Source organism: Uloborus diversus, chromosome 3 (assembly GCF_026930045.1).
Source record: "Uloborus diversus isolate 005 chromosome 3, Udiv.v.3.1, whole genome shotgun sequence".
In the NCBI taxonomy this organism is placed as follows: domain Eukaryota; kingdom Metazoa; phylum Arthropoda; class Arachnida; order Araneae; family Uloboridae; genus Uloborus; species Uloborus diversus.
Window position 1 is genome coordinate 216,057,084 of NC_072733.1, and position 144,179 is coordinate 216,201,262.

The window sequence follows — 144,179 nt, forward strand, 5'->3', positions numbered from 1 at the left end:
ATAGAAATGAAGTTAAGATTTTCGGTTAAATTGTTGTATAATTGTAAATAGAAGATAAAACTAGGAACTTAATCTTAAGAACTTAGTTGGAGCAGTTAACCAGGACGGTGAAGGTGTTCTTGTGTGAGGGTGCATATCAGCACCAAGACTTAATAGTTTGGAATTTTTCGATGAAATAATGAATCATGCTGTTCATTTAAATATTTTAAAAACGAATTTTAAACTCTTAGACGAAAATTTGGTTATCAGAAACAATTTTGTCTTTTTATCAAGATAACGATAAGAAGCACACGGTTTTCAACGTTTGCGTCTAGTGCTTCAAAAATTGTCCTAAAGTTTAGAAAATACCCCTTCAATCTCCAGATTTGAACTTAATGTAACATATTTAGAGATATCTGGATGCTAGATTAGGAAAATACGGCTTCAAAACGAAAATAGAGCTAGAAACAGTAAGACTCGAAGTGTGGTTGAACACTTACTTAGAAATTACGCAAAAAAAAGAAAGAAAGAAGAATGAAATCTATTCCCAGACGTTTAAAAGGTGTTGTTGATGCTGCATGATGTTCTACTAAATAATAACTTAATAAAAAGTTAGATTATTCAATAATATATAGACATTTTTTAAGTGTACGAAAACTTTTGTGAGATAAAATTTCCGGCACTTTTTGGTTTTTGATTTTTAAGAAATTAAGTTTTAATATATTTTTTTAAAAACTTCATGTAGTTTTGTTGAAATCGATCATAGATCTTATAATTAAATACCTATTCCGAAATGACAATTATCAAATTTTGCTGAGATGAATAGCATTTCAAAGGTGTTTAAGTTAAAACACATTGAAATTGTAAAATCAGTTACATCGAGAAAAAACGAGTCTTAATAAAAATAAATATTAATTAAAAAAAAAAACAGAACTTAAAAAAAAAAAAAAAATACTAAGCACTTTTCATAATGCACTCAAAAGAACAAAATAACTTTTCTACGTTAGAAAGGACAATATTTAAGTATTCCTGTAGTTTTTAATTATTCCAAGAAAATGACTCCACAAACGAGGAAAAGTGCGGCTCTAGTCAGATAGAGAATTTCATATTATTATCGCACTTTCTGTCATAAATTTGAGTGTTGAAACATGATGCATATTTTTCTGGGAAAGTTTGGTTTGAAATGACTTGAGCCGCACTTTTCCTCGTTCGTGGAATCATTTTCTTGGAATAATTAAAAACTACAGGAATACTTAAATACTGTCCTTTCTGACCCAGAAAAGTTATTTTGTCCTTTTAAGTGCATTATGAAAAGTGCTTGGTATTTTTTGAAAAAAAAAATCTGATATTTTATTCTTTTTAGTGTAAATGTATTTCAGAAAGAGAATATTGTTACCATCACGAAATTTCACATCTTTTATTATTACAAATGCTTCATACTAAAAGGGGGGGGGGAGACTACATATATACGTGTCTGAAACTTCAAGCACTTGGCACTAAAATTTAATCCTTGTTCCCCTCTAGAATTTGTTTGTGTGCTAATTTAATTAGAACCATTTAAATATTAAAGGTTTGCGAAACTAATTCATATTTCACAACATACAAGTTACTTGCATTAAAAATCCTAATATGTGTCTTTGCTTAGCACCGTTTTCGATTATTGGCTTAGATGAGGACAAAAATCCTAAGAAAGCAATGATAGTGGATAAATTTCATGCTTGCTCCAGAGAAGCCTTGATTCAAAATTTTTATTATGACTACAATAAATATTGCTGTCGTAAAGTAACAAAATTTGAAACAATGGGTTTTATATTTAAACATTTAATGGGGAAATCACATGAAATTTGCTGTTTTAAAGATAGTGTTTTCATTTCAATGGAAGAGATCAAAGCCAAAAAATTTTTATACGTGCTATTAAAATTATATTACAACGTGCAGTGATATTATACCAAGTACACAGTGACAAAATGGTGATACATCAAGAATTCAAAGAAGAAAAGAAATAAAAAAGTATTGGCGTTTCCTAGCAGTTTCCCACAATTATTTTTTCTTTCTCGTAGTTATGTTTGGAGGGAGGGGAGTTCTTCCAGGGCCGTATTACTAAATAGGCAATGTACGCAGTTGCCTAGGGGCCCCAAAGTTTTCAGGTCCTAAGTAGAGAGAAGAGGGCCCACAGTCCAACTTCCATGTGCAAAATCAAACCTTGGTTTGGCGATTTCCTAGGCCACCTGCCATGGAGAGAAGTGAAAATCCCTGAAAGAAAAAGTCCTGGGCGTATCGGAGATCGGAAAATGGAAGCCAAGAGAAGTTTCTCTTTGAAAAAGAAAGGAAAGAAAATAAAAAAACAAGGGAATCAGAAAATCCTTTATTTCCACCACATTAAACTGCAGGTTGTTCAACACAATGGAAAGAAACCATAGTTAACATTTCAGCTCCTGGGGACCCGAGCTCTGATTCCAAGAAATGCGGCTGTTAACAAGACTGCAGTATTATCAAGGTCCTGGCTGTTATTCGTGGGCATTTCTTGGAATAGGTAATAATGAGTGAACAAGTCACTTTGCCGAAATTTTTGATCCTCCTCAGAGTAAATAAACCGCCCTCCAATCAGTGGCGGATGGGGCCGGCGGGCAGCCGGGCAAATGCCCGGTGGGCCGCCTCGGTTTGGGCCGCATGAAATCTTTAATTGAATAGTACAAAAAAAAAACTTTTTTTTTCATTTTTTTTTCCTTAAAAAACTGAAAAAAATCTGTCGCCTAGAAGATGCGAAATCAAACCACTTTGCGACAGTGGAAAATCTAAAATTGGTTCACTCATTTTTGTAAACGGATTTCAAATCTTTGTAAAAATCTTAGGAAGACCCTTGCATTTTTTAAAAAAGAAAAAACCGTCGACTCGTACATGACGAAAGCCTTCTTTTTCTTCCCTTGTGGACCGGCCCACCACGCACTCGACGCCAGATAAACAATCGATTAGCACCCCACCTCATTAGCCCTTTCATTGATGATAGCCGATAACCATTTCACGGCCATCTGTGTACAGGGGACAGGGACCAGTACAGGAACACTACTTCGGACGGGACGGCAAAAGCAGTTTGCGGAACGGAAAATTACCGAATGAAAGTCCCCGTACAGCTTTACCCACTAACCATTACCGAAAATCGACAAAAAACTGCGTTTTAAAAGCAAACTTAGAAAGTTTTTTGTTCCCAACACGCTCGCCAGCATCACTAAAGGTCCTCTCAAATTTCGTTTCATGTTATTCAAATCCAAAATATGTCCCGAAAATTCCTCCCCCTCACGTCATTGAAAGTCGATGAAATAACGTTTTTTAAGCTTCAGTTTCCTAGAATTGTCGGTGCCCTTTACGCTATCAAAGACCTCAATCCCTTTCTTTAGATTTCAATTACGAAAAAATTCCTGGAGAGCACCTTCGAACCTCTTCTCTCCCAAACATTAACTAAGATCACATAGAATGAACTTTTAATACAACTAATTGAAAAGAGGGGGGGGGACGCCGGATCTTTGCTCTCATTAACATTGTCAAAGATAGTTTAAAAACGTTCATCAAAATTATACGTTTCTCTTTTCACGCGATATCGCGTGAAAAGTTCCTCATCAATCGTTATTGCACATAAGACCTTCAGATACTGACTTTAGGAGGGGGAGGGGGCAATTTATAGGTAACAAACTTTTGAACTCTAGTGTTTCAAAACAATGCTTATTCATATGTTTTAGAGCTCTGATTTTGAAAGAGTTTTGGGGGAATTCTCCAAATACCCCCTCCCGCAAACATCGCCCAAGATCATTTAAAAAGTCTAACAATGCGTTTTTGAAGCTATAATTTTGAAAATTTTCCGGGGGAGTGCCCCCGAACCCCCCACCCCCTCGTCAGCTAGAATATTAATTTTCACTATGCAGGTGTTCGTATTATTGATTCTTTTTCTCCACATTCGTAAACGCAGTTCTCCTAATTTGAATACTCAAATTCTAATGGTGACTCCCTACTAAATCTAGAGGATGTATCCGCTCTACCTTTTATATCTGAAAAAAAAAAAAAAAACTTAAGGACGGTGGGAGCGTCTCCTCTTCAAGGAGCAAGTCTTAAGGGGGCCGGCGGCCTGTAAATGCCAGGGCCGGTTCATGTTGCCCCATCCGCCACTGCCTCCAATCCTGACGCCTTTACAACTATGGTCCTGCCTTTACAATAGAGGTTGAATAGGCAACTCTGGTGGTTGTCGGTGGTTATAGTCTAAAAAAGCATGGGCGGTTCATCAAAGAGCTTGAACACATGTATTTGCGGAAGGGCACGTTGTGTCCCTTTAAGAAGTGTAGGTCCCACATAATGAATTTTTCCATTTCGCCTCGATGGTGAAAAATCCCCAGCATCGAGAGGTGTTCTGTGGCCGCGGGAGGATCAAATACACTAAATTATAATATTTGCAACAATAGTTAATCTTCAGAGTAAAATATTTCTCGAGTAATTAGCTTAGTTTGGTTCAAAGCTAGTGTAGGTCCCGTATAATCAATTTTTCCATCTTGCCTCGATTGAAAAAACCCCGAAGATCGAGAGATATTCTATGGTTACAGGCGGATTAAATACACTTTGCAGCAAGAAGTAATCTTCAGAGTAAAATAATTTTTGAGATTGTCTTCGCCTCGATAGAAAAAAATACATTGTCTAAATATGCTAAAAATAAAAGGATATTTTTTTCTTTGGACTTTGTTCGTCATGTGCTTTTTCAGGGGTCATAGCGCATTTTGATGGTCAAAAAGTAGGAAAAGTAGGATATTTTTGCAAAAAAGTAGGACACTTTTATGAAAAAGTAGGAAAATGTAGGACCGGTATTTTAATGCAAAAATAGGAAATTTTCAAAACAATTAAAAAGTATTTGAACAATATTTTTCATGAAAAACTTCCTTTCATATTTTTAACTTGCCAGTACATATCTTACATGCAAAATATATAAATAAATGAACAAACAAAATACAAACATAATTATACTTAACTGGAGTACGATATACACTTTTTTTAGGTCAACTCAACTTCTTAATTGAGTTATTAAAAATTACATTTTATTGAAGGTTTTTTTTTTTTTTTTTTTTTTTTCAAAATATCATTTGTAAGCATGAAATCAAAAAATGTATACAATACTGATGAAGAAGCAATATTAGATTGTTAACTGCAAAAACTTCAAATTATAAGTAAAACTTACAACTTTTTAGAGCTGTTGGTGCATAAAGCTTTGTTATTTTAATTTTGCCATTTTTTAAAATTCTAATAAAACATCATTCATAAGCATGGAATCAAAAGACATGTACAATACGTATGTCGAAGCAATATTAGATTGTTGACCCCAGAAAACTTGTAACGTTTTAGAACTGTTAGTACATAAGGCTTTGCTATTTTAATTTATTATTTTTAAAGCCTACATCCTTAGTTAAATGCCTTATCCTAGAGCTCAGTTACATTTCCTCTAAAATTATTCTTTTAAATGAAAATTTTATTAATTTTAAATTGTAAATTTCTTTCTTTAAATACTAATATGTAAATTTAACTAAATACTTCTAAAATGCTAGTTAAAAGCATGCAAGTAATTTATTTAAAAAGAAGAAGAAATATAATGTTTGTCCACTGTAATAGGAAATTTGAGTTTATTGTTTCAAAGCAGTTTACATATTAACGGTAGAATTTGATATGAAAAACATTATTATCCAGTATCGCAGGTTGACAGGCAGTATCTTGAACATAATACGAACAAATATGTAAAGTTATATCACTGAGCAAGAACAAATAAGACATGGGTGCTCCCCTGCAAAATTAAGGGCACACCACCCTAAATATCACAAAAAACCTACATAGGAAGACCCCCCCAAAAAACACCCCCCTCCCCCCCAAAAAAATTCAACAATACAATCTGCACCATGACCCCTCTAGAAGGGGGACACCCCTTATTAAGAATAAATACTTGAACCAAATGCTATTTTATTTCTCAGAACCCACTTCCTCCCCCCCCCTTTTTTTTTGGGACTTTGTTCAATACACTAGTAGCAACATTAAATCAAATACAGTTTTTGCTGCATCACTTCTAGAAAAGTCTTTTAATTCAACAAGAATTTTTTCACTCAAGAATTTGTGAGTCATTCGATGTAAAATGGTTACAGTTTTCTACTAAAATTTATGTTACCATTTAGTTTTCACTGAAATTGGTGCAGGGGTGACACATTCAAAGAAAGCTATTTTTTTCACATTTAAATATGAACCCCATTATGATCCATGCCATTTTAATACATATTTTTTTTTTAAATTTCTGAAGAGTTGCATTTTGGAAAAAAAAAAACTTTATTTCAAATTTTAATTTCAAGAAAAGTTTGTAGATTAAGCTTTCAAAGTTTATTGAACTTTTTGGATTTTTACATTGTTGTACTTTCAAAATGGATGAATACTTTGAGATATTTTTAAAGACTTTTTATGTGTTATTGATATCATCCTCTATAATTACTTTAATCAAAAAATGAATTGTGCAGCTAGCCAAGAGTGTCCCAGTGGGAGGTCACTGTGGTTTTTTAAAAATTTCTTTATCCCACAAATTTGGCACATAACTGCAATTTTTTAATACCCAAATGTCTCTTTTTATGAACACACTTTACGTGTATGTATGTATCTTGTAAAGGAATCTTGCAACTCAAATTTTGCCCACTTCCTGCAATCAGAGTCTTTTGAAATTTGGCATGCGACCTCAGACCCGATTACAATGCAATATTCTATAATCAAATCAATTAACTATTAATTGTTAGTTTATTCCAATTTTAATCAATATTTCGGCATAAATCCAACAATGTGAAGAAGAAAAATTTAAAAAATATATATTTGGAAATATCTATAAAAACCTTGGTTTTTTCTGCATCAGACAATGTTTGTTCCAATGTTCTAAGGTAATTAGAACATGAGTTATAATTGTTTTTAAGTAATTTCACGCCAAAATTTAGATGAGCCTTCAATTGGCATTTTATTTTTGATAAGGCTATTGTCGAACAATACTTTTATTAAAATAAGTCTCAAATTTTCAAAGTAATATAAATATGATTTCTGCACACATACATTGATGACTGAGATGGATTTGCATTTCGAATGCTGCCCGAGACCTATAGGCACGTTTTTGGGCAAATTTCATGAATATAGAAAGTTTTGAATAATATTGAAATGAATATTTTTTCGTTAAAAAAGTTAAACTTAAAGACAAAAAAAGAAGAAACAGAAAGAAAAAGAAAATAATAGCTTAAAAACTTAAAGAAAAAAAAAACACGCTAACACGCTTTTGTAGCAAAATAAACTGAAAAGTAAAAAATAAACTTTCGATGATAAGGTTCATTTTGCTACAAAAGCGTGTTTTTTTTTTTTTTGAAGTTTTTCAAACTACTGTTATACTATAAGTTATATTTATATATTGATACCAGTAATTTATCATTCGCCAAATTCAGAATTTTTGTCATTCAAAAATTAAAACTTGAGGCGCCCCTGAGTCAAGCTATTGTCAGCGGCAAGAGAGTTTAAAGAAATTATGAAAATTTCAGAACATTTTTAGGACAATCAAAATAAATTTCAAACAATATTGAATAATAAACATTGCAGAATTATTATCTTATTACAAAGCGCCAGCTTCGAAATCAATGTTGATTGAGGAAAGAGGAATTTTTTCGGTTTCTGGCAAGAGAGGTACTGGGTACATGATAACCATTTAGCAGCATTTTATTGTGCTTTAAATGTTACTATATCTGAAGACCTATCTATTTAAAGAAAGCAACAAGTTTGAGCTAATTGCGCTCAGTACTTTGTATGCAACAAAATATTTTAGGTCAGAAATAACATGAAACTTCTAATTAAAAAATTTTTGACATAAAAAAAATTTTATTTCCTGATTTAACTGAACTTCATTCTTCCATACTGAAAATTATATCTATTTTACAAAACTCTTGAATTTTACAAAAATGTGACGGAAACAAACAAAAAAAAGGTAAGGGAGGATTCAGTTTTTTTTGACTATAGTTCAAACTGAAATTCAAATATAATAACTAACATTACATGCCAGCAAAAAAAAAAGAATAACATACATAATCAAGTATAATCATCAAAAGTTTGTACTTATATAGATAGATTTTTTTTTACTACATACTTAACATAGGCAGTAGTTTTTTCTTAACATAAGCAGTAGAATTCAGAAGAAATTGCAAGCATGTATAACTTTGTGAAATAAATTCAATATTGTTACAAATCCTGTAAATAGTAATTATTGTAGTAACGTAACCTGTAAATAGTTTCCCGTAATGAATATACAACCCCCTTTCATATGGCTAAAGTATACGACCCCTATTTCCTTTTTTTTTTCATTGATAAAATTTGATAACGGTCTACTACTTTACAGAAGCGTGTGGAATATTTGAGAAATTTCTTTTCGGTGTCTATATAAGCCATTAGCGATGGATAAACAGTGGAGTTTCGATTGATATTTCGAACTGAGAGCATTTTTGCTCTGTTTATTGCGAGGCATTTCGCTGTGTTGTTTTCGTATTTGGAAGTAAATACGTGTGTAAACGTTGAGTTTACGGTGTTGTGTGATAATTACTTAATTGCTGATGAATAATTTAGCAGTTGTTGAAGATCTCTCCTGTACATAGTGTAAACAAAGCTCCTGTGTTTTTATCAAGAACTGTGTCTTCATTTCAAGAAAGTGGAAGTCGCGCCAGATCCGTTACAATATTATACATAAACAATTTACAATTAACAAATTTTCATTTTCTGAATGCAAATTTTTTGAAATCACATTAATTTCAAAGTCTTTTGAAGGAATTTCAAGTTAAATTCTAAAGGAAAATCATGCTAAAAAATAGGAGAAGTAAGAATTTTTTGCTGAAAAGTAGGAATTTTTGCTGAAAAGTAGGACAATTCCTACTTAAGTAGGAAAAAGTAGGAGGAAAATGAGCCCTGCTTTTTTCATCTACTATTCTGCTGAACATTTCCGAGGTCTGAAATGCTTCTTTCAGGCCTACATAATGTCCGAAAATCTTACAATGTACGGCTAAATTGTACAAGTTGGCAGCTATGTAATAGCCATTGTTCAGAATAACATTTCTTTTCACTGCATAAATACCTTAAAAATCTCCTCTCAACAAGACAGGCTAAAAGCTTTACATTTGTTCTGTATGCTTCTTCAAATGCTTTTCAGGTAGGAATTGTTTTACCTACTTTCAATAGAAAAGAAAAACAAAATACTTCCTAAGCAACTGAAATGAAATTTAAATTACAATTTTCAACGTCAGGAGTTAGGTTCACAGGAAAAAAAAAAACCTTTACAGCTTGAGAATTCATGCTTTTAAGTGAAATTAATAAGAATGAAAAGAGTTGCAATAGAGTAGAAGCGGTTGTGTTGTGCACGGTTATTGATAAGGAGTTAACCAGAGACTGCAAGAAAAAAAATGTAGAAAATTTACTTAAGTCAAAATAAAATGAAGCTTGCAGAATGAATATTTTTGTTCAAACAAAATATAGGTTTTTACTTATAAGTAATTTAACCGTTTAACTGCCAAACTATTGACGGGAGGATGTCTATTTATGTCTAGTAAATACAGAAATAAAATAAAATTTCCAGAAAAAAAATTTTTACTATGCTTTTCAGTGTGTTCCATTTTTGGAACATTGGCGCTTTGCATGAAGTTTTTTCCTTCAGAGAATTTTTTTAAACTAAGAGGTTTTGAATGCGGTTTTTATCTTAGCATACTTTATTGCGGAAAAAATAATATTTTAATTTGCATTTATGTACATATCAGAATTCAGAAAATCCAATATCTAATGCCCATGATATGAAAGGAAGCATTTTGCTGGTGAAGTCGTTTGTCGCAATGGAAACATTTCTTAGTGGTATTTTTTTTGCACACCGAACAACGTCCTTGGGATGCAGATACAATATAATGTCAGTCAGACATTCTTGATTGTTTATGTAAATGACGAGGCCCTGGATGACTTTCCCTCATACTTTTCTTCTTAGGAAGTGAGTTGTTATTTCTCTTCGGAACTCTAAATGCCTCATCTTGACTTCGTGTAACTCACAATGAAGTAACCAACTAGTTACAACTGAAATATTCAGAGCATTACTAAAAAGATTCCACCACCATTTTTTACTCCTCAAATGAGGTCTGTAGCTCCCTAAAAGTTTATCCAAGACGTTCACACCCCCCATTCCTTCATTGTATCTCTTGATAAGATAAGGTTGTGGCACATCTATCTTGCATTTCTGCGCATTTGAGTAACGTTTTACAGATACAAGTGGCTCATGTGTATAACAATTAGATGCTACTGTAACCACTGCGTTATCATTCCAGCTGCACATGTACACTGATCCATCAGATCGATATTCAAAATTTCCTCAATCTTCTTTAGAAAGGGCTTTTTTTGGATTTCAGTGGACAATGGGCAGTTCGGTTAACGAATTGTTCCTGTTGAATAAAATATGACAACGTATATAAAGTACAAATTCAAAATGAAAAAAGGTTAAAAAACCAGCAAACAGCTGTTTCGGCACTCTAAAGTACAAGTGCCATCATCAGTGCAATTAAAAACGAAGACAGGTTCAACCCGACTAAAACACAGTCGAGGCGAACATTGGAATGAGAGACGAGTTGTAAAAGATATGAGAGCAGTACCGGAAACGATGACGTCAAGGTTGCGTCAGAACTACAGAGGACAGTTGCACTCAGGTGAAAACGTCACGGACAAAAAAGTAAATCAAATAAGACTTCCAAACATTAGGAAAAGGGGGAGTGCTAGACAAATCATTGACGATTAAATTAGAATTTTTCCATATGTAATATGACTCCCAAAAATCTAAATCACGAATAGACGAACACTCGTGAATAACTTTGGCGGAAGAAAAAATAAAATTATGGCCACAAGACCAACAATGTTGAGCAATAGAGGAGCGTTTGAGATCCTGTTTTTTGACGTAATTTTCGTGTTCTTTTATCCGGAATTTGAGGGATCGTCGAGTCTGCCCAATGTAGGCCAATTTGCACTGGCAGGAAACACTATAAATGCCCCATTTGTCAAGGTTCTGAACAGGGTGTTTAAGCTGTGAAAATTTTAATTTATTAACAGGAGAAAAAGTGACGGAAAAATGAAACTTTAAGATTTTGGCAATTTGTAGACTGATTTTAGGAAAAAAGGGTAAGACAACGGAACTCGAATAGTTCACAGGAGCAAGTGTTTGATTTTTGTTAGCTGAGCTACATAGCTTCTTATAAATGGTATCAATAATATCAGATGTGAATCCCCGATCAATCGCAATACTTCGTAGGTAATTCAGTTCTGATGAAAGTAGATTGGAATTTGAACAAATGGCTAAAGCACGGTAAATAAAAGATCTGAAAGCAGCCAATTTTTGTTTAGGAGGGTGAACGGATAACTTGTGGGGGGGAAGAGAAACAGCAAAGGGTTTACGGAAAACAGTAGTTGTAAATATATTGTTATGACGAGTGATGGACACATCAAGAAAAGAAATATGATTTCCAGATTCCAATTCAACAGTAAATTGAATATGTGGGTCAATAGTATTTAGGATGGATAAAAGGTTATCAAGGTCACTGACCGACGAGTCCAAAAGCACAAAAATGTCGTCAACGTACCTGACGTAAAAATCAAATTGTATAATTTTAAATAATTTAAGTTCGAAATAGTGCATGTACAAATCACTTAGAATTGGACTCAAAGGGTTGCCCATAGCAAGACCTTCAGTCATACGGAAAAAATTACCGTTGAAAACAAACGTGTTTAGTTTTAAGCAAGAACGTGTTAAATTGCATAATTCATTGATCTCAAAATCGGAAAAGTGATGCTCAGTTAATCTCATTTTACGGCAGTCTAACGCACCTTCAACAGGCATGTTAGTGAAGAGTGATTTCACATCAAAAGAGGCCATTCTATGGTTATTTAGCTGAAAAATTCGAAGTTTGCGAACAAAGTCGAGAGTTCCGAACAGTAAAACAATTGCTGGAAAGAAGAGGTGAAAAAACGGAAGCTAAAAATTTGGCCAATTTGTAAGAAGCACTACCAATGTTAGAAACAATGGGACGGAGAGGAATGAGTGGTTTATGCACTTTAGGCAAAGCGTAGAATCTGGAACATTGTGCAACAGAAGGAATCAAGCGTTTTTTGTGAAAATCTGGAATCAACGGAGATGACTTAATGGCGTTACTGATAGTTTTTAATTCTTTACCACAAGGATCTTGTTTGATTTTTTCATATGGCCCGTCTAAAATTAAGTTATTGCATTTGTTGATATAATCTTTTTTGTTTAGAACAACAATTGGGCCCCCCTTATCAGCGTTTGTAATGACTAAATCAGAGTTAGCACATAAATCTCTTACGGTACGAGTTACATTATATAGCTTGTTGTTATGGAACTGTGAATGAAGTTGATGTTGTTAGAAATGAGATGACGGATTGAATCCTTCTGTGTGGAAGTTAAAGCACTAAATTTCAAGGCCTTTTCGACCGGAGCAATTAAAAGAGGAAACGACGGTTTAGATGGGGCCGCAAAATTACTATTGAATTTTAAAGCATTAACTTGAACAGAATTTAAGGAAACATCTGAAAGATTGACGACAGCATTAACATTAACTTTTGGTAAGTTATAAGTTGTAAGATTAGAAGAAACTTTACATAAACTGGTTAACTTTTTATTAAGTACTGATTTGTGTTTGTTTGAATAAAAAGCAGCTCTCTGCCAAGACCTCCTGTCAAAAAATTCAAAATGACGACTGGAATTAGCCACACGTAAGTGTAAATCAAAAAGCTCCTGCTCAATCATTGCAACTTTGTGTCGCGTATCTTGGATGACAGCTCTTAACAGAGCCAATTTAAAGTTGAACAAAGATTTATCAATTCTCGTTGACCGAGATAAATTGCACTCAAGTGAAATAAAATTAGGAATAACTCGTCTCCTTTTACATTCACACAAAAAGGATAAATGATCTAAAAATTTAAATTTCTTAACCCGTAGGTTACAAAACCTATTAATGTCAGACATGATTAAAATCAAAGACAGATGATACACTCACATTTTGATTTACACTTACGTGTTGCTAATTCCAGTCGTCATTTTGAATTTTTTGACAGGAGGTCTTGGCAGAGAGCTGCTTTTTATTCAAACAAACACAAATCAGTACTTAATAAAAAGTTAACCAGTTTATGTAAAGTTTCTTCTAATCTTACAATTTATAACTTACCAAAAGTTTATGTTAATGCTGTCGTCAATCTTTCAGATGTTTCCTTAAATTCTGCTCAAGTTAATGCTTTAAAATTCAATAGTAATTTTGCGGCCCCATCTAAACCGTCGTTTCCTCTTTTAATTGCTCCGGTCGAAAAGGCCTTGAAATTTAGTGCTTTAACTTCCACACAGAAGGATTCAATCCGTCATCTCATTTCTAACAACATCAACTTCAATTCACAGTTCCATAACAACAAGCTATATAATGTAACTCGTACCGTAAGAGATTTATGTGCTAACTCTGATTTAGTCATTACAAACGCTGATAAGGGGGGCCAAATTGTTGTTCTAAACAAAAAAGATTATATCAACAAATGCAATAACTTAATTTTAGACGGGCCATTTGAAAAAATCAAACAAGATCCTTGTGGTAAAGAATTAAAAACTATCAGTAACGCCATTAAGTCATCTCCGTTGATTCCAGATTTTCACAAAAAACGCTTGATTCCTTCTGTTGCACAATGTTCCAGATTCTACGCTTTGCCTAAAGTGCATAAACCACTCATTCCTCTCCGTCCCATTGTTTCTAACATTGGTAGTGCTTCTTACAAATTGGCCAAATTTTTAGTTTCCGTTTTTTCACCTCTTCTTTCCAGCAATTGTTTTACTGTTCGAAACTCTCTTGACTTTGTTTGCAAACTTCAAATTTTTCAGCTAAATAACCATAGAATGGCCTCTTTTGATGTGAAATCACTCTTCACTAACGTGCCTGTTGAAGGTGCGTTAGACTGCCTTAAAATGAGATTAACTGAACATCACTTTTCCGATTTTGAGATCAATGAATTATGCAATTTAACACGTTCTTGCTTAAAACTAAACACGTTTGTTTTCAACGGTAATTTTTTCCGTATGACTGAAGGTCTTGCTATGGGCAACCCTTTGAGTCCAATTCTAAGTGATTTGTACATGCACTATTTCGAACTTAAATTATTTAAAATTATACAATTTGATTTTTACGTCAGGTACGTTGACGACATTTTTGTGCTTTTGGACTCGTCGGTCAGTGACCTTGATAACCTTTTATCCATCCTAAATACTATTGACCCACATATTCAATTTACTGTTGAATTGGAATCTGGAAATCATATTTCTTTTCTTGATGTGTCCATCACTCGTCATAACAATATATTTACAACTACTGTTTTCCGTAAACCCTTTGCTGTTTCTCTTCCCCCCCACAAGTTATCCGTTCACCCTCCTAAACAAAAATTGGCTGCTTTCAGATCTTTTATTTACCGTGCTTTAGCCATTTGTTCAAATTCCAATCTACTTTCATCAGAACTGAATTACCTACGAAGTATTGCGATTGATCGGGGATTCACATCTGATATTATTGATACCATTTATAAGAAGCTATGTAGCTCAGCTAACAAAAAACAAACACTTGCTCCTGTGAACTATTCGAGTTCCGTTGTCTTACCCTTTTTTCCTAAAATCAGTCTACAAATTGCCAAAATCTTAAAAAAGTTTCATTTTTCCGTCACTTTTTCTCCTGTTAATAAATTTAAATTTTCACAGCTTAAACACCCTGTTCAGAACCTTGACAAATGGGGCATTTATAGTGTTTCCTGCCAGTGCAAATTGGCCTACATTGGGCAGACTCGACGATCCCTCAAATTCCGGATAAAAGAACACGAAAATTACGTCAAAAAACAGGATCTCAAACGCTCCTCTATTGCTCAACATTGTTGGTCTTGTGGCCATAATTTTATTTTTTCTTCCGCCAAAGTTATTCACGAGTGTTCGTCTATTCGTGATTTAGATTTTTGGGAGTCATATTACATATGGAAAAATTCTAATTTAATCGTCAATGATTTGTCTAGCACTCCCCCTTTTCCTAATGTTTGGAAGTCTGTTATTTGATTTACTTTTTTGTCCGTGACGTTTTCACCTGAGTGCAACTGTCCTCTGTAGTTCTGACGCAACCTTGACGTCATCGTTTCCGGTACTGCTCTCATATCTTTTACAACTCGTCTCTCATTCCAATGTTCGCCTCGACTGTGTTTTAGTCGGGTTGAACCTGTCTTCGTTTTTAATTGCACTGATGATGGCACTTGTATTTTAGAGTGCCGAAACAGCGGTTTGCTGGTTTTTTAACCTTTTTTCATTTTGAATTTGTACTTTATATACGTTGTCATATTTTATTCACTATGCAGTACTAAGTTTTCGACTACTTTTTATGAATTGTTCCTGTTGCTCGTACACCTTTTTTTGATAGCTGAGAAATTAAGTCATATGATTGTAAAAAAAGTTATCAAAGTATACTTCATGCTTAGACATGTCAGTCAAAACTGATAATCGATCATTTACAACTTTGGATCCTAATTGCACATCAGGGGATCCTTCTTTTTTGCCTGAATAAATCTCCATGGAATATGCGTATCCACTTGAAGAGCACAGAATCCAAATTTTGAAGCCAAATCTTATTGGTTTTCCTCTAATAAACATTTTACATGAATGCCGACCGTAGTAGGGCTCCCTAGATTCTATGCTCAATTTTTCATGAAATACACCAAATTGTTGAAGGTTTTTACACAATTGTTTGTAAGTAGGGCATACTTTTTCAAGTTTGTCATTTTGTTTTAATTCATAGTTGTCCATCCAATGAAAGTTGTTTTTTATTTTTTGAAAATGATTTCAAGGCATAACTGTTGGTACAATTGGCACAGATGTATCTTCTGCATTGCTCCAATACATATCTTCAGAAGGAACGGAATGGTACCCACTCAATAGCAGCAAACTAAAAAATTGTAGGAGAATCAACATCTATTGATTCTCCTTTTTGCAATGCATACAAGTTTGTCGTACTTGCTAAGTGTTCAACATACTGCAAAGGTAAAGTTTAAAAAAAAAAATCAATTGGAGATAAATCCACTATATTCGGAAATGCGTGTCGAATCGGTTCAATACTTTCTGACGAAATCAGTTTCTGAAAATTAGCTTTCTTCTCCCAAGTTAAATCCATTTTCATTCTTTTTCTACTTTTATTTCCTGATAATTCCAATTTTTTCTTTTTTTTTCCGTTTTCATTTGCTTTTTACTTTTATTATCTAATGATTTCAGACTTCGTTCTTCCTCCGATTCTTTTGTTAAATTTTCACGAGAGTTGGCGGAAAAAATGTTCACCTGTTCACATACATCAATTGATGTAATAGGTTGTGACTCTTCTTCTAGGAATGTCTTCTTCCTCAGTGATATTGCCTGGTTCATAAGGGGGTAATTGGCATATATCTACATCTGACAAATCCGAATCTGACAATGTCTCTAAATAAGTCACAGCTTGTGCTACAGTAAGAAATCTTTAGACATTTTTTAACATTTATGAACAGTTGGTATACGTCAAACAGAATTTCGTTTCGCTCGAAAACAAAGCTAGCGAATTATTGAACTGCATTTAAAATATGAAGAATAAAACGCTCACTATTATTTTTTATTATCACGTGACAATGCAACTGTCCGAGCAGGTGTGGATTCGGAGCCATATAGTCCGTCAAACAATAGACTGTTATTATTTTCTTTGCTAACGAAACGTCATATCCTTTCAAAATATAAACTTACTTAGTTTTGCCGACATCTACATCAGAGTACATTCAAAATAAGAAGAAAAAATAAACATATTACGAAAAATGAAATTTCCCCTTTGAAGTCGAACGATTTACTTCTTGGAAATTTGACTCCGTAAAGAGCCAATGTTCCCAAATTGGAACATGCTATTTTGAAGGAGTACACCTTTTAGAAATATCATTGTACATTTCTACAAGCATTTTAAGATCATACGTTGAAGTATTTTTCACAACTATAACAAATATCAGCACATTTTCTGAAAAAGCCAATTTTTGGTAAATTTTATAAGAAAAAGTTGCAAAAAGCTAAAAAAACACTCATCTTTGAAAAATCGCAATAAATAATTGAAAATATATAAACAATCAAGCAGGAAATCAAAAAATACTTTGAAATAAGACTAAACTGTGTTAAAAAACTTGTTTTTTGTTAACGTTATTTCTTGGGAAAATGTTCAGTTAAATATGATGTTCCAGTTTTGGAATATTGGCGGGTAAACGGTTTTAAATCAAGTACATTTATGTAATTAAGTTAACATTATGAACAGTCTAATAGTTAATAAAAAAATCAGATATTTTTTAACCATAGGTTATATTATCACTGTGGGACTAAGAAGTTTCATCTAGATGTTCACATAAAATCATCAGAGTCTTCACCATCATCCTAAAACACAAAAAAAAAGTAAAATTAGTTGTTTTCAAAATAACTTTAGCTATGATGACTAAAAAGGAATAATTACGTTTTTTTTTGTTTAAAATTTAGTAAAACTTCCACACTATTCCTTATTTTTTCACTAACTTGGAAACTTTCAGATTTCCTCATTTAATTTGTGAAATGACCTCTATATGCAATATCTCAAACTATGGAGTTGTTTTGCACTGTGCACTAGTTCTTTACTAACAAAAGGTAATAAATATGATGATATGCTGCTCTGCGTTTAGATAAAAGAAAAGTATGAAACAATGATATTTGTTTTATATCAAGTAAATTCTGAAGCCAACATTTAAATCATTTTTCTTTTCAAATTCAGTCAATTGAATACCTAATAAATAAATCTACAAAAGATGCAATATGATATACTGCAAGTGCATAGCAAAATGTATGAAAGATATTTCGTGTCAAACCGAGCCTAACTTGTTGCCAACCATATGTTTTTATTAAAGATTAGGATTTTGAAGGATTTCTAGATCAAGATATATTTTTTGATAATCCTTCATCTTACTAAAAACAAAGTACAGTAAAACCTGTGAAGTTGACCGCTTTTTCAGGCACGGAATCAGTCCCTTATCATATGAATCATCCTCTGTAAGTTGACCATTAAGGTAGTGCACCACAGATGGTCAATTTACACAGGTTTCACTGTACCAGGAATTGCACCAACTGCTGTTCAATGATGAATCATCAGTTATTAACAAACTGACTGATAAAAAATGACCTTAGAACAATTAGTGTAAAGTACATTTAACACAAAAACGCTTAACCTGCAAAATTGGTTTAGAGGAAATGGTATAGCGTCCCATACTATGTGATATTTAATACGAATATTTTTCATGGGTCCTCCATTTCGGTCCTCTAAGATTCGTATGAGAAGTAAAAATTAAAAAGTTTAGTCAAATGTCTTAAATAAAAGAAAAAATGAGTGTAAAATTTTACTTCACTGGGTATAAAAGGGGAATTTTATAACTCAAAATTTAAATTTAGACTTGCTCTTTAATACATCTAAAAAACTTCATAAAATTCTAAAATCTGGATTTTCAAAGGTCTAGCAAGTTTCAGAATATGAAAGTTCAACTGCATTAAAATTATTTTTTTGTAATGTCGAACATAAAAAACAAATGCTTGGACTAAATTGGCACTTCTTTCTAGAATCAGATCTTTTTAGCTCTGTGACATTATTATGTATGCCTTAAATAAAACACTTTCTAGAACTGTAAAATCTCAAAAGTAATTCAGTCCCCCTATTTTCAAAACAGAAATTTGGGGAGGGGGGGGGGGTATAATAGACTTTTTTGAAAAATTAGCCAAAAAAATTGTTTATAGTGGTATATATTTAAGAAAACAGAAAAAAAGTAAGTAAACAATAGATATTAAACAAGAGCTATAAATGATTTAATTAAAAACCTGTCATAATTTTCTAGCAGTAATGCATGAGTGCAATATTTTTTACCAGAAGGATTTTGCACTTTAATTTGGCAAATCCCTATAATACATCGCTAGAAGATAATAATGTGCTGAATGTAATAAGGTTACAATTTAAAAAAGCAACAATATTAGTGTTCTTGTTCCAGAATAGAAGAAAAAAATCACATTTATGACAGCAAATTTGTTATAAAAGTTGAAGTTCGAAAACTCTGTTTTACAAAACTCGTAACTGTAAGAACCGACAAATCACATACACAATTTAGTAAATTATACATTTCTAATCTTAAACTCTTTCATCATTATCACTGGCTCAACAACCCATTGGATCTAACCATATTACCCCACATTAACTGACATAACTGGAAAAAGCGAGGTTGACCAGCATGCCAAGAAATTCAAATTTTCCAGCATGATCGATTTGTTATAAAAGTTGAAGTTCGAAAACTCTGTTTTACAAAACTCGTAACTGTAAGAACCGACAAATCACATACACAATTTAGTAAATTATACATTTCTAATCTTAAACTCTTTCATCATTATCACTGGCTCAACAACCCATTGGATCTAACCATATTACCCCACATTAACTGACATAACTGGAAAAAGCGAGGTTGACCAGCATGCCAAGAAATTCAAATTTTCCAGCATGATCGATAATTTGAGGTTTATTTTGAAATAAAACTAAATTGAATTTCCTTATTCAGTTGAAATCAGAAAGCAAACCATTGCTACCGAGATTCGTTTATATATTTTTTTTAAATAAAAAATTTTTGGTTCCTTTTAGAGTGGTAAGTTTAATTTTTATTTATTGAATAGCTATGGAATAGCTGACTTCTCCAATTTAAGAATTTGATAGTTTCAAAATTTCCTTCCAAACAATCCAGCCATCTCATTTTTAGTCTTATTCTCGGACGTCTGCTAGTTTGTCCTGAATTTAGGATCTTAAAGAGGGATGGACTTAAAATTGCAAAAAATGAGATGGGCAGGACATGTTATGTATTTTACTACGTCCATATTTTGAAAGCATCTATACAGTTCAAAGTTCTACTTTTTTCTCCATACTCTATTTCTCTCCACTCCCCCCAAAATACCATGTAGAATTTTCTTTCGAAAATTGACAAAAGAGACCTGTGCTGTCAGTAAATTGCCCATGCCTCTGAGCTATAAGTCAGAGTTGGCCTAGTGTTGGTTTTATAAAAAAATCTTGTTTACACCTTGATATTAAAATAATATTTTATACCATAACAGGCTCCGTTTTCAGTAATTAATCTTTTGTTTCTGATCCTAAATCATTCTGGGTATTTACTTCGGTCCCAAGGTATTTAAAGATGCTTACAGAATCTGATATTTTTTGACAGCATAAAGCATTGAGAAAAATTTACCTTACAGGTATTTACAGCATGATGTGCCGGGAATACAACGTGCAGTAGGTGATTGCTATTTCTCTGAATACCTTCAGAACGTGACTATATTAATTATATTATTTTTGGTTAGTGCATGCACTATCTGAATTTTATAGAGATGTAGGTAGGTCTTTGTGAACACGACAATTTTCACTAGTAGTGGAGATTTGTATCAATATGATCTTGGACTGAGCTGAGAGGCTTTTCTCACTGCAGCAATGTTTTCCAGCATATGTACTGTTATCCCCCCTCATCTCCATTGCTAATGAAGTAACTGTTTCTCTAAAGTTCTTTATCTATGTCTTAATTGAGGAACTAAATTGTTGCAATGAATTCTAAAATGGTGTCTAAATTATTGTGCTACAACAGTACTACTATCATTCTTGTAATAACATTTAATTACAAAGGCACACTGTTCTTGTGTCTACTTTGCCAAGTTTAATAAATGTTACTGGATTGAGGGCACAATTCTTAATAGTTGGACTACCTTCAATAGAATGCCCATTTTTAATCGAACCATAAAATCGCCTATTTTTCTGGCAGATCCCAAATGTAATTTTTAGAAAAAGTGTTTTGCAAAAAAGTCGAAATAAACATGAATTTCATAAAGTAGTTGACTGTGGGGAAAAGAGAAATAGTAGTTAAATTACTTTTTTCAAAATGAACAAATTGGAAATTTGTTTTGAAAATTACAGTACATAATGAAATAACAATGTATTTTATAACAAAACATGCCATTGAAAGACTTTATATTCATGGCAGTAAATTTGTTCCTTAAAAAAAGGTGGATTTTTTTTTTTTTTTCACTTTAAAAGTTAATGGGGCAAAGTGAAAAATAAAATATTTTTCTAATGAAATATTTTCTATGATTATTACAAATATTTTTCATTAAATGAAATAGTGAATATAAGAATGAAAAAATAAACATAATGAAACAATACCCAAATAAATAAGTAAATTAATGAATTAATGTATAGGACTTAATAAATGAGCGAGTAAAATAGTGAAAAAATGAGACAGTAACTGAAGGAATGAATACAAAAGTGAATCATTGAATGAAGGAACATAAATGAATGAATTAATATATGAATATTTAAGTGATTTAACTAATGATTATATAAGTAAACGAAATGAACTATTTCACTTTGCCTCATCTATTTTGTCCCGCATTCACTTGACTAATTGTACAAAACATTTAAGCTAACTACCAAACAACACGACCTTGAGGGTCACAGATCTGGATGAAATTCTGGAGTTAGGTCAGTTCGCGTTTGATATGCACTTCAATAAAGCAATTTGACTGCATAGGCCCTAGTTTGGCTGCTACAGGAGTTCAAAGTTGTTGAGTCCAGAAAAGGAATGGTTTTTCTATAAAATTAAACTTTTTTTTACCCTTTTCTTGCATTTGCATTGCAGTATGAGCTGATTAAATGCATTCTCAACAAAGAACAAATCTCCCCTCCCCCGTTGTACTGATAAGAGACGCTGAATGTCCTTGGGATTGTAGATATTGCCCCAAAGTTTCAAATTGTAATGGAAAACGCAGTTGCAATTCTGGCATCTTACAAATCTGTGTGACAAAACTTGAGAGTCACGAGTATGGATAAACTTCTAAATTTAGGTCCATTCCTTCTAGATATGAGCACAGGTAAGATAGTTTTAGTGCATAAACACTAGTTTGGCACCAAAGAGGGTCTAAATTAGCTTGTTTGGTTTCTAGACAGCAATAGGGTTTTCATTGGAACTTAAAACTTTGACACAATATTTGCTCTCCTAACATCTGTCGCATCTCTCATTAATACAACCTAGGGGTGGTGAAATTTATTCTATACTGTGAATGCATTCAATTAGACGATACTGCAATGCAATATCAAGAAAAGAGTAAAGAAAGGTTAATTTCAAAGGAAAAAACCCTAGTTTTTTCAGAGCCAAACTAGAAACTTTGGACCCCTATTACAGCCCAACTAGAGTCTATGCAGTCAAACCGCTTTACCTGGGCTAATATCTAGTAGGAATTGACCTAAATCCGGAATTTCATCCAGATGGGTGACCCTCAAGGTTGTGCTATTTGGTAATAAAAACAAGCTTAATATTGAATAAATAAACACTGCACCGAATATTAGTGGGTTCCAATTAATATTTAAAATGTTACTCTAACAGGAATTTTATCATTTTATAATAACCAAAACAATTTCAGACTTAAAACAAAATATTACAATAAGAGTATCAATTTTTAAAACTGTTTGCATCATCATATGCTTTGATCTTCAGATACAGTAAAACCCCTCCTAAGGGACACCCCTCAAATGCGGACACCCCTCTGATGCGGATAATTTTTTATTTCCCTATTCCAAAGCAAATAACATTACTAAACCCCTGTCCTGCGGACACCCCTCTATTGCGGACAAAAAAAATTGTCCCCTTAGTGTCCGCATTAAAGGAGTTTTACTGTGTAACTTTCTCCAACTGGAATCGACTATGTGTGTTACTACATACAGTGAAGTGTGTGTTACTACATACAGTGAAGTGTGTGTTACTACATACAGTGTCTATGCATTTCTCTTTTATACATTTTTATCAAATATACGTTTTTAAAATTAATCCCTGCACAGTCGAATACACAGTAATATATACCTACTTTATATATTTTTTTCATTTATACACTTGTGTTTCATACTGCTCCTTCAAAAACATATACACAATGCTTCACTGTAGTATTACCAGACAGGTCACACTAAAAACGAAGTCAATATTTCACCATTTCACTTGGCCCCGCTATTTCACATTCATAAATTTGTTACAATTGTTAACTGATTCACAGTCAAAGTATTTTATAACTGTTATTTGTCTCATGAGGAATCTGGTTACCCAGTCAGCAGTTATACTTTGTAAAAATGCATTCTTTTTAGAAGAATGCTTTTGAGTTGATTAAAAAATTCAAATCTTTTGATGTAATAAATAGTGATATCGTTTTGAAAACACTTTGGACAAGTATTGCGTTATTGTTGAAATAAAAAAAAAATCCAAGTTTTTACGCATTTATGTATGGTTTATTTTGTGAACATTTTTTATTTAATTCAGAAAATACTTAATTTAAATCAGAGTTTTGACATTTATGAAATATTCATACTTCATTCATTATTTTGGGTTTATGTCAACCAAAAATTTACTGTGTTTGTCCCTGCTTCTTTAGCAAGTCAGAAAAAAGGTAAAAACAGTGATTTACTGAAGAAGTAAGCCTTGACATTAGTCTCAAATTGTATTTGGAATACAGTGGCATATTTTGCTTTTGTTTATTCAATGAGAAACTCTGACTATTCCAGCGCTCCACGAGCACCATTGATTAAGTTCAGAGAACGTGCTATTTCATTCACAAAAAGCATGTGAATCACAAGAAACCACTTCAGATGAATGGCTTATTTCAAGTTCTTTAGTAATATTTTTGTTCATGGTGCAGTTTTAATGCACATTGGAAAATATTTGAAAAATATAGAAAATGTTTTTTTTCTTTGTAATTCTTTTGGCAAATATTTCAAATAACATTAATGTTCTATTATTATTCCTTTCACACGTGCCTCAAATACTAATTGTTTGAGTACCTTTTAATTTTTTTATTGTGTTTTAATTCGTTGTAGAAGGACAAGGAGTCATGTTACACAATAAATTTTCACCTCCGTTACCTAAACACAGCATGACATTCATCATTAACACATGACAGTTATTTTCAGCCATAGTTGAAGTTGTGAGATTTTTTGTAGAAAAACAAGTCGATAGATTTTGCTTTAAAAGCTAAGTGTGGTTATTCCGACTTCTCACCTCAGTGAACTTGAATTTCAGGGCTGTAAACTAATGTAAAAAAAAGAAGTGAACATGTTTTCATATGCTTAACATGTGCAGAGTTAAGAAACAAAAAGAACAAAATTAAATGAAAAACGTATCTATTAGGCCTATATTGATGGAAAGATCCTCACATTTGTGAATCTCACCTACGTGACAGACCTTATCAATGTCATTATTTTTGAGGTGAAAATAACTGATGGAGGGGAAATACATCAATAGGCATTCTACCAAAATTACAAATTGCCAGTATATCCTCAAATTTACTAAATACTTTTTTTTAACATACATTTGAAACTACTGACTAAGCCATACTTTAATTAAGAGAGCTTAATATTATATTCCCACTAATCATTAAAATAGCTGATTGTTTGCACCAACTAACAAAATTACTACTTTGATATTAAATTGGCCTCGATTTTTAAACATTAAAATTTTTTTCCCTTTTTTTATTTCCCTGAACAAGGCTTTTTTTTTTATTTACTTATGAGTAAAATAATTATAACTTAGCTGGGCCATTGTTTATGGTTACTTTTAGTAAGTAACACTTTCATGTAAGAATGAAAAAAAGAAAACAAAAGGTTTCGAAATTGAAAAATATTTGCGTTCAAAAGTTACTTTTTCTGGATAATGACCCTTATATGCTAAGCCATTTACAAAATCTGTTAATTTAAGGTAGGAATGGAACAAAGCTAGGAAGAGGTGTTCCATATCTGCCTTCTTTGTTTTAGACAGAGCAAAACACTTTTCTTCACAGTTGAAAGAAGGGCAAAAATCATAACTAATATTGCATGAATAACTAACGAGTTAACTGAGCTACACATACAACAAACTTTAGTAAACATATACAGAGTCACTAACCTGATTTGATTGCATTGTTCCTGTCATAAGTGATGAATAACTTCTAAAAATAAAAAGTTCAAAAAAGCAATTTAGTTTTAATGCAAAATTTTTTTTTATCAGTTACAAACAAAATAATCAAATAATTAAAATACACCGAAAGCTCAGTTATTCCATCCAAGGACTGCAGTTTCGTGCTTTTTAGCACTCATCAGCCCGGAATAGGAATCACATGAGATAGAGGCCAAAATCTCTTAAGGGAGCCCAGTTTGTTTGGCTCTCTTGACTCCCTTAAGATATTTTTGGCCTCCAGCTCATGTGATTCCTATTCTGGGCTGATGAGTGCTAAAGCCAAGAGAGCCAAACAAACAACAGTTTGTTTGGCTCTCCTATTAAGAGATTTTTGGCCTCCAGCTCATGTGATTCCTATTCTGGGCTGATGAGTGCTAAAAAGCACGAAACTGCAGTCCTCGGATGGAATAATTGAGCTGGCGGTGTATTTTAAGTATTTCTGCCTTAGCCCTGGCTTTAGGGCGGTAACTTACTACAAAATAAAATAATCCATTACCTATTGGTGCTACAAATTTATAAGTATTGAAAGTAAAACAGAAATAAATGGAGAAATAACACTCCACAAATGAAATCTCGCTACTTTCACAAAAACATCTACATTTTTAATTTGCAATCTTTTGCCGAAAAGATTTGAAGAAGGGTGAGGACCATGCTCATGTTTTGGACTTTGTTTTATGGATAGATTTTTTTTAATGATGCCTATGATATTTTAATATGATAGGAATTGAAACTTTATATGTTGGATATGGATATTATTGATAGCCTGGTGGCTTCTAAAAACAGAGACAAAACTCCAGTTTATTACTTCCTTTTACAAAAAAAGGAAGTATTGTATTCGCAAAAAAATTTTCGCCCAAAAATCGGCTTCTTGCTCACCCCCAAATGAATGTTGAGTTTTTTTTCAACCTGACTACACGTGGATATGTGCCTAGGAACGTACAGACACCCAAAATATCCATTTTGACGATCCCCGAGTTAATTACAACAAGTTTTCTCGTGACGTCTGTATGTAGGTATGTATGTGCGTATGTATGTCGCATAACTCAAGAACGGAATGTCCTAGAAAGTTGAAATTTGGCACGTAGACGCCTAGTGAGGTCTAGTTGTGCACCTTCCTTTTTGGTTGCATTCGTATGCCCCAAAGGTGGTTTTTTGCCCCTTTTTGGGGGAAATCACTGTTAATTTCGATGTAAACTCAAGTTGTGTTATAATTTAGCAGACACTTGGCGATATATTGCCAGTCTTTTGATCTCCAAGTTTTGTCGCCAACTTGGCGACAAATTTGGTGATTTTTTTTTTTTAAATCTTGTTTCAATTTGGCCACTGTTGGTGAGAGAGTAAACTATTGAATCATATTAAAACTGCCAGTAATGAGAAAATGACATTAAATTGGAGTAAAAGGACAGTCGAGGACTTTTCGAGTATGAAACCTAGTTTCTAATTTATATGAGCATCGGATTAAATGAAAGTTAATAATTGAAAAAATAACAGAAATTTCATTTCTGCGCCTTCATACATCTTTATTCTTCAGCAATTCAACTTGATCCGCAACATTAGGGGATTTTCGTTTTGAGAATGTAATCGAGAGAAAAGTAAAAAATTAATCACCTTAACTTGAATGATTTTTACTGCAGCTAAAACGACTAGGAACAATAATCAACAGACAAAAGGGATGACTTGAAACTGATTTTACAATGTTACTGGTTACAACTAAGATATTTGAAATAAACTTAAGGGAATTTAAGAATTCTAGAATGAAACAACGACCTATTTACACACCCCTAAACCCCAAATTCCTTATGAGTTATGTAGCAACCTTTAGTGAACACAATTTTCTCCATAACCTTTATTTTTTCATGAGACAAACAGTCTAAAGAGGAAAAAAAATCTACGAATGTCTCGAAAAAAATTGATATATAGAGGTTTTTTTCGATATAGAGAAACAATTTTTCTATTTAACGAACATAGAAATTTGCTGGGATTTCGATATATAGAAAATTTCGATATGCGGAAGTTCGATATATGGAGGTTCGACTGTACTTCTTTTTCTTACAGCCAGCTTATTTCTTAGCTGTCAAGAAACATTTATAGTGAAGTTTCATACCAATGGTAATTGTGTTGTTTTCAAATGCATGTTTTCGAAGTGATACTTGGTAATTTACGCAATAAAAAGTTCAAGTGTTGCACATTTTTGATATAATGCATTGATAATCTTATCCTGCTTTTGTAGTTTAGGTTTATAACTGTAATGGTAAATATTTGGATTTGTTGAAAAATGGCCGGATTTTCCCACGAACCTTACATTTGATCCCCAGATAAGAGTGCTGAAAGTAACAATCATACTGATGATGAGAGAAACTTAAACCATTAATTCCGCGTTTATGCAAGCAAATAATGTAAGAAAATATGTAGCAAAAACCTGCAATAAATGAGTTTGTACTTGAAATAAATTTGTTTTATTGAAATATTGAAAACTAATGTGAACTGTATGCACAATTCATAAGTTTCTTTAATTTTGATGAATCTTAACCCCTTGAGGACCAGTGCTCGGAAAACGAAGCGCAGCTACGGGACCGAACGTTCTGAAATGGAACGCCGCCATCGGCCCGAGCATTTACAGCAGTTAAGCCTAACTGAACAAAAATATTCATATAAAATTAGCATCTCAAAATAATGGCTTGAAATTTTAATTTTGTTTAAACAATGTACTACTGATTACTAATTACTAATATAAAGACTATTACATTATTAGAAGGAACGAAATAAGTAGAATACTAAAACTTTAACCATGTGCACAAAATTAAATGATATGTGCACAAAAACAAAGTTAGAGTTTGACATCGTGAGTGTGGAATCAAAGAAAAGGAAATGTAGCAAAAAAATATGTTCCTTATGTAATTTTGATTAAAACAACTTAGGTCAACGAATTTAAACTAGTTATATTTCCCACGCGACAAGTTTCAAAACTGCTTCATAATTCACTCGAAAACATTCCCTTTCACTCACTTCGCTAATCATTTTTATTGCAGTTTCCCATCCCCAAATGAAAAAGAATAAATACAGAAGAACAATATCAGAAAGGATTCAAAAATAATCATAAACTTCAGGCCTCTTGAACTCATTCCTGTACTCTCATTGAACGGGGAATCCCAAAAGTCTAGAACACATACGCAAAAATATTTTAACCTTCCTTCCCTCCCCCATAATTTATTCAGCTAGATGTATATCTCTTTCAATTACTCGTAAAAAAAAGAGAAGCAAAGATATAAGCAAGAGCAATTGAGACCTCATAAATCATATGCGCAGAGCAGTGATTCACTGTTGTTTACATAAAAAAAAATCTATCCCATTGAGAGGCCCAAATAAGAAACTAAAGCGTGTACATGAAGGTCAAATACCATGCGACTCGAATATGATCAAAGTTATAGCCATTTAGCGCCATCTAGTATCATTTAAATATTCAATTCAATCGTTCCATTTCGAGAAAGCATATACGTGACGCTGGGACTACAGCGTCGATCAGAGTGCGTAGCGGATAAGTGACGCTGGGCTGATAGGAGAGGAATCGTTGCGTAGCGTCCGCGTGACGCTGGGTGCGAACGGGTTAAATTAATGGCAGTTATTATTTAATGAGAGGGAAAGGGGGGCACATGTGAACAAGGTATGTTTTACTAGGATAACGTCAAGTAAAAAATCTTGAAATATTCTTAAGTAATGGCAGTATCAATCTTATAGTCTAAGATCCCACTAGACGTGACCTACCCTCATCGAGTATCCAAAAATCGTTATCATAAATGAAAATAGTAAAAGATGGAAATAAAACCTTTAAGCAAGGTTACAACCTTTTTTGGGTCCTTAATCAGGGTTGTCACTGGCTAAAAGGTGCCCAATGAGGGAGATAATTTACCCCTTATCGAGTTTTCAGAAATTGTTGTCGTAAATGAAGAGTAAAAGCTGTAAATAAAAGGCTAAAGTATGGTTGTCTACCTTTTTCCAGTCTCTAGGCTGGGTTGCCAGAGGCTAAAAAGTGCCCAAAAAAGGAATAATTTACCCTCATTGAGTTTACCAAATTTTTGTCATAAATGAAGATAAAAGCTGTAACAAAAAACACTAAAGTTAGGTTGCCTACCTTTTACCGGTCCCTAATCAGGGTTGTCAGGAGCTACAAGTTTCAATAATTGAAACTTTGAATAGATACAACCCTATGATTGGACCACTTTTACTTGGGCAACCCTATACCATTGGATTTGTAATATATTTTTGAATACACTTTTTTATACAACTTATATCGAAACTGGATAAGGGTGAATTACTCATTTTTGAGCACCTTTTATATCCTGGCAACCCTGGTTAGTTCACACACAATAGGTAAGCAACCTTATTTAAGAGTTTTGTTTACAATTTTTACTCTTTATTTATGATAACAATTTGTGAAAACTCAATGAGGGTAATATACTCACTTTTGGCACTTTTTAGCACCTGGCAACCTTGCTTAGGGACCAGCAAAAGGTAGACAACCTTAATTTTGCGTTTTATTCACAGCTTTTACTCTTATGACAACAATTTCCGGAAACTCTATAAGGGGTAAATTATCTCCCTCATTGGGTACCTTTTAACACCTGACAACCCAGATTAGGGACCCGAAAAAGGTGGCAACCTTACTTAAACATTTTATTTCCACCTTTTACTCTTCATTTATAACAATTTTTTGGTAACTCGATGAGGGTAAATTACTTATTTTTAGGCATCTTTCAACCCCTGGTAACCCTGATTAGTTCACGTGAAAGAGGTAAAAATTCTTACTTTAGCGTTTTATTAACGATTTTTACTCTTCATCTATGGAAACAATTTTTAGAAACTGGATGAGGGCAGGTCAAGCCTAGTGGGATCTCGCTCCCCTACTTCTTGGCCAAACTTTTAGACCAATGAGCCAGTTTATGTTTATGTAGTGACAGCTTTTTTGTTTTAGCAGGTGTTGTATGTAATTTTATTGCATCTTCTTCACGCGAGAATATGTTTAAAACTAACTTAATAAACTAAGCTTAGTTACTGCATACCATTATATATATTCAAGTAAATTTATGACAATGTTTATTTTTTTAAATTAAATTAAGAGTTCTTTATTTTTGAGGGTTAGTTTTAAGGTAGATGATGGGGCACATGTGAACAGTTCCCATATCCTCTCGGTAATATAAAATTTAGCGTAGAGTTATTGCAAGAGTTCAAAAAGGTGTAATGATTTATAATTAGTTTGTAACTTTATTGCTAATTATTATTACATTATTATTAACTACTAAATTATTTAATTTTTATTTTTTAAATTTTTTTGTTACTAAATAGTTGGACAACAGTTAAGGGAAATTTTACAAGAAAGTTTGTTTAGTGTTATTTACAAGAAAAAAAAGACAAAATATGTTCTGTTAATTAAAAACTGAAGTTTAAAATAATTTTCAAATGAATCATCACACTCTGTATGAAGCTTAACAGACTATATAACAAGAATCAACTTTTCATAATAAAATATTATTTGCATTGTTTAGTCTCATAACTTTTTTTCTTGTCAACCAAATGATAAGAACATGCTACAGAACTTTAAAATAGACAGTGAGCAGTTATATCGTTCAGAAAAAATATTTTCTTAATGACTGCTACTGTACACTGACTGTACACTGGCAGTTTAGGTTACAAAACCTTCGATGTAATTGGTATATACGTATATGTTTGATATTAAAGAGTTTTCTATTGAAATATGATGCTTGTCCTGCATTTTTCAATCGTGTTCATATGTGCCCTGGGCTTGTTCACATTTGTCCCCCTTTTCGGGCAGATGGTAACAATTAAAGACATTTTTTAAAAATTCCAAAAAATAAAGAAATATTTTTGTTAAAATCCAGGGCACAACTAAAGACTAGTCTATTATGGGGACACTTCTGCTGTGAGAAATTAATAAAATTTTTTGAGAAATTAATACATGAAAAAAAAAGTTCAGATATGCACCCCTTTCCCCTACATCTAATTACAGGAACTTTTTTAAAATTATTTTTGTGAAGATTGATTTAAAAAAAATATGATTTGCACTCATTTCACACATGTTGCATTTAAAGTTTGCAGATTAAAGTTCAAAAGGAAAAGTATATTTGCAATCAACAATGTATATTGATAAAAAGCAGGAAGTTTTTCCAAATGTAAAAGTTTTTTTCTATTGTTTCACAATACTTGGATCTATTGATTTTCTCTTTCTCTCAACTGAAGTGCTACTGACAAATTGTATTTTTTGTCATTTTCAAACCAAACTCTCTCTCTTTGCGATAAGTACTTCATGATGCATAAAATTAAGTGATAATTTTTGTTAAAAAAATGAGTAATATAAATCTAGCAACATTAAATATTTGAAAGAGTACTGAACAGTTAGTAGTAATTTGTTTGCAAAAAATATTACATTCAATAATAAAATGAATTGTTTAATTATTTAAAAGGTTACTTTTTTATACAGAAAATGTATCTCTTTTAGATATGTAATTAAATAATTCGATAATTTGCAATTAATTTATAATTATTCATTAAAGTTCAATATTTCCATAAAACTTGCTTTCAATACATTTAATGCATTGCTGAACAATCTAAATGAGACAGAAGTTTTTCTTTGAAAGTTTTATGAACAGGGTATCTGCTCCATTTAGTTTTCAAGTCCATGATTTTTTATAAACTTTTTTCACAAAAATTGTGTTTTGTGAAAATAAAATTGCAACCATCCGAGCTGTGCTTTACCCCCCAAATATATTTCCAAAAATTTAACTTAAAGCAAAATGTATTGAGCTAAGCTATTATCGTAACTAAAAGCAATAAAAGCAACAATGACTTGTGGTACACGTTACATAGAAAATAAAAAGTTTATTTAATATCATGCTTCCAAAGACATTTAAACATCTAAAAAATTTGAAACAAATTTCGATTTACAATGAATCCTAAAAATTTCCAGTTAAAATTATATTTTTACTTCCTTTTACAAAAAAGGAAGTATTATATTTGCGAAAAACTTTTCACCCAAAAATCGGCCTTAATTTCTATTTTGCTCACCCCCAAATGAATGTTGATTTTTTTTTTCAACCCGACCACATGCGGATATGTGCCTAGGAACGTACAGACTCTAAATATCCATTTTGACGATCCCCGATTAAATTACAACGAGTTTTCTTCGTGACGTCTGTATGTACGTATGTGCACATGTATGTCGCATAACTCAAGAACGGAATGTCCTAGAAAGTTGAAACTTGGTACATAAACTCCTAGTGGGGTCTAGTTGTGCACCTTCCTTTTTGGTTGCATTCGTATGCTTCAAAAGGGGTCTTTTGCCCCTTTTTTGGGGGAAATCATTGTTAATTTCGATGTAAACTTAAGTGGTGTTATAATTTGGCAGATACTTGGAGATATATCGCCAGGCTTTTGGTCGCCAAGTTTTGTCACCAACTTGGTGACAAATTTGGCGATTTTTTAAAAATCTGGTTTCAATTTCGCCATTGTTGGTGATATTTCGAGAGTAAACTATTGAATCATATTAAAACTGCCAATAATGAGAAAATGATATTAAATTGGAGTAAAAGGAAGTCATGTGATGCACACATCAGCTCGTTTTCCTTCAAGAGATTTTTAATTTTTTTTCCACTATCAAAACAAAAAGAACCAAACAGTTAAGTCTTTTACAAATATAGAAAGCTTTCTAGAAAAAAAGTGTTGTATCTGTTTTCAGATTCATAGTTAACAACAAAAGTTAATCTAGAAAAATAAACAGATGAAACGAGCATATGACAAATGTAAATAGAGACAACAGCTGAGGTTACAAGCATAATTTTTTTTTTATTATTGTAGGGCATTCTACAACCAACGGACTAGTCATATTCATAACTTAAGTGATAATGCAAAAGGGTATTATAAGCATATACTATTGGAGATTAAAAGTAAGGACCTCTGTCCAATATTTGGAACACAAAAATATTTCACTTAGCTATTATTAAACACTGCCATAATACCACAAGAAAAGAAATACTAAGACCTAAACTCTTAGTATAACTGATGCATGCAAATAATTATTGTCGTGACACTAACGGGAAACAAAGCAGAAATAAAAATGCTACAGAATACCTTTTGTTTAAATAACTGAAAAAATGATCTTTTAAAAAATTGTTTAAAATATGAAAAACATTCACAAGTCAAAATACCTTAACTTTGCTTCTTCCGCTCTCTTGGCTGCAAGCTCTTTTTCCAATTCTTTTTCCTTGCGCAGAATCTGCTTTTGTTGTTGTCTCTCTTTCTGGTCTCTTTGTTCTCTCTCAAGTTGAAGGTCTGGAAACTTTGATGTTTTTGTTTTGTTTAATCTATTTATGATATCATTTTGCCTTTTCTCCACTTTGATAATTTTAATCTATAAAAGAAAAAAGTATGCAGCTTAAAATTAGAGCAAGATATATTTAGGGGAAATCCCCTAGAAACCTTGGTTTCAACACATGCTGCCGCAACTTACAAAGCATTTCATATACAAAAGATTTTCAAAACCAATGGCAATTTGATATCCTGATTTGTTTTTGTTCAATTTCATATAATAAAATAATTTTTTTTGGCAATGTATCAGTGGTACTTCATTTTACATTTAATTCCTTGCACTCAGAGCATTTTTACATGGTTGTAAAATAATCACCTTTTTCTATTACTTTAGTTAGCAAGTAATGGAAATTTTCTTTCCTGAATAGAAAGTTCACATAATCCAAGTCTTTCTTTCTTGTATGCTTTCAAGCAACATTTTTATTTTATGTGCATTAAAGAATGACATAATACGTGTTAGTTAAACATAACTGCAGTACATTTTGCTGAAATCTTCATCAAAAATTTTAAATACAGCATAGGACCTTATATGCACAGCTCATAAGTGTTATTCCAAGGAAGTTAATTTCTTTGGACAAGAAATTTGTTAAATGGCATTGGCAACAGCAGTAAAGAAGCCAAATTGCTTCTTCTCAGAGCTTGCGAGTCAAAAGCTGGATAATTTTATTCTTTAGTTGATGTACATTGAAATGCAGTTTAGTGGGAGAAATATTTTTATTATTGTTTAGGAGTGTTACCCATTTATTTTGTATCATTATATATTTCTAAGTATAAAAGCATATAATCACGCAGTCGTGGTGATGTATGGTAAACTCTAAGGCTCAACACCAAGAGGTGGGGTGACGTAGAGAAAAGTAGTGGTGATGTGAATTGTAATATATTTGTAACATAGGTGTAACTGTAACCGTGGTATTGTAGTGTAACTCTAACTTTTAACTGTATGAAAGAATGTAAAGGAAACAGCTATGTAATGCGCATCGTTAACATACATGGATAACAATCTCTCCCTTCCTTTGTAAATAAAGTTGTTATAGTTATCCTACCATAGTGTATCATTCTAAATGAATAATTAAGCTACTACAGACATCACATATGGCGACGAGTGATTATTGAAAGCAAAGAACTCACTATATCAAAAGCGAAACTATGGACATTGTTCTCTACTGAACGCAACAGGTAAGAAAGAACTTTCTTTTTACTAACTGTTTATGTTGCTGAAATTGATTCTACATTAATAATCAGAAAATGGTAGAAGGAAACAGGGATGAAATTGAGAAATTGATAGAGCAAAACAATGCTTTAATGGAAATGTTGAAAATTCATAATAAAAACGAAACTGTTCCGATTCTTCAAAAGAAAAATTTGAAAAATACGACGAATCTGTTGAGTCATAGGATTCAAATATTGACAGATTTACAGCTTTTTTAGATTTTCAGAACATTTCGGATGAAAAGCGAGGGAAGGTATTCATTTCACGTTTATTGCCGTAATTGTTTACGTTATTGATAAGTCTTATCGCTCCGGTCAAGCCTGCCGATAAAAGTTTCGATGATCTACGAACAATTTTAAGTAAACATTTGAATCCAAAGCCATTAATAATTCCTGCTCGACATGCATTTCTAAACCGAAAGCAGCAGGAGAGCGAATTCATTTCGTGTTATTTGGCAGAACTACTCTCACTTGCGGTTCCTTGTTTATATCCAGATGATGTGCTGAATATTATGCTACGGGATGTGTTTGTAAGTGGATTAAGGAACAGTCAAATACTGAACAGAATTTTCGAGGAGAAAGATGATATTGATTTGGAAACTACCCTAAATATCGCTCTGGCATTCCGAAGGCATTCCAAGGTGCTAAAGATTTAATTGGAAATGACAAGTTTATTTCAGTTAATGCACTAAAGCCAAAATCATCTAAAGATTTTCCAAAGAAAAATAAAGTCTCGATAGCTCAAGACTGTTATCGTTGTGGGAAAAATAACCACAGTAGTGCAAGTTGTAAATTCAAGGAAAGTACCTGTAATTACTGCAAAAAAAAACAGGGTCATTTGCAGAAAGTGTGTTTCAAATTTAAGCAGGACATTAAAAAAGTTCCTCAAAAGAATAAACAAATTGTTGTCACAAACGAAGAATGTCACCCTGAAGCAGAGCTACTCCCATTCTATGCCCTGCAACGTAAGGGTAATAGGTCACCAATTCTGTTGGACATCCAAATTGATGGGTATTCCACAAAAATGGAGTTGGATACTGGTGCAGCCATCTCCACGATGAGCATACAAAATTTCCGAAAGATATCAAAGAAACCACTTTTGCCATGCAAGGTTATTCTTAAATCTTATACTGGAAACACCATCATTCCTCTAGGGCAAGTAGAAGTTGAGGCTCAATATCAAGGCCAAAAGAAGGTAGTCAAACTTTTCATACTTAAAGAAAATTTAGACACAATTTTTGGCAGAAAATGGCTATATTCCTTTCAAATTGATTGGAATTTTGTAAAATCAATTAAATCGGAATCCGTGGGTAAAAAACGCGACAATCGATTGGTTTCGTTGTTGGATAAATACAAAGAAATTTTTGATGAAGAACTTGGTGCAATAAAAAATTTCGAGTGCAAATTAGAATTCAAACCGGAAGTTCAGCCTGTTTTTATCAAAGCCAGAAGTGTTCCTTTTTCTTTGAAAAGTAGGGTTGAAGATGAAATAGATAGATTAGAAAAGCAAGATATTATAGAAAAAATCGACACATCGAAATGGGCTACTCCTGTGGTTCCAGTAGTCAAAAAGGATGGTTCCATACGATTATGCGCAGATTATTCGGTTACATTAAATCCAAATTTGATAGTTCAGCAACACCCTTTGCCTAGATCGGAAGAAGTTTTCGCTTCCCTGAACGGAGATGCTCAATTTTCCAAAATCGATTTTAGCCAAGCCTATCTCCAAATGAAGGTACACAAAGAAAGTCAAAAACTACTGACGATCAATACCCACAAAGGTTTATACGCATGCAAACGTCTAATGTTCGGATTGAACTGTGCCCCAGCAATTTGGCAGAAGTACGTGGACAGTTTATTTTATGCATTAGAAGGCATCAAGGCATTTATGGATGATGTTAGAGTGACTGGACCTGACGACGAATCTCATTTTTCCCGGTTAGAAATATTTTTTCAAACTTGTAAGGACAATGGTCTCAAAATCAATTTGAAAAATAGTGAATTCTTCAAAGATGAAATCAACTTTCTAGGTCACAAAATAAATTCCTCTGGCATCCAGAAAACAGATGAAAAAGTGGAAGCTATAGTGAAAGTTAATGTTCCCGAAAATGTGCAGGAAGTTAAAAGTTTTTTAGGTCTAGTAAATTTTTATGGAAAATTTTGCCAAAAACTTTCTACTTTAGCCTACCCACTGTACAATTTAACCAAGAAAGATATTAAATGGAATTGATCAAAAAAGTGTCAATCGGCTTTTGATGCAATCAAGAATGAAATTTGTTCAGAAAGAATACTGATGCACTATGATCCAAATTTACCTTTAGTGTTAGCAACAGATGCCTCATCTGTTGGGTTAGGTACTGTATTATCACACAGATTACCGGATGGTACTGAAAGGCCTATTTCTTTTGCTTCAAAGACTCTGACGAAGACTGAGATAAGGTATTCACAGATTGATAAGGATGGGTATATCCTGGGGTGTAAACAAATTTTATCTATATCTCAAGGGTAGAAGATTCATTTTAGTGACTGACCACAAGCCACTAACTCAGATTTTCGGATCGAAGAAAGGGCTGCCAGTGATGTGAGCTACTTGACTCCTACACTACGCACTCCATTTGCAATCTTTTCAGTTCGACATAGAATATCGCAACAGCAAGGATAACAGCAATGCAGATTGCTTATCAAGATTACCTCTTAAATCGGAAGAATTAGATGTCATAGACGATATCTCAATGTTTCAAATCTCCCAGATTGAGACGCTCCCGGTAACTTCCAAGGACCTGGAAAAAGCGACTCGAGATGATGAAAAGCTTGAAGAGGATTTTCGCCCCTTCTTCTTTGTCACATTTTCCATAAATCAAATTTTGGAGATGGAGAGAATTTAAGAGACCAGATTCACAACACACACAAACTAATTTATTTTTCTATTCCCAATACACATGATGGGCAGCCAATTTGGCCTTTTTCCCGAATAGCGGTCAAGAGATATGCCATAAATTTATCCCGCTATTCGGTCAGGAGGTTTTTTTTGCAGTCATGCCTTCATGACTGTCTATAGCCATATGACCCAGGCGCTCTCATGCATCTGCGCAGAAGGCAATCGCGGAAAGTCCCTTACGCAATTATGGAGATCTGATAGCCAAAAATGTCTATTTGAGAAATATTCTCAACAATTCATTTTGAAAACTAAGTGTAAATGTTTTTACTCACTTGTATTTCTTAAATAATGAAAAGGCAGTTAATCTTGTCCCTTAAAGGTCGCTTGTTTCAATTCGCGTACGGGAGAATCTACGTATAAACATCAGAACGACTGTGAACGACGTGTTTCGTCAGGAAGAAGGATGTGACGTCAGAGCACGAGCGGAGATGATGTAATCTCCTGATAGCTCCTAGGCAAATCGAATGTTCTGGAAACATCCAGATTAAGCTCTTACGTAGGCATATCCGGCGTGACGTGCATTGAATGCGCTGTATTATATAAGCAGGGGGAAATGAGAAGGAAATCACTTCTGCTCGCGTTTCTCATTTTCGTCTGACGATAGTCATATTTTTGAGAGGATCGTTCGCTGTTGAATGCGATGTCCTGCACTTAGGGGATGGCTTTTAGAATTTCGCCATGAGAGTTAGGGACTTAAAATTTTTGAAATATTTTTAGGATAATTCATGTTAGGGTGTCAAATTTTTTTTTTGGAAAGATCATCTTTTGGAACATGAAGGATGTTTTGAGTAATGTTGAAATTCCTCATACTTGTTTATACCATTTACCGATGTTAAAGTTTGTTTTACAGTTGCTAATTATTGGATTATAATAAATAAAATGATTTAGCCTTACAACTTGAATTCTGACATATCATTCACTTGATAGCTACAGAAATGTGAAACAGAAAGGCATCTGCTAAACTTGGTGTTTACCTTCCTTGCGGGAGTTAGACACAATTTGTTAGGTCAACAAGAGGGTTATGGGCCCAGACTGCCCTTCCCTATTCACATTCCGTCGGCTTGAGTAAAGTGAATTTGAAGAAATGTTGTTGTATGAAATATCAAATAGAAATTTGGAAGTTAATTTTTCAGAGCAATCTCATTGAAGCAATGAGGTGAAAGAATTTTTGAATTGAAGAATATACGAAATTTTTTTCCAGTAAAGAACTATGTCCACCCAAAACGTTAAAATTTAAGAATTGAATGATTCGAATTATGTCGAATGGGCAACAAACCTCAAGTTCCTGCTAATGGACCGGAACTGCTGGAACATAGTAAATGGAGAGGAGGAAGAACCGATTGAGAACAAAGAGGCAGGAATCACAAAAGCGGATATTAAAGATCACCATGTTCGGAGGAGAGCAGCAGTTTCGATGATTTTTTTAAACATTGAGCAACGACTTAGGAAGATTATCGAAAATTGCGAAGATCCCCGAGAATCATGGAAAAAGTTGAAATTGTTCTTCGACCCGGATAACAAATGCGCCCGGATGCAACTGCTTATGGAACTGCAAAATTCAAAACCTGAACGAAATGAAAATATTTCCCTTTTTGCGGCCCGTCTACAACGATTGTTTGATCGAATTAAGGTTACATATCCCGAATATCCTGAGGACTGTATCTGCTTCCAGCTTTTACAGAACTTGCCTAAAGAGTATGATCATCTAGTCCAAGCAATGCTTACAAGGAGTGACCAGGATTTCAAGTTCGATAAACTGGTGGTGGATCTTGTGATTGAAGAGAACCGCATGGTTTTGAAGACGAAAACTAAGGAGCGGCTTGAGGTGATGACAGTTCAAAATCGGCAGCGATGTTACAAATGTGACCGCATTGGACATCTCAGAAAGGATTGTCCAGAGCTGAAGCAACAAAATCCCACGACGAACCGGTCCCCAAGTCCAGTCAACGAGAGAGGAAGCACCACAGGACAGGGAAATTCTAGAGGAAGGAATCATCGACGGAGAGGAGCCAGATATAGAAATACACCGGACTGGCGGAGATCTCCATCGACTGACAGATGTGAGTATAGATCCTTTTTCTTATCAGAGGCAAATTTAAATGAAGTAAGGGTAAAGGAATCCACATGGATTTTTGACACGGCGGCCAGTCATCATTATACCCATAACCGGAAGTGGTTTAGGACATTTTCTCCCTTAACGGATGTACAAATGGCAGTAGCAGTCAAGAAACAGACTTTTCCCATTGAAGGCAGCAGGGAAATTAAATTTTGTTTCAGAAATAGATCTGTTGTTTTAGAAAATGTCATGTATTCACCAAGGTTAAGGAGAAATATATTGTCCGGACCCAAATTTGATTTGGGAGGTGCTAAATTTGAAGGGGGTGGTGGCTCTGTGAAAGTACTAGATAAAACTTGTAAATTGATTTTTAAAGCAAATTTAGAAAATGGTGTATATATTGTTGATTCTGTAAAATCAAACCAATTGCCTGTTTGTAATCCTGATAATGAAAATATTTTTTTAGAGTTCAATCATATAAATATTAAAACCTGGAATAAACGTTTCGGACACATAAATACAGAATGTATCCAAAAGACAGGGAGTTCACAAGCTGTTAATGGTTTACCAGAATTTAAAAATGTTAAAATTAATTGTGACACTTGTAAATTAGGAAAATTCAGAAGAGTGAGTTTTAAACCTATTGGGGATACAAAGTCAGACAGTCCGTTGAACTTGCTTTTTTGTGATGTTTGGGGGCCTTGCAATGTTGAGGGTAGAAATGGAGAACGTTATTATTTATCTGTTATAGATGATTTTTCAAAAAGAAGTTCTCTATACCCTATAAAGTTTAAAAGCCAAGTACCCGAAATTTTGATGAATCATATCATAAAAGCGGAAAATTTTTTTGGGAAAGAAAGTCAAGGCTGTAAGGACAGACAACGGAACTGAGTTCGTAAACCATGAGTTAGATGATTTTTTTTAAGAAGAAAGGTATACATCATGAATTAACCAATTTCTATTCTCCTGAACATAATGGGACGGCAGAAAACTTTAACAGAACAATTGCAGATAGTACGCGGGTGATTTTAAAGGAGAGCGGTTTACCTCAGAATTTTTGGCCAGAGGCAATGAAATATTTTACGTACACCTGGAATAGGGTTTGCCATGCCAATCAGACTAAAACCCCATTTGAACTTTATGGGGGGAGAAAACCCTCTATAGGGCATCTCCGCGCTTTCGGAACAGTATTGTTTGTTTGTGTGCCTAAACAATTAAGAAAGAAATTGGATTTAAAAGCACAAAAGGGTGCTCTCATAGGTTACGCGTTTAATAGAAAAGGATATAGGATTTATCTGCCCGACAGCAACAAAATTATAGAATCAATAAATGTATCGTTCAAAGAAAACTATTTTTTCCAAACTGACTTTCGAAATGAGTCAAATGAGGAGGAGAAACGAGTTCTATCATGGCCCATGGCACTTCCACCTGCAACCTTGAGCGAGAATGAAATGGCTAATGAACAGCAGAGTTCAGATTCGACCGATTCTGAAAGTTCGATTGCTAGCGGGGAAAGTGAAACAAGTTCTCAATCTGAAGATTCTGACAGCGAAAGTGGTTTACACCTACGCGATGCAGTTTGGGTGAGAAAAGTAGTGAAAAGACAGGATAACTCACGGAATGATATATATTATTATGAGAAAGGGGAAAAGAAAAGGTTAAGATCGAAACATGACATTGAAAAGTATTGTAAATTAAAAGATATAAAATATGATCCAGATAAGTTTAGTTTTAAAGGGAAAGATCTAACAGAGGGGCAAGTAAATAATGTGTCTGTAAGCTCAAAGAAAAACAATAAGAATTTATGACTAGAAAATGAAATTCAAATCCCTAGGACTTACAAACAATCTTTAAAGGTAAAAGAAAGTGATGAATGGCAAAAGGCAATGGAGACTGAGCTAGAAATTATGCACAGCCGAAAAGTTTGGAATTTGGCAAAATTGCTGGAAAATGTTGTTCCAGTAGGGTCTCGCTGGGTTTACACTTTAAAGAAAGATGAGAAAGGGGTAGCTAAATCTTATAAGGCCAGATTGGTAGCAAACGGCAAGCATCAGATCAAAAACCAAAATTTTGATGAGACATACAGCCCAGTATGTAATTTTGGAATAAATAGATTTTTCTTTTCTCTGTTAATTACATGTGCAAATTGGTTAAATATACAATGTGATGTAAAGAGCGCTTACTTATACGCTCCAACTGATGACTTGATATATATGAGCCAGCCTCACGATTTTGTAACAAAAGGAAAGGAAGATTATTTTTGTAAATTAAATAAGGCTATTTATGGGTTACACCAGAGTGGACGCTTGTGGTTTTATGAATTAGATCAAGTTTTATCACAAATTGGTTTTAAGAAATTTGAATCATGTAACTGTGTATATTTTAATCCTAATGTTCTATTGCTTGTATATGTTGATGATAGTGTGATTTTTGGTAAAAAGGAAAGTCATATAAACAGTGCAATTAATTCTTTAAGTAAACATTTTGATTTGAAGGTATTGGGAAGTACAAAGAAATTGTTAGGGGTAGAATTTGAATTAACGGGAAAGGAATTGTATCTACATCAAACTTCCTATATAGAAGAAGTGTATGATTGTTTTAAGAAATTCAAATTCCCATCTACCTCTCTTCCAATTAGTAAAGGCATTGTTTACTCTAATTCTGACTGTCCTAAGACAGAAAATGAAAAGTTTGAAATGACTAAGTTTCCTTTTCGTAATTTGTTAGGATGTTTAGCATTTATAGCCAATAGAACACGACCAGACATTGCATATACTGTAAATTTATTCAGTCAATTTCAGAATAACCCAGGGAAACGTCATTGGGATGGTCTTTTAAAATTGTTTGGATATGTTTATCAATCCCGAAATTTAAAATTAAAATGCAGTAAAATCCAAATAGTAGCTTTTTCAGATGCAGACTTTGCATCAAATAAAGATGACAGAACTTCTTTGGGGGGTCAAATGATTATGTTAAACAAAGCTCCTATTGAATGGAGAACTTTTAAAGAACGGAGTGTTAGTTTATCAACTATGGAATCGGAGTTCATAGCATTGACAGAAGCGGCAAAAGAAACATTGTGGTTTGACAGAAATTTGGAAGAATGTTTGAAAAATAAACTTTTAAAGTTCATAAAAATAAAAGCAATTATTTATGTAGACAATCAAGCTTCTTTGGATTTTGTAAAATCACCAATTGAAAATCACAGGAGTAAGCATATTGATGTGGAACTATTTTTCATTCGAGACTTGATTGCTAAAGATACTTTCAGTTTCTTATGTAGAAAGTAAATCTATCTTATCAGATATTTTCACGAAGCCACCAACCCAAAACAACTTAAAATTTTATCAAGAAATTTTTTTCAATTCAAGTGATTAATCTATTGTAGAAAGTGTTTGTAATTTTTGATAATCATTTTTTCGATGATGATCAGTCATTTGTGAAAAACGCGTGCAGAAAGTCATTTTTTATATGTTTTCGTTAAATTTTTTCATATGGATTGTCAACTTAAATTAATGTAAAAATGAGCTTATACACTTCTGTTTTTATTTATTTATTTATTTATTATTTTTTTTTTTTTTTGATCAAAAATGAAGCTTGAACTTATATTCAAAACTGTTTATTATGATTATACATATTATACAATTGTTGTTAAATTGCTGATATTAGAACAGTTACTTGTGGTTTTTATCGTTATTTTTCAGATTAAATCTGATGTCTGTCCACCCACATGAGCTTTTGTCAACTACGTGATTTTTTAGATCAGTGACATTTTGTGAAGATATGATTGTGACTGAGAATTTTTGGAGTGAATACAGTTGAACTTTTTTTTTCTAGGACTTCTATAGGACTTTAACAATTATTTTTTGTGATATTATTGTTGTAATGTGCAAATGTTGTTTTACTTAAATTCAAGAAGAATGTTAAGTGTTCGTTTTTTTAATGTTGAAACTAACAAATTTTTGAAACGAGAAAAATGAACTAACGTGAGATTTAGATTTAAAAATTTACTAATTTTTTGAGTGATAAATTGTCTTTAAAGAAATTTTTGAAGAGTGAGAATTTTTTTTGAAATTTAAATCAGATAATGCTAGAAGCTCAAAATTAAATATGTGAGATCAAATGAATTGTCGAGAAGGGAGGGCATTGATAGCCAAAAATGTCTATTTGAGAAATATTCTCAACAATTCATTTTGAAAACTAAGTGTAAATGTTTTTACTCACTTGTATTAATAATGAAAAGGCAGTTAATCTTGTCCCTTAAAGGATGCTTGTTTCAATTCGCGTACGGGAGAATCTACGTATAAACATCAGAACGACTGTGAACGACGCGTTTCGTCAGGAAGAAGGATGTGACGTCAGAGCACGAGCGGAGATGATGTAATCTCCCGATAGCTCCTAGGCAAATCGAATGTTCTGGAAACATCCAGATTAAGCTCTTACATAGGCATATCTGGCGTGACGTGTATTGAACGTGCTGTGTTATATAAGCAGGGGGAAATGAGAAGGAAATCACTTCTGCTCGCCTTTCTTATCTTCGACTGACGATAGTCGTATTTTTGAGAGGATCGTTCGCTGTTGAATGCGACGTCCTGCACTTAGGGGATGGCTTTTAGAATTTCGCCATGAGAGTTAGGGACTTAAAATTTTTGAAACATTTTTAGGATAATTCATGTTAGGGTGTCAAATGATTTTTTGGAAATATGTTCTTTTGGAACATGAAGGATGTTTTGAGTAGTGTTGAAATTCCTCATACTTGTTTATACCATTTACCGATGTTAAAGTTTGTTTTACAGTTGTTAACTATTGGATTATAATAAATAAAATGATTTAGCCTTACAACTTGAATTCTGACATTTCATTCACTTGCTAGCTACAGAAATGTGAAACAGAAAGGCACCTGCTAAACTTGGTGTTTACCTTGCTTGCGGGAGTTAGACACAATTTGTTAGGTCAACAAGATCCCAAGTTATTAATCTTGGGATTCCTGTCAAGTGTTACGCAATGTAACCGCATGGTGCATATAATTTCTTACACACTCCCCCCCGGATGAACAATGGTTCATCATCATTTTCTTGAGAGCACATGAATTCATATTCATAAGTAATCATCAAGAATCTTATTTTTTTTTAAATCAAATTCAGAGATATATTTAAATATCATACATTTTCATAAATCATATTCATAAATTCTACCTAAGTTCCAAACATTATAATTTGTATGAAATACAGAATTAAGTTCTCATTCATCACATTTCAAAACCAGTAAATATTTTTTCAATAGCTAAAGAATGGACCATAAAGATAATTATCAAATTGCCATAGGAATTGTCAGATACAGAATTTCTCTTACCTGAACTCTAAGATTTTTTTCCCTTCCATTCTTTAGTTTTTCTGAATACAATTCAGCCATGAATTTACTTAATTCATACTTTATGTAATTAATTACTTTTCATATTCATACATTTTCATAATCAAAGATTTTCACATTCATAAGGTATTCATTTTCCATATTCATACATTGAGCAAATTTTAATTAACATTAAATTTGAACTAAAAAAGAAAAAAATATGTATCAATAATCTATACAAAAATCAAACAGTTTGAAAAATAAGATAAATATACAATATTTACAAATACAATAACAAAAACATAACTTTAACAAATACTTCTTATTTACAATATATACATGATTGAAGTTTGAACTAAAATAAAAAACAGTTAATATTTAAACCAATAATTTAGAACACTTTTACGCAAATATAATAAATTTTAACTGTACAACAAATACTTTTTAAAAATACGTTGAAAAATATCTAGTAATCTTGCAGTTCCATATTATACAGTAATTGCACTGGTCTTTAAAGAATTGTCGTGCCTGTTTTTACTTCACAACTTCTTATTTTCCCGTCCCTACCAGGGAACGTTGCAATTATTCTTCCTAGCTTCCAAAAATTTCTTGGTCAAAAATCATCTCGAATCAAAACTATATCATCTACCTTAAATTCCTTTACTTTTCCCTTGTTTAGAGAAAAATGTGCTGAATTTAAATCTAACAGATATTCCCTTAACCATCTTTTCCAAAATGATTCCATAAGTTTCTCTCGATAGTTAAATTGTTTAATTAGCAACCTCCTAGTAGAGAGTTGGGACTTGCAAAGTAATTTTACTGATGGTAAACTTAGAAGTCTCTTTCCTACTAATAAATGAGCTGGTGTTAACGGGTATGGTTCATTCTGTTCGTTGTACAAATAAGTCAACAGTCTAGAGTTGATAACACATTCTATTTCTATAATTGTCGTTTCAAGTTGATCCCTAGTAAGGGAGGATTTACCTAAGATTTTCCATAGAGAAATTTTTATGTTTCTCACCAGTCTCTCATAAAAACCTCCCCACCAAGGGGCCTTCTCCACATTAAATACCCATTTAATGTTCTTCCCAGCAAAGTAACGTTCAACTTCTGGGTGTTTTATTAGTGAAAAAATTGTCTTCAAGTCTTAATTTGATAGTTTGAAAGTTTTGGCATTGCCAGAATAAACTACAGAAGGTATTCCTCTTCGAGACACAAACTTCCTAAAGGCCAACAAAAAGGTCTCTGCAGTTAAATCATTCACAAGTTCCAAGTGCACTGCACGTGTGGTGGCATAGGTTATAAGCAAAATGTAATGTTTTTCCTCCTTCTCCTTGACGTAAAGAGGGCCAGCATAATCAATGCCTATAACATGAAAAGGACATGACTGTTCAATCCTCGATAATGGAAGTGGCGCGACTACCTGTTTTCCAGGTAGAGCATCAAATCTTTTGCAGACAATGCACATGCTCAAAGCGGACTTGATGGCCTGGCGACCCTTGATTATCCAAAACTTTTCTTGGACTTGTATTAGAGTGTCCGCACTCCCCAATAGAACACGTTTTGATGAGCATCATAAATTATCATCTGTACAAGGATATGATTGGATGGTAACACAATTGGATGCTTGAGAGTTGAAGAGAAATTTGCGTTTTACAGTCTTCCACCTAGTAGAAGCAGTCCACTTTCCGAAAGAAACGGATTCATCTTCAGTATTTTTGACTCAGTAGAAAGCTTGTTATTTGCTCTGAGAGCGTGGATTTCTTCCGGATAACATTCTTCTTGAACGTACTTAATCCAATAAATTTCTGCTATCTCTTCTGCTTTCAGTTCTCCTAAATCGCGATCTTCCTTCCTTTTTCTGATATTTCTGCAAAATCTCTGGATCCATGCCGCTAATCGTTTTAATTTCTTCCAGGAGTTATAATTTTCAAGTTTTAACAAAGGTTCCTTTTGGCTCTCATCCTTTCTGATTGCACAATGTAAGGAAAAGTCAATTTTCGTTCTTCTTTCATTTTTAATTTCTTCAAACTTCGAAGATGGCATTTTCAATACTGGCCAATTTTCTTCAGGTAACTTAAGGAACGCAGGACCAAGAACCCATTTTTCTGAATGCAGTAGGTCTTCAGCATGGCTTCCGTTACTCGATTTGCTACGAAAGACTTCCAGTTTCGAGCTGATCCTTTAATCCAATGCAGAACAATGGTAGAGTCAGACCAAAGGAAAACTGTTTTGATCTTTGGGAAAAGTTGTTTAATGTAATTCGCTAGTCTTGATGCAATAAGAGCTGCCATTAGTTCTAACCGAGGGAGAGTCAATGGTTTCAAAGGTGCGACTCTAGATTTGCACATGATAAATGAGTTGTTTGGTTCTTGTGCGTTACCCTGGAACCTAGAATAGGCTACAGCTCCATAGCAAGCCTGATTTGCATCTCCAAACACATGAAGTTGAACACATTCAAAATCTAGTTCCCTGTTTGAAAAGTAATGCCTAGGGATCTTAAAATCAGATAATATTGGAATTTCTTTGCACCACTGCAACCATTTTTGCTGCACTTCATTTGGTAGTTCTTCATCCCATCCAACCCCTTTAATCGATAGTTGTTGCAAAAGGCACTTAATGCGTATAACAAAGGGTGAAATAAATCCAATGGGATCAAAAACTTGAGCTGCTGTCTTAAGAACTGATCGTTTAGTACAAGGAAGATTCCCGTCTATGTAGGAAAGTAATGATTTTAATTCAATTCCGAAGTTGTCCTCAACATTGAACCATTTTAGTCCAAGAACCTTTAACGCAGAAGCGGGGTATGCATTCTCCCCGAAAATGTCTTTATTGGTTTCCCAATTTTCTTTAAGTTCGAGAGAATTCGTTTCAAATTTCCTTAACTTTAACCCGCCTTCTTTCATAATTGTTACAGCTTCTGCTGTTAGTTCATATGCTTCAGAGACAGAGTCAGATCCATAAAATAAGTCATCAACATAGAATGACGTATTCAACATCTCAGATGTCGAGGGATTTGTCTCACTATATTTGGCTACATGATGCTTTATTACAAAATTTAAAATAAATGGCGAACATGTTAGACCGAAGGCCAGATGATTTATTTGGTAGGAAATCACCTTCTTTTCAAAATCACAATCTTTATAATACAAGAACCTCAGATAATCTCTGTCACATTCATGAATTTTTATCTGTAAAAATGCTTTTTCACAGTCCGCGGAGAACGCAATTTTATGTCTACAAAACTTAAGGATTAAATCTGCAATGGAAGGTAATAGTGACTGTCCTTGATTTAAGCATTCATTGAGCGAAAGGCAGTTTTTTCCCCTCGAAGAAGCATTGTAAACAATCCGAACTTTAGTCTTTACATTGTCCTCTTTTATTACTGGTGTGTGCGGTATGTTATATGAATTTTCTAAAATGGACTGATCCTGGCACTCTTCTATAACCTTATCACGCAATTGTTCCCGAAAAATTTGATTATAACTTTCAAGTAAAAATTTATCGTTCATTAACCGTTTTGACAGACGATTGAAACTTTTCTTAGCGACTTCATAATTATTATTCAGTTGAGTTTTCAGTAACTTCCACAATAATTTTGTTTCATATCTGCCGTTATCAAACGTTAAGTTATTTCCAAATTCTTTAAGAAACTTTAAATCATGTACCGATTCTTTTTCTGTATCATATCCGATCGCTTCTATTTCCCATAACGCTTTTAATTGCTGATTCAAATCATCTTCAACGGAAACGCTAAAGCCAGCTGTTGAGTTATTGAAGGTTGTTGGTATCTTACCCGAAATAATATAACCAAATACACTTGTGGGGACTCCAGGTCAGTGGACTCCGGAACTCCTCTGACAGCTCCTCCTCTGTTTTACAGCTCCAGTTGATCAGCGCAATCAGTAGCGAACACGCGCGCTACTCAACTCTGCTCAGGAGAGTTAACTCACGTGCGCTCCATCGAAGCGAGGTTGTTCCTGGAGAGCTTGCGACCAGATGTTTCGCGCGACAGCGAACCTTTCAAATGTTACCTTTTACTGTTTAAAAGTTTTAATGTTTTAGTAGCCTTTGCTCAGTTTTTAATGTTCATGTAGATCTTTTATAAAAATAAATAGTTTTAAAGGATAAGCATTCTAGCGTCCTTAGTGGTGACCCGGTGAACTGTAAATACGCAACCATATCAATGTGGAGTTAGAGTTGGTGCTGCTACGAGACTTTAGTTATGCCTGCTGTTGTTTCGAGCTACCTTAGCGACTGTTTTCCGTTTTCTGGTGCAAATGGATACTTTCAAGACTGACGCTAAATGTCGGATTTCTACTTCGCAGCTGGAATAGAGGTGAGTTTTCTATTTCTGTGACCGAGAGAGATAACCCCCTTTCCACCCCCCCCTCACAATTTTTTGTCTTGTATTTTCATTCTGTAATATGTCTGAAAACGAACAAGCAGCTCTTAACGGTTTGCAACAGCAAATTACGCAGTTGACATTGCAAGTTGGGAAATTATCTCAAGAGAGGGGTCGCTCGCCTTACAGAAAGCGGTCTAGCTCCCGCGATCGAAATGACAGCAGAAACGGGCAACATACTCGGGGCAATTCAGATTTTTGTTTCTACCACAATCGTTTTGGTCAAAAAGCAAACAAATGCAGGCAACCTTGTGCATTCGCCCAAAAAGAACTAGTGAATGCTACCACTCACGATGGGGCAGGTAGCAAGATGTGTTTGGTAAATACCACAAATCGACTCTGTGTTTATGATCAGAGTTCGAATACCAAGTTCCTAATAGATACTGGCAGTGATGTTTCGTGCATTCCCGTCAAGGGTAATCAGCAAAATTGTCCAAATGCTTTTGAATTGTTTGCTGCAAATCATTCAAAGATAAAAACATATGGTAGAAAACTGCTGCAATTAAGTTTGGGTCTCAGACGTGCATTCAAATGGCACTTTATTATAGCTGATGTTTCTATGCCCATCATCGGAGCAGATTTTTTGACACATTTTAATTTATTGGTCGACCTAAAACGCAAACGATTAATTGACGGTATTACCAAATTGGGTTCCCACGGTAGTCTTGACTTTAGCCAACAGACAGCAGTTAAAGTAATAGTAGAAAATTCTATTTATCATGCTATTTTAAGTAAATATCCAGATATAACTACGCCTAACCCAAAATTTAAATGTGTTAAACATTCCACAGAACATCACATAGAAACAGTCGGTCCACCCGTGCATAGTCGCCCTAGGCGATTGCACCCTAAGCTGTTAGATACAGTTAAAAAAGAATTCGAGTTCATGATTGAAAAAGGTATTTGTCGACCTTCGAAAAGCCCTTGGTCGTCTCCTTTGCATGTTGTCAACAAAACTTCAGGCGGAATACGTCCCGTTGGGGATTATCGAAGGCTAAATGCAAAAACTGTCCCAGACAGGTATCCTATTCCACATTTGCAGGATTTTTCTTCTTCATTGTATGGAAAGAAAATTTTCTCTAAACTTGACATTTTTCGTGCTTATCATGCAATTCCAGTTCAGGAAGAGGACATCGAAAAAACGGCAATAACTACTCCGTTTGGCCTTTTTGAGTTCCCTTTCTTAAACTTCGGGCTTTGTAACGCAGCTCAATCTTTCCAGCGCTTTATTAACGAGGTTTTGAGAGACTTGGATTTTTGTTTTGCATACCTTGATGACATCCTGGTATTTTCAAAAACAGAGGACGAGCACGTAGGACATCTGGATCAAATTTTTCAAAGACTTAATGATTACGGAATTCAGTTAAATACTTCAAAATGTGTCCTAGGGGTACCTGAGTTGTCATTTTTGGGTCATATAATTTCATGCCAAGGAATAAAACCTTTACCAGAGAAAGTGCAATTAGTTTTGGATTATAAGGAACCAGAAACTGTAAAGGAACTGCGCGCATTTTTGGGTCTAATAAATTTTTATCGTAGATTTATTCCCAAGGCAGTTAAAAAGCAGGCTATTTTAAATGAATACCTTAAGAATACCCCCAAAAACACAAATAAAGAAATACAGCTCTCCGACGAAGCCAGAATTGCCTTCAATGAGTGTAAACAACAGTTAGCTGAAGTAACCTTGTTGGCTCATCCATCAAATAATGCTGAACTTGTTTTATGTATGGATGCCTCAGATTTCGCGATAGGAGGTTCTCTTAACCAAGTAATCGATGGTGGTCTTCAGCCTCTTGGGTTCTTTTCTCGAAAACTTTCCGACACAGAAAACCGCTATAGTACATACGATCGGGAATTGTTGGCCATTTTTGCGGGGATAAAACATTTTCGGTACATGCTAGAGGGAAGACAGTTTTGTGTATATACTGATCATAAGCCTCTTACTTTTGCATTTCGCCAAAAATCTGAAAAATCCTCACCTAGGCAAAATAGGCAACTAGATTACATTGCACAATTCACAACAGATATCCGTTTTGTTAAGGGGTCTGAAAATATTGCTGCTGACACTCTCTCTCGGTTATCAGTTTTAGATACTCCCTCTAATGTCGAGTCCTCTACTGAGCTTGAAAAGGCATGCATGTTTTCTGCCTCGAGTGTCAACCAGATAGATCTTCCTTCATCGACGGACTTTGTTGCTATCGCAGCAGAACAGAAGTTGGATACAGAGCTACAGAAACTTCTTGTTGGTACGGCGCCAGAAAACAGCCTCAACCTACAGCCCATGCAGCTTGGCCAGGGCACAACTCTATATTGCGATGTGCGAGATGCAAGTATCCGTCCGTGCGTCCCAGTGAAGTTCCGCAGGAAAGTTTTCCTGAACTTTCACCGCTTGTCACACCCAGGCATTAAAGCTTCGCGTAAACTACTGCAGAAGCGTTTCGTTTGGCCCGGGATGCACAAGGACATAGCGGAATGGACTCGTACTTGTATTCAGTGCCAGAGGTGTAAGGTGCACCGACATACAGTTAGCCCTCTGAAAACCTTCAATCTGCCTTCACAACGGTTTAGCCACGTCCACGTCGACCTCGTTGGACCACTCACTCCTTCGAATGGATATCGTTATTTGTTAACTTGTGTTGACCACTATACCCGTTGGCCAGAAGCCGTCCCTCTGGTTGACATTTCTGCAGACACAGTAGCACGACAGTTTTACAGAACGTGGATCTGTCGGTTTGGAGTTCCAGATTTCGTCACTACTGACCAAGGTAGACAGTTCGAGTCCGAGCTCTTTACGTCTCTTACAAAGTTCCTGGGAATCTACAAAATTCGGACATCACCCTACCATCCGTCTTCTAATGGACTGGTGGAAAGGTTCCACCGTTCCCTCAAGCAGTCGTTACGCTGTCACACCTCGACTCATTGGGATGAGGTTCTTCCTACAGTGCTTTTGGGGCTCCGAACAGCTTACAAAGCTGACCTTTCTGCCACCGCTGCCGAAATGGTGTACGGCTCATCCTTGCGTCTTCCAGGAGAGTTTTTCCAGCCCATGGACACCAGCATAGTCCTCGACCCTACCAAGTTTGTGCACAAGCTGAGAGACTGTATGTCATCCTTAAAGCCAGTGCCTACTAGTGCCCACTGCAAACGGAGTCCTTTTGTGCAGGACTTGTTAACGTCGACTCATGTGTTCCTTCGCATTGACTCTCTAAGAAAGTCTTTGGAGCCAACTTATTCCGGTCCTCATGAAGTGCTCGCTAGACAGGAAAAGACTTTTCGCATAAAAATCAACAACAAAGAGGCAGTTGTGAGTATAGATCGGCTAAAACCTGCTTTCCTTTGGGTTACGGATACTGGATCAACCCCATCACCTACAGTACAACCTGAAAAATTGACTCCGGCATCCTTGGAACTACCTACTAGTGCTCCATCGAAAACCACAGAGGAGTTTTACACCACGTGATCAGGGCGTCGTGTTCGATTCCATAAGTATTCATAAAACGTTTCGTTGTCACTGGAGGGGGAGTACTGTGGGGACTCCAGGTCAGTGGACTCCGGAACTCCTCTGACGGCTCCTCCTCTGTTTTACAGCTCCAGTTGATCAGCGCAATCAGTAGCGAACACGCGCGCTACTCAACTCTGCTCAGGAGAGTTAACTCACGTGCGCTCCATCGAAGCGAGGTTGTTCCTGGAGAGCTTGCGACCAGATGTTTCGCGCGACAGCGAACCTTTCAAATGTTACCTTTTACTGTTTAAAAGTTTTAATGTTTTAGTAGCCTTTGCTCAGTTTTTAATGTTCATGTAGATCTTTTATAAAAATAAATAGTTTTAAAGGATAAGCATTCTAGCGTCCTTACACTCTTCTGAGCGAATAGATAGTGAAAACCCTCAGATGATCCGTCCACCCCACCTGCTCCTGCTCAACCAGTCGTGGCTGTAACTCCTCGATCTGCTCCAGACCCAGGGGAGACACTAAAAAATGCAACTTTCCTAAGACGATCGTCCAGAACTCGCAGAGCACCAAATAGGCTGAACTTGTAAATTTTGTTTTCTACCACTTCTAAAATAGGATGGAGGAAACTGTAATATATTTGTAACATAGGTGTAACTGTAACCGTGGTATTGTAGTGTAACTCTAACTTTTAACTGTATGAAAGAATGTAAAGGAAACAGCTATGTAACGCGCATCATTAACATACATCGATAACACTCTCTCCTTTCATTTGTAAATAAAGTTGTTATAGTTATCCTACCATAGTGTATTATTCTAAATGAATAATTAAGCTACTACAGACATCACATGAATTGAGTAAATACCCAGTGGTAGGTAGATATTTTTTAGGTTCTGAGGCCTGAGTAAATACGCAAAAACTTGGTTTTTTAAAAAAATATAAATAAATAAATAAATAAAAATAAAAAGAGTAAAGGGAGAAGGGTTGAACCAAACCAAACCCTGCGGCACGACAGCCCATGAGGGCCAAGGCCTACTGTGCCTTGTGCCTTGGCTGTGCCCAACTCAGTCTTCCTGACCAGGGGTATTAGTTACCGGAGGGTGCAAGGCAGATGTTCTGGTTGGGTGGTCAGCCTAACACGGAAACCCAGTGTTTAGTTCCCAAGTGCGCTTGCTACTCATTTTATCGGCCCATTGAAGGGGTGAACGGCTGAGTCAATCCTGCCCAACTCTGGAATAGAACCCGGGCCTATAGCGTAGGAGTCCGAAGCACTACTACCGAGACAACCGGGCTCTTACTAGTAATATATTCAGTAAAATAAGAGAAATTATTCAAAGCACACCCAAAGCAATATAATAATTTCCAGATTTTAAAACAAATGAAAAATTTGCAGGATGCAAAAAGGATTGAAATCTCAAACACAGCAAGCAACTTTCTGTGTATTATGTGTTTAAATGTCAACAAGTTTGAATATTGGACTTTTTTTTTTTTTTGTCTTTCTTAAAATACATTTTCAAAAAGTAATTTGTATTATTGAAAATAATCAAAATCAAAAGAATTACTTGATCCTTTCAAATTTTGTAGTTAACACAAAAAAAGTAGCTAGTAACAATATATTAAATTCTAATAAAAAACAAGCTTTCAAAGCTGGGATGTGATGTAGTAATTTCCTTATTTTGAAACTTTTCCTAAACATGAAATAAGTAAAATTGATACATGTATATGGATAATGCATAGTTTATAATGTATTTTATTCAAAAATTTGATGAAATTATTGAAATATAAATTTTAAATGAAAGAACCTTAATTTGCAATGATCTAGATTGATAAATATGAGAAATGAGTGAGTAATAAATTTCATGACTTCAAAATCTGAATCTGTATCTGCTACTTCCAAAGAAAAAAGAAGCATGAGGTAGAACAAATAAAAAAGGCTATGAAAGATCACTATCCTAAAAACTCCCCAGTGTTTACATTGATGAGCAAAAAATATCAAAATAGTGTTGTCCTAAGTTGCTTTTCCTGTCACTGGTATTTGTTATTTACCAATATTTCTTGATGAAAATTAATTCCAACTCTTTTTATTGCATGCAACAGACATAGTGTAAACTATTAAGTAAAACCACTTTCCAAACAATGTTTATTAAAATCTAAAAAACAAAACATTAAAAAGAATACTGGCATTTCATTGAAACTTTCTGTAAAAACTCGATTTAAACCTAATGGTTTGAATTTTTTAACCAATGTTAGTCATATGTCTCAAGTTGAATGATCCACAAATTCATGTAGTCAGTCCACAAATTAGCAGCTTAGAGAATGTATTGTCAGAATAATTTCCAAAATTCTTTTAAAGAAACGTTGAAGAAAAGAAATTCTTCATAATTTTAAGACAAGGAAAAACATTTTATATTGGTCTAGTTCTTCGTGCAGTAGAAATTTTAAATGCAATGATATGATCAGCAGCAATTCAAACTATTTGAGAGTTTAGCTTTTATTTATGAAAGAGGCAGCATTTAAAATTAGGAAATATTCGGTTGAACACATTGTAGAATTGTTCATTATAAGATAATGAGAAAAAAAAATTAGAAAGTTGACTGAATGAAACAAGTGCTAAAGGCTTTTCACATTTTAAGTGTACTAGTTACATCTTGAGATGAGAAGATAAAACAAAAAATAATTAAAAATGAATGAAAAAAAAAATACTACACAGGAAAAAGAAAAATTATTTACAACTGAAGAAGATCTTAGCCTAAAAATAGAAAGTTTGCAGTGCAAATTCACACTCTGACTATGATATATCCGAGCATAATTCAGTTTATTGCTAACACTGCAATCTAAGATTTATAAAGCAACAGCAAGAGTGATGGTGCTCAGGAATTTTTGCCCTAATACATTTCCTGATTTAAAGTCTAGTTTTCAATAAATTAACAGAAAACAAACAGTGCTGCACAAAGCAACAGTTGAAAGTATTTTATACTTTAGTTTTCATCTAAGATGATCAAAGACCCCTAAAGTGCTTTTTTTTGTTACTTTCAGAAAGATAAATACTTTAAGTTCATATGCGATTTTTTTTTTCAAATGCTACTTTAGGATTTATTTATCTTTTTTACAAATTTCTTTTTAAAACAAGGCTGCAATAAATTTAAAAGAATTTTTGAAATAGCATCACAATTATCCCCATAACTATTGCTACTTTAGTTTCCATAATGGATTTTCTTTATCATTTGAAAACCAAATTCAACAATTTTTCGTACAAATAAACCAAAATTGTTCTCCTTTTTAAAAATCTGCAATACATTATTGCTCAAAAATCAAGTATTTTAGGAAACATGCATGATGCTGTGTGACATTTGTTTTTCCTAAATAAATATTTTCGGACTTTAAAAATAAAAATTTGCAAACAAAGGTTTGCACAATACAATATCATATTGATGAAAACTCAGGTTTTTTGTGTGAATTATAGTTTACATGAAAATAAATGCCCTGGTGAATACCCTTCTTTGAGTATTTTCACATTTACACTTACACACACAACAAGAGTTTCTTCGGAAACTATTAGAAGCTGGGTCTTGTACACTTGCCACGAGGATTTGCCGCCAAATATGGCAAGCTTAATTGAAGGTCGTGTAGCTGAAGGTACAAAATCACCAGCACCGCTTCCAGACGTCGCCAATTTCCTTTCCAGATCTTTAAAGATTTCTTTAAGTAGAGGAAATTTTCAATCTTCTTCTAACAATTTATTTTCTACAGCATTGAATCGGCCTTTGATGGCACCAAATTTTTCTTCAATATCATCAACTCGATGCTCTATGTCATTAAATTTATTTTCCATCACAATCTTTACTGAAGTAAGGTCGTTTTTACTTTCTTCTTGGTTAGAAGTTAAGTCATTTTTCAGCACCATTAAATCACTTTTTAATTGGTCTTGATTTGTCAACATATTTGCAGTCAGATCACTTTTTAATTGTTCTTGATTAGCCACCATATCATTCTTCACAGAGTTGATTGCGCCAAGAAGTTGTTTTAATTGATCATCCATTGCAACAGTAATCACCATAAAACGTCCAAGGTTACACTGATTATTTCAAGAAAGTCCTGAAGAAGCCCCACATTGGGAGCCAATTGTTACAAGTTCGATGCAACTTCAAACTTTCTTTGAATAACGACACAGTTCTTGAGAAAAGCACAGGAGTTTTCTTTACAGCTATGTACAGGAAATGTAGTTACAACTGCTAAATCAATCATTAGCAATTAAGCAAATATCAATTAACACCGTAAATTCAACGATGGCACACGTATTTACATCCAAATATGCAAAAAACACAGCGCAAATGTCTCAAAATAAACAGAGCAACCGCTCAGACGAATCTCAGACAGTTAAAAAGCATAACTGACTCTCCTCTCATTCACAAGACGCCTGGCGTTTTATACCAGCAAAGAAATTTCCAGAAAATCCTACAATGTTCTACCACTTTCTCATATTTTCTTTTTATTCCATTCACAAATCTTATCATCCAGAAATTGGGACCGTATACTTCAGTCAAATGTTAGGGGGTTGTATGTACATTACAAGAAACTATTTACAGGTTGCATTACTAAGATACTTTTAGATGAAAAATAATGGAATAAATGCCAAATTTAGCCTGATTACAACAGATTAATCACAAAAATAATTACTATTTACAGAATTTGTAATAAATGGATGAATATTAAAGATATCATCATAAATGAAGAGAAGATGACTTTTTATATACTTGGGTTTGTTTTTGTCTAAGCAATACAAACTTTTGCACAATTTTGTGACTGATGTTACATTAATATGAGGCCTAATTAAAAAAAAAAGTTTACAAGACATTTATAACAGTTTAAAGTTTCTTTGTTGGTCTAATCTCTTCCTAAGACTGTAAGCAGACCAGTTAAAAAAAAAAAAATGAGATGAACTTTCAGAACCACTTTAATACAATGACACAAGGGCACAAAGCATAATTTAATATAAAAAATCATTCTTTTTACCTCATATGAAAGAAAAAAATTATGATACAATGAAGTTTTTTTTTTAACTGTGATGTCCCTAATTTTATGAAACTGCTCATTTGTATTAATAAATTTTTTATTTAATCCTACAAAAAAAAAAAAAAAAAAAAAAAAAAAAAAAAAAAAAAAAAAAAATGGTTTCCTAACTGAAACCTTTTTACTATTCATTGTAATTGCAGTTCATTTAATGCTTAATATTTTTTTTTTAATCTCTAATTATACACTTTATTAAAGAAACAAAGTAACACTCATGAGAAAACCAGGTAAAAAGGTTGAAATACTTAAAATGTCTTTTTAATATTTTAACCATTTCTACTAATGTCAAAATCTAAGATAGTTGAAACATGATTTGTTAAATTATTATTACTATTTCTTTTTTTAAATAAGAATTTCAAGAATATTTTATTAAGGTAACACTCAAGAGGAAAACTGATTTGCCATGAGAAAAAGACTTGAATTTTATGAAATCTAAAAATATAAATAAATTATTACTAGGTTCAAAAATTGTAAATTGTAAGGAATTCATACCTAAGACAACATTCATAAAAAACAACAAAATTTTCAAACTGTGTCAAACCCATTGAGAAAATTTTATTTGAAATTTGGATGTGAAAACCAGCCATATATGTCAAGTTTATCATGGTCCCCTTCCCCCAGAAAGTAAATTCAGGCTGCTATAACATCACTCATTAACACTTATTATTTTTCAAAAAGTTGAACGTATTATGTTCAGTACAGTAAGAATTAATTTATATTACATTGCTAGTTATTTTAAGCTTGTACTCTGTCTTGTAGCCTTAGCACATTGCACAGTAAAAGTTTGGTATCATTAGTACTTTCCTTGGGTACATGAGTAGATGTAGCCCTTTGCTTAGCATCCCAGTAATTACCTACATTACAGGTCTATGGACTGAAATTTTAAATGAATGTCATATAATTTTTTACAGGCTGTGGTTGGTGGTCAATAGTTGAATGTGAAAGGATGTTGTCAAATTGGAACAAAATAAAGAAAATATCTTCATTTACTTATTTACAACAAAAGAAGGAGCCCGTATTGACACCTTTTATTCCTGTAACAGTTTGAGCTCTTAACTTTAAAGTTAACTAATAACAGAGTAATATTTCTGTCAATGATTTATATTGTTCTGAGTTTCAGGTTTACTGGGAGCTGATTCAAATAAATGGTTGAGTAATTTATTTCTAGTTTTACATGAATGAGGTAATCTCCAGACAGTTCAAGTATAATTATTATGCCTTAAACTAGCAACACTCAAACTACACCTTGTATAGTTTTTACAAATGGCTAGTAAAGAAAATCAAGAGCTTGAGAACTATTCATATAAACATATTTCTGGGCTGGTACACCCCAAGAAAGCAATCTAATTCTATTTTTATTTTTAGCGAGTAAAATGTCTAATTTGGTACAGAAAAGGGCCTCTGGAAAGACAATTCTGCAAAATTATCAAAGTTCCTAATGTTGCAGGACATGCTAAATACTTTTATGTGAACATGGCCAAAGAAATAAAAGTTTGAGTATCACTATGTGTTACTATGATGACCGTTTTCATCCATTGCCATTCCTGGAACAATTTCAGGGTACTAATTAATGCTGCTGAAATTACAATTGCATTAGTTATGTGTTTTCTTTTTAGAAAGAGCACTCATTGTTCTATCCCTGTAGTCCTGCATTCCAAGTAAATGACTAAGTTTCAATTTCAAATACAGTTTTTTATGGGGGGGGGAGGAGGACTGCAAAACAGGGAGTACAAAAAGTATCTTTATATTTCACTTCAATAGGCATTGTACTGTGTACAATACAGATAATTATCAGAAGAAGGACAAACCTGAAATGAATACTAAAAGGTTTCTACCTGATTCTACACAATGCTAGAGTTGCTAGCAATTAAGGAAGCAGTTTGCAATTTATGAAGCCATTCAATACTGTATGTAAAAATTACAAAGAAAAATAAAACCATTTGGTTTACTCAAGCTTGAGTTTGCATTTTGATAATCATCTAAAATATTAGCATTAAAACTTACATTCAAATTAACAAATAAAAATAGAAAGGACTTTGAATACAATTTAGTTTTTAATTACAATTTTAGACAAAAAATAAAGATTAACAATCCAACTAATTACAGTTCATTTAAAGGAAGAACAAGCAACAATTTTGGCTTCTGCAAGTCTATTTAAGCCCGAAAATTGAACTTCAATCCCTTCTTTCTGATAACCACTCCCTTTAGAACTAGAAGCTGGATCCAATCTTGGTTTGTGTTTTGCAATATAAAAGATAATGAAAATAATAATAATAATAATTTAGAATTTAACTCTTCAGGATTTCAATTACAAAATTTCTATGGTTTTAATGAAGATACAGATTTTTTATTTACTAGCCTCTTAAAACTTAATAAGCATTGTAAACAAAAAAAAAAAAAAAAATACCCAATTTCCACAATGGATATTAAAAGATTTTATACTAAAATGTAGACATTAGAAGTGTAAAAAATTACTTATAATTTATAAATATATTTTTTGAACTCCATTTTAATGAGGCTGCAATACTAAATATTGATAATTACCGATATGATTTCTGGAACTTTCAGATAAATTTAAATAATCTAATAATTGAAGATAAGTTTAAATAATCTAACGTTTCAGGCAATTCTTCCTCATTTTATAATTTTTTGTCAGACTACCTTTTGAGGATTTGTAACAATTATTTTCCTACCATTTAAGCTAAATCACTCCAAAAGTTTGAAAAAAATCATACTTGTGCAAAAAATTAGGAGGCACCCTAAAGGAGTAGGAAACTCATAGGAAAAACAGTAGAATTCGCAGGAAGATTTACTGATCGCTGAAAATACATATGAGAAAATTTTGTAAAATCTCAACCATAATAACAATTAAGTGTTCTACTCTTCAGTTCTGTGAGTGAAAATACCTTTGGGGTGATTGAGAAAATATTTTTTGTTAAAAAAAAAAAAAAAAAAAAAAAAAAAAAACACAGAAAATGGAGAAAAATCAAAAAAAAAAAAAAATGCAGAAAATCTCGGATCGACAGAAGAACCACATCAGTACAAATGTTAAAGCTTTCATATAAAATAACACAAAAAAAGGTTAGTGACTCAGAAAAGTAAATTTCTTACTTTCTTGGGATTGTGAAAACTAACTTGACCAACGTCCATGTCTGCCGTCTTTTTTAAATTTTCCCATTCTGTATAAACTACATCTATATTGTTTTTCTTATTACCTGGAACAAAAGACATGAAAAATCAATGTAGTAGAATTTAAAGAGAAAGTAAGCTATCAAATGAAGAAAATTAAAGACTGAAATTGCTAGAGATAAAATATAATTCAAATCCGGTTGCATAGTAGAATATACATACTAGCTGGAAGACAGATAATTTCGAGTAGAATTTTTTTCTTACACATTTCAGACATCTAGACATTTAAGGGTCCATGCTTTGCTGAATAAAGAACATTTTTGTGATGCTTTCGAATGAAATGTGAAGCACTTAGAAACTGTAAGTTTTAAACAAGATTCAAGCAACAAATATTTTGTTTTCAGATGAGTTTAGCGAGCTTGAAGTTATGAAAGAGTGGTTCTAACAAAAAAAAAAAAAGAATGTAGAAGGTCTCATTTTAAGACTATTGTTTTCCGGTTGTTATGAGAGGTTTCAATGTCTCCCCTAGAGGATTTTCCGCATTGAACAGACAAGGGAGGGGGGAAATCGGTGCCTCAGAAGATTGGTCATAAATGGAGGTGGTCGCTCATAGAAGTTTTCTTCTATGGTACTTTCTTCGTCGGTACTTTCTACTCAGTTCTGGCATTTTTTGGGTTTTAAATGATCTAATTATTTATTATTATAATTATCTCTTGTTTTTTGAAAAATTAATTTTATGCCTTTAACTCCATTAGCAATAATCTGATGAACACTTAAATCATAGCTAGATAATGTCAGGGATAAAAACAGTCCAAAGTCAAAAAAGAGGAAAAATTGCGCGGCTTAAAATTTGGATTTTTTAATAAATATTTCGCGAAACTATACATAAATATTAATACTATGCTGTCATTTAAATATTAATAGAAAAAATTTGTTTTGTTCTTCAGCCCACTAACTAGGTGAAATTAAAACTTTATAATGTGATGTCAAATGCTATAAAACTTCCATATAATTTAACACGCAATACAAGCTGAATCATTCGACACTATAATTACAAAATGACATTATCAGTGCTGCCAACCTTGAAGAAATAAATTGAGGAGCACCTGTGGTGATTTTGAGAACCATTTTAAAGTTTTGTAGAGCAGCTGGGTACATTGCATAAAAATCAATAAAAAAAAACTAAAACTATTCTTAAACTATTTTTGAGCTTTGATGGTCATTTTAAGCATTAGCAAAAATTAATTACTTTAAAATAAATAAAACAGGTTTAAAGGAGAGGATAAGCATCTTCAATTTCCTATAGTTACATGCATATCATAATAGAATAGCTCAATATGGTTAAAATAAATTAGAATTCATTAAAATCTTCAAGAGCTATATCTCTGGTAAGCATTAAAACTAAATCTGACAAATGATGTTGGCTTGAATGAGCATGGCAGTCTTCAGTAAAAAAATATATATGTAAGAAGGGTTGAAAATAAAATAGTCCACAAAAAGGTATTAATGTCGAAGCAATAGAATGGACATAGCACATAAAAATGGGAGAGTGTTAAAGAAGTGGATGCAGTCGGATTTCAAAAGCTACATCTAACAATTGCACAGTCACTCTCCTGCATTTCCCCCTCAACACCCAACAGCAAGCAACTTCCTTCTTTCTACTCAAGAAAGAACGATTGCCTCAGCAAAACTCTTGATTGGAGGGTCAGGAAAGAAGGGAGGTGAGGGGATATTCGCGCGATTGCTTGAAAATGACTGTGAAATGGGCTAGCAAAACAATAAGCGTACAAGTCTTCAGCAAAAAATAAAATGCAAGAAGGATTGTAAATTATAGTCTACAAAAGTTATAAAGGTCAAAGTGGTAGGATGGTATAGTAGACAGAAATGAGTGAGTGTTATGGAAGTGGATGCAATCGGATTTCGAAAACGCGTAAATGTTGACGATTACTACGTCATTCGCAAGCATTTCCCTCTCCCCACTCAAGGCTCTTCTTTCTACCTTAGAAAAAACATGTGAGTCAAAAATCATGGCAGGAAGGTCGCAATCGACCGCTTGAAAACTTTCTGCTGGGAAATGGAAAAAATACAAAAAGCGGAAAATCGCAAATCCGTTGAAGATTTTCATCCCTGGTACCAACGAAGTAAACGATATTGTGTCGTTATTGTTTTACAGCGATATTTTCCTATATCGATTTCACGACATTGTGATAATATCGTATGTATGCGGCACTATGACGATTCCCACTTTTTGTATTGTAAAGGACATCGTATCATCATCGTCCCTATATCGTTTCACATCGTCTCACCAATTACACGACTGTTTTCTGCAAATATGTACTTCACTCAAAATTTTTTAAATTAAATCAATATTAAACAGGTCTTATCTTGGAAAATCTGTGGTTAAATGAGGGAAATTAATCTCTTGCTTTCATGGATACATGATTGAAAGAAAAATAAGCATTATATTACTGAAAATTTTATCTACCCACTGTATATTGTTTTAAATATCTGCAGATAGCTTTGAGTTGTGAGCACAGATACTTTATATTTTTATCTAACTATGATTCAAATTATTGAACTTATTTTGTTAGTGAGACTTTGAATTTACTGCTAAGTTTTGTTCCTTTCTGTTAATGTTATATTCCAACTTATTCAATAACTTTCATTGGTCAAACACCTCTCACTGAATGCTCAAAACTACTTCTTTTTTCGTAATGCACCCTTTGTTGCACCAACCTTATTGAGTTTTTTTACTTAAACAATTTTTATCACCAAATCTCAAAATGTCATGCATTGATAAAGGGTTTCCATGTAACTGCAAAACATGTGTCAGTAATTTTAATACTCAATTATGCTTAATTAAAGTTATTTTCAATTATGTTCATTCTGAATCTTTTAACTCCTTTTTTTTTTTAAATAAATAGGTTTTTAATTTAAATGGCCATAAACCACACAAAAACATTTTACTTGGCTCTTTCATGTTTTAGAACTTAACTCTCTGACGTTTCCAGATTCAATCTTCTTAATAGTTCAAGCTCTTTAAGTTAAAAATAAATAAATCAGTACTTTCCTTAAGATACTCACCCATGATACTATTAGCTTTAACAAGTTGAGCACAATCTTGTAATAAAGGCAGTGGAATATCTTCTATGGTTTTTCCCTGTTAAAAGAAATTAGCTATTTTAATAACATGGTTTTTAGCTCTTAATTCAGAAGGAAAAATCGACTAAAGGAACCAAAAGTGAAAAAATGAGGGACGTGCACCTGTTATTTCAATATGTAATCATCAGTAGTAGGGGGGAGGGGTACTCTACCTTGTTGCTAGCCAGATAAGAGACTATATGAAAGTCCTCAATTTTTAAAAAGTAATATTTCATGTAAGTTCATGTTAACTTCCACAATTTTCTTTAGCACAGACAGCACCTCATTCATTCAGACTAACTGACATCAACAGCAATCTGGAGAATCAAAATCCAGATAATTTGGGAAATAAACAAAAAAAATCCAAAAAAGCAGACTGTTAATTACTTTTAAAAATATGTTTTGTAACAAAATTACATTAACAGTTTACGAGACAGTTTGAATTTAAAACTAATTTTTCACTTATGTTTTTTTACCTTTTACATAGTAAAGGAAAAGATTTGTGAACGCATTTTCACTCGAATATCAGCCTAACTTTCCTTTTTGCTCACCCCCGAATGAATGTTAGTTTTTTTTTTGGGCATGATCACACTTGCTTATGTACCAAGGAACACATGGACGCCCCAAAGTATAAATTTTGACGATCTTCAAGATGATTACAACATTACATTCTCTTGTGACGTCTGTACATACACTACGTGTCCAAAAACAAAGTTGCATGCCTTAATATTTGGTAGGACCACCTTTTGTGCATATTACAGCTTTCATACGCCGTGGCATTGCTTCAGTGAGCTTTTGTAGACTATCCATTTTTATTTTCGCCCACAACTCCATCAAGAGGTCTCCTAAAAGTTCGATAGATGAAGGAAGTTTGGTGTGTGATCTTAAATCCTTTTCGAGTACGTCTCACAGATTCTCGATTGGATTGAGGTCTGGACTTTGTGGTGGCCAAATCATGTGTTGAAATGATGCATCGTGCTCATCAAACCAAGATTTAACAATTGTAGCCCGGTGTACTCTGGCGTTATCGTCTTGGAATAAACCACTACCGTCAGGAAAAGTCCACAGATGGCACAACATGATCACCCAAGATGTTAAGGTACTGTGCAGACTTCATTTGGTTGGTGCACAATGCAGCCGAGCCTAGTCCAGATGAACAGAAACAACCCCAGATCATTACACTGCCTCCAAAAAAGTGCACAGTGGGAACGAGACATGTTGGGTCCATTGCTTCTTGTGGCTCTCTTCGAACCCTGATGCATATGTCATTTTGAAACAGCTTAAATCTTGACTCATCGGACCACATGACCTTTCCCCAATCATTAACAGTCCAATTTTTATGATCTTTTGCAAATTGCAGTCTCTTTCTTTGATTGATGGCACTCACAAGTGGCTTCCTTATTGCAACACAGCTTCTTAGTCCCGATTTTTGAAGTTCTCCTTGCATTGTGCACTTGGAAATTGTTTTACTTCCCTCGTTGAAGAGTGCTGTGAGTTGAATGGTCGACTTCTTGGGATTTTTCTTCACTAATCGCTTTAGAGAATGCCGGTCACGTTTGTCCAGGATGGATTTATGACCTCAAAGATGTCGCGAACAGGTAGCTTCTCCGCCGTCTTTCCACCTTTTAATAATGCGTTGAACAGTTCGCAATCCTATACCACTAATTTAAACTATATGTCTTTGCATTTTGTCCCACTTTGATACAGGCCAACAATTTGCCCCTTTTTGAACTCTGTTACATCACTTCCTCAAACACAACTACCATTTCCAATCATGCTTACTTCGAACTAAACAGTCTTTTAGTGCAACGACCACATTTTAAGTTTGCATCGAGCAAAGATTTATGCAAATATCTGTAATACTCATCAAATCACCTTCTTCCAAAATTGGAACGTTTAAAATTCGACCGCAGCATTTTTTGGACAATTAGTATGCATTTGTATGTACATATGTTTCTTGCATTAACTCAAAAATGGTATACCGTAGAAAGTTGAAATTCGGTATGTAGACTCTTAGTGGGGTCTAGTTGTGCACCTAACTTTTGGGTTGCATTTGGACATTCTGAAAGGGGTTTTTTTACACCTTTTTGGGTAAAAACAGTGTTAATTTCAATGCCAACTTGAGTGACTGAGGTAATAATTTGGCAAATACTTGGCAATATATCACCAAGCTTTCAGTGGCCAACTTGGCGACATTCGGCAAGTTGCTGAAAAAAATTTTTGAATCTGGTTTCAATTTGGCGCTATGGCAATATTTAGAGAGTTACCCATTGCATTGCATTAAAATTGTTGATATTGGGAAAATTGATCCCTATAAAACACTTTTTTTGCATTGAAATCTAGGGGTGAAAATTTCAGTGTTTTCTTTCTTATTCCAAGGCAAGTTATTATTTGGGAATATTCGTCAGCCATATTTTGTATTTTCTCTTTTCTCTAATAGGGGTGTACATAAGTGCATGCACCCTTTTTTTTTGAGTTATTAAAAATCATGGATTATCTAATTGATGTTAAAGAAAGTGTGGTGTCTACATCAGATTTTTTAACAAAGAATAAGTCCTTTGTCTTCTGTTTCAAACAAGTGTGGCACATTCGAATGAGCCAGGGTAACCCAAACTCTTTCTCATTAATATAATATCAAAATGAAAAGCAATGTTTGGTGTATTTACAGTTTCATTTCTGCTATCAAAACTTAAAATTATTATCTATGTTAACATTACAAATTCGATCTAGATTAACAACGGCTGGATAAATTAACTTCTCTTGTGTACTTGTGAGAGGTATTTGTTAGAGTTGGGCTGGATTTACCTATATGGTAAACAAGCCATAGATTAGGGCCTCTGCTTTGTTGGGGGCTGAAAACTCCCAAAATCCAGCATTATTTGTTCCTTAAAAAAATGAAAAGTACTAGACAAAATAAATTTCAGGTTCAAGTGCTTGAAAACCTTGAAAATTTGGAAAAGTGTGACAACAAATCTTGAATTTTAAAATTTCTAACAAACGGGAGGAAGTTGAAGGGGGGGGGTGCCACAATATGTCAAATTTAGCTCCTTGCTACATTCTGCATCAAAAACATGGTTCTCATGGTTCTATAGCAAAGTACTTGAGAAAAATTTTAGTGACTCACATGTTTCATATCTTACTATTTACTAAATGGAATGCAGTATGTTGGACATTCTTTTGTATTTCTTGCTTTTATCTTACTTCTACTGCATATTGTCAATCTGTTTAAGCATGGAAAAAAAAAAAAAACTATCTCTATTCCTTTTTGTTTCCTGCACTACTTGTAATTGAAAATAAATTTGTTGTACTGTGAAATCTATTGTTTACTTTTTGTTTTAAACTGAAAATAGCTTTTTTACAAAGTTAAAATAGTAGGGGAGACCAGGGTTAGTTGTTATACAGGATAACTTGCTACATTTGAATTTAAAATTAACCGCCAGTAGAAACTGATTCCTTGAATTTGTTGATATCACTCGGCCATCTGAACTCCCTGATGGTCACTGGAGTGCTTGCAGTCAGTAGTAGGGAAAGTGCTAAAGAGAAACCATAGTGTGAGTATTTTTTCTTTCCCTGTTTTCCCCACCACCGCTGCCATGTGATTATAGACCTTGGCATTGCTTCGCTTTAATCTGGCAATCCACTATGGATAGTTATTGCTTAGGCTTGTGACTTTAAAATGTCCGTTGCAATTAATGATTCTGCCAAGTGTGAGGTTTGGGTGAAGTGTCATAAGATTTTTGAATGCAAGAAGTCTACAATCGATAGAAATTTACAGATATATCACTGAGATGACTTTCCCCCCAGCAACTTTCACTTATTCCCCAAGTTGAAAGACTTTTTGGTTGGAAAGCGCTATGCAGTGATGAGGAATTTAAAGAAGCTGTTAATGACTAGTTCAACAGTTTGGCGTCAACTCTATATGCAAAAGACATAGAAAAACTTGTAAAACAGTATGACAAGTTCTTAAATTTAAACGGTGACTATGTAGAAAATTAACTTAAGTATCCATTAGCAATTGGACAAAGATTTACTTTTTTGTATCCATTATTAAAGCTTTTATACAAAATTGTTCTTTACTTTCCGGATGACCCTCCTATAATGCTATAGAAATTTCTATTATCTTTTCTCATAAAGAAAACCTACTCATTGTAAATAAAGGAACTAACTTTCAATAAGATTCAAAAAATGATTATGCTCACGATTTTTGAAAGGAAAAAAATATTTAGCTTCACTGGTACCATGGACCACTATTTTATCTCCTGCTGGTTTATTTTGTGCTGGTCCAATGGATATTACTGTGTTCAGTTTTATACACTATAGCATGCCTTGGTTTTGCTAATTGAGTGGGAGTAGCATTTGGTCGATATGAAAATGACTCATTTATTATCAATCATGGTGTTTAAGCAGCAATGTTAGTCTCACAGTTGAATTCTAATGACATATAACTTTATTTATTTATTTATTTTTGTTGGAGGTGATATAGGACAGGAGGCATGTAGTGCTTTTTTGTAGAAAATTCTAAATCATTATTAGAGTTTGTAGTTATATTTTATCTAGTTTTGCTGCACATTTGTATAGCTTAACTGTAAATCGCACCAGTCGATTGCCAAAAAGAGTCAACATTCTATTCATATCCTTTTTTTTAGTATGTTCATAAGAAAGGAATTTTATTGAGCATTAAAAAAAATTGTATGAAAAGAGCACTAAAAAAAACTTACTTTTGCTAATCTCAGGTACACATGAGCGGATGATAAATCATCCACATGAAACCATATATCTTCTGGCCATCCCCAACGAATCAAATCCTCATCTGCATTAAAAAAGTTCTTTTAATTCTAAAGTGCTGTACACCCTAGTAAGCAATTATCATAAAATGAAAATGACATGTACAAAACTAAACTCTTAATTCTTATACTTTATTCTGGAAAAATCTGCATGAAATTCACTTACTCCCTTGCAGGTATGTGCATCTGTGGATTTCATGCCAGCACAAGTGGTTAGGAATGCAGAAAGTAATAAACACAAATCTTTGAGGGTATAGGGCCACACTACTTATCAATGATTATTGGAGTCATCCATGGTGCTCAAGCTGACGAAAATTTTGTTACAGTAGAAGACCATTATAACGCACACCTTGGGACCACAGCTTTTGCGATATACAGGTTATTGTGTTATATAGATCATTTCACACATTTTGAAACTAATATTCAGAATATATCTATATGTTTGCATTTCAGAATGAGTTTTATCTGCAATGAGTATTAAAGCACCCATATTACAATCAGTTATTCACAAATAAATATGTTCCACAATCGAAAGAAAGTGCATTATCCTGCACTTCTGTTAGCTTCATGGTTTGCATAACAGCTGCATTATCAAGAGCCATCAGGTATTTTCTGTTTACTATGAGTACTAATTTTCAATTTAAAAGCTTTGAATTAAGTTGGAAAGATGAAAAACGGTTTCAAAATTTAATTTGCCTAACAATTTTTATGTTTGCAAAGCAAAACAGAGGGATTTTTTAAACTTCAAAACCTACTGTTTACTTCTGAAAAGTAGTGTGGTTTATAGAGAATTGCGTTATATGGGTCGGCGTTATAACGGTCTTCTACTGTATTAAACTCAAAACATTTTAATTTATGTTACACTGCTATTTAAATAGCTGGACTTCAGTCATATTTTCTCTTTAAAATTTTAATGATATTAATTTTTTTTTTCATTGAACAAGAAAAGGAAAAAAAAAGTATGTAGTGGAAACTGAACAGATCAGTAGCAAAAGTTAGCGCGCATCATTTCTCGAGGCAATCAAAATTTCAAAACTGATTTTTAAATCATTTCAAACAACATCAAAACAATTTTTATAAAAAGACGAAAAGGGGCAAACTCTAAAAAATCACTTTTGAGGGAGAGAGGACTATTTAAGATGCCATTAACAGTTGAGGCCAGTTCAACAAATTGACATCAATTTCTTGGATGCACATTAGGGTTATGTCTTTTTTTTTTTAAACATCGACTTGCACTGTATTTGCCGTCCCTTTCAAATCCAGGCGGGACTCTTGCATTGAAGAAATACAACCTTCTTTTTTTCTCTGGGCTTTGATCCATCGAAGCGCTTTTTGGGGCAGCTTTACTTTTATATTGCAATTGCAAAGACAGTGGGTCTGGGCATTACAAGTTTGCTTGCATGGAGCACATCCTCACCACATAGTATAATTTTACATGCGCACAAAGCTATATCAAAAAGTTTATCAAGTTTAAGCTCATACTGTTCTTTAATAGTTTTCCGTGCTTTGTTCAAGCTATCTTAGAGAATACTGACTAGCTCTGGCAAAGTCTTCGTCCTATAACTTTTGTGCTATAAACAATAGGTTCGTTTAACTCGCAATTAGAACTTGACCATCATTCTGCAATCCCAACAGCAACACTGGAAAAGATCTTTGTCATTGAAACATTGCGCGGGTTTTGATCGCTCATGAGCATTTTATCTTGCTGTAACTCAAGGCATCTCTGCAAACAGTAACTCAAAGTTGGAAACTCAGTTGCTAGGAAATTTTTGAGACCTTCTAGATACTCACTCAACTTAGTGCTTAAAGCATGTCTGGTTTTCTTGGCAGCAGAAGATGCCATTGTGACTATAAATAATTATAAAAATACTCTATGAAGTTTTCCAGGCGTCTTGAGTACCTGAAGTTTGAAATTCACGGCTCAGCATACTGAAGTGGTGCAGATGAGTGTTAAGCTGAGCAGGAAATTTATCAGGGGTAAAACTTAATGAAATATATTTAAATACTTTGCCCAATACCTCACAAAATTCCACAGGATATTTTAGGATCATGATATAACACGATGACGGTAGATTTTGAGAGAGTCAGAAGTTGAGTCCGACTTCTCCTAAGTTTAAAGTCGCTAGTGTGTTTTGCACAGGGTTGTAGTTTTGGTCGGACGAAACTGATTTTATCCAGGCCACTGGCTAAAACCGGTCAAAACTGGATTTAACCACCATAGAACTGGCCAAAACTAAATTACATGAAAATACACTTCTAATTTGTATGTATGTGAGAGATTTGTGTTTTGCAACTAATAAATCTGTTAGTTGGAAGTTTTTTAAGTAAGCACAACAATTTTAGTTAATAAAATATAAAATTAGTGAAGTAATTTACATTATTACAACAATAGTCGTGAACAAATTTCCACTTTCTTCAAAATTAAACACTGAAATTGCTCACAACTAAAACAAAAGACATAAGGAATACAAAACAGCCTGTAACATAAATATAGTAACTTTTCAGTAGTGTTGCTTTTTAATTTTCAAAAGTGTTTCCCCCCTGTACCTTTAGTTTTGTTTCAAAAAAATGCCTATATATGTTTCTAAAAGTTTTTTTTTCTCTCATTAATTCTTCAAAATTACTTGAAATACTTTCAAATACTTCGTACATTTGTGTGTGAGAATTAAAATCTATCTCTTCAACTTACAATGTTTCACTATTATTTTTTTAATGTTACTACATATTTTTTATGTAAACCTTACCTTCTAAACATGCTGTAATTTCTACAAAATGTAAAACATACTAGATAAATAATGAAAGATGATTGATTATGCTTTGTTTTGCATTTCTTTTTAATAAATTATTATTTGGTTTTCATTTAAAATTTGATAATTATCTAAGTGGCCAAAACTGGATAAAACTGATTTAATCCCAGCCGGTTTAAACCGGTTTTATCCATGGTTAAAATCACCACTGGCCAAAACTCTTTCAACCCTGGTTTTGCATGAATTAGTATAAACTTTTGGCATCCCTAAAGATATCCCTGTGCAAGGAATTGGATAAAATATCAAAAAGTAAATTGTGGCTCAGAACCGAAAATTTTATGACACGTTTAGAGCTTTGTATTAATCCTAAAGGTAACCACTTTGAAAATTTGTAAATGTATTAGACAAAATAATGTATTTATATTTATTTTGAAGTTTGGGCATAATATTTTCATTAGCATTAAAGTTATGGTGTATTATGTGTGTTTAAGTTATTTCTTGTCACCCAGTACAGGAATCATAATCTATTGTAATTATATTTTACAATGAATAAACATTAGTTAAAAATCTAGCCAAAACTCTGACATGCAATTGAAACTTACTTTCATGTTTGTCTACTCCCATATATATTGTAGCTGGAGGTGAAACGACTGAGGAAAAAAGAAAAAAAATGTTATTGGGAGCAGAAATGGTACAAATTATTTAAGACATTGTAATCATTGAAACAAAAATTACACAATGTAAGGAAAACAGTTTTCAAGGTAAAGACAAGAGACAAAACAATTAAGGGAAAAACATAGAATTTAAGCAGGAATATAAAGCCAGAAATAATTCTTGGAGGGAACCAGAAATTAAACTCTGACATCTTTTATATTCAGTAAGTTACCGCCCTATAGCCAGGGCTAAGGCAGAAATACATGAAATACACCGCCAGCTCAGTCAATTCCAGCCGAGGACTGCAGTTTCGTGCTTATTAGCACTCATACCTACCATACACTTTATATATTCTAACCTTACTGAATATACCTGCCTTGCCATCAATCTTCGAGTTGAACCGAACCATTGTTTCGGTCACCCGTCTGGTCAGTGCTAATTCTATATTAGCTACCAGTTTGTTTGGCACTCTAGGCTTCCTTAAGAGGTTTTCCACCTCCAGCTCAGTTAGTCCTATGTTGGGCTGATGAGTGCTAATAAGCACGAAACTGCAGTCCTCGGCTGGAATTGACCGAGCTGGCGGTGTATTTCAGACATCTCTTGTCTCAAATTGAATGAATCAAGAAAATATAAAATTAATAGGGGTAAAATCAGGGGTGGATACAGACTACCATTTTAGGGGGGGGGGAATCATGCAGAGGAAGGACCGAAAAACGAACCTAAGGTTTTGGGTGCGAAAAATTTCTGAAACTGCTTGCACCAAATTGGCCAGGAATAAGGGTCCTAGAGGACACTAATAGCATTATAGGGCAAAAAGGTACTAATTAATTTCGCAAGCAATGAAATAAAGTAATATTTCAAATGTTTACTCTAAAAAAAATTTAATAAAACAAAAAGATAACTGCAATTGTTTATATTTTATTCATAAATTGTTTGAACAATGTGGATGCATAGAAGTTCTTCTGCCCTTATATAGAAGTTTGGTAAGATCTCATTTGGAGTATGCTGTTCAGTTTTGGTCTCCTTATCTTAAGATATTCATGTATTGGAAAGGGTTCAAAGGCGGGCCACAAGGCTAATAAATGGACTTTCTCATTTAGACTATGATTCCAGGCTTAGAAGGCTAAAAATGTACAGTTTCGAGCAAAGAAGAGACCGAGGGGACATGATTCAGTTGTTTAAATTTATTAAAATTAAAGATGTTACGGGGCTGAAGTTTAGCACTGAAAACAGGACAAGGGGTCATTGTTTTAAGCTATTTAAATCTCAGGCTGACATGAATGTTAGGAAAAATTATTATTTTAGCAGGGTAGTGGAACCTTGGAACAGTTTACCGGAAGAGGTGGTCATGAGCAAGGGAGTAGATAGTTTTAAGAGAGCCATTAATCTTCACTGGGGATTGTAAATTGACTAGGACCAGTCTAGCTGGGCCCAGAGCCTGTTGCTGGGCGTCACTTTTGTATTTGTATAATAGTGTACACAGGGCTGCACTGTCCCTATGTGCAAGGTCATGCATCGCACGACGGCGCCAGAGCCTAAAAGGCGCTGAGCTCTACCGATCGAAAATGCTCCAAATGAAGGGTTAAAAAACTCTAACCAAAATATTAAAATAGAATTCTTCACTACATCTAATGGCAGCAGTGAAATTATACTGCTCATTGAAACAATTAATTCTTCTCGCTGAAAGTGTAAAAGAAAAATTACCAACTTGTTGTGCTTAAACATTCTATTCAAAAGCGCAATCTTTAACACTGAAAACAGGTCACTTTAATTAATGCATACATTAGCATTTTCCTTCTTTATGTGGAGTCTTGAATGCTATTTCGGTATGTCTATAGTACGCAATGTTGAGCATACAAGGCGTAAAAAATTTGCTATTCCCCATTTTGGTTCTTGCGGTGAAATACCTTATGTATTATAATTAGTGCAATTATATTGTAACTTTAAATAGATGGTAACTTCACTATTTCTTGTTATCATATATAAAACATGCAGTAAGCACATTTGGATATTATTTAGATGAGCTTAATATTTATATATTTTAAACAATAATTTAGATTAACTTTTTAGTTGAAAAAGTTTAACGACTTGACCATAATTTACTCGATTCCTGCCCCCCCCCCCCTTTTATTTCTTTAACTATTTGTGTACTTTTTTTTTTAATGCTTTAGAGAGAGTATGTATTTGCTTTGGATATTAAATTCAATGCCTTTTTCCGTATTTTAGAACTTTTAATTTTATAAGAAATTATTTCAGTTTCAGATTTTTAAGTGAGTGAAATTGCTTAGACATCTTTAATATAGAAGAAAAGTTTCTCTGTCTCTCAGGAACTTATCAGCAAATAATCAAACTAAAGAATGAAGGGGAACACATCTTAACTTAGTTCAGCCTTTGAATAAAGATACAATCAGTTGACTTGACAACTTGATAGTTTAAAAGCAAATTCGTAGTCTAGCAACATGTCAGTGTAAACAGTAGAGTAGAACAAAAGAAAAAAAGCTAACTCATTTCTACACGTAGTGATGTAAAATACCCAGGTATTTATTTTTAGGGGTAAATACCAAAAAATGGGTATTTACCCGGGCATTTATTTCAAAAATTTATATTCAACTAAAATACTTTTCTGTATGCATTCCATTATTACATATATAACCAACCATATACAAAACAATAAATTTTTGCCAAAAAATTGTATTTTGATCACATATTTACAGAATTATTGTGTGAAACAACTTAGCAATCTAATATGATATTCCATTAAATATGTGAGATATGCCTAATCAATGTTGATAGCCAAATTTCAGATAAAAAAAGTCATTCTACAAAAAGTAAAAAGCTTAACTGGTTACAAGAAAAAGCAAACGTCAATTTTTTCCGGTCCTAGTCTTTTATAACCCAGTAACATATCCCTGCATGACATTAAAATGTAACGAAATGACGCTCAATTTATTATTACTATTTATTTACCTATATCTTGAGCAGAATGTTAATGTGAAAACTGTTTTGATATTTGTCACGTTATCACTTATAAACAGCAATACAATAAATAAATAACATCATAGTCTTAACCGTTTACCCGCCAATGTTCCAAAAATGGAACATCATATTTAATTGAAAATTTTTCCAAGAAATAACGTTAAAATAAACAAGTTTTTTTTTATCACAGTTTAGTCTTATTTCAAAGTATTTTTTGATTTCCTGCTTGGATGTTTATATATTTTCAATTATTTATTGCGATTTTTCAAAGATGAGTGTTTTTTTAGCTTTTTGCAACTTTTTCTTTTAAAATTTACCAAAAATTGACTTTTTCAGAAAATGCGATGATATTTATTATAGTTGTGAAAAATACTTCAACGTATGATCTTAAAATGCTTGTAGAAATGTACAATGATATTTCCAAAAGGTGTACCCCCTCAAAATAGCATGTTCCAATTTTGGAACATTGGCACTTTATGGAGTCAAATTTCCAAGAAGTAAATCGTTCGACTTCAAAGGGGAAATTTCATTTTTCGTAATATATGTTTCTTTTTTCTTCTCATTTGGAATGTACTCTGATGTAGATGTTGGCAAAACCAAGTAAGTTTATATTTTGAAAGGATATGACGTTTCGTTTCGTTAGCAAAAAAAATAATAACAGTCTACTGTTTGACAGACTATATGGTTCCGAATCCACACCTGCTCGGACAGCTGCATTGTCATGTGATAATAAAAAATAATATTAGTGAGCGTTTTATTCTTCATATTTTAAATGCAGTTCAATAATTCGCTAGCTTTGTTTTCGAGCAAAACGAAATTCAGTTTGACGTATACCAACTGTTCATAAATGTTAAAAAATGTCTACAAGATTTCTTACTGTAGAACAAGCTGTGGCTTATTTAGAGACATTGTCAGATTCAGATTTGTCAGATGTAGATATATGCCAATCACCCCCTGATGAACCAGGTAATTTTTTCCGCCAACTCTTGTGAAAATTTAAGAAAAGAATCAGAGGAAGAACAAAGTCTGAAATCATTAGATAATAAAAGTAAAAAGCGAATGAAAACGGAAAAAAAGAAAAAGTTGGAATTATGAGGAAATAAAAGTAGAAAAAGAATGAAAATGGATTTAACTTGGGAGAAGAAAGCTAATTTTCAGAAACTGATTTTGTCAGAAAGTATTGAACCGATTCGACACGCATTTCCGTATATAGTGGATTTATCTCCAATTGATTTTTTTTTAAATTTTACCTTTGCAGTATGTTGAACGCTTAGCAAATATGACAAACTTGTATGCATTGCAAAAAGGAGAATCAATAGATGTTGACAGAGATGAAATCCTACAATTTTTTGGTTTGCTGCTATTGAGTGGGTACTATTCCGTTTCTTCTGAAGATATGTATTGGAGCAGTGCAGAAGATACATCTGTGCCAATTGTACCAACAATTATGCCTCGAAATCGTTTTCGAAAAATAAAAAACAACTTTCATTTGATGGACAACCATGAATTAAAACAAAATGACAAACTTAATAGTAAGAAGAATAGTATGGAAAAGTATACCCTATTTACAAAGAATTGTGTAAAAACCTTCAACAATTTGTTGTGTTTCATGAAAAATTGAGCATAGATGAATCTATGGTTTCCTACTACGATCGGCATCCATGTAAAATGTTTATTAGAGGAAAACCAATAAGATTCGGCTAAAAAATTTGGATGCTGTGCTCTTCAAGTGGATACCCACATTCCATGGAGAAATATTCAGGCAAAAAAGAAGGATCCCCTGATGTGCAATTAGGATATAGAGTTCTAAATGATCTATTATCAGTTTTGACTGACACGTCTAAGCATGAAGTATACTTTGATAACTTTTTTTACATCATATGACTTAATTTCTCAGCTACCAAAAAAAGGTGTACGAGCTACAGGAACAATTCGTGAAAACCGAACTGGCCATTGTCCACTGAAATGAAAAAAAGCCCTTTCTAAAGAAGATTGAGGAAATTTTGACTATCGATCTGATGGATCAGTGTACATGTGCAGCTGGAACGATAATGCATGGTTACAGTAGCATCTGATTGTTATACACATGAGCCACTTGCATCTGTAAAACGTTACTCAAATGCGCAGAAATGCAAGATAGATGTGCCACAACCTTATCTTATCAAGAGATACAATGAAGGAATGGGGGGTGTGAACGTCTTGGATAAACTTTAAGGGAGCTACAGATCTCATTTGAGGAGTAAAAGATGGTGGTGAAATCATTTTAGTAATGCCCTGAATATTTCAACTGTAGCTAGCTGGTTATTTCATTGTGAGTTACACGAAGTCAAGATGAAGCATTTAGAGTTCCGAAGAGAAATAACAACTCACCTCCTAAGAAGAAAAGTACGAGTGGAAAGTCATTCAGGGCCTCGTTGTCATTTACATAAACAATCAAGAATGTCTGACTTAAATTATATTGTATCTGCATCCCAAGGACGTTGTTCGGTGTGCAAAAAAAATACGACTAAGAAATGTTTCCATTGCGACAAACGACTTCACCAGCAAAATGCTTCCTTTCATATCCTGGGCATTAGATATTTCTGTCTTGGATTTTCTGAATTTTGATATGTACATAAATGCAATTTAAAATATTATTTTTTCCGCAATAAAGTATGCTAAGATAAAAACTGCATTCAAAACCTCTTAGTTTAAAAAAATTCTCTGAAAAGAAAAAAAACTTCATGCAAAGCGCCAATGTTCCAAAAATGGAACACACTAAAAAACATAGTAAATATTTTTTTTCTGGAAATTTTATTTTATTTCTATATTTACTAGACATAAATACACATAATTTCAAAAAATTACTCAAATTTGATCTTCCGTCAATAGTTCGGCGGTTAAACGGTTAATAACTTCTCAGTTTATTCTTCCAAACACCTCTCATGCTTCTTTTTTTTTTCATTTTGGATATGACTAACCTACAAGGGCGCCCATATGCAAAATTGTAAGGGGGGGGGGGGAGCTCAGATATTTTCCCCATGGTTTAGTGGGGTATTTTCTTCATAAGAACCGATTTCAGGACATATTAGAGTCATTAAAATTTGTCATTTTTAATAACTTATTCATTAATGGTTGGAGAATAAATGTTTTTACATTTTTGCGAAGAAAAAAGTACCAAAAGCAAGGGAGTTCAGGGGGGGGGGGCCTCGAGCCCCCCTTGCTCCCTATATGGGCGCCCTTGCTAACCTAGATTGTGATTTTGAAATCCTGAAGTTCATCATTGAATTGCTTATACTTCTCCGATTATAACATTGAAAAGAAAGATTCTTTGGTTCACAATATGTTTCTTTCATAATTTCATCAAGTCTTTCAATAAAATAGATTACAAACTGTGTAATACATAATGTGTGTACAGGGGCAGATACAGAAAAATCTTTTGGAGGGGGCACGGGATATTAAAAAGCCCCCCCCCCCCCCCCCCCCCCCCCCCCCCCCCCCCCCCCGCCTTCGATGTTTCATAACAAAGTTAGTGACTATTTTTAAATGTGCGTGTTTTTCTTCTCTTTTTTTGGTCAATGAATCAACTTCAAGTACTTGAATATCATGCAATAATATACTTTGAATGTGGACGGAAAACATGTTTGATTTTTCAAGTCATTTAGATATTAAACCCAATATAATGTCACCGGGATGCTAGATAATGCTTTACTTAGGAACATAGTCATAATAGTTATGGCAAGGTTATTAAATACACTCATACCTCACTCGAATTTTTTTTAATTAATTTATAAAGAAAATAATAACTTCATAACATAAGTTATACTGAAGAATTCAAAAATTATTTCTGTGAATTTCAAAACAGTTGCTGATTTGTTTTTAAAGCATGATACAGTGGAGATAACATATATTTATACTACATGCCGTTTCCGTTAAAAATCATGGTTTTTTCCAAGGAACTACCATATGATTTCTTTCATTTGCTTTTTTTGTAAGCTGAAAAAGAAATCTATTATTTCGCAAATAGGTTATTGGATCAAAATGACTCTTTTCAGCTGCACCTTCACATTTAAAAAAAATGTTAATTATTGCTTCCATCAAAGAAGAATTAATGGACAAATCGCGATAATGCAGTCTCTTGAATTTGAAACCAGCAAGTTAAATGTATTCCGCAACTCTGGGCCCCTGACTCCAGTAATACTTCTTTAGCAAACAAAAATGCTTTTATTCAAATATGCTGCGTGTGTTTTGTGTTCTTTTTAATTAACTACATATAAAATGCAAAAGAAAGGTCAATTAAAAAGTAATAAATAAAATAGTGAAATTCATCCTTTGGGGGGAGGGGCACGCCCCCCCCCCTCCCCCTAAAATCTGCTACTGTGTGTGTATCAGTTTTACCAATTATTTCATATTCAGCTTTATTTTAAAAAAAAATTCCCATTCACTTATTGCATTTTTTTTTTTTTTTTTTGTAAAATACCCAGTTTTTGAGTATTTACCCGGGCCTCGGGTAAATATCCGGCTAAAATACCCAAAAATATTTATCTATCCGCTGGGTATTTATCGATCCACATCACTATGCACATGTAACTTCTTTATCGCATATTGGCTCGACAAATGATTTTTGGCAGAATATTTTTTAAGGAACTCATTTTAGATCGCAGACGGTTTTATATTTTATCTAGGTCTGGCTCTGATGTCAACTGAAAACCAGCTTTTTACAATAAATTACTTTCAAAATTCTCTGAAGTAAATTCCTTGAAAAGAATTCCTGGACATAAACATATTCATAACTTTTGGAGGGTTTGGGAGAAAGAAAAAAGCATTTATTTAATCATAAACTATAAAATACAGAATAAAATTAAAAAAGAATAAGTTACAGGGAAAAAAACAGGGAACTACACGGCAGTTTATTACAAAACTCCGAGTAATTTGATTTACTGAAAGGTACATTAAAAAATTGAAGCATTAATTTGCAAAACCATTGCTAAAAAGCAAGCGTTTTTAAAGCAAGGCTTTTACAGCCCAAAAGAGGCTCAAAAATATTAACTCATTTCTGGCAAAGTACAAAGTATTCCAAATTATAAGTAGCAATAATATGCCTAAAACTTATAACAAGCGAAGTAAAAAAATAATGTACGATTTCTTCAGCATTAAACTTTAGATTAGTTTTGACAATTCAGAAGCTTTATTCCAAGTGACTATGCATGATAAATACAGCATCATTCAATCTAAATATAGGAAAAGGAATAAAAACTCACGAACTCTTTGAATCTTACCATCACTAGTAAAGTAGAAGACCATATTGCATATGTTTCAAACAATCCGAGAAATAAATGATATATCAAACAAAAGTTGAGTACGAAAGAATGATAAAGTCGAACCAAACAACGTAAGTTTTAAGACGCAAATGAATGGCAGAAAATACAACTAATCAGAAAACTTTCTTCCACGATACAATGTCGCCATTAACTACGGCTATTCAAGCGAGAGCTGAACCGATTAGAAAAAGCATGAAAAGAGACCAACCGACATTTGATTACATTAGGCTTAGGGAGCAAAACAGGAGAAATATTTAAGCTAAAAGGTTCTTCCTTTCAAAAACTTTTGTTGATTTTGTTCGAATAGAGCAACTGGTTGGCTCGGGCATGGCTATCTGCGATCGGCAAAGTTAATATTTTCGCCGCTAGTGGCGCTGCCCTCCTAGGGTCGCTTTAGATACTTCGGAAACAAGTAGGAAACAAGCACCAGTCCAAGGTTGAACCCCTATAACTGTCCCTGTAACTCCAATATAGGGGCCTAGTCCAAGGAGGATAGATTCCGATTCCCAATTGACTACAACTGTATTTATGTCGAGGACTGCATACTAAGTGCCTTGCCTCGATTATTTTATCTACCGATAGATGGCAGCACCATCACCGGATCGAACAGTTAATGAGAATTTAGAACTAGTCCAGGAGCTAATAGCTACCTGGTGCTAGCACCCCCAGAGGTATCGTTTCACTTGGAGGACATTGAGACCACGAGCATATTTAAGGTCGCCCAGTCCCCTTTAATGACGACGGTGGATCTTCGACCATCGAGGTTCGAACGCAGGACCCTCCGTCCCCGAATCCGACACTCTACCGATCGGGCTACCTCCTTGCACCAGTCGCAGCGTTGCCACCGCAAGCGTTCGGAAACAATCGAGTCACAATACGTTTTCAATTAAGGGACTCAACCGTTCCGACCGATTGAGGTGGCACTGACGCAACCGGTGCCTGTTTCAAAATGTAGCCCTTGTCTGCAATTCTTTTATGGAAACCACATTTTTGCTTGCTTTTCAGTATAAATCGCAGAATTTCTTTACGGTAAGTTTTCAGTTCATGCATTATTAATCAAAACACATTTTACGATGTTTAATTGCACATTTATTTTATGAGTTTTACTTTTTTTTTAATATAATTTCCTGCCCCGTATTAGATTTATCTACAAACTGTAATTTTGAGTTTGATTTTTTATAGTATGTATATATATTTATTTACTACATATTACATTTATTTACTATTTTGTATATGCAATGTTTTTCGCAGCAGGTGCTATAAGAACGTTGGTGTGCTGGCATTGTCTATACTCAAAATCATCTGTGCACTTCAGATTATGTTTGAATAATGTATTTAAATTATCTTTTACTCTAAAAAGTTTATATTCGTTAAATTATTATCCTTATTATTTTCTTTTTTTGAGAAAAATTAAATTTCCGTTACGTAAAATATTGAAATATAAACAATTTAAATTAATTAAAAAAAAATAGCTTTTTTGTCTGAGCTGCAAATACTATGGCTTTCATATCCATCATTTCTCCTCCTCTTATTCTTTTCTTTTTTTCCACAAATTTTCGTAGCAATAGGTTTTTGTTGGTTATTGCTTTCATTTCTGTATTGCATGATTATTTGAGTATATTTCATTCTTAAAAAATAAAAAGTATTAAAATGAAACAAGTAAGAAATTATAATAAAATGTATTCAACGGTAATTAAAATTCGACTTCGTGTTCATGAAAATGAAAACTTGACGTAGATGCAATTACATCAGAACATCGAATTAGGCCCGTCATTTAGGGGGATCGGGGGGGGGGGGGGGGCAAAAGACCCCTGTCTTTGGGAAATCAAAGCATTACATGTAAGTGAGTGTGGTTTTTGTTGTTTTTTAGTACAATTTACATTGAGAATAATACACTGTACAGTAATCTTTGCTCCTTCCACCCTCTGGATGAATTAAATGATGGGCCTGCATCGAACTGCATTTTAATTGAAATTTTACTTTTTCTTTGACGCTGCTGTGAATGTAATTTCAATAGGTAACAGAAGAGTCAGTTTTCATTCTTGCAAATTCTGGCTGAAAACGAAAGTAAGGAAAATGGAAAGAAAAAAAAATTGTCTTCTTTTATAAAAAAGGTGAAAGCACTTTGGGCGCCAGGAACATTGGGCGAAGAGCATTTTGGGCGCCGATCACATTGGACGCCGGACATATTGGGTGCGGGGAGTATTGGTCACAATGTTCTCGGCGCGCAATGTTCCCGACGCCCAATATGCCCGGCGCCCAAAATGCTCGGCGCCCAAAGTGTTCAGCGCTCAAAAGTGCCCGGCGCCCAATGTTCCCGGCGCCCAATCCTCTTATTTCAAATTTTTGTTCTACTCTCATTCAAATGCTTTCTTTTAACATTCGTTTTTTTATTTAGGTAGAAATGTATTACTCAACCCTCGCCTTCCTGGAGCCGTCCTGTTTTTTTTCTCCGAAACCTCACACTAACCTTGCGTTCGACGAACCTCACCGGTCAACCGGTGAGTAACCAATTACTAACCGCAGCGTTTTATGATCAACCAGTTACCATTCTTAGCTGTTGATTGGAGCACGTGATCATTATCAGTCACGTGATTAACTAACCGGTCGCTACCGGTCGCGTTCGTCGAACGTAAGCATTAATTCATTCATTCCCATGAAACCCATATTCAGTTACCCGCAGTCTACGATAGATGGCACCACAAATGTTTTCCTTAAATATTTAGAACTATAGTGATGTAAAATAAAAGAGTAAAAAATTAGTTAACAGTCAGAAATTAGAGATATTTAGTGAGGGAAAAAAAAACATGCTTTAACCCCGGAAATATGAAAGACGACTCCATGAAAAGTGGTTCAGGAAGACTGAAATATTTTTTTTTTTTACATGCTGGGCAAAGATCAATCACATTCTTACAGTGGCGCAGCCACGGGAGGGGTTTTGGGGTTAAAACCCCTCCCAGAACACAAGCACATTCATTTCCTCCATTAAGATCAAGGGAAAAAGCAGAGTATTTGAGCTTTTCCAAGCGGAATAGGTTTCAACAAAATATTTTACTGTTTTTAATAATCGGGAAGCAGTCAGAAAATACTTTTCAATTCTTAAATATAAAAGTTGTATTTCATGATAAGCACCCCACGTCCCCCCTGGTATAAGATAGCTAAAATGGTGTCAATAAAGCTCTACAGGGTATCATGGTCCCTCAGCACTTCCATCCTTGCACAACTCCTTTTTAGGGACATCTAGTGAGAGGAAGCCTTCCGCACCCGATTTTCTGAGGCTCTTAACCAATTCTCATCGAAATATCGAAACCGTTATTAGCTAGCATTTGACATTCAAAAATACATGAATGTATTTTAGGAGGAGCTTTTAAGTGATCTCGCGAAAAACACGCAAAAAATGAATATAAGATTAAAGTAAAACTAATAATAAATATTCTGTGCTTTTCCCACTTTCTTCGTTTCATAGTGACATCAATACGAATTATTAATTGTTTTTAAGAAGTTACTTAGAATGAATAATTACTAATTTGTAGAAATTCTTTGATATTGAATAACTACGCACAAGGGCACCCATATGCAAAATTTTAAGGGGGGGGGGGGGGCTCAAAAATTTTCCCCATGGTTTAGCAGAATATTTTCCCCATGGAAACCGAATCTAGTACAGATTAAAGATGCTAAAATTTGACATTTTTTTATAACTTATTCATTATTGGCTCATATTAGTCATTAATGGCTGGAAAAGAAATTTTTATACATTTTTGCAAAGAAAAAAGCACTAAAAGCAAGGAAGTTCTCATTTCTAAGGGAGGGCTTGAGCCCCCCAACCCCCCTATATGGGCGGCCTTGATTACGCATTGTAAATGAATGGGAAAGAAAGCAACAATTTTTGATTTTGAAAACCCCTCCCAGAAAATTTTTCTGATTGCGCCACTGCATTCTTGATCTCACCATCTCCGATTTCAACAACTACAATTGGTGTGAGGGACACATATGACAAGATAAGTAATTGTGCCAATTTTTAGAATTATACTTTTAAAATGTTATAAAACACAGGGCAGTTAAAAAATTGCAAAAGTGCGGGGAAAAAAAACGAAAAGTTGGGACATTCAAATGACTGTAACTTCTCTCCCAACCATAGTAGAATAAAAATTCAAAAGCCATTATAAAGCTAAAAAATAGAGCTTTCTATTGCTATACAACATGACTTTCTTACGATAAGTTTAAGTTTCAAGGTCATTCACCGTGACTTTGTTACCTTGAATATCTCAAAACATGCCCCCTTGGAATTTCTTCAAAAAAATATATTTTATAGCTCTTTCACTTTTTTTTTCACGACACCCAAACTTAGACTGAGATCGCAATGGAAAGTTACTGAAAAAAAAAAAAAAAACAGGAATGTGTGTGTGTGTTCTCATGTTTTACATTGTGGAATTCCATATGACAGGTCAGTCACCTTTTTGACTTCCTCATCCTTTTCGATTTTAATGAAATTCCATGTGAAGAACACATATGACAAAATAAGAAATCCTGCCAATTTTCAGAATTCTACTTCAAAAATTTTACGAAATACAGGGCTGTTAAAAACGTTAAAAGTGCGAAATAAACGGAAAGTTGTGACAAGCAAATGACTGTAACTTCTATCCTAACGACAGTAGAATAAAAATTCAAAAACCATTGTTAAGTTAAAGAATAGAGCTTTCTATTGGTATAAAACATGGCTTTCTCATGCCAGGTTTAAGTTTCAAGTTCATTCACCGTGACTTTTGACCTTGAATATCTCAAAACACGACTCCTTAGAATTTCTCTCCCCCCCCCCAAAACACAAGTAGTATAGCTCAAAAAAATTTCTTCTACTACACCAAAACTTAGGATGGGATCGCAATGGCAAGGGACTGCAAAAAAAAAAAAAAAAAAAAAAAAAAAAAAATCAAAAATATTTACATATTTTTGTTACATGTTTCACATTAATTCTGTTCTAATATTATTGTTTTAAGTTTTTGGGCGCATTCTTCAAAAGTATGCATATTTTGACAAATCGACAGGTTTCTTAAATAACAGCTAGAATATGACAAAACTTTTATTTGATAACCATAAGTTTTATCTGTGATTAGCAACAAATCTTGGAAATAAAAAACAGCAAGTTTTAGCCTATGACAAAGCTTACCGTATAATGGCAGAGTTTTGTTCAACAACCAATGTTAGAAATTCTATCCCAAAATTGATAAAAATATTTGTTAAAGTCCCAAGGGACCGGCTAAGAGCTTCGAGTTATCAACAGTTCGAGTTATTAACAGTTCAAGTTATCAATAGTTCAAGTTACGGGAAGTTGTATATAAACATTCCTGAGTTTTTTTGCAGTACCTTGACATTACGGTCCCAGCCTAATTTTTAGGAGACAAGAGTCAGAGCTATAATATGTATATTTTTAAAGAAATACTAAGGTGGCGTGTTTTGAGGCATTCAAGGGTCCAAATTGACGGTGAATTGAACCATGGAGAACACTTGAAAACGTTCACACCGTTGACCCACGGTGACCCTTGAAACATAAATCTGTCGTAAATGTGCAACGAGTGACTGAATTTTTGAACACAGACTGGCGTTTGAGTCTCTACCAAGCAGCAAAAGCAATGGACATTGCGGAGACAACGGTGAAACGCATTGTTACGGAGGAGTTGCACATGCGGAAAATCTGCGCAAAACGTGTGCCGGGAGTTCTAACTGAATAAGGTCCGAGCCAACGTTCCCGTGGTGCCCCAGCCTTCCTACAGTGCGGGCTTGTCGCCACCTGACTTCCTCTTGTTTCCACTATTAAAATCAGCGCTGAAAAGAAAACGTTTCAACAACAACAAATCTCAAGAAGTTCTTCTGCCCTTATATAGAAGTTTGGTTAGACCTCATTTAGAGTATGCTGTTCAGTTTTGGTCTCCTTATCTTAAGAAAGATATTAATGTATTGGAAAGGGTTCAAAGGCGGGCTACAAGGCTGATAAGTGGACTTTCTCATTTAGACTATGATTCCAGGCTTAAAAGCCTAAAAATGTACAGTCTTGAGCAAAGAAGAGACCGAGGGGATATGATTCAGTTGTTTAAATTTATTAAAATGAAAGATAATACGGGGCTGAAGTTTAGCACTGAAAACAGGACAAGGGGTCAATATTTTAAGCTATTTAAATCTCAGGCTAACATGGATATTAGGAAAAATTATTATTTTAGCAGGGTAGTGGAACCATGGAACAGCTTACCGGAAGAGGTGGTAATGAGCAAGTGAGTAGATAGTTTTAAGAGGGCCATTGATCTTCACTGGGGATTGTAAATTGACTAGGACCAGTCTAGCTGGGCCCAGAGCCTGTTGCTGGTCGTCACTTTTGTATTTGTATTTGTATAACCCTTTCAGACATCCCGAAACAGGACTTCAGGGATACCTTTGAGTACTGGAAAAGCCACCTACAGAAGTGCATTGTTTCAGGAGGTGCCTATTTTTAAAACTGTTGGTCAGTTGTACCGATCAGCTGAATAAATCTGTGTTTTTAAACGAAGGTTCATTACTTTCGGATCCGACCACGTACATTAACACCTCAAAGCCAGGGGCTCACTTTCCCCCTCCTGAGGGGCCTGATGTATATCATGCCTAAATGGAGGTCCTTTACTCAGTTAGTTTTAGCGTCATGCTAATAATGCGAGGGTAGGCTCGGGTCAACGTATCCACAGACCCCACAACACAGGAGCAGGGGTCCTTGGTTCAAGAACCCCCCCCCCCCCCCCAAAAAAAAGAAAAACTTTTAGAAAAATATAAAAACCAATGTTCAAGTTTTAAAAGTTTAACATGCTTAAAAGTTTTTGTAATATTTTAATAAAAATTTGAATTAAAATAGAAACTCAACACAAATTGCTTAAGAAAATCAGTGCATTTAATTTAATACTAATAACTTATCAGGAGCCGCTAAATGTGAATGGTAAATAATTTTTTAAAATGACAAAACAAAAATGTTTTATATGAATAAAACATTAAGAATGCTCAAAGTTTTAAAATATTGTAATAAAAATCACACCAGTTCCAAAAATTTAAAGATTGAAAACAAAAATTTAATTTGATCAGCCTCTACATGCATTATACCTCTACTTATACAAAATGCTCTATATCTCTATATCTCGGTGTGATTCTGATGTCCTAAGGAATGTTGATCGTAAAGAGCTTACAGTAAGGAGTTTACGGGCAGTTTAAAATCTGAGACGTTGTGCCTTGAAGGTCATTTACCAAATATTTTTGAGCAATCACGATTGCTTATTGCTTTCATTTGACTGTTTTGATGTGTTATCATTTTATTTTCCCACCAGCACCTTCTGCAGCATCACCGTCGACCGGCTCCTCACGATGCTGCTCCTATAGCGAAAACCGCCTCCAGGTTGCATCCATATCCTACACTTACACGCATGCATACACGCACGTACAAACAAATACACACACACCTACATACACAAACACATACACACAACTACCCACACACTCATACCTGCACACAGACACAAACACATTTCCGATTCCGAGTCACAACTGACTACAATTATATTTATGTCGAGGACTGCATACTAAGTGCCTTACCTCCATTATTTTTTTATACCGATAGATGGCAGCACCATCACCGGATCGAACATTTATTGAGAATTTAGAACTAGTCCAGGAGCTAATAGCTGCCTGGTGCTAGCATCTCCAGAGGTATCGTTTCACTTGGAGGACATTGAGACCACGAGCATATTTAACGTCGCCCAGTCCCCTTTAATGAAAGGGGGTGGATCTTCGACCATCGAGGTTCGAACTCAGGACCCCCCCCCCCCCCCCGGCCCCGAATCCGACACTCTACCGATCGGGCCTACCACGGCCCTGACACAAACACATATGCCTACACACACATACACATTCCCCCCTACCACAAACACTCATACACACAACTACCCACACACTCATACCTGCACACACACACACTCGTGATTGCGAAAAACATAATTTGAATTGCAGATGTCAAAAATTTAAATTAATTTTTAATTTTTTTATTTTTTATCCTTGTTTTGCAGATTCTCTTATGTCTATAGCTTCTACTGATGAGTGCATAAAGTCAATGCACTTTCAAAAGAGCTCATTAAAACGATGATGTTTTGATTTTCTGGAGTAATCTTTCAAGTTTGAATCAGTTTTTTCCCTGGACCATTTTCAAAAGCAAAAACTGAAGTATCTGCTTCCAAAACTATGGTACGATTCTGGAAGTTTTTAAGTAAACAATATAAACATGTTACACAAATAATAATTAAAAAAAAGTCAAGAATCTCCGAATTGTTTTTGATCTTTTTTTTGGGGAGGGGGCGGGGACAAGCACACAGATTATAAGGGTGGTCCAAAAATGCATGTAAAAAAAAAAGTTGTTTCTCCTAGATGACAGGACACCCCTCAATATTTGTAGACTTGAGGATAGTACTGCCGTGTGCAGGTAAACGGCAGTATCTGCAGAAATGAGTTTTCAAGATATTTGAAGAAACGCGTTTTGAACTCTATACTAACAATGGGGAAATGTTGGAACTGGACGTCTTTTTCGCACCTTTTTTTTTGAGCGGAAACCAAATAACCGAGCTGGTACAATAAAGATAACGTACAACAGATAACAAAAATGCAAAAAAAAAAAAAAAAAAAAAATGAAAAATGAAAAATTTGCAGTTACTGCCCTTTACCTGCACGCGGCAGAGTAATATGCTGGAAGAATTTTAGCTTCCTATTTCAACTGAAAGAAAGTGCTCAACTCCCTCCCCCAAACTTCATCAGAATGGGGAGGGGGGGGGGTGGTAAAAATACTTTGAACTGAAAAAACAATGCTACATATTATAATATACACGAGTGCAATGTATATGCATATACATTGCAATAAAATAATTTTTTATAAAAAAAAAGAACAGCTGGGGAAATTAAATGTTTCTAAATTTGTGACATTTTCTATGCTACAGTTAATGTTAAATGGAGGGGACATTGAGCAATCTCTTAAAATTTAAGTAAGAAGCAAAAACTTTTGCAGCATAATACTATTAGTAAGTCTAAAAAAAATAATAATAATAATAATAATAAGGGGTGTCCTGGTCTCTAGCTGAAAAAAAAGTTTTTTTTTGAATCACCCTAAAGATTATATTCGAATCACCTCCTCCCCCCTTCCAGCGGTACTAGTAATTCTCAAATGGTAAAAATTTTAGTCCTATTCAGAGTCACAACTGACTACAACTGTATTTATGTCGAGGACTGCATATAAAGTGTCTTGCCTCCATTATTTTATATACCGATAGATGGCAGCACCATCACCGGATCGAACAGTTAATGTGAATTTAGAACTAGTCCAGTAGTTAATAGCTACCTGGTGCTAGCACCCCCGGAGGTATCGTTTCACTTGGAGGACATTGAGACCACGAGCATATTTAACGTCGCCCAGTCCCCTTTAATGACGACGGTGGGTCTTCGACCATCGAGGTTCGAACTCAGGACCCTCCGGCCCCGAATCCGACACTCTACCGATCGGGAAAATTTTAGTCAATTGTGATATTGGCTAAAGTATGAGGGTCAGTCAATAAATAACGAAGCAGAGGATATAAAACAGACTTTATTCGACATTGTTCAAAAATACTGACCGAAATTGTTTAAACACTTATACGGTTGAGAAATTAGTCGCATAATTCCACTCTCATAAAAGTCTGCCGGAACCATTTACGCACGCACTCCTTTACTTCATCGTCCGAATGAAATTGTTGTCCCCGAAGTGCGTTCTTGAGTTCCCCAAAGATCTGGGATCATATGGGGGATAGATCTGGACTATAAGGGGCGTGGTTCAAGACTTCTCACTTAAATTTCCGCAAAAGTTCCTTCTTTTTTGCATTGGCTGTGTGTGGTCTAGCGTTATCGTGCTACAGGATGTCGGCACGTGAAAGTTTACCGGAGCCACACGCAGCCAATGCAAAAACGGAACTTTTGTGGGAATTTAAGTGGGAAGTTTTGAACCATCCCCCTTAGGTCCAGATCTATCCCCATGTGACCCCAGACTTTTGGGGAACTCAAGGAGGTACTTCGGGGACAACGATTTCATTCGGACGATGAAGTAAAGGAGTGCGTGCGTAATTGGTTCCAGCAGACTCTTATGAGGGTGGAATTAGGCGACTAATTTCTCAGCAGGATAAGTGTTTAAACAATTTCGGTCAGTATTTTTCAAGAATGTAGAATAAAATCTGTTTTATCGCTTCTCTGCCTCGATATTTATTGACTGACCCTAATATATCACGACATCACTCACAGTGCTGTGCCGATGCTCAAATAGTAGTCATCGGTTTTTGCAACGTAAATTCAAGTAGGGGCCGTGGTAGCCTGATTGGTAAGGCATTGGACTCGGGACCGGAGGGCCTCGGGTTCAATCCTCGCTGGTCGAAGACCCACCGTCGTCATTAATGGGGACTGGGCGACGTTAAATATGCTCGTGGTCTCAATGTCCTCCAAGTGAAACGATACCTCTGGGGGTGCTAGTACTAGGTAGCTATTAGCTCTTGGACTAGTTCAAAATTCTCACTAACTGTTCGATCCGGTAATGGTGCTGCCATCTATCGGTATATAAAATAATGGAGGCAAGGCACTTAGTATGCAGTCCTCGACATAAATACAGTTGAAGTCAGTTGTGACTCTTGAATAGAATAGAATAGAATAGAAATTCAAGTAAAGTTCGGTATGCTACTTCCGCTCATCGGTTTCAATTAATATTGTCAACGGTTCCGGTGCGACTTCCAACTTTCTTGAAAGGACGACACAGTTCTTGAGAAAAACATAGGAGCTTTATTTACACTATGTACAGGAGAGATCGTTAACAACTGCTAAATTAATCATCAGCAATTAAGCAAATATCACTCAATACCGTAAACTCAACGGTTACACACGTATTTACTTCCAAATACGAAAAACAACACAGCGAAATGCCTCGCAATAAACAGAGCTAATACACTCTCAGTACAAATTCTCAATCGAAACTCACTTTTTATCATGCGTAACGGCTTTTTATACACATCGAAAGAGACCTCTCAACTATTCCAGAAAATGCTACACCGTTCTACACTTTCTTATTTCTTTCCATTCACAAATTTTATCATTCAGAAATGAAGGGGCCGTATACTTCAGCCGAATGTACGGGGGCTGTATATTCATTACAAGAAACTATTTACAGGTTATGTTACTACAATAGTTTTAGATAAAAGTTAATTTAATAAACGCCAAATTTAGCTAGATTACGACAAATTAATCACAAAAATAATTACTATTTACAGAATTTGTAACAATATGGTTCATAATCGTTTCTTATTTTAGATAAGCAATCAATGAAATAATCCCGTGGGCTGTAGAGGACTCTGCTGACTTTTTGCAGGGGATCTCATCTCTGGTCATGAGTTCAAATCCCACTGAACCAGAAAGTGTTGTTCCAGTGACTTACTTTCATTTGAGGAATTATGATCCAAATTTTCATAAATATTATATGATCTAAAGTGCCTTGTGCAGATAAACGGTAGCATCTGCAGGCATGAGTTTCCGAGATATTTGAAAAAACTCTTTTGGATTCAATACTAACAATAAGGAAATGTTGGAATTAGACGTCTTTTTCGCGCCTTTTTTTTTTTAGCGGAAACCAAATAAGCGAGCTTGTACAATAAAGGCAACGTACAATAGATGGCAAAAATGAAAAAAAAAAAAAAAAAAAAAAAAAAAAAAATGCAGTTACTGCCCTTTACCTGCACACGGCAGTCAACTCATGCGTTGTTCTGAAACACAGCTCTTTTGTTTATTCAGCGCGATAAATCGCAGGTAAACTTTTTAAAAATATTTTAATAAAACCGGTATGTAATTTATTAATTTATTATTCATCGCTTCAATGTATGGCATCCCGAGTTGGGGCACAGTAGCTCAGTCAGCAAGAGCGGCGCATGGGGCCGTGGTAGCCCGATCGGTAGAGTGTCGGATTCGGGGCCGGAGGGTCCTGGGTTCGAACCTCGATGGTCGAAGACCCACCGTCGTCATTAAAGGGGACTGGGCGACGTTAAATATGCTCGTGGTCTCAATGTCCTCCAAGTGAAACGATACCTCTGGGGGAGCTAGCACCAGGTAGCTATTAGCTCATGAACTAGTTCTAAATTCTCTTAAACTGTTCGATCAGGTGATGGTGCTGCCATCTATCGGAATATAAAATAATGGAGGCAAGGCACTTAGTATGCAGTCCTCGACATAAATACAACTGTAGTCAGTTGTGACTCTGAATAGGAATAGGAAGAGCGGCGCAAAGGACATGGAATCGATCCCACCATGAGCAAGAAAGTGCTTTTCGAATGACTAATTTGCCTCAGCTAAATTCTGATTCATATTTCCATAAATGTGTAATCTTAACTCATTGCAGGGTTCTGAACCACAGTTTTGTTGTTTCATTAAAGTCAGAAAAGAACATGGTAAATAGCAGTATCATAAATATAGTTTTCTGAGACGATGCCATAATACATCATCAAAGTTTATGAGTGGAATATCATTGAAAAAAAAAAAAAAACACCGCTATCAGAGAAAAAATAATCGAACAAGTCACATACTGGCTGTTATACGAAAAATTGTACTTACGCATTTAAAAAAAACAAAAAAAAAAAAAAAAACGATGTTTTGAAATCTTGCTGTAGAGCGCAAATGCTTCACACAGGTCAACTAATATTTCCTAATTCTGAAAACTTTTCTTAGAAAAAAGGTGTTTCTGAAAATTGTATGTACTTCGTGTTTACAGAAAACATGAAAAGTTTTTTCAAAAATTACCGCCCCGACACACCCGTGCTTGGAACGCGACTGATTGTAGCTTAAAATACTCCAATTAGGGATTTCTAAAAAAGTTTCTTCACTTCAAAAAAGTTGGCAGCATTTACTCTAAAGATCTCTGTGTTGCTCGATTGCGTGGAACTTATGATGGAAATTAGTAAAACAAAGCGAATTACTTATTATTTTTTAAAATTTTCTTCCCACTTATTTAAGAACATTCTGAAATAAGTAAAGAAGAATTAACTGAAGACTTCACCAACTGCTACAAGGTTGACGTATGGGAGGAACTAAGTGTGAGTTTGAAAGCTGATGCGGTGGACTAAAATCTAAAGGAATGAATGAAGGTAAAAATGATTCTATTTTATTTTGAATTCAGTATTCTGTTTTTACTATACTAGATTAAGCAAATTGAACTTTTTATTGCTCAATCGTTTTGTTTATTGAAATAAACACAGTGTGGGTACTGTGTGAGGATTGACCGCGAGGTTTCATTCATGTTGTCTTAGCCCTGCAGTCAAGTTCAAGGTGTCTTTCTTATACGTGATATTATTGCATTCAAAAACTTACTTCTAGACAAAAATACTACAGTAAGTTAATTGTTCTGTTTTTACCATTTATGCATAATACTGAAAAATCGTTTAATCCTCACAGATATGTGTAAATTAAGCAATATGACGCACTTATACCCCCCCCCCCAAAAAAAAAGCGGAGTAATTTGCGTATATTCTTTAAGCCACTTTTCTCCTTCTTAATGATTGTTGTTTTCCGCGTTAAAACTCATACATCTGCTCCTATTCAACTGTCTCAAAACTACTACAGTAAAACCTGTAAAGTTGACCACCTTTGTAAGTTGACCGCTACTCTCAGGCACAGAATTAGATCTATGTCATATAATTCAACCTCTATAAATTGACCACCTGTTTAAGTTGACCACCAAACTAGTGTACCGCAAGTGGTCAACTTATACAGGTTTCACTGTAATTCCAACCACATAAAAGCCGTTTCTAATTATGTGCTATGCGTAGAAACTTCTTTCCATGTGAATGTTACCATGCACATGGCTTCTCTGATCGCAAATTTGTTTAAAAAAAAATATCAGCTAAATTGCTTGAGTTTTCCAACTAAAGAGTTTCCCTTAGAAATTTTCGCTCAGCGAATGACTTCCAGATTCAGTAGTGCAACTTCTTAATGAATTTGGCTTGTAAAAAAATGATATCTAATTTGCAAGCCTTACAATAGCTAAAAGAATGTGCCAAATGTCCTTTGCAACGGTCGATATAAAGCATAGCTTTACTTTTTTGTAATAAAAAAAATTTACTCAAACTATAAAATTGCAGCTTTCATGCACACTTAGCTGTTATTGCGCAATTTTCGAGGATTTTTTGCAATGTTCTGAAAACAGCTCGATTTGTTTGATTTTACATAAAACAGTTTGAATGAATTTCAAATATCCATCGGATTTCTGTATATTCGATTGTACCTTACTATGCTTCCTTCAAAATTTATTTCTCCCTTATATCGCACCCCGGCAACAGCAGTGACTTCTCGGGGGGGGGGGGGACTCTCTACTTTTCAATCTTTTTCACGTCTGTCTGTATGGTTGTAAAAACCTATCTCCTCCAAATTTGCAATGTGTACCAGGTTAATACTGGTACAGTTGGATATACAGGATATCAAAAGGAAGCCATTCCACCCTGTCTCACCCTTCTAAACCTTAAGGGTTAAGTACAATCGTCAACGGATATATGAAAGCGCCCTTCTAAACCTTAAGGGTTAAGTGCAATCATCAACGGATATGTGAAAGCGCCTCCCCCACTCCTTGCCCAATCTCTATAATGTTACATAAAATTTTTACAGGCGAGAAATTATTTTCTCAGTCAAGAAAAGATCAAATGTAGGAGCAATACGCTTGTATTCTCAGTTGCAAGCAAGTAGAAGTTTAATGTTTATTCTATTTAGGACTACATACAATTTCTCGCTCGTAAAAGGTACGTATTGTTGTAATAGAAAAGTAACGTAAAAATTTTAAGAATAATGTGCATATGTGTCCTAGCATTCTAATAATAAGTGTACTCGTATTCACAAAATTTGTAAATTTTTTTTTCCTGAATTTCTTTTTATGAAAAAAGAAGAAAAAATCACTTGTTTAAAATTTTCACTCTTTAGTAATTTTTACTTTAATAGGCTAAGTTTGATTTAACAAGGAATTCATCTGCGGTTGGAAACGTTGGGATGCGATGTTTTTTCGCGCTTTTTTCAGCGCAACCAAATGAGCAAGTTTGTACAATCAAGCTAACGTACAATAGAAGTAAAAATGCAAAAAAAAAGGAAAATTTACAGTTACTGCCCTTTACCTGCCCACACCGGAATTCATATTTCAGTGGAACTACATGAGAAATATAGCGATGCTTATCTTCTGCAGCAACACATGTGAATGCCCTTAATTCTGTACTTCAATCATTAAGAATTCCAGTAAATTGGAAAAAAAAGGAGCTTGTGAGAATTCGAAGCTACATTTTCACATGGAGTGCACTTACGAATAGAGATATTGCAAAACAGGGCGATATTTATTTCGTTTATGTTTCATTCTACTTATGGCAGGCTTTCATTTCTTCTTTTCAAAATACCTCTAGATAAATAAACAATTTTTTGTTTGTGAAACACTGATATTAAAAATGTTGAGATCCGAATCGATCGCTCAAAAATACACGTAGAATAGACGAATTGAAAAATGTTATAACAATTGTAAAGATTTTTGGTTTTAACGATTCTCAGTTCGTACAACACGTACGCGACATGTTTCGTAGTTCAAGTTAGTTTTCGTAACTAGAATAAGCACTGAACTTTGATTTGCATGCTATTGAGAAAACAAGCGTATTGATCTAACATTTAAACTGCTTCAGTCTGTGAAAAGTTTCCCGTTAGTAAGTTTTAATTTTGGCAAAAAGAGAAAACCAATTGCTTGTACTCATCGGGAATGAAACTGTAGGACCAAGGTTCCAAAATACCAAAAGGAGGACACTGCGCTTAATCATCTCGTTCAAGGAAGAACATTTAAGCACATTGCAGAAAAATCTCCAACATTTACCCATGTCATCTTTAAAATCGGCGAAAATTGAAAATCAATTATATATTGTACAATAAACTCCCGATTATCCGCAAATTAGGGTGGCACGGTAACCGCGGATAAGAAACAGATTCACTAAAATAGATAAAGTTAGGTTGCACTAAAACTGAATAGGAGAGTGGAGAGAAGGGGAAGTTTTTTGAACAAGACTGGCCCGGTCACTCGATTGCACGCGTAAGTAGTGTCGCTAAAAATCAGTAAGTAGTGTAGATTTAAAAATCAGGTTTTAACTAGTTGGATTTCACTGACCACGATGGATGATTTGATGTCATTGGAAGGGAGGGATAAGAACGTAATATGAATGCCTAGAAATAGATTTTGCACTTATTAAGTGAAAATGCGTGCATTTATCTACATTCAAATAATCATCTCCGAAAACAAAATACTTTTTTTTTGAACATGTCAAAGATAATCCACCACCCCGTGGATAAGCCGTCAGCGGATATTAGGGAGCTTACTGTATATATATATATATATATATATATATATATATATATATATATATATATATATATATATATATATATATATATATATGTATGTATATATATGTATTCTGAATTTAATTTTTTAAGCAATTTTATCTAGTAATTCATTTATAAATACAAAGTAGTCGTAAAACTACAAAGTTATAAGTTTAAGAAAATAGGAATTAATTCAAAAATTTCGAAACTTGTCTTGTTGTGAGCTCTGCTTTCAGTCATTTTAGCGCCGTGGGGGAAAATGCATATGATGTGCTAAATCTGCAAGAAAGAATATCTTAATTGTTTAAAAAAAATAAAGATTTTTTTTTTGAGCGGGAAAGCGATAGGAATAATGTTGAAAGCGAGAGATTTGTTTTCTATCACGAAACATAACTAAAACTACCGGCAAATTTTAATATGAGGATTAAATTTTTTTTAATTGTGGGGTTACAAGTGAAACACACTTAAGTCAAAAAACATGATTTTGAGTAAACGCCGATTAAAGATTTTTTTTGCTTTGTATGCTTTGGTACTGCTATTATTTTATCAAGAAAGTTAAAGCACTGGCATTTTCTTCAAAATCATGGAACGGTCTTGCTTCTCATAAGTTTATTTTCCATATTACACTAACGATAGATACGGTTAGGTTTCTGTTCCTAGAAAAGAAAAATGTACAGATGCAACAAGATTTACATGACATCAAATTTACTAAATACCATTTTTAACACACATTTGAACTAAAACGATAACTACTAATTAAGCCGTACTTTAATTAAGAGAGCTTAATATTAAATTCCCACTAATTATTAAAATAGCTCGTTGTTTGCGTAATTAACAAAATTACTACCTTGATATTAAATTGGCCTCATTTTTTAAACATATATTTTTTTTTTGTATTTCCGAGAACAAGGCATTTTTTAATTTTTTTATTTATGAGTAAAATAATTGAACTTAGCTGGGCCATTGTTTATGGTTACTTCTAGTAGGTAACACTTTCATGTAAGAATAAAAAAAAAAAAAAAGAAAACAAAAGGTTTCGAAATTGAAAAATATTTGCGTTCAAAAGTTACGTTTTCAGGAGAATGACCCATATGCGTATAACAGATATTGACATATCATTAGAATTTCATAGTTTGGAACAATTTTTTTCAAACTTTATCTATACATATGGGGAGATAACATTTCCGGTCTTATTGACCGTGGTCTAATTGGAGTAGAAATTCCAGACGTTTCGGCTTGCTTTGCTGCAGCCATCATCAGTGGTTTGAGTTTGGTGAGACTGATTCCAGGCTTCGGTGGCTCCGGTATTTAAGCAAACTGCTGCTGGTCCTGATTAGGAGGCGTTCTCAAGCCGCTGGTGATGGCTGCAGCAAAGCGAGCCGAATCGTCTGGAATTTCTACTCCAATTAAACCACGGCCAATAAGCCCAGAAATGTTATCTCCCCATATTGACGCCGGCCGTGAAAGCCTTAAACAGTATTTATCTATAGAGTTTTAATTTGGACAATTGAACTAATTAGTAAACATAGCATCGTACATGTTTTGCTCGTATTGTAGTATTTGAGTATAAATGATGAGTTTAAAGTAATATTATTGCGGAAACCTTGAGGATCTTCAAAGCTTTTGTTTTTGCTCTGTGCATTTATTATTTTTAGTTAGCGATATGGCGCGATTAGTCCAACGTAGTTGCAGAGCGCGAACCATGCTGAGGAAGAAGGCACATTTCTCAAGAATTACCAATGAAAAAAAAACAGGCACAACTGAAACTCGTAACGTAAATGGCTCATCGGGCAAATGCGTGGTTATCCGATGGCTGTATCCACTACTGATCTCAACTAGTCCCTCTAAATATCTGATTGAAAAGATGTAAGAAAATTTATTTAACAGTTTTTTAAACTGCATCAGGCGTACAATATATCTGACAGCATCGATGTCGGGTAATGCAGTAACTTTTTAAATATGTACTAAAACTCAGTTGAAGTTACTTAGTTGAAGTTACTAAGTTACTACTTAGTTGAAGTACAGTTACTAATGCTCATCAACTCCGCCGGATTTGTATGCATCAACATCAGTATGCACATACAATAAATGTATTTGATCGCTTAAACTGTATGTAAAGAACAATTGAAGCAGCGAGGAGCAAATTGATGTAAGTGGAAATTTTCAAGTTCTGAGTAAAACGCGTTTAAAGTTGTGGTCCTAGGTAAGCTTTTATTTAACCGTTTTTTAAACTGCATCAGGCGTACAATATATCTGACAGCATCGATTGCGGGTAATGCAGTAACTTTTTAAATATGTACTAAAAGTCAGTTGAGATGCTCATCAACTCCGCCGGATTTGTATGCATCAACATCAGTATGCACATACAATAGATGTATTTGATCGCTTAAACTGTATGTAAAGAACAATTGAAGCAGCGAGGAGCAAATTGATGTAAGTGGAAATTTTCAAGTTCTGAGTAAAACGCGTTTAAAGTTGTGGTCTTAGGTAAGCTTTTGTTGAAAATTTTTTATAAAATCAATGCTGTGTAGCAGCATCTAGCAGGGCTACTTACTAGTACTATATCTTGCTCCAAGACAGAAGAGAGGGTCCCCTACCATTTGTGTACTGGCTATCGTCAAATTTTTAATTTTGGCACTTACATTCCTTTCCTTCTCACTGCCTCAATTCATATCATAAATACTCATTTCAAACATTTTCAGAAATTGTCCAGCACAATACCCGTTTTGCGTCATTTATGTGTGATCGTAAAATTGTTATAATCCTGAGTCCCGTACTTACGGGAGGACAACTAAAAGTCGATTAAACACCAGAAACCGATCGAAAAGCAAGCCAGCTGGAAAAAAGAACAAAGTCGAGATAATAAACAAGGAGGAATTTCATTGGAAATCCACGCGTGCGTAAATGCATAGCCGAGTGTGGTTTCATTAAACAAATAAGTTTCGTTGTCTACTAGATTGTCCTATTTTTGACTCGGTTTGTTAGTTGTAATGGAGGGCGCTGCAATCGAATCGAGCATGATATGTATTCTCCATCAAGTCTGTAGTGGTAAGCTACAGCTGCGTCAACAAACGGCCCTCGCAGTTTTTCGAGATCTGATCCGAGTCAGTTCTGGTCAATTCATTTCGTGGTTGGATTTCAAAAACCTTCTGTTTCTTGCACGGAATCCTCATGTCGCTGGGAAATAAAAATAGCATTTCCGGCGAAACGGAAGAAACTCCGAAACTCGAGGCAACTGTACCACGATTAAGGCGTACCGGTTGTGCTGCGACCAGCTTCTTTGAAAGTCCTTTCATCCATATCACCCCGAGAACATCAAGAAGTAACTTGGGTGGCACGACGTTGGTGCAAAATACGCCTTCCGTGTCGAATAACCAGCATTCGAAGCTCGATAGCCTGCTAGATAAGTCGATTAGAAAAGATGGCAAAAAGACGGCCCCATTCGAAATCGCTGACGTTAAAACCACGCCTTTTGATTTTCATAGAAGAACTGAAACTATTCCTCGAAATGTGAGTCCTCCTGTACTCAGATCAAAAATAGTTGCAACTAATTTACCGTCTTCCTCGCGCAAAGTGACTGAAAAATCCTTATCTGCCCAAATACGGTTGCCGGATTATAAAAGTGACAAACCACTTTCGGATTCAGGATTTGAAGAATTTAGGGCTTTGCATTCAAAAATGACAAACCCAGAAGCAAAATTGGCTTTAAAAAGTTCCAGACCGCTTTCTTCTTCTTTGAGCACCTTAAATTCAAACCCTCTTTCAGAAAAAAAAGAACAACAGGGGAAAAGATTAAGTGCTGTTATGACATGCGATATTCCAACCATTCGAAAAAATCCTACCAACACTTCAAATGAAAATGACACTAAACCATCTCCTTTAAAAAGCTTCCCGCAACTTGTCAGCCATGAAAGTAAAGAAGCGGATCTCAAGAGCTCGGATAACTTGAAAAGTGTATGCGATAAAAAGAAAGATAATTTATTTTTGCAAAATTATCTGGTGTTTGCTAACAAGGAAAATAAGCTTTTCAATAGCAGTACGCAAGAAAAAGGAGAAAGGTCTTCCATTCTAAAATATAATACTGAACCCCAAGAAGACCAGGGAAAGTCACGCTATGACGATTCAAGAGACTCGTCAACCAAGCAAAAGCTTTCAGCTTCTCATATATTGGCTGAGATGAGTCCCGAAAATTCCAATCAAGAAAGAATTGAGCGATGTATAGTTGAAAAAAACAATGTATCTCCCGCTTCATGCTCTACAACGGCCAAGGAAAATCAACAAGCATCAGAAACGGAAGAAAGTTTAAATATGTTGAATAATTTTCAAAAAGCTTTCGGAAACGAGCAAAATAATGAGATAGCTATCAATCCTCGTAGCGCTCAAATTACGAAAGGTAATTCGGCAGAATTTGTAACGAGAGGAGTAATGGATAAAAAAACATTGCTGAAGGTTCAGGAGAAAAGAGGCTTCAATTACACTACAAAAATAGACGACAGACTATCTCAAGCGGGAAGATCTCCTCTTCTGTTTCAAGAAAACAGAGCATCTGGACTTTTCGGCTACGATAACGTGACGATGAAAGCTGCAGAAACGGTTAAGAAGCACAGATACGCTTCAAATATAGAACACATGCTTCAGAAACAAGAACTGGTCGATATTGCGGAGGATTCAACAACATGTGATACGAGCATGGAAAAGGTGACATCGAAAACTATCCAAACTGCTTCAAAAGAATTAATAGACTCTCATAACTCGGTTACGACTGTGCAACTAATGCATGAAGGTGCTAAAAAAAAATCAACAGCTTCCAGCATAAATGAATTGAATGATGACTTGATGGAGTTGACTTCAGCCAGAAATGAGATGCCATCTCTTTTAGATTATAAAGACTCGCGTTCAAAGTGTAGGGACATGTCAATGATAGAATCAATGACTGTTGATTGCCAAGAAGAAAACAAATCAGCAGGGTTTGTGTTCTCGCAGAGAGAAAATGTTCCTCCTCAGTTTCATGTACGAGCAGAACACGTAAATCTTAAAGACAATGATAATAACATGAAAAGTTTAAGAAACATGAGCACTTCAAATTTCTCATCAGATTTCAACGATAACAACTTATCTTTTGACCAAGACATCGACTGGGATCGGAGCATAAACTCATCGCAAGATGCCACGAAAAGGTTTGCATCTGGACGAAATTTATGAAAGAAAACTTTGATAGGAATTCAAGCGGGAATTTTAACAAGGAAAATCGTATATTCAGTGAAGAGAGAGTAAGCTCAAAGAGCTCCGCATTCCGGACTGAAAGAGTGGAAAGGTCGGTCATTCTCAACGGTAACGCCTCCTCAACTTCCACGTTCACGAAAAAATTAAGAATTGGCCAAAGAACAGTTAGAAGAACATCACGTTTCATGAGGTAAGTGAATTGAGAATTTAAAGTAAAAGAAAAGTTTAAATAATATGTCTAATTTAATCTCTTCGAGGACGAAGGAAAACAACGGGGTAATCGTTGCTTTCGAAATAGTAGAGGGAAAAAAGAAAGATTTTGGAAGTGGAGAATCAAACTGAAAATAATTTTCTTGGAAAATTTTGAAGGTAAATAAGCCTCATCATTTTTAAAAATTGATAATGGGTGTAGTAGAGCAGAAAAAAAAAATTTCATTCATGGTAATATTTCAGTAAAGCATTGTAATTTTATATTTTTACAATCACCATATCCACACGAATAAAACTAAACAAAAAATACATAAAAAAGTAAAAATAAATAAAATAAAAAATAAAATAAATTAATAAATAAAAAAAACCCCTCAAAAACACAAATGTTTTTTTAATGAAGGAAAACTTTTACTTTTGTGCTGAAGAAATAATTGCTAAAGGGGGGGGGGGGGGGGGGTAGCGTTTATGAAGAGCAAATACATTATTTGTGGCTAAATAGGGTGATTTCTTTTGCAGTAAAGTAACATTATCTGAGCTTTATTCAGTGATAAGCAGCAGAAACAAAGAAAAACGATTGCTTCTTTATAACAACTGCTGTACGATTTGATGTCTGTATTGTATACATCTGCATTAAAGGGGAATTTCTCATAGCCATGAAAAACGTAGAAATAATCTCAACAACTATCCTCTTTATTATCGTTAGTAGCCACCTACGGCGGCTCGTGCAACTCGCCTGTGTCGCATTGGTGTACTCCGCCGAAGGCCTGTGTACTTTGGGAGCTTTGCCCCTCCTAGCTGCTTGCGACGCTACAATAATAAATATTGGGCATTACATTAATTTTCGGCGCGACATGCCTCTAACTTGAACCACTTTCGCTGGAGCCACTCCTAGGTCCGCGCATTTAATTCCCCCCCCCCCCAATGGAACGCATGATGCAATTCAAAAGCATTCAAAAAACGCGCCTTATTAGATTTCCTCTTCCGTTAGAAACAGGCAACGATATGGCCTTGGAAAAAGCAAGCAAGGAAGTAAGAGAGAAGCAAAGATGTCGAAAGGAAAAACGAAGAACTAGTTAATTTCAGAGGATGAACGGATGTAGAATTTTTTTTTTAGATTAGTAATAGGGTAAGTGCTCCAGCCGGTCAGTTTCCAATAGTTGGCCACATGGACAAAAAACTGCTTATAAATAGATTATCTATATTTTGTAGTAAGTTACAGCCCAGCTTTGCCATCAATCTTTGAGTTGAACCGCACCATTGCTTTTGTCGCTCATCTGGTTTGCTAATTCTGCATTAGCTACCAGTTTGGCTCTCTTGGCTCCCTTAAGAGGTTTCGCCTCCAGCTCATGTGATTCCTATTCCGGGCTGATGAGTGCTAAAAAGCACGAAACTGCAGTCCGCGGATGGAATGACTGAGCTGGGGGTGTATTTTAAGAATATCCAAAACTCAAACTCGGATATGATGCATTCCCACATTCCTTTACCTGTCCCCAATTATCATCCAATAACAATAAAGTTGTAAATACTTTTTATTAAGTAGTAATGAGTCGTTTTGTTTTAAATGGTGTGCCCATCATCCTAATTTGCGATACTGCTTAGTTTTTTGTTAAGAAGACACATCATCTTTAAATGTTAAGTGCCCTTGTTTTTTTCGTTGTAATGTAAATTTGCTTTTGTTTATGTTTTAAAAGATTGTATAGCATGAAGTTTCAGTTAAACGAGCTAATGTGTGCATCACATGACTTCCTTTTACACCAATTTAACGTCATTTTCTCATTATTGGCAGTTTTAATATAATTCAACAGTTTACCCTCTAAATATCACCAACAGTGGCCAAATTGAAACCAGATTAAAAATATATATATATAAAATAAAAAAAAACCCCAAATTTGTCGCCAAGTTGGCGACAAAACTTGGCGACCAAAATACTGGCGATATATCGCCAATACCACTATAACACCACTTGAGTTTACATCGAAATTAACAATGATTCCCCCCAAAAAAGGGGCAAAAGACCCCCTTTGGAGCATCCGAATGCAACCAAAAAGGAAGGTGAACAACTAGACTACACTAGGAATCTACGTACCAAATTTCAACTTTCTAGGACATTCCGTTCTTGAGTTATGCGACACACATACGTACATACAGACGTCACGAGAAAACTCGTTGTAATTTACTCGGGGATCCTCAAAATGGATATTTCGGGTGTCTGTACGTTCCTAGGCACATATACATGTGTGGTCGGGTTGAAAAAAAAAAAAAAAAAAACAAGATTCATTCGGGGGTGAGCAAAATGGAAATTAAGGCCGATTTTTGAGTGAACATTTTTTCGCGAATACAATACTTCCTTTTTTGTAAAAGGAAGTAAAAATGAACTCCATCTTAGACTCAATTATTTTTAGAGGGGGGGCCGACCATTGGGTACTGAATTCTTATGCATTTCCAATAGTCGGTCATGGTAGATTGACCACTGGTTCTATACTGTTTGGTTGATCTAAACAGTAGTCGACTGCGTACTTCATATAGATTTTCTAATATTCATTAAATAGTAATTAAAATAAAGTATTGACACAGCGGCAATTTAGCTGTTTTGAGTAAAAATTCCCTTTATGACGTTATTTCTTTAAAAGAAAATTTTTAAATTTTGTGCCTTGTAACTTTTTTTGCCAAAAGAGTCGTTTCATCATTTTACTGCTTCTAATGTTGATTTTAGTTTAGAATTCTCAAAAACAGGGTTGAAAACATGTTGTGAATTCAGTCCGTCGTTGCATTTAGAATATTAGTTCTAATGCTCATCTTGTCATAACCAAATGGTAATCTATCGGGGATTTTTTTAAAATCAAATCACGACACGTTGATGAACTTGATAAAACAAATGATCTGATTGCAATTAGTATTTAATAGGCAACAAATAAACATTCCCATTGTAAAGAATTAAGATGTAATTTTTCAATAGTTACGTTAGCTCAAATTGTTACTCATTTTGCTAAACTATTTGCTTCACCGAAAGTTCAAGAAACCTGTACTCTATTTAGACCAATTATTCCAAATGTTGGTACCACTTCTTATTACTGCTTCTAACCAAATATTTAATTCATTGGGTTTTCTTCACAAGGAAATAAAAATTTATTTCTTATTTAAAAGTATGCAGAATTTGTTTTAAAACAACAAAGTTTTAAAGTTGCATTTCGTTGCTACCCACTCCATTTTAGTTTATTCTTTGTTTACTAATGTTCTTGTTGAAAGTTGTAAGATTATCTTCATGACATCCCCCATTTCTCAATTTCAATTTACCCACATACATACCAGTCATCTGGGCAATGAATGGGGGGGGGGGGGAATTGACTCTCTGTATTTTCAAAACATAATTTAAATCTCCATTTTTGCTTGTATTTTGATGTATTTTTCCGGAAAATGCACTGAACTCATACCCTTTTGTCCCCCCCCCCCGAGAAAAACTTTGAAAATACGGACCTGCCAACATAATTCGTCTTACTCCTGTTCGTTCACAATAAAAGTACCTTTTTCTTACGATAAAATTTGTTTTAGATGTCCCTACGATTGCCAATCTTATGCGCTTCTCGAACGGATTTTTACTTGCTTTATTTTGAGGTGAAATTGTTTTCAAAAACTAAATATTTTAATTTTATGATCCGTATGTTGAAGTTTCGTCCTAATGAACATGAACCAGTCAAGTGTCAATCGTATTGATCATTAATTCACTCTTTATCGATCATGAATTATATCAACACTTTTATTCACTCTTTATCTTCACAGTTAAAACTTTTTGCGCCAGGGGCGGGCAGGGGGGAGGGAAAATCTACGTTCTCATGTTTTTAAAATGCCCTACTTAAATAACCCGGGTCTTTTAGATTCTTTAATTTCTATTTTCGCAGTATATGATACTACTTTAGTAAGGGGTGTAGAAGATAAATAATAAAAAATGTATTGCATGTGATGCATATCCGAACTTGTTGCAAATTGAAAAGTATTTTAAGATGTTACGAAGACATGAAAAGTGCAGAATTCTTTCGTACTTATTGGAATAATATCTTTGTTTGTACAATGCTGTGCTGTAAGTTTCGCATTAAATTTTGTTTAAAATTTAATGCGAAAACTCTAGGTAACTCTACTCTCAAACTCTACTCTAGTAAACTCTAGGTTACTCTCTTCGAGCAAGGAAAAATTACTCTTATGAGTAATTTTTCATTACTCATAAGAGAAATGAAACGGCAGACTACTGGGCTCATACATGGCCGAGCACTGGATTTCTATGGCCGACTACTGGAGCATTTTCTCGTGTTAACAATAGGTTAGTTTTAAAAGTAAAAATGTTTTTATTTCTGAAAAAAATTAGTGAATCATTATCAGAAAGGTATAGCCTAAAGCCTTACGATGTTTTTGTTGCTGTATTGATTGCTGAAATTTATAGGTTAAAAAAAAACAGCAATCGCTGTCTTAAATGGCCGACTACTGGAGCTCTTACCCTATATCCGCTAATTGAGGTCGTATAATTATGCAACCAAATCAAACACTGTAGCCTAAAAAATAACGAATGTATCAATACCTGTTTCGTTATCAGTGCCCTGTCGTTCACCAAGAGTAGTGATGACATAGATTCAAACCTATTTACTGCCGTGTGCAGGTAAACGGCAGTAACTGCAGATTTTTCGATTTTCATTTTTTTGCATTTTTGAAATCTTCATTACTATAGTTTTATGGTACAAACATTTTTATTTGGCTGCCGCAGAAAAAAAAGCATTTTTTTTATCAGTGGTAATTAGCAGTAACTGCTTTTTTAGCAACATTTTGCGGGAAGTCGGCAGTATGTACACACTCTGCTCTTTACCTGCCCACGAAGAAAGAAAACTTTTCCCATAGTCTGGTAAACGGCAGTAACTGCTTTTGTCGCTACATTTTGCAGGTAATTGGCAGAATGCACTTACTGCTCTTTACCTGCACACGGAAGAACGAAAACTTTCTCCCGTGGGCAGTCAAACGGCAGTAACTGCAAATTTTTTGATTTTCATGAAATTTTTTGCCCATGATCGTTCTGCCGTGGGAGGGTAAATGGCAGTAACTGCAATTTTTTCCATTTTCTTTTCTTTTCTTTTTTTTTTTTCGAATTTGTCAAATCTATGCTTCTTCAGTTTTATGGTGCAAACATGTTTATTTGGTTAGCGCTAAATAAAAGCATTTTTTTTATCAGTGGTAACTGATATTATCGCTACATTATGCAGGTAATCAGCGGTATGTACTTACTGCTCTATACCTGCTCATAACCATTGTCAGGAGAATGGAACATAAATGAATCGTCCCCAAAACTTGAACCAAGACGCATAAACGGTTTTCGCGATTTCTTTTTAGCTCAACTAAGGGCAAGCAGTAACGCCCCGATGGGAGGTCATTGTGTGACCTCTCAAAAATTTCCTTGATTAGGCAAATTTAGAGAAAATATTGCATTTTTTAAAATGATTCCTAGTCGCTTCTCATTAGAAGTAGGTATGCGTGCCAGGTCGTATTTTATCTTTCGGCAAAATTTGGGAATTACCGTCTCTCGTCCTTGAGCGAAAGAGATACTTAAAAGGGGGAGATACTTGGAATCATACTTTATTTCACATAAAGTCGAAGAAAACATTTTGTAATTTCACAGCCCTCAAACATTAAAAAAAAAAATTCTTTGATTCTTCATATCCGTGTTCTAAAAACAATAAAACAAAATTATTTTTTGCTAATGTACAGTTATAGAAAACAACATAAGAGTAAACATAAGTAATGCTTGGCAGACGATAAATAAACGTGTACCAACAGAACGATTCTGTTCCATTTGTTTTGTTCTGTCGCAGACGATATTTTTCTCAATTTTTTATATATACTAAGCTGTTGCACTTTTAGTAGTTCGATGAGAGCCATTATCAACACACGAAGCATTTCTTTCGCCTAAATTTTCATGGATATTTATTGCTTTATTGCAAAGTGCGGAACATTAAGCGATTTGTCGTAGTTTTAAAAATGCCTAAGGAATCTTCTAGTTGCCAAGTGACAACGCGTATGAATATTAAAGTTTTCGACAATGCCGTAAGCAATCAAAACATATGCCTTTTTATTTTACTTTTAAATTGCATTTCATTTATTGATATTAAATTTATGTCAAGTGTATACACGGTATTATTTATTTTTTAAAGTAAAATATATAATTCACATTGCAATAAATATACTTCCGTAATGACATATCTAATCCGTATTATGTTGAATTTGTAATTATTGGTCATTCAATAGTACATTGTGCAGTTACTGCTGATTACCAGTAAATGTGCATGAAAATTACTACTGCGAAGTGCAGGTAAACGGCAGTATCTGCTTTAATTAAAATTTTGATTGCAAAATCAAATAGAAACAAACTGCCCAAAAAATAACTTCGATATAAACATATAGAATATCCTAAAATCAAATTTCAATATTTAATTGATATTTGTGGGAAATCAAAAACGCATTTGTTCAAATATCTCAGAAACTCATTTTTGTAGATACTGCCGTTTACCTGCACACGGCAGTTTTATGATCCGTATGTTGAAGTTTCGTTCTAATGAACATGGACCAGTCGTGTCAGTCGTATTGATCATTAATTCACTCTTTATCGATCATGAATTATATCAACTCTTTTATTCACTCATTATCTTCACAGTTAAAACTTTTTGCGCCAGGGGAGGGCAGGGGGGGGGGGGAATCTACGTTCTCATGTTTTTAAAATTCCCTACTTAAATAACCCGGGTCTTTTCCGTTCTTTAATTTCTATTTTCGCAGTATATGATACTACTTTAGTAAGGGATGTAGAAGATAAATAATAAAAAATGTATTGCATGTGATGCATATCCGAACTTGTTGCAAATTGAAAAATATTTTAAGATGTTACGAAGACATTAAGAATGCAGAATTCTTTCGAAATTATTGGAATAATTAATTTTGTTTGTACAATGCTGTGCTGTAATTTTCGCATTAAATTTTGTTTAAAATTTAAATGCGAAAACTCTAGGTAACTCTACTCTCTAACTCTACTCTAGTTAACTCTAGGTTACTCTCTTCGAGCAATGAAAAATTACTCTTATGAGTAATTTTTCATTACTCATAAGAGAAATGAAACGGCAGACTACTGGGCTCATACATAGCCGAGCACTGGATTTCTATGGCCGACTACTGGAGCATTTTCTCGTGTTAACAATAGGTTAGTTTTTAAAGTAAAAATGTTTTTATTTCTGAAAAAAATAGTGAATCATTATCAGAAAGGCATAGCCTAAAGCCTTACGATGTTTTTGTTGTTGTATTGATTGCTGAAATTTATAGGTTAAAAAAAACAGCAATCGCTGTCTTAAATGGCCGACTACTGGAGCTCTTACCCTACATCCGCTAATTGAAGTCGTATAATTATGCAACAAAATCAAAAACGTAGCCTTAAAAATAACGAATGTATCAATACCTGTTTCGTTATCAGTTCCCTGTCGTTCACCAGGAGTAGCGATGACATAGATTCAAACATATACAGTAGATACAACAACTATTATTAATATTAATTTTTTTTAAAACTTTTTCTGCTGAAAATAATTCAAGCTTGTTGTTTTCTCTCAAATATTCTGTCAATTCAAACAAACCTTACTTACATCATTAGAAATTATAATGAGAAAAATTAAACTTCCCGCTTTATCATTCGAAAATAACAAGTCAATAAATGATATTGTTCGAACAGACCCTTTGACAAAAAATGAAAACTGAAAAAAGTAAGTTCAATGACATGCAGACTATCTGGAAAGAGGTGGGGGGGGGGGGGGTGCCAGGTCACATGAAAAAGTCTACTTTAAAATCAAAACAATCTATAAAACGGTACAAAACAGAGATAAAACTAAGCTGTAACATGTGGGCCATTAAATAATTGATAATCAGCAACTTTTGCAAGAAGCCCCCCTCCCCTTTTTTGTTTTTTCACTTGGATGATAAAGGAATCGTTAAGCTGAGCGTCAACTACACATGTAAAAAAATTGCATAAAATTAAAATCCTGGAGGTAAAAACCCTTGGAAATGAGGCATGCGATACTTCGCGGCCCCATCAGGAAGATGCCATGGCAGACAGCGAAATGTTGGTATCCTTATTTGCCAATGTTGGAAAACAGTTTAAACGTCTGATGTTGCCCGATTCATTTTTTTTTGCTAGTCAGTATTTTGTTTAGCTAGTTTTCGCCACCCTCCCAGTGTACCCGAGCTTGCAGTATATACAATAATAGAAAAGGTGTGCGGTTACAGCTACAACTGTACAGCTTTTTCGTCGATTGTACTGTTCAAGGGGGGGAGGGACTATAGGGGGGAGGCTTTCTATAGATATATCAATCAAAAAATGCATAGATCGGGTCAAGGCCGTAGCAAGGATATTTTTTCGGGGAGGGACATGGTCAAGGCAAAGGTGGTTCCAGGACATGTAATCAAGTGGGAAAATAGCCTTTAAAAATTATGTTTATTATGTTGTTTGGAAAAATTAAACAACAATGTATTTAAAAAAATCGTATCAAATAATTATTTTAATTAATTACTTCATAAATATTTGATAACTAATTTATATTCCATCGGGATTATTTATTAGGGAGTTCACAAAATAAGAGGACGCTTTTACGGTCTATAACACTTGATACATATTTGCAAATACAAATGCATGCGTCGGGGGCTTTTAGAATAACTTTCACGCAAATAAGTGAAAATAGTCACAGTTGAAAAGTAATCTACACTCACCACCTCAAAAAATAAATATTCTTAAAGGTTTATTTTATTAAAATCTACAAAATTAAGGATGTAATCAAAACTGTGATAGGATTAAAAATGATAGTTTTGATCATGTAAATCTGTTACGTCTCTTGTTGAAGTGTATATCAAAAAATGTTTTTAAAATGCTATCCGTAACAAGAGTCATTAGGACCAAGATGTGAAAAAAATGAGGACATTTTGAAATTAAAAAAAAAAAAATTAAAAAATGTATCGTATTGTGGAGGGAAGGGCAAAAAGAAGAGGTCTGAGAATGAAAGAAGATTTGTATAACTAGGCCAAGTGATAGTGAAAGGGGAATCGAAGGAAGAGTTTTGATTAGATTGTCTTCGTTTCTTTATTTTTTGGCGATAATTTAAAATTTCAGGGGAGGATTTGTCTCCCAGCCCTGTCTACGACCTTGGATAGGGTCCTGCTGCGATGCTGTTTGGTATAGACTTTGTAGAATTGTGCACAAAACCGGTTGGCTTTAACAATGTTATACAATGTATAAATGTACTGTACAGTGGGGTGGGGCGAAAAACACTTTTTTTCTAACTTCGATGATGGGCAGTGCGAAAAAGGTGCCATTGTTGGAGCAAAGTGCACATAAAAAATTTGATATTTTGGGAATGTTTTTGATCTGCCACAATTAGGTTAAAGTTTCGACAAAATGCTGTTTTTTGATAGCTTTTATCAAAATTCGTACATGAAGTATTTTACTATGTACGAGAAATGCCATTAGTGGAGCTAAATTCTTACAATTGAAGAGTGTGGTATAATTCCTTCCTTTGCCAGAAATGTGGAGAAGTTTTGGAGATTTCCAGTTTTTTTTTTTTAATTGCTGGAATAAAATAACATTTCTTTGTTACGTAATTTTCATTTTCATTGACTGATTGAGCAGGGCTGTCCAAAGAGCTGACGGCGCCCGGGGCGAAGGTGTCTTGGTGCCCCCCCTCCCCCATGCACACAGAAAAACCAAGTTATAACATCAGTGCATCATATTTTTTACATATTTATGAACAGAATAATCAGAGCGCGATGCATAATCTGTATAAATAAAACAAAGAATGTGTGTATATACGTATGTTCCCCATACAAATCCAGTTTTCGTCGGATATGGACCAAATTTGGCAGGAAGGGCTCCCGAGAAGGAACCTAGGGGAGGGGGGGGGGGTTTCAAACGCCAAAAAAGAACAGAACCGTTCGAATTTTAACTTTAAGACCCGAAAATGGCATCAAATGGCTCTTTCTACCCGAAATAATCTATATATATAAAAATGAATGTTTGTCTGTATGTCCTCCATGAACTCAAAAACTACCCGGCAGATTTGGCTGAAACTTTCACCGTTTGTTATTTTTGGTACTGGGAATGTTTATAGACCAGTTCGAAAAAAATCCGATCGATAGTTCCTTTTTTATTCCAATTTAAGTCACAATCCATTGGATAAATACGAATAAAATGATCGGCTGCAGAAATTAATTCGCGTGAAAGATCTCATTGATAAGAAGCCATTTTTCTTGAGTTTGAACAAAAAAATTCTTTCTTTATTGTTTTATGGCTTTTCATGCAACGGGGGGATTTAAAACTTTTTCTATTTGATATTTTTAGCGATGCATTGATCTTGCAAACTGCGTGAGTACAAAATTTGAGTATAGTCACGGCTTCACTTGATACCTGGACCGATTATTATGAAAATTGCTATATATATGTATTTTTCCACGGAGAAAGTGCATAATATGCTCATTGAAGCCACTCGCCACCAGGTGGCACTGCAGAGTAGCAACTTCTGCCCCGTTCAACCGATTTTCATGAAAATCAGTATAATGATGTATTTTTTTGTTGGCGTAGCAACGCGCGTCGGGTACAGCTAGTTATAATAATAAAGTAATATTAATCAAGGCTGTAAAATCACCAGGGGAAAAAATTTTAAGGCATTATTAAGCCTAATGGAACAGAATTTCACATCGGAAAATTATCGTTTGCGCTATCTCATTTTAAATTAGCGTGAAGAAAACCATCCAGAAGGTTGCCACTTTTATTTCTCGACTGTGACGAAATAAAATTTTGTTTTTGTTTTGAAATAAAAAATTTCCCTTTTAATTATTATTTGGCGATTTATCTTCTTTCTATTTTTGTACTGCCAGCAGAAGAAAATCAAGAAGATTGCGTTTAATTTATTCGGGGATTTTTGATTTGCCGTTTTCTTTCTTTAAGAATGATTATCTTGGCGGGAAATTTTACAGTATTTTTACTTCCTTTTACAAAAAAGGAAGTATTGTATTGGCGAAAAAATTTTCACTCAAAAATCGGCCTTAATTTCCATTTTTCTCACCCCCGAATGAATGTTGAGTTTTTTTTTTCGACTCGACCACACGTGGCTATATGCCTAGGAACGTACAGACACCAGAAATATCCATTTTGACGACCCCCGAGTTAATTACAACGAATTTTCTCGTGACGTCCGTATGTACGTATGTATGTGCGTATGTGTGTATGTGTGCATGTATCTCGCATAACTCAAAAACGGTATTTCCTAGAAAGCTGAAATTTGGTACATAGACTCCTAGTGGGGTCTAGTTGTGCCCCTTCTTTTTTGGTTGCATTCGGATATTCCTAAGGGGGTCTTTTGCCCCTTTTTGGGGGGAAATCATTACATCGAAATTAACAAACTCAAGTGGTGTTATAATTTGTCGGATACTTGGTGATATATCACCAGTCTTTTGGTCGCCAAGTTTTGTCGCCAACTTGGCGACAAATTTGGAGATTTTTTTTAATTTTTTTTTTAATTTGGTTTCAGTTTGGCCACTGTTGGTGATAGTTAGAGAGTAAATAATTGAATCCCATTAAAATTGCCAATAATGGGGAAATGACATTAAATTGGAGTAAAAGGAAGTCATGTGATGCACACATCAGCTCGTTTTTCTCTAATTGAAGCGTGATTCTTGAACATGCGTCTCTTGACCTAACTTTTATTTCCTAGGTAGACCGTGCAAAACCGGGCAATGCAGCTAGTACAAATTAAAACCTAAGCAATGAATCTGTTTCTAATATTTGTGAAACATTAGTACTCCTAACACTTTTTGAAAAATAAAAATGTTAAAAATCCAAATATTTATCTAGTAAAAAGTTATCCCACAAGACAAAAAACAATTTTAAAACTGAATTGGTTACTCATATTGATCAAACTAAGAACACAAATAAATTTGCTGAATAATTGCTTCGATAAATATAGTAATTAGTAAATAAAATAGAGTATTATAAAATAGAGTAATTAGTAAATTAAATTTCTATGTGGACTAATCCAATTTCTTGATTCTTTCCAATTGATTGTTTTCAAGAGTTTTTGGTTTTACTTGTACCAACTTAATACCAGCTTCCAAATAATATATGGAAGCTAACACATAATGTTAAAAACAAAGATGTCCTTGTGCCAAATATTTGTTATAAAGTTTTAGGAGATCGCCCCATAATACTCAACAACACCGGAAGTCGCTCAGAATTGCGTTTTTGGCCCTGAAAATTACTGGCCCTAATATTACAAAATACGGCCTTTCAATTGCATTTTGAGACTTGAGTTTAAAAAAATATTCAGGTAAGAGTCCTCATACCACCTTTCTTTAATATCACTAGCTATGGGTATTTTTAACGACACTAACGAAAAATTTAAGTGGAATATCCCCCGAATGTAAGACATTAAGTTTACGTGAAATACAACGCCAGCTCAGTCATTTCTCAGTCTTCAGATGGAAATGACTGAGCTGGCGGTGTATTTCGCGTATTTCTGCTTTAGCCCTGGCTAATGGGCGGTAATTTACTGAATCTTGCCACGCGTTCAATCTTCGAGTTGAACCGAACCATTGCTTCGGTCATTCGTCTGGTCTGCTAATTCTATATTAGCTACCAGTTTGTTTTGCACTCTTGGCTTCCTTAAGAGGTTTTCCATCTCCAGCTCAGTCACTTTCCTATGCCGGGCTGATGAGTGCTAATAAGCACGAAACTGCAGTCCTCGGCTGGAAATGACTGAGCTGGCGGTGTAATTCACGTATTTCTGCTTTAGCCCAGGCTAATGGGCGGTAATTTATTGAATATATTGATTAAGTTTATTGGATAATAATTTTGAAAAACTTTCCAGGGAAATGCTCCATATCCACAGTTTGTCTAAAGTTGCGTATTTGAAACTTCAATTTCGAAAACTTGCGGGGGTTGGGGATAAGTGAATGACTTCAATCTATTAAAAAAATTCGATTGGAAACGGCCTCTTAGCTGCCTTAATTAGCCTAACGTCTATAAACATGACCTATAATCGCGTTTTTAAGGTTTCAATTACTATAAATTTTCGCTGAGCCCCCTTTATCTTTTATTCTCGATAACATCTGCAAAGAAAATCTAAAATTGCGTTTTTAAAACTAAAATTTTCAAAATTTTGACCGACCCCTCCCTCCCTTTCTTATCTAATCAAACATTTTTTTTTTGTATTTTTTGTTCTCTTAATATGCTTGCCTAAATTTTTTTCTGGTTACGTCAATGCATGCAGGAGCAGAATTCCAAGACATTTGGTGGGAACTAGACAAAGCAGAAGTGCCTTTGCTTAATTCTAAACAGTTATATTCTCAGAAATTGTATCTGCTTCAATTACACAAAGGAAACGAATAATTTGGAGACTGAGAGAGAGGAATATTTTCGAGTCCGAGTAGAAAATAGGAAATTCGTGCAATAATTCTCTATTTTGTGTGTCTATGACTGTACAATGTGCATATATGATGCACGAAATGAGGGGTGCCTTGCGGCGCCCCCTCGTTTTGTGTCTCCCGGTGCAATTACCCCGTTACCCCGCTCGCCCCCCCCCCCTCACGGACGGCCCTGTGATTGCTTGCGCTTTTTTGAATAAACTGGGCCCAGAGCCTGTTGCTGGTCGTCACTTTTGTATTTGTATAAAAAGATACTGGAGCATTTTTATATATATATATATAAAAGCAAAATATCTTGCCTCAGTATTGCATAAAGGTTGACATGCAAGAAAAATCATCTTGCATTAATGCTGTCTCAATGTTGTTATGTTACTCCATTTATGCTGTCAGCATGCTGCCACAATATTGACTGACAAGGTGTATGCAGCATAATATCAGGAAAATATCAAGGTATGCTGCTTTTGTAATGTTGCATACGTATTGATATGACAGGATAATATCAAGATGTTGTCATGACAGCATGAAAGCAAGGTCTAGGCAAGATGATCTTGCTTTTGTAACATTGCATACGTATTGACATGACAGGAAAATGTCAGGATACATTGTCATGACAGTATGAAATCAGCACGTTTTCAAGGTGTTTTATCTATTTATTTTATTTATTTATTTTATTTTTTGTATTATTTTCACTTTAAAGTCCAGAATTAAATTTTATTCTTTAATTATTTCTGTTATTCTTCAATTTAGTTTTCTAGCCTAAGAATATTTTCTTAAAGCTGACATCTGATCGGAAATTCATATAAATGTATTAATAGTACTTGCAATTTAATTTAAAAAATGAAAGTTTCTTCGTTTTGCGTAATACTTGACTTATTTTTTAAATTCATGCTTCTAATTGTATTATAAAGACATAAAATGCCTAGTTAGGAATAATTGCGGAAGTTTTTATAACACATTTAGGAGTAAATAAAGCAAAATAATAAATAAGTAAATAAACACAATAAAGTACATTTCCAAATGGATGTCAGCATTGAAAATATACCATGGACAAAACACATGAATTTATCTTAAAGAATAACATAAATACCCATTGAATAAAATTAATCTTACTCATGAGATTGAAGTGATAATGCGAAATTCTGGGCTTCATGTCCTTTGTTTCAAAGTCTAGGGACGAAAAAAGTTATTTTTGGCCATTTTTAACATTGATCACACATCGTCTGCGATATGATTTGTTTAGTACTATATTAATAAACAAATGCAGTTATCAGTCATTCATAAGTTATTCCTAAAACAATACGATTCCACACTAATAACTAAGCAACCAACTGAACGAAGCCTAAAGAAATGCAACGCCACGTGCAGCTCCTCTGAACCGACTGAATCAAATTAGAAAGATGTGCCACCAAGCAATGCGAGGGACGCTGGGTAGAAAGAACTGTGCGCATGCGCAAGTATCAACGAAGGTCCACCTGTTCTATTGTGTACTAATTACCTTGACGGCGACAGCATGAAATCAATATCATCTTGACGGCGTCAACATGTATGCAATGTTGTTATTGTAAGGTAATATCAATATTGATATTTTAAGATGAATGCAATGTTGCATACGTGTTGTTATTGTAATATTGCTTTTTAATCTTTATGCAAGCTTTATGCAGTATAAAACACGTCAATATTGACGCCGTCAGTATAATATCAAGATCTGTCAAGGTTGATGCAAGAAATTTTGCTAGTAATATATATATAGATATATAGATATATAACTATATATAACTATATATATATATATATATATATATATAATATATATATATATATATATATATATATATATATATATATATATATATATATATATATATATAATAAAAGTGAAAAATATTGAAAAGACCATACCAAGAGCCCATAGATGCGCAACGCAGCAAAACTAAAAAGCCAAGTAAATATAAAATTAAGCAATCAGAATTTCAAATATTAAACAAATTATAAATAATAAATGATGATGAAAAGGAAAAATGCAGACAGCTATTAAGTAGGAATAGATAAAGTGTGAATCCAGAGCTCATCAGCCGTGGAGGATTCATTAATTATGGTCAAAAGACCAAAATTTTAACTATGAACTAGAAGAGTGTTTAAGCTCCAGTACATGCAATGTAGAGTAACAATGGGCAAAAGCACCACTTGCTAAGCTAAAAACAATAAACTAGAGCTCAAACCTAAAACTAAAAGCAGGTTAATTAGGAAACTAATTAGGAAAACAAGTCCCGTGGAAGGCTAATTATCGGAGCTTGTTTTCCTAATTAGTCGAGGCGAAACCCCCTGTTTTGAATTTTAAGTTTGAGCTCTAGTTTATTGTTTTTAGTTTAGCAAGTGGTGCTTTTGCCCTACTCTATATTGCATGTACTGGAGCTTAAACATTCTCTTCTAGTTCATAGTTAAAATTTTTGTCTTTTGACCATAATTAATGAATCCTCCACGGCTGATGAGCTCTGGATTCACACTTTATCTATTCCTACTTAATAGCTGTCTGCATTTTTCCTTTTTATCATCATTTATTATTTATAATTTGTTTAATATTTGAAATTCTGATTGCTTAATTATATATATATATATATATATATATATATATATATATAATCTCTTTTTTTTTTGTCCTTGCTTCCTGAAAGGAAAGATTTTTTAAAACCTCCCTTTTTCGAAATTCTAATCATGAACCCTTCAACTAACTTTTAATATTTTAAAACTAAGTGATGCAATTTTAAAAATTGAAACAATTGTTAAGTGGCTCCACCTATTGATAATTTATATAGTGATCCCACATTTTAAATTTAACGGTGTTTGTTTGAAAGTAATTTCTGGTTTAAAAATCGAATAAACTGATTAACGTTCACGAAATCTGACAGAAACTGTTAGATACTTGCAAAAGCTAAAATTATTTTGCAGGGAAACGGAAAATATCTCGCAATTTTTTCTGAGGGTGTCCCCAACATTTCGTGTATATATATATATTAATTATTCAGGAGAAAGAGGAAATAGAAAATTTCAAAATTTCAAAATTTGATTTCTTACATCCTGTGCTCGGCACGGTGTATTTGGAGAGAAACATTCCCGATCGAAATCCCTCTACCCCCTCTCTAGTTCAAATGTTAATTTGCGCTGACACTACAGTATATTTCGGTTCAATTCTTTCAAGTTTTTGAACTTTTGAATTTTATTTAAAGTGAATTTCATGTGCAATGTATAGAAAAAATGTATAAAAATATATTTGCAAGTTTTTGAAAAATATGAAGCTAAAATACATTTTTTAAAACTTCAAATTTGAAAATTTCCCGGGAACCCCCCCCCCCCCGGACTCCCTATACTCAAAATTAGGTTCATATTTTGAATACTTTTCCCGAGCAGTAACTTCCTACATCAAAGAAACTGATCCCCATTATCTCTTACTGTGTTTGAGATACGTTTGAAATAATGAAAGGGCCAGCAATTTCATACACTCCTAACGTTTTTGACCTCTCAATGGCTTGCACACACGCGTCGAGGGCAAGTTAAAGAAAATGCGTTCATAGTTTGTACTTCCTTTTACATAAAAGGAAGTATTGTATTCGCGAAAAAAATTTCACTCAAAAATCGGCCTTAATTTCCATTTTTCTCGCCCCCGAATGAATGTTGAGTTTTTTTTTCGACCCGACCACACGTGGATAGATGCCTAGAAACGTACAGACACCCGAAATATCCATTTTGACGACCCCTGAGTTAATTACAGCGAATTTTCTCATGACGTCCGTATGTATGTGTGTATGTATCTCGCATAACTCAAAAACGGTATGTGCTAGAAAGTTGAAATTTGGTACGTAGACTCCTAGTGGGGTCTAGTTGTGCACCTTTTCTTTTGGTTGCATTCGGATGTTCCTAAGGGGGTCTTTTGTCCCTTTTTGGGGGGAAATCATTGTTAATTTCGATGTAAACTCAAGTGGTGTTATAATTTTTCTGACACTTGGCGATATATCGCCAATCTTTTAGTCGCCAAGTTTTATCGCCAACTTGGCGACAAATTTGGCAGTTTTTTTTTTTTTAATAATTTGGTTTCAATTTGTCCACTGTTGGTGATATTTCGAGAGTAAACAATTGAATCACATTAAAATTTCCAATAATGAGAAAATGACATTAAATTGGAGTAAAAGGAAGTCATGTGATGCACACATCAGCTCGTTATTTGTATTTTTTACAAGACCCCACTTAAAATTTCGTTTAACACAAATCTGAAAATTGTAGAAATTTCATGTTTTTATGTTTACATAGAAAAAACCGAAGCCCGAAGAGCTCCTCATGTTTCCCACTTTAACCGACTAAAACTGGGTCTAACCAACCTCAGTCGGTTAAAGTCCGAAGTTACGTTGTAAATTTTTATGAACCAATTTTTCATAGGTATAGGTAGTAAGGTAGTATACCTACCTCAAATAAAAGTATACCGTAAGTAAAGACATTAAGTTATCAATAAAAATCAAAAGAAATCAATGAAAAATGACATTAAGTTATTAATAAAAATTCAAATTAAAATAATCAGAGGTATTTTTAACTTCTATTTGTTATTGCAAGATAAACTTGAATGGCATTTAGAGTCACATAAAATATTTGCCGCTTTGTGAAGAAATTTTTTGGTTCCACATTTTATTTTACAGTGGCATTTTTTGAATCCTTGACCACCGGAAGTTGATTGTAGATTTGCAAGTTGCCGTAAGGACTTGTTCTCATCTGAAACACCCCCAATGTTTACAAATTGAGATTCACGTACAGTTTATTTCTTAAAAACATTTCAGGAATTGTTCCTTTCTGAATACCCAATTTATACAATCTGTTCTCATTACTATCGAGAACTGTTAATATTTCTTAAGTCACCCCTACCTCTATCTATATCAAGAACTAAGGAAATAAAATAAGGAAATAAAATAATTGGAAGGGTGTCGAAAAGAGCTCTCATTAAAGCATAAAACCTGACTAATTTCGCAAAAAAAAAAAAAAAAAAAATTGAATTTTGACATCTTGAATTCAAATTATGTTTTTCGCAATCACGAGTGTGTGTATGTAGGCGTGAGTGTTTGTGTGTGGGGGGTATGTGTATGTGTGTTTGCGGTGGGGGGTATGTGTGTTTGTGTGTAGTGGGTATGTGTGTGTGTGGAGGGGGTATGTGTGTGTAGGCATATGTGTTTGTGTCTGTGTGCAGGCATGAATTTGTGGAAAGGTGTGTGTGTGTGTTTTTTGTGTGTGTGTATGTGTAGGTGTCTGTATGTATGCGTGCGTGTATGTGTGTGTATGTGTTTGTGTGTGCATGTGTTTGTGTGTGTATGTGTGCGTGTGTGTGTAGTTGTGTATGTAATGCTCGTGTGTGATGGACGCAACCTGGAGACGGCTTTCGCTAGAGAAGCAGCATCGTGAGGACCCGGTCGACGGGTGATGGTGCGGAGGGTGGCGGTGGGAAAATAAAATGATAGCACGCCAAAAACAGTCAAATGAGAACAATAAGCAATCGTGATTGCTCAAAAAAAACCTTCCTTTCTACCTCACCGTTTTGAACACGTATGAAAACATAAATTATGCAGGGTAACGGCACCAAAAACAGACATGCTTAAGATATTGCTCTCGGCTTAACTCAATTTTTTGAGCCTTTTAATGTATTTAGAATTTTTTTAACTATTTTTTTCTTATGCAACATGCAACTACATCGCATCTAACGTTTGGCTGCTTCTGGATCCTCTGAATAATTGAGCAATCACGATTGCTTATTGTTCTCACTTGACTGTTTTTGGCGTCCTATCATTTTATTTTCCCACCATTACCCTCCGCAGCATCACCGTCGACCGGCTCCTCACGATACTGCACCTCTAGCGAAAACCGTCTCCAGGTTTCGTCAATATCCTACACTTACACGCATACATACACGCACCTACACACATATACATATATACAACTACATACACATACACCTACACACATACACAAACACATACTCACACACACACCTACACACTCGCATACACACAACTACCCACACAATCATGCCTGCACACAGACACACACATGCCTACACACACATATCCTCCCCACACACACCTACACACATACATATACCCCTACACACATACACATACCCCTACACACAAACACATATACCCCCTACACACAAACACACAAACCCCCACACACAAACACACACGCCTACATATACACACACGCTCGTGATTGCGAAAAGCATAATTTGAATTCAAGATGACAAAATTCAAATTAATTTTTTTTTCATTTTTTTATTTATTCAATTTCGAAAACAGGTTCAACCCCCAGTAACAGACACCGACAAATTTGATGATACCCAGTTACAGATCGGATGTGGAAAGGATGAGTCATGGACAAAATTCCCTTTTTCTCTTTAAAATGTGCAAAAGTTCTAGGACTAAAGCCTTATTAAATTCAAATGAACATGAAACACTATTTGACCTCGTGGTGTCTGTTCATAACCTTCCACCACTGCCTTGTAAATACCAAATGATTCATAAAATTCATTCTGATAACACTAGATGGTTGCACCGTATTCATGGGCAACATCAGTTTTACCCGCCTAAAACTCTTATTATTTAAATCCAAACTTATGATGGTCTGGTTACAGGACCTTTGCCTGTTACTGGTGCCGTGACCCTAAATGTATTTTTAATGTATTATAACATAAATTAAATAAGCGTGAAAGAAGAATAAATGCTAAAAACTAAATGGTGATGTGTGTAGAAGCTGGTCAGGAGAAACTACCTTGCCAGTCAACCATAGCCGCCTGTCGCATATAGCATAACACTATGGTGCTCTGGACTTTTTATATCATCAGGTTTTTTTTTTTTTTTTTTTTTGGAGCTACTGGGGATTCCGCGGTACCAGGTACCACTGTTGACCCTCGTGCACACGCCCTTGAACCCGATGGCGCATTTAGGATAAAAGAAGAAATGTATTTTCTAAGAAAACGAGCTGATGTGTGCATCACATGACTTCCTTTTACTCCAATTTAATGTCACTTCCCCATTATTCGCTATTTTAATGTGATTCCATTGTTTACCGTCTAAATATCACCAACAGTGGCCAAATTGAAACCCAATTTGAAAAAAAAAAAAAAAAAATCCGCCAAATTTGTCGTTAAGTTGGCGACAAAAGTTGGTGACCAAAAGACTGGCGATATATCGCCAAGTGTCCGACAAATTGTAACACCACTTGAGTTTACAACGAAATAAACGTCCCCCCAAAAAGGAGCAAAAGACCCCCTTAGGAACATCCGAATGCAACCAAAAGGGAAGGTGCACAACTAGGCCCCACTAGGAATCTACGTACAAATTTCAACATTCTAGGACATACCGTTTTTGAGTTATGCGAAATAGTTACACACATACGCACGCACATACATACATACGTACATACAGACGTCACGGGAAAATTCGTTGTAATTAACTCGGGGGTCGTTAAAATGGATATTTCGGGTGTCTGTAGGTTTTTAGGCATATATCCACGTGTGTGGTCGGGTCGAAAAGAAAACTCAACATTCATTCGGGGGTGAGAAAAATGGAAATGAAGGCCGATTTTTGAGTGAAAATTTTTTCGCGAATACAATACTTCCTTTTTTGTAAAAGGAAGTAAAAATGTGTGCATAAAGAAACTAAATACATTATTATTATCCTGTTTCCTCCTCTCGATTTTTTTTTTTTTTTCAAATTGAACTTAAGAATCAAACGAAGAAGGAAAATCTAAAAATGTTAAGTAGAGGTTGGAGTATGGCAGTCAAAATATGTATAGCAGCACTTACACTCTTCTTCAAGAAGCCGGTTATTTTATGATATTGTTATGAGAAAGAAGTTTGTTAACTCAACCATGGATTGTGAGCAGCACTTTTTATTTAGTTTCTCCATTATTGCTCGAATTCCATTAAAATGCTTCATGCTTCGTTCGGTATCACTCATCCAGATTTATCTCGTTTTTCCAACTTCGACTCATCAGAATTTCGACTTACCGCTAGTTTTTAGAAGGTTTTATTATTAAAAACCTTCGAATATTTTAACTAATATGACATATAACTGACAAAGTTACAGAACTTAAAAGTTTATAAGCACAATATACACAGTTTAATCAAAAATATTGACAGAAAAAAAATCAAAAAGCATGGTTTTGATTTCGATACTGCTGGAACCACTTGAATAGAGCTGGTTCTTCAGGTGCACATCTTCATTCGTTTCAAATTCGGATTCGTAGATTCTGCCGCTTTAAAAGTTTCTCCTTTTCTTTTAAGGGGCTACAGTACCTCAAAAATGATGAAACGATCAAAAAAATTTTTATTGCTTATTTCAAAACTAAAAACTATTCTGAACACAGGGGAAAAGTTTCATTGCTTTAGTTCAAATATTTAAAAAGTTATGAGTGGTTTTAGGCCATGCTCCCTATGCATTCTTATGCAAAAGAAAAATTTTAAACTGCTTTTTCTCGATGATGGTTTTTTTGTGTTTTCATGTCATTAGCATCCCTAAGGATTTGTTTCTATGAAAGATACAGCTTTAAAGTAATACTTTTTGCAATTGGGATAACATATTTGACAAAACTGTGCATTGAACAAGCATTTATAAATTACTCAAATGTTTAGAGCATGTTAAACATTTAAAAATCAAATTAAAAAAAAACTTGGTTTTTTTTACATAATTAATCATAGAAAATTTTATAATAAACTCATAAGCGAATGAATGCACAGATTTTAGAGATGATTATGAGTGATCGTTTAGCAAAAAACTTTATTTAAATTAGTGCAAAAATAAAAAAGCCTTAGGAATTTTAAAAAAATTGAATATTTCCTCAATTTTTTGAATTTTTAAAAAGAGTAGACTATTTTTAAATTTTGAAAATAAATTATTGATGACGAAATAAGTATGCATATTATGGTTTCAAAGAAATATAAATTTACTTAAATTAAAAAAAATGTTTGAAAGTTACTGTGAGCCCTTAATATCATTGACAGAGATTCACTTGGACATCTTTAATTACAAAGAAAACTCACTCTGTCTCTCAGGAACTTATTAGCAAATGATCGAACTAAAGAATGAAGGGGAACGCATCTTAACTTAGGTCAGCCTTTGAATAAAGGTACATAATCAGTTGACTCGACTGCTTGAAAGCAAATTCGTAGTCCGTCAAAATGAAAAACAGTACAGTACAACAAAAGGAAACAAACTAACTCATTTTCGCACGTGTAACTCCTTTATCGCACATTGGCTTGCTTTAGAGGTCTATTGTGCAGGGATTGCAAGTGAAGGCGAATTAATTTTTCTCTTACAGTCACTTGCTTCTTTTTTTTTCGTTCCTTCGAAATAAAGTTCGAGTCATCTTTGAAAAAACTTCAAGTTAAAGGAAGTTAACTTCGAGCATGGATTTAAAGACAAAGGCGTAAGGACTTGATAAAAACTTCGAGTTGTATTAATATTCGAGTTATTGGACTTCGAGTTATCGTGAATTGACTGTTGTATGTATTTTATTTATCTGAATTCGTTGTCATCAAAGTTGCAACTTAGGATTCTTATTTATCAAAAGATAAATTAATAAATAAATAAATAATAAAATAGTAAAACAAAGGAATGGATATTTTATTTTTTTTATATCTTAAAAGAAAAGTTGGATCAATTTTTCTTTTGTACTTTTTGTTAATCATGTTTTCCTACTAGTATGACAGCAAAATAACTTGTTTTTTAGATGTACGTATTCTTTATCTGTATGTTAAATGAGTCATTTTTGACAACCTCGATTAAACCGCGCTTTTTTTTGAGCGATCACGATTGCTTATTGTTCTCACTTCACTGTTTTTGAGGTCCTATTGTTTTATTTTCCCGCCAGCACCACCGTCGACCGGCCTCACCGTGTTGCTCCTCTAGCGAAAACCTTCTCCAGATTGCGTACATATCCTACACGCATACATACATACACACACGCATGCCTACACACACATACCCACACGCATGAACACATACACACATACCTACACACTCACATACCCACGCGCATGCCTACACACACACATACCCACACACTCACATACCCACGCGCATGCCTACACACACATACCCACACAAACACACATACCCACGCACACACTCACACATATACACACACATACCCACATACACGCCTGCACACAGACACAAACACACACGCCTACATACACACGTACCCACACACACATGCCTGCACACAAGCAAAAAAACACGTGATTGCGAAAAACATAATTTGAATTCAAGATGTCAAAATTCAAACTAATTTTTTTTTTCTTATCTCCCCATAAGCACTACGTAACGAGGGCTGTTGTATTTTCTAATTTTCTTATAGCTAACAATCGCTTTCGCCTGATGGGGCAATATTCATAGGTTCATTGCTTTCTTAGTTTCTGCTACTATTTATCTATTTTATCTCAGTTTTATAAATGAAATTGAACCAATGATTGAACCGCCTTTTGTTCGATTGGAAGCCATCCGACAATTTTGACTTACAAGATTGGAAGAATGATTGAATTAATGCGATAAAATGCGATGTATATCAATTTGGGTTGAGTTTTGATTAAAAATGTTGCCACGCCAACCTTGGCGGTATTTTCGCAATCTTTACTCCAGACAGCAGAAGTATGCAGTTTTATTTGTCCTGCTAGGTCCTAACATAATAAAGGAATAAATACAATAAACTAAGGATTTTTCGAAAGATGATAACGACACGTGCATGTTTTATATATATATATATATATATATATATATATATATATATATATATATATATATATATATATTGTTAAAAAATGTATTCAAAAATGAAATTCTGAATGTATTCATTTTTTTTTAATACAATTGATTCAAAAATGAGTAAATGTGGCATCAAATACAAACATACGACAAATACGAGTCATGAAATGAGTACATGTGTTTCTCAAAATTGAACCTTATTGATTCGGAGCTATATTGAGTAATGAAAGTATTCAAAAATGAGTCAATTTTCATTATTTTTGAATACCCATTTTTAACAGTATATATATATATATATATATATATATATATATATATATATACATATATATATATATATATATATATTTTTTTTTTTTTCTGCTTTGGATTTTGACTGCCACCTTTTTTCCACTGTTTGTTTTGCCGAAGATGAAAAGATTTTTGCAGATATGCAATTGAGAAAATTGAGTTTGTATTCAGACGAGCGTAGTAAATGATGAATAGTTAGTGTCATTAGTGTGCTGCATAATTCAGCATTTTAAAGAAACTTTGGGCCATTTAATCACCTTTAAAATGGTACGTTAATTTCGTTTTTTTTTCAAAGATTAATAGACCATTAATAAAGATTTCAATGTGCACTTTTCATTTTCGATGAAGTATCTTTTTTCAAACCTTGATTACCTAGAAAAATTTTGACCCTAGAAATTTTTTACCCTAGAAAACTTACCTAGAATTTTCTCTAGAAAATATTTGAAAATGACATAACATGTTATTAGTGCTGTTCTTTATACTGAAAATGGGTTACTGGCTCAAATTTCGAGCACATAAGAGGACACACAGGTCTTTTCATAATGAAACGTAAAATTTTTCAAAAACTTTTATTTGATTTTTTGGAACGCCAAACTCAACAAGTGTAATGTACAGTAATATTATTTTTTTTCACTATTCTGACAGAAAATTTGAAAGGTAATATATTAAATAAGAATAATCACAAATTAACTTTCATTATAACCATAAACGAATTGCTTTCCGTAAGTTCTGAATACAATTCTTCAATTGCCGTAATTCAACGTCCAAGCTTTCCGTCATTATTGAGCAATCACGATTGCTTATTGTCCTCACTTGACCGGCTTTGATGTCCGGTTCCTTTTCAGCTTGGACCAGGGGCCTCTGCTGCACCACCGTCCTCTGCAGGCGCGGCTCCTCCGGTCCTGAGCTATCCGCTTTTACTGATCGAAGGCGTCCATGTCCTACACACACGCACGCTCACACACACACACAACTTCACACATATACACTCACACACACACACAACTTCACACATATACACTCACACACGCCTAAGTTTAAACACACAGGTCTACGCACACGCAGAAGCCTACACACACACACACATAACTATGCACACGTAACCGCCCAAGAGGAGGGGTAGGCTTGGAGGGACAGGAGCTGTTTCTAGAAACAATAGGATCCTGTCGCAGTTCGTGATTGCGAAAAACATAATTTGAATTCAAAATTTCATAATTCAAATTAATTTTCTTTCTTTTTCTTTACTCTTCATTTCACTCCAGAGTCCCCCGTACCTCCCATTATTTGTGCCTTAACCCGTTGGATGGGACCCTGAAGACAGCTCTGAGTTTTTGAACCAGACCACAAACCGAGCAATCCCTGGTCCAGCACCCCCAGAGGTATCGTTTCACTTGGAGGACTTTGTGACCGAAAGCATATTTAACGTCCCCCAGTCACCGTTAATGAAGACGGTGGATCTTCGATCAGCGAGGATCGAACCTGGGACCCACCGGTCACAAATCCGAGGCCTTACCGATCAGGCCACCACGACCTCGGCCATTATTTACTGTAGTTTTAGCGAAAATTTGGTTACTAGTTTTATCTATCGGTATGCTCGGATAAATTGAAAACATTGCTGTAAACTGGTATAACTGTTTATTACTTCCTTTTTGAAAAAAGGAAGTATTGTATTCACGAAAAAATTTTCACTCAAAAATCGGCCTTCATTTCCATTTTTCTCACCCCCAAATGAATGTTGAGTTTTTTTTCGACCCGATCACACGTGGATATATGCCTTGGAACGTACAGACACCCAAAATATCCATTTTGACGACCCGCGAGTTAATTACAACGAAATTTCTCGTGACGTCCGTATGAACGTATGTATGTGCGTATGTGTGTATGTATCTCGCATAACTCTAAAACGGTATGTCCTAGAAAGTTGAAATTTTTTACGTAGACTCCTAGTGGGGTCTAGTTCTGCACCTTCCCTTTTGGTTGCATTCGGATGTTCCTAAGAGGGTCTTTCCCCCCTTTTTGGGGGAAATCATTGTTAATTTCGATGTAAACTCCAGTTGTGTTATGATTTGTCGGACACTTGGCGATATATCGCCAGTCTTTTGGTCGCCAAGTTTTCTCGCCAACTTAGCGACAAATTTGGCGATTTTTTAAATAAAAATTTGTTTTGAATTTGGCCATTGTTGGTGATATTTAGAGAGTTAACTATTGAATCCCATTAAAATTGCCAATGATGGGGAAATGCCATTAACTTGGAGTAAAAGGAAGTCATGTGATGCACACATCAGCTCGTTTTTGAATAGCCATAGAACTTGATTTCTAGCAAACGAAGTACAATAGCCCTATAATTCTCAAATCTTATTTTTGCGTTTAAAACGGCTGAATTTTGTTTGAAATCTTAACTTAACACGAAGTTGAAAATAAGTAAGAGTTCAGCTCCTGTGAGCTTCCATGCAAATGAAGCCTCGCATAGCTATATTTTTTGCAATGAAAAAATTCCTAGGAATTTAGGTTCTGAGGGGTGGAGAGAGGGGGAGGATATTATAACAGTCCTTCATTTGAAAATTATTGTATTAGACTTGGCAATATATTTCCGCTGCTGCAGTACTAGCTAGCTAGCCGACGCTCATCCACTAACTATTATAAGTGTCAATCCGTTATTAGAGAAGGATTTACAAGAATCGGCGAACTCATGATTCAGCCTTGACCCATCGGAGCGTAAAAAAAAATAGTGTCTCAACTACAGTTGGATCCCGACTTACGCGAGGGATGCGTTCCAAGACTCATCGCGTAAGTCGAAATTTCGCGTTGTGGAAAAATATATGCATATAATTTTTTTTAAAGCATACCAACTTCTTTTAAACTTTTATAAACACCCCTCAATATGCTTTAAAGCATTCCTCAACTATACACTACAGTTTTTTATATAAAGAACTAAACTTTTACTGTGTTTAAAAAATAAATTACTGTTTTATTCAACATGAAATACTTTAAGATGCACAAAATGAATGATCAGCGGGAGAGAATGACGTAAAATAAAACAGCACCGTACGCACAGTATGTATAGTAATAGTAAAATGCTGCACTACAGTAGTACTGTACAGTAGATACAGTAACATATTTATCAATTAAAAAAATGAAGATAATGGTGATTTATGCTCTATGATCAGATCGTTATTCTTATGTTATACATTTTTTAAATACGGTTGCTTCACCTTTGCTTTTACAACGTTTCAATTTGTAACAACAGATCCTCTTCCTGATCTCTTAAATCCATAATACAAGAGCAGCTCCCATTTTCATATTTACTTTGCTGGACTGCTCTGCAAGCTTAAATATTGAAAATAAGTTCTGAATCTTTACGAATATCTTTTTGTTTTGACTTTTAATTGTACGCGTGGAAGATTCAATCATATTTATTGTCGCACTACCGTCGACGTTTTGTCATTAAAGCATCTCGAGAATCTTAGCTTTTTTTCTTAAATCAGAAACTTTCATTTTCTTCCCATCTTCACAAAGTTTAAATGAAGATACCACCAAGATGCCAATATATTTCATCAACTTTAATATTTAGAATGAAAAAGATAAATAAATTAAGGGTGCTGAGAGAATGGTTATTTGGTGCTCTAACTCGATGCGTAGATTAGTTTGATGTTGGAATTTTCGCTCTCAGTGATGCTTAGAGGGATGTAATAACATTCACGAAATCAATATTTAGTAGCCAATAACGAAGCCGATACTTCCTTCTAAAAAATTCGCGTTAGCTCTAAAATTCGCTACTCCTGAAAAATTCGCGTTATAGCCATTTCGCGTAGGTCGAATCGCGTTGTAGCGGGAGTCGACTGTATTTCCAAAATCGAATGATTCGTTCACCGATCCCGACTGTTTTTCCAGCACCAAGTGCGTTTAGATTCGCATTTTACCTGTAACCTTTCCAAATCTCTGCTTACTTCGTCTATGTAACCCACTTCGGCACGCATAGTGATTGCAATACCGGATACCGGTATTTCGAGTAATTTTGCAATTTCGTAATGCCGATATTTGCCGAGGTAAAATACCGGTATTTTTGGTATTAGCTGAAAATAATTACTAGTTTCAATTAAAAAATGTTCAATTTATCTTATTAATTATATCTACATATATTTTAAAGTACCTGGACGACCGAGCCTCGCTCGGCTTTAAAAGAATTATTTTTTTGTCAACTCGTGTTTTTTTAAGGTTCAATACTTTTCCAAATATACTTGAAAAGCTTCATGTTAACAAAATATTAAGCACTCGACCTTCTTATAACACTTAAGTATCAAACAAAGAAGATTTTGAATGTAATTAAATCAACATTTTGTTTTAAACTATCTGTTACATTTGTTTCCGCTATACAATTTTCTTGTCGGTAATTAAAATATTTTGACCTTGGAGCCAGTTTTACTATGGTGAAATCGGTTTTTAACCGAATACTTCCTTTCATACCATGATGCCTTTTATGATTTTATCCCAATCGAGATTTTCTTTTTGAATAAGTACTTTTAGTGTAGTTGGTCACTTTACGCCAGAAAATGCTACATACAGCATGATATCCATCAAAACTGATTATCCACGAACCATTCCAACAAATGATTACAACTGTCTTAACAAAACATAAAGTCTCTAGACATATGTTTTTTCGAAATAAAATTTAGATGCGTGATTAAAAAAAAAAAGCCTTACATCCACTTACATAGTGCTTTTGAATTTGTTTTTAGTCAAGTGTGATTGAAGTGAGCCAAAGTGGCTAACATCAGCCAAGCCTGGTAACCCTAAGCAAGTTTAAAATTTTAAAGCGAGAAGAGACATATTTTCATTGTTATGGTTGCAAATCGTCTGCCTGATGCGTCAATTCAGTTTACTTCAAGGCTTAACTTAATTAGACTTTATATTAAAAAACTGTTTTTTTGTAAAAAATCGCGTTTTTACAGAAAAAACACTGATGTAGATGAACTTAGAATGCTAAACTACAATTAAATCCAAAATTTACTGAAATCGTTAGAGCCGTTTCCGAGATAAGAAATATATACATACCCACAAGAATTGCTCGTTTAAAGATATAAGATATACATTTCTTTTTCCATGATACAGAACCAAAGTCTTGATGTATAAATTTGGCTTCAAAAGCACAAACTAATAAGATACCATTAAACAAAAGTAGCGGAAAGATTGCAAAATGATATTGTCATGACTAGATGGTGAGATGAACTACTAGATGGGTGATGGTGAACGCATTTCGGTGCGTTTTTGTGCACCATGTTATTATTTTCTCCCCATTTCCCTAAACACTTACTTTCCCTTTTGTGAAAGTTAATTTACAGTGTAATTTTGAATGCATTTGTCCTATGAATAATTTATTCCAGCCATTAATTACAGGAGTACTTCATGATTTCTTTTTTAATTATTTGTCTGAACAGTACTAAATACTGACAAAAACTTTTTCTTGCTAGCATAACAAATGGTAATGTATTGGTTTGTTGTCCTGTTTAGCTGTTTGGCTTTCTACTTGAAAATATAATATTTGGCAATTATACAGACATATACCACCCGTTATCGTGTCCAATCCTTAACCGTAACCGAGTTATGGTAGATAAGGAAAATGAGTAAAAAAACAAAATTCTGAGAAAACGACCGATTTCTAAAATTCTTGTAGGACCTACACACAAAATAAATACATATTTGGAAAGAACAGACTAAATACTACTAAATGACACTTTTTCCATCAAAACAGTCGCATTTTACAACGAGCTACAAGCTTTGAAACATTGGACTTACTCAGATTTGAAATAGTGCCGTAGTTTACAATCTGCATTTTCAAAAATAACCTTATGAGCTACAATCGGGCAAATCTACTAAAAACTGTCCCATTTCACTAGCTTTCAGACGATATAACAACAAATCATATTGAGCTTTAAGTCCAGCAGAAATTCAGGCTTTTGTTTGAAACAGTGTAAAAATCTGCATTCATTGAAAAAGGAAAACCAGCGAAAAGTCGGACTTCTCCCATTTAAATTTCCTGCTTCACGTAAGCATGTTGCTTTCATTGTTTAAGAAAATGATATTTTTTATATTAGAAAAATAGTTTTAACATTTTATTAAGTGAAAAAACACAAGAGGTAACAATAAGTAGGAATAAAAGAAGTATTACTTCCCCGTGCTTTTCACAAAGGAAAACCAATAATTAAAAGTTACACTAATATCAATGAGTACATTTAATCAATCTTCAAAATTTACAACAGATGCTGAAATTAATCACCGCCACACCTGCTACATACCCTTGCCTTTTTGCGAACGGAAACAACCGTTGCTGAAAGTGAATTTTCATTTCTTAGTTTCTCTACTGTTCCATCAAGCCGGTTGCTCACTTCCTGCAAAATTGGCCACTGCTGCTTTGTAAACTTCTTGTTTTAAGAATTCCCAAACAAAGATGTCCACTGGAGTCAGGTCTGGTGATTTAGGTGGCCAGGGAATAAGGCCCGTACGACCAACCCGTTGGGGATACTGTTTAGTCAGAAAATTCCGAAAGGCATTCGAAGAACGTGTAGGGGCTCCATCGTGTTGAAAAATGATTTCCGCTCTCTCTGGAACAGGAATGGCATCAAGTAAGAGAGGCAAATGATGTTGAATGAACTCTAAATATGTGTTTCTTGTTAGGGTACTTCGAAACACATACGGACCAATCAAATGATCTCCGATTACGCCAAACCAAATATTTAAGCTGAATCGAGTTTGGAACGATGAGCTTCGGATTAAAAAAGGATAATCTTCAGCATACCGCCAGTTTTGCATATTTATGATGTTCCCTCTAGTGAACAACGACTCATCTGTCCAAAGTATCTTTCTTAGAAAAGGGTGGTCTTCAATATCTCGAGCTAGTAGTAATCTGTAAAATGTTACTCATTTTTCTAAATCTTAAATTGCTCAATTCTTGTACTAGTGTGAAATAGTAACGGTGACCGTTTTTTTTTACCGTTCAATAATAGTTTGTGGAAATTGAAGGAAAAAAAAATCAAATTTCTGTATATATATATTTTTTGAATGGTTGCTAAACTAAATCATTTGAATTATAAAATTGAAAATTGTTAATACCGAAAGAAGAAAAGAGTATTTGAATCACAATTATTACTTTATTCCCAAAGTAGAACTGACCATTTAAGACTGAACCTCTCATTTTGCTCGACAATATCATTTTTTTTTTTTTTTTTGCAATTTCAGAAACATTTTCACTTTTACTCATAAGTATTTTTCTGGTAAAGAAGAGGAAATGAAGATTTATATTCCCTTTTTTCATATCACTGCAGTTTTCCATACTTCTGATGTAAAATTCTGATTTTTAGTGCTATTGATTATTTTAGATAAAACGCTTTAAACCTCATCTGTCGACACTAATTTAAACCTTTGTCTGTTGAAAGCACAAAATGTAAAAATTCTGTTGAAACCTATTCCATAGAGGCTGTTCACACATTTTTAGACGATGTATGTTGTATTCACAGAACTAAATTTCATAAAATTCTTGTGTTTCAAATGTTCTATTTAATAGCCTTTATTCTGAACTATCTTTTGACACGTGAAATACACCGCCAGCTGAGTCATTTCCAGCCGAGGACTGCAGTTTCGTGTTTATTAGCAGTCATCAGCCCGGCATAGGAAAGTGACTGAGCTGGAGATGGAAAACCTCTTAAGGAAGCCAAGAGTGCCAAACAAACTGGTAGCTAATATGGAATTAGCAGACCAGACGAGTGACCGAAGCAATGGTTCGGTTCAACTCGAAGATTGAACGCGAGGCATGGTATATTCAGTAAATTACCGCCCATTAGCCAGGGCTAAAGCAGAAATACGTGAATTTCCTTAAGAGGTTTTCCATCTCCAGCTCAGCCACTTTCCTATGCCGGGCTGATGAGTGCTAATAAGCACGAAACTGCAGTCCTCGGCTGGAAATGACTGAGCTGGCGGTGTATTTCACGTATTTCTGCTTTAGCCCTGGCTAATGAGCGGTAATTTACTGATTATATCTTTTGACACCTTAATTTCCAGGATGATAATTCCTTTTGAAGTGTCAGAAGAGGATTCTATCGCATTCCTCTTGAACAGCTTTCCAGAGTCCTTTAAGCGTTGTGGGACGACGTTTGGACAATGCAGATTTTAAAAGTCTGAAAGCACAAAAATCCGTAGGTGATGCATCGGAAAATTTAGTTGGGATAGTCTGTGAAGGGTATGGCCTTGATACTGTTTTTACTTCCTTTTCCAAAAAAGGAAGTATTGTATTCGCGAAAAAATTTCCACTCAAAATTCGGCCTTAATTTCCATTTTGCTCACCCCCGAATGAATGTTGAGTTTTTTTTTCGACCCAACCACACGTGGATATATGCCTAGAAACGTACAGACACCCGAAAGATCCATTTTGACGACCTCCGAGTTAATTACGACAAATTTTCTCGTGACGTACGTATGTATGTGCGTATGTATCTCGCATAACTCAAAAACGGTATGTCCTAGAAAGTTGAAATTTGGTACGTGGACTCCTAGTGGGGTCTAGTTGTGCACCTTCGATTTTGGTTACATTCGGATGTTCCTAAGGGGGTCTTTTGCCCCTTTTTGGGGTGAAATCATTGTTAATTTCGATGTAAACTCAAGTGGTGTTATAATTTGTCGGACACTTGGCGATATATCGCCAGTCTTTTGGTAGCCAAGTTTTGTCGCCAACTTAGCGGCAAATTTGGCGATTTTTTTTTAATTTGGTTTCACTTTGGCCACTGTTTGATATTTAGAGAGTAAACAATTGAATCACATTAAAATTGCCAATAATGTGGAAATGACATTAAATTAGAGTAAAAGGAAGTCATGTGATCATCAGCTCGTTTTGTTCAATTTCTTTAAGAAAATTTAGTGTGGATTTTGAAGTGTGACTGCTAGCTTTGTCTTGATGGAGTTCCACAGATTGATGGCACTGTGGGTAAAGCGATGGTATTCCAATCAGAAAAATTGGCGATAAAATGTTCCTGATAGTTCTTGGAGTTAATTGTGTCATTTTTTTCCCACTCTTTCTTTTTAATTTACCATTATATGAAGAACCAGCAACAGTCATGAATCCCTTAGAAAAACTTTCTTCCGATTCTTTGAACCATGTACAGTCGCGTCCCGACTTACGCGAGGAATGCGTTCCAAGACTCTTCACGTAAGTCGAAATTTCGCGCTGTGGAAAAATATATGCATATAAATTTTTTAAAGCATACAAAATTCTTCTAGACACTTAGAAACACCCCTCAAACTGCTCTAAATCATTCCTCAACTGTACACTACAGTTTCTTGCATAAAGAACTGAACTTTTACTGTATTTAAAAACAAAAAACTGTTTTATTCAACATGAAAGACTTTAAGATGCTCAAAATGAAGAATGACCAATGGGGTGAGAAAGACATAAAATAAAACAACACGGTACGCACAGCATGTAGTAATAATAAAATGATGCACTATAATAGCACTGTACAGTAGATACGATAACAATATTTAAGAGTTAAAAATGAACACTTTTACAACGTTTCAATTTGTGGCAACATCTCCTCTTCCTGATCTCTTTATTAATCCACAATATAAGAGCAGCATCCATTTTCAAAATATTTACTTTGCTTGACTGCTCTGCAATCTTTAATATTGAAACTAAATTTTGAACTTTTATGAATATTTTTTCTTGTTTTGGCTTTAAATTGTACGTATGGAAGATTCACTCATAACATCATTGTCGCGCTACCGTTGAAATTTTGTAGCTGTTCAAGCATATCGTGAATCTTAAGCCTTCTTTTTTTTTTAATCAAACTTTTTCTTCCCATTTTCACAAACTGTAGATGAAGGTGGCACTAATGTGCCATTATATTTCTTCAACTTTAATATTTAGAATGAAAAAAATAAATGAATGGTACTGAGTGGTTATTTGATGCACTAACAACGCGATGCGTAGACTAGTTTGGTGTAGGAACTTTGGCTGTCAGAGATATTTAAAAGGAGGTAATAACATTAACGAAATCAATATTTAGTAGCCAATAACGAAGCTGATATTTCCTTATAAAAAAACTCGTGTTTAGGGCGAAAAATTCGCTTTAGCTATAAAACTGTTACTCGTGAAAAATTCGCGTTATAGCCATTTCGCGTAAGTTGAATCGCGTTGTAGCGGGATTCGACTGTACTTAATTTTTTTTCTCTCCCTCATGATAATAATGGCTCTTTTTTTGCTGCAATCATTTAAATACAACCATGATTCACTTATTGTGACAACTTTCCATTTTTCTTTGGATAAGTGTTTCTCGTATAGAATTGTGCAGCGTGTTCTGCGTTCAGCGATATGCTTTGGAGAAAGACGATGCCCATTGCATTTTTTCGCTTTCTTGAGATTTAAATGAACGTTTATTATTTTGTTTACAGCAGACACAACGAGCAGTTTAATGATTTTGGAACTGTCTTTTGACCAGGACTGCGGAGTCGGAAGGAAAATGGCCGACCCCGATTCCTGGATTTTGAAATCCCCGACTCAGACTCCAGATTTTTTTATTTCTATTTTATTGTATTTTTTCAATTCCCTCTCCCCCTTCAGGAAGGGGGAAAAACCACAAACAGAGATTGAAATATTAATTCCTTTTCATGAAAATTTCGCATTTTGTATTTTATTGTAAATTCAGTTTAAAAATCAAATTTTCAAATAGTTACGAGTTTAAAAGTGAGATGACTTAAAAACACCTTTTTTTTCAACAATTTAAAAGGATTACTTGTAATTTGCCCCCTTTTAATGTTTAACAAATACATATCGATAAAATCATGTGCTTTCAATTTTTGAGAGTTGCAATTTGAAAGAAAAAAAGCTTTTTTTCTAAGTCTTGAGAATGGGTGGTTTGCCCCGGGTGACACCCGGGGTAGGTGACACCCAAAATTAATTTCCGAGTTTGTAAAACATATAAATACTTTAATTCTGAAAATTTTCCCGAACATATTTTAAATTATAGTTCACTACTTAAAATTTCAACGAAAGTAAGGCACATATACGTCAGGAGCAAATTTTACACAAAATGCGGCGGTATACAAATTTGTACGAATAGCTTTTACTATACCTATATTTCTTCTTTGCTAAATTTTCAATTTAAATTTTATAGTCTGCTTTATAATTAACCTTAATATGAAGATTTTAAGATTAACTGCAACTACTGAGTGTTGTAACCAAGAAATCACTTACACTTATTTTGTTTCAGTTTTTAGGGAGAATTAAGCATATAAAAATGATCTTAATAATATTAATATTAATAATAAAAAAAACACAAGATTATTTCCTCGGATCATTTAGATTCGTGCTTTCACGCCAGAACTTATTTGAATTTGCCGAACACTCTCAAAAGTTTCCACCCGAGCAACGGGCCAAGACTTACTAAATTGTTACTTTCCTTTAACTGTTTTATAACTGAGATTGAACAAAACACTATATTTCTACTTTTATTTGAAAGTGATTACTTGAAAATGTTAGGCAACAAAACCGTTTGCTGACAGTTGCTATTAGGTAAGTTAAAAAGCAAGCAAACTAGGGGACGGCTACAGAAAGTTCGGTAAGCACTCAAGCTAGCTGATTGCTCTAATGGCAGTTATTTTCTCATTAGTAGCTTTTTATACATGTAATCGAACCAATTGGTAGTCAGTTTTTAAAAAATGCAAGGAGTCAGTAAAAATGAAAGTAAAAAAAAAGCCCGTAATCGGCATGTTTTCTAACGACTCCGGTTCCTTCACCCCAAAATCACTCCGACTCTTCGACTCCGACTCCACAGCCCTGCTTGATACTTGTCTGGAATTTTGGTCCCACTTGAGGCTCCAATTTGACGTTTTTTCCCTTTATTGTTGACGATATTACTTATCAGCGCTTTAGATATCACAAAACCACATTGTTTTTGGATAACAGAATATGAACATTTCTCTTCGGAAAGAGCAAAAATATAGCCTTCGAACCACTGCTCCGTTAAAAACGCCATTTTGAATAAAAACAAACCTTTCAAACCGCAGACGATAATTTTAACTTTTAAAAACATAATACAATTGCATTTATTTCTTTTGCAGCAACCGATTTTTTACTACCGCTAACCAAAATCTTCTAAAATATGTGCGAACAGCCTCTCTATATGAAAACTCCTTCCTTATAAAGTTATTTCGAACAAAACCTGCTTGTTTTATAAGTACAAACGAACGATTCACTTTCACCCTTAGAGCCTAATGGTAATTCTCCGAATTCTTCAATGTTAAAAAAAAATTTAAAAAAAAAAGATTAAATATTGCAGCAGTCATATTTCAAACAAAAAATGTTCTATCTGATCTGGGAAAGATTCTCTCTTTTGAAGTTATTAGAGGAAGAGACAGACATATCGATCGGCACATGTCTGTCTTCCCCAATCAAAATCGTATTTTTAAATTTGAAATACATTTGTTTATTGAAACTATTAAATATTTACTTATTTTGCATTTGATGATAAGAATTTATCGAGCATAAATGATACATAAAATGGAGTCTGTTTTTTATGATTTATTTTAATTTTTTGAAAACCGCTTCTTCGGTACTTATTAGTACTGAAAAGTAGACAAAAATAAATAAATAAATAAGTAAATAATAATATTTACACTGCCAGGTAGCTTATAGTCTAACTCGTTCAGATAAAGTTATCGTTTAAAATTATGAATATTATCGTTTGAAATGATAGATTATCTCGTAAACTAACTCGCGATTTTGGGATTTTTTCTTTACTTATCGCTTCGCTTCAACTGAATTTGGTCGGTAATACCGCCAGAACGATTTTTTTTTTTGGATGGAACACATTAAGTTACTTGATAATGATTTGTCAATCACAAATTGGACATTTCAGCTACATATTTTGAAGTTCCATATTTGAAGTAAAACTCAGCAATATGATCCAAAAATGCAGTCTTAACAGAAAATTGCCATGCTAATTGTAAAGGCTTTTCTGGCACTATGTTTAAAAGAAGAAACGTTATTTTTCTGTTTCCTAATTAAGTTGTGTTAGGCATAAAATTGGTCGGGGGTTTGCTCTTAATCGATCAAGATAAAAATTATACCGTAAACCGGGGTTACTTTGATACAGGTTTCGCATATTTTGTATTGTAGCACCCTCATTTTTCAAGATATTTCAACAATTCTTGAACCAAACGATAGCTTAACATCTCGGCTCTAAATTGCCGTTTGAAATTCTTTGATATATTGAATAGGGAGGGAGGGGGGTCATTTTTTTTATTAATGTTACCACATAATCCGGGGTTACTTTGTAACAACGTGTTTTCTCCATCTAAAACGACTGTTTCGGTGATTTGTAATAAAGTTACCCCATTCCCACATAAATCAGTGTTGCCAAAACCATTTTATTGTTTCAATCAATTGGCGATGTCAGCGCACTCTGAAAAGTGATTCTTGAAACCCTGAGACCACCAGGGGGTCGCCAATTGTAAAATTAAGCCCGCCAGAATGGTTCAAAAATAAAAAAACAGGTTTTTATAAAGTTATCCCGTTAGTCTAAAGTAACCCCGGTTTACGGTAAGGGTTGGTCTAAAGAAAAGGTACCAAACGATACTGTGGGTCTAAATGAAGCCTTTATTCACAGTCTGCACCATAGGCATCAGGCCGGAGCACCACTATCAAACTGATTAAATGACCGAAGGATTCCTTATTCCCAGTCCTTCACAGTGTTCTTGAGTTCGTCGTCCGAGGGGAAGAGCTATCCTTTTAAGACTGTTTGTTTACTGTAGCTAGCCTTTTCATTTGCCAACTTTCAAATGTAGATGGCGCGGATTTTCACTCGTTTTATAGGGGGGGGGGGAAATAAAATGCCCTCTCTAAACAGCTTCACACAGAGGGGAGTAATTAAGCGTTAATAGCTGTCACGGAAACCGAATCCCTCTCCCCTCTCCCTTCAGGCAAATGCAAAGCCGAAGACCGGTTTGCTCTTTCAACATTTCTCAGGATGTAGTTGGAGAGCAACAAATGGTCAAATTTTAGCTTCCGAGCGATTTTTGTGATGCAGTTGTGGGAATTAGTTTTTCTGAAAGGTATTATTGACACCAGGGCCCAATTTCCCAATAGACCTAAGGACGCCAAAATTTTCAGGGGCGGCAAATTTTGCTTTAACCACATTTTTTTTTAATTTTTTTTTTTTTGTTCTTAAAAGTAAAATATTAGCATTTTTTCATTTTTCAAAGTTACAATTTTTTTCTTGTCATTTAATAATGATTACTTTCACACATCTTATGAAAATCAAATGTGTTTCAATCATGGTAATTGATCAGCGTAAAACAGTAAGTGAAGACGAACAATCTACTATTTAGAATACTCCTAATTGAACCTAGGGCTGACAAGCCGTAACTATGCAATACTCGTACAAGCACAAATAAAACGCTCGCTCATATTGCCAAGAGTACTTAGATATTATTATGTAGCCTTGCGATTTCCAAGTTATTATATTAACTATAGAAATAAAGGTATCCAATACTAATACGGATACTATAAATTTTGCAAGGTAACTTTATATTAAACAGTTTATGGCAAAGTTGTAATAGGTACTTCTCAAAATACAAACTAAAGCAACTGACTTGGTTTGACTTGATATCTCGCTGCTTTTTACGGTGGATATCATTTATTTTTGTTGGTAGCCTTCTTTTTCTTTCGGGTGAAATTTCTTGCATGTCAGCTTCTGATTCCTTACAAGTACTTCTCAGGTACCTGTTCTTTTCAGATAAGATATGACTATTTCGTTCTTTACAGGATGTTTTTATTGTCTTCGCCATGGCAACAACCCTTCAATTATGTTTCCGCTTGGATTAGGGTTGTTGAATTCTCTTGGCTTTCTGTTTACCAGATGGAAGAAACGTGTTTTGGTCATCCCTTTAAGAGGAACAGAAAATATATACCATATTCATATTTCGTGACCTTAATGAGCATGAAAAAAGCAAATGATTCGTTTTTCTAATTTCTCTTGGGAGTGTCCACGCACTGCTTGGTTTGCTTGTGTGGACCGCATGACTATCAAGGAGTATATTGAGGAGAAATTTTAAGGCAATTCTGTCAATTTCATAATTTATTAAATTTTAACAAATACTCACTTTATAAATAAAAAACCGTTTTTGACCATAAAAACATTTGCTTATATAAAAGTGTGATTCCTAAAGCAAAATTTTCACTTCAGTATGTTTATGAACACATAAATAAAAATGTGGTAAAAATTTCAGTTTTATTTTTTACAGCAATATTTTCGTTTTTTTTTTCTAGAAAAAAAAACATGCGTTTTTAAAATGGACTTTTTGAGAAAATCGCGAATGAAAGTAACATTGTACGTATATTTTAATGAATTTATTGCCCCATTAATATTTGAATGGTATTTGAAAGCTCTTTACTTGAATATTTTGAATACAAAACGAGCTGATGTGTGCATCAGATGACTTCCTTTTACTCCAATTTAATGTCATTTCCCCATTATTGGCAGATTTAATGTGATTCAATTGTTTACTCTTTATATATCAACAACAGTGAACAAATTGAAACGGAATTAAATACAAAAAATTGCCAAATTTGTCGCCAAGCTGGCGACAAAACTTGGCGACCAAAAGACTGGTGATATATCGCCAAGTGTCCGACAAATTATAACAAAACTTGAGTTAACATCCAAATCAACAATGATTTCCCCCCAAAAAGGGCCAAAAGACCCTCTTAGGAACATCAAAATGCAACCAAAAGAGAAGGTGCACAACTAAGACCCCACTAGGAGTTTACGTACCAAATGTCAACTTCCTGGGACATACCGTTTTTGAGTTAAGCGAGATACATACGCACGCACATACATACGTACATACAGACGTCACGAGAAAATTCGTTGTAATTAACTCGGGAATCATCATTATGGATATTTCGCGTGTTTATACGATCTTAGGCACTTATCCACGTGTGGTCGAGTCGAAAAAAAAACTCAATATTCATTCGGGGGTGAGAAAAATGGAAATGAAGGTCGATTTTTGAGTGAAATTTTTTTCGCGAAAACAATACTTCCTTTTTTGTAAAAGGAAGTAAAAACGAAAAAAAGAAGTTTTTAAAAAAGGTTTTAGGGTACAAACTCCTCTTAAGAAGTTAATCATTTGAATTCCATGCTATAAAGCGTTACAATTTTATTTCCCACTAGGGTGATTATAACGTGTTTGAAAATTATTTTTGTTTTTTGAAAATTTAGAAAAATGGTTCCTTTTTCGCGAAACATTTTAGTCTTATAAACAGTACCACTTAGGGCAACTGCATTTAAATATTAAATTCATCATTTGTTGAGCATAAAACCCAACAAATACCGTGAATATGTTTTATACCTGCTTCATCGCATGAACTTTTTGATGATCAAAGGCTACTTCTATGTAATGCAATTAAAATTCTGAAGATTTTCAGAAACATCATTTAAATAATATTGTTTTGGCTTACGAACAGACGTATCATAATAGATACGTCCGTTAGTGAGCAAAGGAAATGATTTAAATATTGTTTGTGGAAATATTGAAAATTTAATTGCATTATAGAATATTGAGATGCTCATGCAATGAAACAAGAATATAATATATTTGAAGTCTTTGCAGGGGATTATTTGTGCAAAAATGATGCGTCTATTACCATGGAATTGCTAATAGCTTTTATCTGCAAATTTTTCAAAAGTTGATTTTTTAACTTCTTAAACTTGGTATTAAACAGGAATAAGTTGGGAAATATATTCAACTCTTTCTTTATTGCATTAAGGGGTTACTGTACCTCAAAAATGATGAAATGATCAAAAAAAATTTTATTGCTTATTTCAAAACTTAAACGTATTCTGAATGCAGGGAAAAAGTTTCATTGATTCAGTTCAAATATTTAAAAAGTTATGAGTGGTTTTAGGCCATGCTCGCTCTGTGTTCTTATGCAAAACAAAAACTTTAAACTGCTTTTTCTCGATGATTGTATTTTTGTGTT

General features: G+C 34.3%; 2 protein-coding genes across 2 annotated transcripts in view; one reads left to right on the forward strand and one right to left on the reverse strand.

Moving 5' to 3' along the window:
• Positions 1 to 17,485: 17,485 nt before the first annotated feature.
• Positions 17,486 to 80,902, reverse strand: LOC129219174 (coiled-coil domain-containing protein 25-like). The gene is made up of 8 exons (XM_054853494.1): positions 80,691 to 80,902; positions 72,405 to 72,452; positions 68,990 to 69,081; positions 64,215 to 64,290; positions 61,113 to 61,216; positions 33,366 to 33,568; positions 25,099 to 25,141; positions 17,486 to 17,518 (listed from the first exon to the last, which is right to left on the reverse strand). Exons 1-8 carry the CDS (start codon positions 80,713 to 80,715, stop codon positions 17,486 to 17,488), a joined length of 624 nt encoding a protein of 207 aa, XP_054709469.1. The 5' UTR covers positions 80,716 to 80,902.
• Positions 80,903 to 101,312: 20,410 nt separating this feature from the next.
• Positions 101,313 to 144,179, forward strand: part of LOC129219428 (cAMP-specific 3',5'-cyclic phosphodiesterase, isoforms N/G-like) — a 368,114-nt gene continuing 325,247 nt past the window's right edge. Inside the window, exon 1 of the mRNA XM_054853827.1 lies at positions 101,313 to 102,579. Within this exon, the coding sequence (XP_054709802.1) occupies positions 102,365 to 102,579 (215 nt within the window). The 5' untranslated portion in view covers positions 101,313 to 102,364. The remainder of the gene's footprint in view (positions 102,580 to 144,179) is intronic.

Bases quoted from the DNA above. Each gene is read 5' to 3' on its own strand.
- LOC129219174 (XM_054853494.1), bottom strand. From the start codon at position 80,715: ATGGTCTTCTACTTTACTAGTGATG. The intron at 69,082-72,404 runs GTAAGTTTCAAT...TTTTTAATGCAG, and splicing joins GGGAGTAGACAAACATGAAA to ATGAGGATTTGATTCGTTGG. The intron at 25,142-33,365 runs GTATTTTGACTT...TTTTATTTTTAG, and splicing joins GCGGAAGAAGCAAAGTTAAG to AAGTTATTCATCACTTATGA.